General features: G+C 42.5%; 14 protein-coding genes across 16 annotated transcripts; 6 read left to right on the top strand and 8 right to left on the bottom strand.

Annotated features, from left to right (window-relative positions):
• Positions 1 to 10,183: 10,183 nt before the first annotated feature.
• Positions 10,184 to 14,403, bottom strand: LOC102701250 (myosin-binding protein 2). Of its 2 annotated transcripts, none has more exons than XM_015835689.1 (4): positions 13,009 to 14,403; positions 12,634 to 12,933; positions 10,878 to 12,244; positions 10,184 to 10,564 (listed from the first exon to the last, which is right to left on the bottom strand). In XM_015835689.1, exons 1-3 carry the CDS (start codon positions 14,081 to 14,083, stop codon positions 10,902 to 10,904), a joined length of 2,718 nt encoding a protein of 905 aa, XP_015691175.1. In that variant the 5' UTR covers positions 14,084 to 14,403; the 3' UTR covers positions 10,184 to 10,564; positions 10,878 to 10,901. The 2 variants fall into 2 exon arrangements, with proteins under 2 accessions (XP_015691175.1, XP_006651231.1); XM_006651168.2 differs by having other exon boundaries at positions 12,634 to 12,852.
• Positions 14,404 to 17,682: 3,279 nt separating this feature from the next.
• Positions 17,683 to 21,223, top strand: LOC102718248 (protein DENND6B). The gene is made up of 3 exons (XM_006649715.3): positions 17,683 to 19,259; positions 19,376 to 19,568; positions 20,561 to 21,223. The coding sequence occupies exons 1-3, from the start codon at positions 17,728 to 17,730 to the stop codon at positions 20,753 to 20,755; spliced, it is 1,920 nt and encodes a 639-aa protein (XP_006649778.2). The 5' UTR covers positions 17,683 to 17,727; the 3' UTR covers positions 20,756 to 21,223.
• A 1,301-nt stretch (positions 21,224 to 22,524) lies between these two features.
• LOC102717966 (ubiquitin-like) lies at positions 22,525 to 25,379 on the bottom strand. The gene is made up of 4 exons (XM_006649714.3): positions 25,130 to 25,379; positions 24,715 to 24,907; positions 23,953 to 24,016; positions 22,525 to 23,156 (listed from the first exon to the last, which is right to left on the bottom strand). Exons 1-4 carry the CDS (start codon positions 25,242 to 25,244, stop codon positions 23,112 to 23,114), a joined length of 417 nt encoding a protein of 138 aa, XP_006649777.1. The 5' UTR covers positions 25,245 to 25,379; the 3' UTR covers positions 22,525 to 23,111.
• A 1,636-nt stretch (positions 25,380 to 27,015) lies between these two features.
• Positions 27,016 to 32,528, top strand: LOC102717501 (leucoanthocyanidin reductase-like). The gene is made up of 7 exons (XM_006649713.3): positions 27,016 to 27,229; positions 28,076 to 28,164; positions 30,726 to 30,990; positions 31,126 to 31,275; positions 31,379 to 31,616; positions 31,716 to 31,919; positions 32,045 to 32,528. The coding sequence occupies exons 3-7, from the start codon at positions 30,769 to 30,771 to the stop codon at positions 32,305 to 32,307; spliced, it is 1,077 nt and encodes a 358-aa protein (XP_006649776.3). The 5' UTR covers positions 27,016 to 27,229; positions 28,076 to 28,164; positions 30,726 to 30,768; the 3' UTR covers positions 32,308 to 32,528.
• Positions 32,529 to 34,102: 1,574 nt separating this feature from the next.
• Positions 34,103 to 46,065, bottom strand: LOC102717223 (ERAD-associated E3 ubiquitin-protein ligase component HRD3). The gene is made up of 6 exons (XM_006649712.2): positions 45,463 to 46,065; positions 38,769 to 39,260; positions 38,277 to 38,492; positions 36,664 to 36,987; positions 35,664 to 35,906; positions 34,103 to 34,715 (listed from the first exon to the last, which is right to left on the bottom strand). Exons 1-6 carry the CDS (start codon positions 46,060 to 46,062, stop codon positions 34,521 to 34,523), a joined length of 2,070 nt encoding a protein of 689 aa, XP_006649775.1. The 5' UTR covers positions 46,063 to 46,065; the 3' UTR covers positions 34,103 to 34,520.
• On the bottom strand, positions 41,447 to 42,353 carry LOC121053780 (photosystem I reaction center subunit II, chloroplastic-like). The gene has a single exon (XM_040521533.1). It carries the CDS (start codon positions 42,271 to 42,273, stop codon positions 41,644 to 41,646), a length of 630 nt encoding a protein of 209 aa, XP_040377467.1. The 5' UTR covers positions 42,274 to 42,353; the 3' UTR covers positions 41,447 to 41,643.
• A 1,544-nt stretch (positions 46,066 to 47,609) lies between the features above and the next one.
• Positions 47,610 to 48,538, bottom strand: LOC102716941 (chemocyanin-like). Its single transcript, XM_006649711.2, has 2 exons — positions 48,254 to 48,538; positions 47,610 to 48,107 (listed from the first exon to the last, which is right to left on the bottom strand). Exons 1-2 carry the CDS (start codon positions 48,423 to 48,425, stop codon positions 47,914 to 47,916), a joined length of 366 nt encoding a protein of 121 aa, XP_006649774.1. The 5' UTR covers positions 48,426 to 48,538; the 3' UTR covers positions 47,610 to 47,913.
• Positions 48,539 to 55,707: 7,169 nt separating this feature from the next.
• On the bottom strand, positions 55,708 to 57,625 carry LOC102716662 (aldehyde oxidase GLOX-like). Its single transcript, XM_040522326.1, has one exon. The coding sequence runs from the start codon at positions 57,549 to 57,551 to the stop codon at positions 55,872 to 55,874; it is 1,680 nt and encodes a 559-aa protein (XP_040378260.1). The 5' UTR covers positions 57,552 to 57,625; the 3' UTR covers positions 55,708 to 55,871.
• A 14,348-nt stretch (positions 57,626 to 71,973) lies between these two features.
• LOC102716386 (probable carboxylesterase 17) lies at positions 71,974 to 73,491 on the bottom strand. The gene has a single exon (XM_040522080.1). It carries the CDS (start codon positions 73,401 to 73,403, stop codon positions 72,306 to 72,308), a length of 1,098 nt encoding a protein of 365 aa, XP_040378014.1. The 5' UTR covers positions 73,404 to 73,491; the 3' UTR covers positions 71,974 to 72,305.
• A 6,612-nt stretch (positions 73,492 to 80,103) lies between these two features.
• Positions 80,104 to 82,912, bottom strand: LOC102716105 (uncharacterized protein DDB_G0275933). The gene is made up of 3 exons (XM_006649708.3): positions 82,688 to 82,912; positions 81,685 to 81,832; positions 80,104 to 80,405 (listed from the first exon to the last, which is right to left on the bottom strand). The coding sequence occupies exons 1-3, from the start codon at positions 82,740 to 82,742 to the stop codon at positions 80,330 to 80,332; spliced, it is 279 nt and encodes a 92-aa protein (XP_006649771.1). The 5' UTR covers positions 82,743 to 82,912; the 3' UTR covers positions 80,104 to 80,329.
• A 6,143-nt stretch (positions 82,913 to 89,055) lies between these two features.
• LOC102700976 lies at positions 89,056 to 91,729 on the top strand. The gene is made up of 6 exons (XM_040521720.1): positions 89,056 to 89,353; positions 89,451 to 89,554; positions 89,662 to 89,830; positions 89,959 to 90,081; positions 90,195 to 90,323; positions 90,414 to 91,729. The coding sequence occupies exons 1-6, from the start codon at positions 89,174 to 89,176 to the stop codon at positions 91,326 to 91,328; spliced, it is 1,620 nt and encodes a 539-aa protein (XP_040377654.1). The 5' UTR covers positions 89,056 to 89,173; the 3' UTR covers positions 91,329 to 91,729.
• A 1,239-nt stretch (positions 91,730 to 92,968) lies between these two features.
• LOC102715830 lies at positions 92,969 to 94,229 on the top strand. Its single transcript, XM_006649707.3, has 4 exons — positions 92,969 to 93,296; positions 93,377 to 93,480; positions 93,573 to 93,738; positions 93,844 to 94,229. Exons 1-4 carry the CDS (start codon positions 93,120 to 93,122, stop codon positions 93,976 to 93,978), a joined length of 582 nt encoding a protein of 193 aa, XP_006649770.1. The 5' UTR covers positions 92,969 to 93,119; the 3' UTR covers positions 93,979 to 94,229.
• Positions 94,230 to 104,191: 9,962 nt separating this feature from the next.
• Positions 104,192 to 107,561, top strand: LOC102715276. The gene is made up of 5 exons (XM_006649705.3): positions 104,192 to 104,474; positions 105,071 to 105,144; positions 105,307 to 105,386; positions 106,132 to 106,283; positions 106,793 to 107,561. The coding sequence occupies exons 1-5, from the start codon at positions 104,270 to 104,272 to the stop codon at positions 106,861 to 106,863; spliced, it is 582 nt and encodes a 193-aa protein (XP_006649768.1). The 5' UTR covers positions 104,192 to 104,269; the 3' UTR covers positions 106,864 to 107,561.
• A 1,381-nt stretch (positions 107,562 to 108,942) lies between these two features.
• On the top strand, positions 108,943 to 119,689 carry LOC102714993 (rho GTPase-activating protein REN1-like). Of its 2 annotated transcripts, XM_015835374.1 has the most exons (26): positions 108,943 to 109,028; positions 109,633 to 109,752; positions 110,007 to 110,113; positions 110,574 to 110,678; positions 111,005 to 111,041; positions 112,107 to 112,183; positions 112,961 to 113,028; positions 113,112 to 113,190; positions 113,419 to 113,563; positions 113,651 to 113,755; positions 113,923 to 114,000; positions 114,199 to 114,254; positions 114,345 to 114,414; positions 114,588 to 114,672; positions 114,831 to 115,074; positions 115,178 to 115,396; positions 116,203 to 116,511; positions 116,587 to 116,636; positions 117,287 to 117,347; positions 117,430 to 117,513; positions 117,703 to 117,819; positions 117,966 to 118,069; positions 118,190 to 118,253; positions 118,871 to 118,988; positions 119,083 to 119,276; positions 119,442 to 119,689. In XM_015835374.1, the coding sequence occupies exons 3-26, from the start codon at positions 110,078 to 110,080 to the stop codon at positions 119,595 to 119,597; spliced, it is 2,661 nt and encodes an 886-aa protein (XP_015690860.1). In that variant the 5' UTR covers positions 108,943 to 109,028; positions 109,633 to 109,752; positions 110,007 to 110,077; the 3' UTR covers positions 119,598 to 119,689. The 2 variants fall into 2 exon arrangements, with proteins under 2 accessions (XP_015690860.1, XP_015690861.1); XM_015835375.1 differs by lacking the exon at positions 119,442 to 119,689 and having other exon boundaries at positions 118,926 to 118,988; positions 119,083 to 119,174.
• Positions 119,690 to 120,464: the final 775 nt, after the last annotated feature.

Raw genomic sequence — 120,464 nt, 5'->3', positions numbered from 1 at the left:
GCTGAGCTATTCCCTTACATTTTCACCCTATTTTTAGGTTGTGCTTGTACTTGAAAGCAAATTTTAAATTTTCAACTTTAAATTTTAAGTTGATTTTAGATTTTTATTATATTTATGCATTTAGATCGCTAAACAGATATATAAATTTTTTTTATCATAAATTATTTTTTATTTATAAATATATTTTTTTCCTTCAAAACGAACATATGACCCCTTTGGGGCGACGTCGAGTACCATGCCTATAGCTGCTGTGTCATCCTGATGAGGAGATTTTCGTGTATACTAGTACCGGCGTACTGCGTGTACCTATACTGGAGCGTGACGAGTGGCCCTGCAGCCAGGCCAACCGGAGTACCGGACCCCGGAACTACAGTACCGTAGGCTTGCTGAGTATAATAATAGCTGATGCTTTACTACAGGAGGAGATGCAGAGTACTCTGCCTTGCTTTGCTTGTATCAACGCATGGAGGGACCGAGTAGGAAGTACGAATCGAACAGCATGTATGTCGTGTTGTAAGTCCCCAATTCAGCGCATACATCACGATGCCATGAGTTGTTCGATTATCTCACTTGCAAAATTTTAGTTTTGTGTTTCAGGAGATATCTGTTGGTAAACATGGTATTTTAGACCACCTTTACTACTCACCCTGCGACGGAAAAACTAGAAAAAAAAGCTAGCCATCATACTTGATGTCAATTTTCATGTAAAGATACATGAAATATTACAAGGCTACTATTATAATTACTAAATTAGAGATATGTCATCATGACCCACGTGTCATTGGCTTATGTGTCTCACATATAAGTGAGATAACAACGATATATTTTTAACTTTGCAAATTCATAATAACACGGTTGTAAATTTTCTAAAGATTCTTCAGCAGTATTGAAGCCAACGATGGTGGCAGTAGGAGAATTAGGATCTGGATATGAATGGGCAGGGAAAAGGAAGAGATGTTTTAAGATTAGAGAGATGGTTGAGGCAACAATAGGCACAACGCTCGTAGCTGGGTAGCAAGAGGCAATAGCGTCGCCTTGGCAATATAAGAGGGGAAGGCGGCAGACCAATGTTAACGGTGGAGGAATCTTGCTAAAGTGGTTAGAAGGTGGAGGCCCATGCTGCTAGTTGTTCACATTCCTGATATCAGACCAAAACTGACTACTCACTAACGATATATCTGGATTTCTCAAAAGTTGTTGATAAACCAACAAAATTTGATGAAATTTAGATCAATATTGTCAAAAAAATTAGTTCAGTTTGAACTCCTTTGAATTTGACCAAAAATTAAATGAATTGTGTTATCATACCGGTCCAAGATTAAGTTTAGATTTTCACAAAACCTACATATTGGTTTTCGTTGCTGTTATAAACCCTATGTGAATGACAGGTTAGGCAATAGGGGTCTACATTAAACTTCAGAAAGAAGGCAGCAACGAAACTAAGTGGAAGAGAAAGGTGGGAGGCTAGGTGAAGAGAGAACAACTACACTGAATGAATTGAGGGCAAAAGCGAGGAGAGGTGTAGGTCAGGATTTACAAAGAAGACATGAATCTTGGAGAACTCTTGGTCATCAAAAAATGGATACATAATATATAGTTAAATGACTCCATTTTAGGTAGGTTTTGCATCGCTCGAATATCATTGCATGCACGTGCAAGTAGTAGTAACCAGACGTAAGTAGCTAACTTTACCCTAAATTTTAGTTTAAGTGTATCTCTAAAAGAATGATCAAATGACTCTATACGCCAAATTTAATAATCATATTGAAAAATAACCTCTAAAAAACTACTAATATGACTTGTCATGCTATTTGAATGAGTAAATTTCTTTCTTCAATGACTAAATCTAACAAATCTCTCTCCCACCAAGTTGGATGCTTAGAGCATCCCCAACAGCTCTTCTAAATTTGGTAATCCATATCTTCATTTGGATGATCATTTAGAACTTTTTCATCCTTTCATATCTCTTTGTACTCCAGTAGATTATCTATATATGGTATCATCTATATCTATTTGGAGGATTGGAGAGAGGACATCTAAATATAAAGTTTCTCTCTTCTAGTATGGATGACATCCAAAAATAGATGATGAGATTGATATTCTGCTGGAGTTCAACTTTTACTCTTCATCCTCTATTTCTAGGATAGAGGATGGAATGGATGGGCTGTTAGGGATGCTCTTATCCATAGGTACCATAAGAATGGACCCATACTTTGTAGATAAATATAGAGTGGATAAAAAAGTCTGTCGGAGGTGTTGGAGTTTTTAAAATTTAGACAGTGGTAACTGGTAGTTAGGATTTGAAGAGTGATAATGAAGAGTTTGGCCTGCATATCAACTCCAAGATAGTTTTTTACATGAAAAGCTAAATTGATATTTGAAGAGGTAAATTTTATACATACTCCTGGACATGGTTTGACATTATTGCTTAGGCCAATTTCAATGAAAGTTTCATGAGCAATAAATAGGGTGCTATGTAGACATTTTTGATGATGTGACAATATATTAATAAAGAGAGATAAAATGAGTTTCATGAGAATAAAATCTTCTATGTACTATTATCTAGATAACTTATGTCTTGCATGTAACCTATAAAACAACACAATAGATAAAATTATATATTAAGAGAGGGGTGTTTTATATCAGTTTTAAATTTTTTAGATGACATGTCACTTTAGATAACCATATTTATAAAACTTACATTAAGAATGACCTTACAGCCTCTCTCTGCTACAACGAAGAGGAAGAGGATCCGGATCCTAGCAGTACTTGCCAACTACCAGCCAGCCGTACCTTCTTGCGGGTCGATCTGATTTGTCCACGTCGCGTCAGATCTCGCGTCCCGCTCCCGCCTCCGCCTCGACTTTTATACTCTGCTCGCCAAGTCCAACCACGCCCGGGCGCCTCCACTCCTCTCCTGCTCTCCCAGCTAATGCAACAACGACAGCCGGCCTCCTCCCTCCCAAAAGGCCCAAGCTACCCTCCTGCATCAGCTACAGCTAGCAAGCGACAGGCGGCGATCACCTGCGGCGGTGCGTGGCCTGCGTACGTGCGGCCACCGACCAGCATCTGAGATGGTCCTGCGGAGACATAGGCCGGTGCCGGTGCCGGCGCCGGCGCCGGCCGGTGGGCTGCTCGGACCGTGGCTCCTCGTCGTGGTGCTCGTATACTCCTCGTTCCTCGGCTCCACCGTCTTCTTGGCAGTCGATGCTGCCCGCACGTCGGCGTTCGTGGCCCTGGCGCCTCTGCCGCCGATGGCCCCCGCGCCGTCGCCGACCGGGGCCGAGCTTTTCGGGGACAGCAAGCGGAAGGTGCCCACCGGAGCAAATCCGCTGCACAACAGATGACAAAAGTCTAGCGGTAGGGAAGGTCAGCGTCAGTCGGCAGCACGTGAGAGGCCCGGGAGCAAAGATAGCTACTCCGTATTTTTCGTGGGGAGAGTCATGCACGAAGAAGCTAGCTACCACTGTTTGGTGAGACCGTGAGGAGAGCAGCGAAGAGGAAGATCAGAGTACTGAACTTGCCCTCGGAGTGGAGAGATCAGCATTACTGAACTTACCCACATATGGCGCCGCCGCTGCCGTAAGCTTCTGATTCTGTTTCTTTTCTCCTCCGCATTTCTGATGTTTTTTTTCCCTCTCCTTGGTATCTCGAGCTGTATCTAAGAGGAGAAAGGAAGCTGAATGAGAAGGGTACTGTGGCCTGTGGGTTGCGCATGCTTTACTGTTCTTGTTTTTAGCATGGCATGCAGCATGCTTGTGAGAATTGATGCTTCAAGTGAAAACATTCGTGAACTCTCTTTCTTTTTTCTTCACCAGAATTAAAATGCACATATACCTATGTCTATTCTGTGCATTTTGTAACTTTATGATCGATTAATTTAGAGACGTCTTCCATTTAAAGATATATACATCTTCAGTGCATGCATATACCAGTTTGTTGACAAAACAGGTTGGTCAATGTAAACACGGTCTCCTGCCACTTACTGGTTTACACCAGCTGAGTACTTGTCTAGCAGAAGAAGTGCTCTGTCAATGGTTGCTTACTATTTTTGTCGGCAACCTTGTTTTGGTGCTAGAGTTTTCCCGACGTGCACACGTACGTAAGCTGCTATTAAAAAAGTTTGTTGTGTATATTTGTACAGATTTGTTATTTATCAATCGTTTGAAAATTTTTAATTTATCGATTGATCTTTCTGTCTATTAAATGTTTTATAAGAATTGTGCCTTTTATTCTTATGCTATTCTATTTGGTTTCTTTTGTTACTGTTCCATCTCAATCCAACACAACACAAAATTGATAGATTCAGTTTTTATCAAACGATTGATCAATATGTGTCCCATATTTGTAGATCTACCATGGGTATTATGTTCCTCCAATACATGTCTGGCAGTGTCATTTGTGCCCCCGGCATCGTGTTGAAGACGAGGGGATGACGCATTGTAATTTGTATGTGTATGCCTGTACGTGAAGCTCGTTGAGTCGTTGTAGTACGTCGTATACCAGTAAGCTGCAGTAGCCACCGTGTAGCTAGGAACACTCCAAAGTTCAAGCCTAGGTGCCACAGAAGAACTAGCTAGCTTCGTCGATGTTGCGACCGTGGAATTTGACTTGGATCATTTTAATCAGAGATTGCTCAGACACCCAAGGCCAACTGCGGATTAAAGAAAACGCATCAGTCTTTACGCATACAGTTCCAAACTTCAGTGCTGTTCTCAAGGCCGGAAACAGCGACCAATGCCCACATGGCTAGGAATTCAGTAGTACTAACCGCAGTACACAAACAATAGTTTTAATTTCCATAGCTGTTCCCAGGTTTAAGATCACACGCTATATGCTCACCTCGCAGTTTGATTTCTCTAATTTAAATAATGTATATTACAGTAGTAATTAAAGAAATGATCCTTGTTTGGAGCGCAGCTATTCCGTTGTTCAAACGGAACCCATCTTTCTGGGATTCAACGTTCATAGGGAAGCCTGGCCTTTTCCTCTTGGAAGCGCACTCGATCGTGCGGGTCTTTGTATCATTGTACGCAGCTTAGAGCGTGTGCGGTTGTGCAGACTTACGCACAAGACGCCGGAGAAGGTGCCCCTCATGTCGCTCCAGCTCCATCTCCCCCGTCCACTATCTGATGCACTAACCACGATGCATGCGTCGCGCGCCCTATCTTTCACCGATATGATCGATGATGGATCCGGGTGCACACCCAAGCTAAGTCATGATCTAGCTTAATTGTACACTAATTTAATCCGAGGTCAAAATGGGTCTGCCTGCATAGGAGTGCGTACTCTTTGTATTTCACCGCGTCTGCACTCTGCAGTACTCCTGTACATCACCTGCAGTTCAAGATGGAGGTAAGAGCATCTCCAACAACTTATCTAAATTTAGCCATCCATATCTTTATTTGGATGATCATCTAAAACACTTTTATTTTTTATATCCCTTTGTACTCCAGCAGATCATCTATATATGGTATCCTCTATATCTATTTGGAGAATTAGAGAGAGAACATCTAAATATAGAGTTTCTCTCTTCTAATATGGATGACATCCAAAAATAGATGATGGGATAGATGTTCTGTTGGAGCTCAACTTTTACTCTTCGTCCTCTATTTCTAGAATGAAGGATGGGATGGATGAGCTGTTGGGGATGCTCTAAGAAGTTTGACAAGATGTATGGTTAGGAAGAGTACGTAGTAAACCTTAGAGCATATTCTTATCAACTTATTTAAATTTGATCATCCGTATTATTATTTAGATGACTATCTTAAATAAATTATCCCTTCATATCAGTTATCACTTAAACACAATATTCATATTACATACTCTATATATTTTTAATTAATATTTTGTAACCACTTCCTCTCATGTTGTTCTTGCTCTTTCCGCTTGAGATTGAATGTTAAAGATATGACGTGAGGAGGAAGAAACTTCAAACATGTAGTTTTTTTTCTAATATGGAGGATGTTTATTTTTGGAGGACGAAATAAAGTATCTACTGAAGCAACTTTTTCTAACGTGGTCTATTTTCTGGACGAATGATGATATAGAGTGTTTGCTAGGAATGCTCTTAGCACGTGATGCGATAGCTACGTTTTAGCAAATTTGCAGCAGCTAAAACATGTACTGCATTTGAATTTTCAACCTTAAATTTAATGTTGACTTTGAGATTTTTTAATCATAGTTTATATTTCAGTTTTTGCTTCTAGATCGCCAAAAAGATGTATTTAAAAGTTTTGTTCATAAAATATATTTTTAAAAATATTTTGATTTTTTTGGCTAGTGACCCCTGTTAGCCGGCCCTTTGCTGAAAGACGCCCATCAAGATTTGACTGCAGTAGTTAGTAGACCCAAGACAGGGACAACTAACAAACAGCTGCGTAATTTGGTTAATTAGGAATAGAGATTGACAATGTAATCAATGTTACCTCAGGTTAACGCAATGTTTTTGTACTCGTCATCAGGTAGCTTATGTGCAAAGTATAGAACATACATACTCCATGGTTTACTCCGGTCATACACACGTAAATCTTCAATCCAGGCCAGCGGCGTGGAGGTCAATTAACCTGTCCATGGAAGCGTGAGATGGAAATAAATGCCATAGAAGTGCGGTCTCTCTTTCTCGGCTTAATTAAGCCAGGAGGCTTGAAATTTGAAAAGAAAAACCCATTTTTGGTCACGCAGCCCAAGAGATTCCAATCCAACGTCCATGCATGGATGATGCATGGCCCCCCGTCCGCGCGCGCTGGGGCTGGAGCGAGGGGGAGCCCAGCGCCGACCGGAGCCTGGGGGTCGCCACGGTTTCCCGGGCCTTTTGTTTATCGCTTCGAAGGCGTTGAATGTTTGCTGCCGCCATTAATGAGCTCACGTGAGGGCGAAAGCCAGCGCCCACCCAGCAGTCGCCCCGGCCGCATTGGCTGGCCCTGCCCGCGCGCTCCGCTCTGATGGATGGATGGATTGGATTGATCCATCGGTCAGCTGCGACCACGAAAGGTCAGCTCCTCGCTCGGATGGATGGACTGATCTCTCTCGCTGTTGGATCTGTAGCCGCTGCTAGCTCTGGCGTCGGTGTTCTTCTCGAGGGATTATTTCTTTCTTTTTTCCCCTTCCTAGCGCGTAGGGGCACACCGCACACGGCACACCCTGGCCACGAGCACGAGCACGAGTGCCCGACGACAATGAGCCATGGCCATGGGAGCCATCCGCATCCGGTGTAGGCGTGTAGCACGTTTCAGCAGCCCAACATGTGACGTCCCAAGACGTTCGTGGGAATCCCGTCCGGCCCAGCACATTGGTCGAAATCCCGTTGTGGCCCAGAACGTCGCTGATCTTTTTCATCTCAAAGGCTCGCGTGGCCCACTACAGCCTATTTTGAAGAAAAAAAAAATCCAATATACGGCGGCATTCTTTACTTGGTTTTATTATCTCGTTTTCGCTCGCATACTTGATTAAATAATAGTGCGTTTCTCTTAGAATATACTACCTCCGTTTCTTAATGTAAGATGTTTGACTTTTTTAGTTGCAACGTTTGACCATTCATCTTATTCAAAATTTTAGTACAAATATAAAAAATGACGAGCCGTGCGTAAAATTAAGTCACAAAAAAATAAATGATATTTCCATAATTTTTTAAATAAGATGAATGATCAAACATTACAAGGAAAAGAATTAAACATCTTACATTAGAAAACGGAGGAAGTATATATGAAAGTTGTCTTTAAAATCATACCAATCCACCTTTAAATTTTTGTGCCTAATAATTAATTAATTATATGTTAATTCGCTAATATGCTTTTTTTCCCCGGCTCCCTACCCAATTGCCGAACACGGCCTACGTACATTAACTATCGATCAAATTTTATCTGTATCCATCAATAGCGGATTCAGTTACAGAACGTCCAGTACCTTCTAAAATTAGTGTAAAGTGGGTCTCTCCGTGAATTCAGTTATAGAATATCCAGTAACTTCTAAAATCAATGTAAACCGGGTCTCTCATCAGCATTGAAAGCGATTTCGGCTAATATGACTACTACGTGGCGTTGACGTGGATCTTAGGTGACACTTTATTATGTCTTTTATTAAAAAATATGAAAGTTGTATAAAAGTCACATCAATCTAATTTTTAAGTTTTTTATATCTAATAATTAATTAACCATATCATAATCGGCTGCTATGTTTTTTCGTGCCGGTTCGCTGTCCAATTGCCGAATATGGCCTACGTCCGTAACCGTCGATCAAATTTTATTTGTGTCCATCGAATGTGAAACCAATTATGGAACATCAAATAACTTCTAAAATCAGTACAAATTGGGTCTCTCCGCAAATCCAGTTATAAAACATTCAATCAACCGGGTTTCTCAACACTAATGAGAGCGATTTTGGCAAATATGAAGTCTATGTGGCTTGCTTGACTTGTTTTACAAGATTTTATCTTCAATCAAGGTCGTCTTTGATATCACACGTTGCTTGTAGCACTCGCACACCCCAGCTGCCCGAGGAAAAAAATAATTTTTTTGTCATACTTACGTATGAGTGGTAAATCTATCGTCATTTTTCTCTTACATAAACTCTTTCGCCAAAGAGTGGCAAAAAGTTAAACCAAATAGCCACGTGTACGAAAAAACCTACCTAGACGAGGGATCCGGTAAGGAGAACAATTAATGTTGGGGGAGATAGGATCATAGGCCTTTCCGCCACATGCATCCTCAACGTTAGGGCCGCCGGTTCACCGACATGGTGAGTTTATTTCATCTTTGACGTCTATTTTCACTTGTATTGTCGTATAAGTGCAACTTCGACCGGGGATATTATACTTGTTCGCCTAGTAAGGACATTCATAATTTATGTTAAAAGTGACCCTTATAGCTTTATATGAACTACTTTACATTATGGAAGAGAGTATTAGAAAATGAAATGTAAATTAAAATATGTTATCTCTCTTCTCTCTTGTGAGAGAGCTAGGACGCGTTTGTTCCTTCGGCTTAAAAGCTAGATTACCTCGTTTTTCATGCGTATTCTTTCCAAACTGCTAAACAGTATTTTTTATGAAATTTTTATAGGAAAGTTTCTTTAAAAAACATATTAATCTATTTTACAATTTTTATAACTAATAATTAATTAATCATGTACTAATCTATTATTACGTTTTTTACGCCGAATAACATATCTTCATCCAAACACGGCCCTATGGCTATTGGATATGATTTGTGAGTCCTATCTTATATTCATTGCTATCTTTATATATTATGTAAATTAAAATGGCAAAAAAGCATCTATGTGTATTCATCTATATAGACTATACATTGCCAATGCCTTAAGTCTAGCATAGATAATGCAACGACTTTAGTGTACATTCTCTCCACGGTCCAGAACTCCAGATTACTGCGGTCATTATTACAAGTGGGTCCTAACTTTAGCCTTCCATGAGCTGAAGAGTGAAGATAGCTAAAAGCCAGCATAAGTAAGCTCATTTAGCCATGCTAATATGCTATCATAAGATATGCTAGTACTCCCTATATAGTCATATAGTTGTAGTAGTAGTAGTACGGAAACAATTTTTTAGCATATGGGTGGATGTCCACTCGTTGCTTGTATGCTATCTAAATAGTCAAAAAATATAAAAAAATTTGATAAGATATTTTAATATTAGTTATATCATTTCATAAACATGCAAGTTTAAATTCAACTTCTACGAGTTGTAGCAAAAAAAAACAAGACTAATTATGATATGCATATACTTAGTTTTAGTTTTGTTTGCTTTTTCTACAACTTGTAGAAGTTAAATTTAAACTTGCATGTTTGTAGAGTGATATAACTCATATTAATCTATCTTATTAATTTTTTTTATATTTTTTAATGATTATTTAAATAGCATGTAAGCATACGGATGGACATATACTTGTATGCTAAAAACTGTTTCCCGTAGTAGTACCATACTACCATGTCTTGAGATTTGAAAAAAAAAAGAGTGAGAAAAAACTTCTTAAGAAACTGGATGGGAGAAGAGTTAATGATGTACAGTAGAAGTACAAGGACCAGATAATCGTGGCAAATGCAATATCAATTCATCATTTCCGAAAGTGTTGCTTTCTTCATCAAATCTGGCTATAAACAAAGAGCAAACCGCACGTACCAACCATACAAGCTACAACCTCATATAAAATACAACAAACTCATGCACATTCCTACCTCCGCATAGAAAATTCTGAAAATTGACCAAAAGAAAGGAAAAAAAAAATCCTCCATGGCTCCATCTACACTCAAACTAACTTTAACCTTTTTCTTTTCTTTTTTTCCCTACCAGTTGTGCATACATCCTAAGCTGGCACCAATGATTCTGCTTTGTGCAGCTTTGGAATGATTAATGATTTCTACAACTACCACATAATAAAGTCGGGAACGCTGGACCAGCATGAAAGGAAGAGGCTTGCTTCCAGGCCACCGGCAAAATGAGCAAAACCTCCCTTGAAATCAGCAAATACCGCTTACCATCACCAATCCAGTACTTTCAGATCATTCTGATCGACTCGCCATAGCCGATCAACTAAATCCATAGCAAGATAATCTGCAAAGCATAATTGTTTCTGGGCATTATTGTTGGTAAACAGCTATCTGAAAGCTTATGATGTTTCAGTAACCAGTATTTAGTACCACCCAAAAGTACAAATTAAGTGCTAGCTTTTATTTTAGAATTTATTGTCTGCATATTGGATTCTCTTGATGTTAATCCATACCAAAGTCATGTTATTTTCTCCTGAGATTGTAGTCCATATTAGTACACATCAAGGATAGTTTTCTAATTTACACCACCTTCTAAAAAGTACCATTCGCCAGTGTAGTAATAAAGAAAAGGGAAATTTTCAGGAGTAAGAAATTACCACGTCATATACAAGATGCATATTCTACGCTGAATTTGCAGCAAGGGCGTCCCCGGCATTCTTAACGTGAAGTTCCACGCTCCGGAGTTCGCGAAGATGCTGCAAGATCTCTTGAAGAAGGTCCATGCCCCTGTCACCTTTCTTCAGGGACTTGATGCAGTGCCTGAGGAACTCCTTGTCTGCCTCTAGTGCTTGCAGTCTATCATATACATGGTCGACCTCCTCCATTATAGCCAGCCTCTCCTGTTCTTTCACAAGCACGGAGACCGGATTGCTTGAATTATCGGCTTGCACATTCCCTCCCCTTGGAGATGGAGTCTGATCGCCAGTCTCATCTCCAACTGCATCGAATAGAGGCAGAAGACTCTTTCCCCTGCCAATAGAATTCCTACCATCAAACTTTGACTTGTGACTGGCGATATCACCATTCCTAGGTGAATGGAGACCGTTAGCTGACAGCACATATTCATCTGAAGAATGGCCAACAACTTCACTGGTGCCATTGATGTCATCATCTTCTAACGTGAAGAGCCTCTCCTCCAATGTCTTAAGCTCCTCCAAGATTGATAGCCTCTCCATCTCAAAGTACGTCAATGAATCATCAAGAGCCACCAGATGCTTCTTGTTTTCTTGATCCGTGCTGGGGCTAAGAACAGCATCAGACGGGCTATGAAGATTGCCGTCATTGGGGGACTCGCCTGTCTCGCAGTATCCATCTGAGTGACCGTCACTATCCTCGCCACTGGACGAGACAGACGTGCCATTGCCATTGGGGCTGTGCCCGTTGGCCTTGAAGCTTGCCATTCTCCTCCTCTCCTTGTCCTCGTAGTGCATCACCTTCTGCCTGCACAGATCGAGCTCCCTCTCCAACTCCTGCTTCTCCTTCTCCCTCTTGGTGACCAGCTCGTTCAGCAGCTGAAGCGCCTCCTGGTCGTACTCCGACTGCTCTTCCATCATCCGTTGGTATTGCAGAGCCTCCATCTGCATTGCTGCCTTTTCTTCCTGCAACCTGTTGATCATTGCCATCGTCTGGTTGGTTGCGATGGCAGCGGCACTCCTCTCTTCCTCAAGCTCGGCATACAATGCGCTGAGCGCCTTTCGCTCTGCTTGCAGGGCTGATTTCAACTGATCAACGGTGGAAGGCTCAGACAAGTCCATCTCGCTTGCCACACTCCCGTCCAAGGATAAGGACAGTGACCGTTTCCTCTCAAGCAAAAACTTTTTCTCCGAGATTTGTGTAGCAACGCTGTAGATCGGTGTCTCAGGTGCCTTGTCTTCTTCAACATCGGTCTGTTTGTTTGGTGGCTGGTCTAATCTCTGGCTTGCCGTCGCCTCTACCTCCTCCTCTTGCTCGGTTTCGCTTGCTTCTAATCCAAATATATAAGAGATTAACATTAAACATATAATCATTTCGAAAAGGGTCTATATTCTACTGGTAGGATTATACTACTTGTAGAATTAATCTCAACTATTAAAATAGTATTTTTGTACTTTGCTAATTAATTGATTAGTAGTATTTTGTAATTTTATTTTTTGGCAATAAAGATCACAATAAAATATACAATATTACCTATTTAAATTTCTACTACACTTAATATTATTGATAGTATAATATAATCACAGTCGTCTAATAAAAATATATCAATAATGTCGATTAAATTCTGAGGAATGCAAAGGAGACGGACCCTTCTGGAAATCACCTCGACGGGGGACAAATATAATCACTAGTAAAATGCAAATCCAATAATTGTACTACCTTGCACAATGTGGTCTGTTTCATGCGGGGTTTCCAATGGCAGTGGCTGCTCATTTTGGTATGCCAGTGGAGCAGCTGGCTCCTCGAACGCTGCTGATTCATGGAATGGCACGACATGGTCATCTTGTTCCCGTTCGCATATCTCACTTCCTATTGATACCTCACAGGTAGTGTCCACCTCTGCTGATCTGTTGTCATCCTCAGGAACTGGTTCAGTGACTGAAAGCAAAATGATGAGACTGGCATACCAAATGACAAGACTGGACAATTGATTGTCATCTTCAGAAACTTCTTCAGCGACTGAAAGAAAAACAATGAGAGGGGCATAGAAACTTATAAGACTAGACGATCGAGAGAAGCAATTGAAGATCTTACCTTCAGGCACAACAATTTCTTCTTGTTCAGCTGTGATATCGCCAATTTCAACGTCTTCGATAACCAGTTCATCATCTTGAGGAATAGAGTTCTCCTCAAGATCAGATGGGCTTGTTACGATCTCTGCTTCCGGGATGGGCACAACAGAGTCCTCAATCGCTTCAGTTGCTGTTGCAGCGGAAGAATCCAACATCCTCTTCTCCTCAAGAACCATTCCGATATCAAGATCTCTCGGCTCGTGCTCGCCGTCAATATGGTCCATTCCTTTCTCCTTTTCGCAGCATGCCTGATGCAAACTTGAATCTTCGGCGATTGTCATCTCGTCGATGGCTGCTACCGAGAACAAGCGCTCACCGTCGAGCTCGATCTTTTCCCCGAGAGCCATGAATTCCAAGGACTCGTCCTCGACGGCGACCATCTTCTCCTCCTCCTCTTGATCATCTTTGTCGTCCACCTCGTCTTCTTTCTCGTTTTCCTGAAATTCTTCATGCTTCTCTTCGTCTTCCTCGTCGTGCTCCTCTTGAGCCAATAGAACATACCCTTGGTCGTTTTCTTCGCGTTGGTCTTCTTCGCCATGCTCCTCTTGAGCCAATGGAACGTGGCCTTTTCCTGTATCCGGTAGCTCGCGCGAGGAGGTTTCCACGACGGCGTTGCAGCAAGAGCACGCAGTGGCGTCCTTCTCCCCTGCATCTTTCCCCCTCCTCTCCTTCGAAGAAGACAAGCACCCGTCGCACATGTCGTCGGCCTCGGCGAGCCGGCCGTGGTGCAGGCAGTACCCGAGCCCGGAGATTTCCGCCGCGTGGGCGCCGCAGAGTGCTCTCCGCAGCCACCGCGCGCCATCCTCCCCCGCCTCCGCCTCCTCCTTCTCGAAGAGCCGATCGACGCGGGAGCAGAGGAGGCACGGCGGCCTGAGCCCGAAGTAGGCGGCGAACCGGGCGATGGCATAGGAGAATAGCCCGTTGATCAGCAGCAGCGCGATGAGCGTCCACTCCAGGACGGCGTATGCCAGCGCCGACGTGACCCTCCGCGTCGTCCTATGGACGAGCACCGTGGCGAACCTGCTCGCCGCCGCCATCGCACCCTCCAATCCTTTACAAGTTACAGCAGCAGCATGAGAAAAAAAGGGGAAAAACCCCGATCTTTGCCTCGGCCTTGACGACGTGCTTGGAATCTAGCTGCCGCCACGCCAAGCCGAGGGAGACCGGAGGAATTCTTGCAAGGTCGCAACTTGCTGAGGTAGCAGACGGAATGATTTGGCAGGAGAGTAGAGGGGAGCGCTGGGTTGGGCTGGCTGGATGGCTAGATGAGTTGTTTTGAAGCTTCTTGCTTTCACCTTTTGAGGGAGAAAGGTCAGGCCATTGGACCCCATGAGAGCTAGCTCGCCTGCATTTTTCCTTTTTCGCGTTTGAATGGAGGGAAGGAGCGGATGACGAGGGTAGGAATTCGTCCGGCTTTGATGCCCGCTAAAACCAATGGGTACGTACGTACGAGCCTGGTAAAACGAAAATGTTGCACCGGCCATGACGACGAGTCGGCGAGACAAGCATGAACTGCGCTGGTGGTGAGCACGACTTGGCTAGGATGCCCGTGCAAAATCTGGGCGATGGTCTCCGGTAGCCATTGGATGCTTGCTGTTTTTTTTTCATGAGTGTCCTGTCAACAGGTAGCAACACGTCCTTTAATTTGCCATCGGTTAGGAGAAGAAAGGTACGGGATGAAAAAGGAAGCGCTGTCCTTTTAAACAACTCGGCACAGGCAATAGAATCCGATGCAAGCTCGTAGCCGTACATGTACGATGGCACTCGATCTGCAGAAACACAGGTATTGGCGTCGAAACGTGGTTTGTGATGGTTAGCTTATCGTAGGTTTCAAGGCTATCGTTTTGTTGCTGGAGAGTTTCTGATTGTCAAAACTAAGAACGCTCAATTCTCATGTAACCTACGGCGCTGCCCTGCTGAAAAAAAAAAACGCATTTGCAGATTTGCCGCATCCGTTGTAGGCTAAATATCTCTCAGCCTATCATTATTGAAGACTGAGGTTGGCCCCATCAGAAAACCAGCTAGGTTCCATGAATTTCATGGCAGGCATAGCCGTAAACACCATTTTCAATGGCCGGATCGCTCGTGCTAGCGTGTTCTACAGGAAACAGGAATATCATGGTAGTAGTGTACGCGCTGTACGTACTGGTTTCGTACTTTCGTTAATTGCATCGACGTTAGTCCAAGACCAACCAACAGGACGCCCGTACGTGCACGCACGCACTTGAAAAAGGAGCCGAGTTTACGCAAAAAAAACACCACGTTTTAGCAGCAAAACTGTACCTGAGATGAGAGGATTCAAGTAGAGCATGGGGTAAAAAAAAAGCTAACGTTCGGAAGGACTCGGTTAACGCCCACGAAAAAGCCATCAGGAGACACGGAGATGTTGCGCGAACAGGGGCGGAAATGATACGCCCCCGTGGCATTATTGACGGCGAAGTTGGCCATGGCCCATGGGAGCGCGGGGCTGTGGAAGGTGGTGAGTTGATTGCGCGCCGCGGCTCACCCACTCGCCACCGACCCACTCGACCCAGCTAGCTTTCGGCCGCCGGACGGGCTGTGCTCTCCCTTGCCTTTGATCCCAAAGCGTCCTTTTTTATTTTATCTTTTTGCTCGCAACGGCCGGCACGTCTCCTTCACAGCGCCACTCATCGTTTCCCTGATTTTTCCCTGCACGCTTAGACGAGTGTTCGACGGTCCATGTGTGGACTTACCACGGTTGTGTCAATGTGTGGGCACTTGGTAGACGTGGCGGTTCAATGTTTGCGTTACGTGGAAGGTGTCAAATTGATGGGTTCACATTCACGGGAGGAAGCGGTCTGAGACCTTGAGGGTAGTGTGACAGTGATGCTTCCTCAGGCAAAAACTGGAAGCTGGAGCATAAAGAACGTAGCCTGTTCTTCGCTGAATCAGAGCTTCGTGCACGAACCAACCAACATTCCTGCTGGCAAAGGCTCGAGACAGCAATCACAGCTTTATTATTTATTGTAGACACATGCCCAATGCATATTACTAACCCATATTTCTTTTTTTTCATGCACATGCTTACCAAACGGATAATGGTATAATTTTTATGAAAAGTTATATATAAAATTTGCTTAAAAAATCAGATTAATTTAATTTTTTTATTTTTTATAATTAATAAATTAATTAATCATATATTAATCTTGTTGCTGTGTTTTCTGTGTCGGTTAATAAGCCAACTGCCCAACGCGGCCACAATTGGATAATATAGCAAAAGAAATGTCATATGTGAAATGGAACAATGCTATAAGCTATAAGTACTAAAAATTATTACAGGCAAAAAACTTAACCGTTTAATTTGACCATTTGGTAGTTATAACCAAAAAAAGATGCAATCACCATGTAAGTGTTTCTAAAAAGTTTGTAATACAGTTAAAAAATTAAAAAGTTTGTAATGTTATGCGTATCATTTTCATATGAAATGTGCGTTCAACAGTGACACTATATCTAGATTTCTCTTTTTTTCCATGCGCATGCTTTCCAAACTACTGAATGACGTATTCTTTGTAAAAAAAATTTACAGAAAAATTACTTTAAAATATCATATTAATTTATTTTTTAATTTTATATAATTAATTATTAATAATTATATATTAATCTATTAGTATGTTTTTCACGTCGGATAACTTATCCAAAACAACCCAAACCAAACCCAACCTAACTCTGATAATGACTTCGAATGTTTTTATGAACGTGAAGGGTGAAACTATAACCCCTATCGTTTCGCAGTTACAACTGTTTATAAGCTAAAATTTGAATTTTAGAACTTAATTTTGAATTTGATTTTGTGGTTTTTTTTATTATGGTTTGTTTTACACATTTTGCTTTTAAGTCACTGTGGATACGTATATAAAATATAAAAGTTTTACCTGTAAATTATTTTTCGTTTAAAAAACACGTTTTCGTTTATTCATCTAGAAAGCGAAAGATGGGAGCCTATATGTTAAAACTATGGTGCATTGCTTATACCATGATACCCTTTTCTGAAAGGTCTGAAACTAATCAACAGTGGCAGTGGCTGCTCACTGTAACCAAAAAAAAAAAACAGCGGCTGCTCACGTATGCCGCTCCACGTCATGCCACCAGAATCCGGTAGCCGGTTGAGCGTTGAAACACAAAATCCAGCTTCTTCCAACTCTAACTCCAACCTGATAGGAACCGAACTCGGAAACCATGTTCACCGAACGGCCGCCCGCAACGGGCATGCAGGCAGGCAGCCGAGTCGACCAACAAAACGGAACGAAGCGCACAGTGGACCGCAACAAAAATAAACGCCGATCCCCCCTCGCGCCAACCGACGCCGCAAGCGCGCGAGCTAGAGGGGCAACACCAACACGCCATCCACCACCGATCCGATCCATCCAGCCTCCCTGTTGCGCCGCGGGTGTTGTGTCGTACCGTCCCACCACCACCGGCACGGCACCAGTCTACCACCGAGACAGGACCGCATCGGCATCACACCACGCACCACCACCCCGCGGCTCGAACCAACGCCCGCCCGATCCGCCCGCGAGGCCGCGCGCGACCTCCCCCGCCCCGCTTTCCCCCCCTTTCCCCTGCGCGTCCGCGGCTGACTGCGCTGACGCCCGCGGCGGCCGCGGCGTCGCCTGCCGGGGCCCCACCCGATCCGGACGCGCCTCCCCCGGGAGCCGCGGAGATGAACCGGATCCCGTCCGTCTCGCTGCGGCGGGACGGGGCCGCCGCTGGCGCCGGGGAGGAGGAGCAGGAGCCCGACCCCGCGGCGCTGGCGCGGTGGGCGCGGGCGTTCTGCGTCATCCGCTTTGACCTGGAGCGCGGGCAGCTGGTGGAGGCGTGCTACCCGCCGGACGCGCTGGCCTCCGCCGCGGGCCTCGACCGGCTCGTGGCGTTCTCGTCCTTCCCGGACTCCATGTCCCACCACCTCCCCCGCCACCGCTCCTCCGTCCACGACTCGCTCTTCTCCTTCCGCATCCCGGACCCCTCCCCCTCCGCCTCCGTCCCCGGCTCTCGCCGCGGCTTCCTCTACGGGTTCGTCTTCAACCGCCAGCGCCAGGATGAGCGCCTCCCCCGTGGCGGCGAGCAGAAGTCCGTCGTCATACTCTCCCATGCGCCCTACTCGTCCCTCTTCCGTCTGCTGCTGCAGATCCTCGGCCCACTCTGCTTCGACGTCGGCCCCTCCGCGCTGTCCATGGTGGCGTCGCACGTCGCCGCCTGGCCCGCGCCGGTGCCGGGGCGCCCCATGGAGCTTCCAATCGGCAGCGCGGCTCTGCGGGTACACCTCCCGCCCGCGGCCGACGACCCCGGCCCGCCGCCTGCGCTGCTGCCGGCGAACCCGTCAATACCGTACGGCCTCTTCCACGACGCCGACCTGTTTGCGGCGTTCCGTGGATTGCTTCTCCACCTATGGACGCTCTGGGAGCTCATGGTGGTTGGCGAGCCTGTGCTGGTGGTTGCACCGTCTCCACCTCAGTGCTCGGAGGCTGTGGCTGGGCTTGTTAGCCTTGTTGCTCCACTCTTGTATAGCGTGGATTTCCGGCCGTACTTTACTATCCATGATCCAGATTTCGCTCGCCTGAATGCGCTTGCTGAAGGCGAAGTTTTTCCTCCAATGGTGCTTGGTGTGACCAACTTGTTTTTCTTGAAGAGCCTTAAGAGCATTCCCAATGTTGTGTCTGTGGGGAGCCCAAACCCAAATTCTACTAGGGTGCTCCCAGTCGGCGGCCAGTCACCGGGATCAGGGAATGGGATCAACGGGACGCCTGGGAAGCTCAAGCTTGACAAACTCGCAATCAATAAGTTTTCTCCGACTGGCCTATTGAATTCCATCAAATTGAGAAGGGAAGGTCCTCTTTCCCTAATGACAGAGCACAAGGAGGCACTATGGAGCACATATGTGCCCACCACAAAGCCTGATACTTCTGTTCTAAATAGGCTTATTGATGCGGGTGTATCTCCAAGGATTGAGGAATCCATGTCAGTAGTGAACAATGAGATATTGCGGCGACATTTCCTGGAGCTAACGACCAACTTTCTTGCACCTTTTGGGCCATATCTGAGAACCACCACACCGTCAGAAGGAAGCTCTCCTTTTGTTGATCCACCATTATTGCCTCCATTTCATGCAGATGAGTTTGTCAATGGTCTGGCTGCTAGAGGTGCAGGGAAGTTTTTGTCCAAAAGGATGAAATCTAATTGGTTGGAGCTATATAGGTAGGCCCTAAGCATATACATCGATTTAGTGAAACAATTTATGTTTTCGTTCTTTCAATTGCTTTGAATGTGAGGAATCATGAGCCAACTTTCTTTATTGTGTGTCACCACCACAGGAGATTCTTGGAAGGTCCCAATTTCATGCCTTGGTTCCGACAAAGGCGTGCTGCTGCAGAGCAAGAACAGCAGAGGCTATGGAGGCAGGCTCGCATGAATGTTGACATTGAAAAGCTAATGTCAAAGTTGTCTGAATTGGAGAGAATTGATTCTTTTAATGCTATTGAGCGGTATCTTCTACGTGAAATGGAGGTACTTTCATTATAATGCTTTCTTGAATAATAATAATTTTCTTATCGCAATTTCTTCGCCCATATCTAGCAAGTATTGAAATTTGTTAACACGACATCCCAATTCTGTTCATATCTAGCTGTCTATTTAGCAGTTAGTCGTGGAAATTTAAGATAATCCTAACTCTTGTATGTTGCAATCTCAAAGGTAACTGCAGAAAAAACCCACTGCTTAACTTAGTGGACTATATTTTGTGCTAGCCATGCTGCTTGGAATTTACCATCTGATTAACTGCAGGGATATTGCTTGTGGAAATCTGCAATACAGTGAATCAGTGATCTGCATTTAGTGTCTAGAACGTTACATTTTGGCTAATCAGAACATGCTCTAGTGCATTGGACAGTTTGTTTAAAGTAAAAATGAACTATAATACTAGGACTTTTTCTTATAACATTTTTGCTGTATGGAGTGTGCTTGACTTCAAATTTATGAGCTAGAAGTATATGTTTCCTTGTCTTGCAACAAATTAAGACTAAAATGTTTATAGAATTAGCTGTTTAGATCATGGGATTCTGCTCTGTGTTTAATTTGTGAATAACCACCCCTTTGTCTGGCAGTACCGCATCATCTTGTAATGAAGCAAAATAGTATGAATGCACAACTTATGTACTTGATATTGATCCAATGCAATCCCCTTAGCAATAAAACTTTTTTGTCAGATGTCTTACGTCTCATCCTTCCTGTAGAAGGAAGTTTTACACACCATTTATGAGTATTGCTTTATTTTCTGCCTGTCTGGCCTTGTAGTAATCTGATTGCTGCAGCTAATCTTGACAGTGCTACAACCTGGTGGGTGGCAAATTCACCACCCTTACATTATCTTGAAAGGAGTATATATAATTGAAATAATGAATATCTTCTGCACTTAGCTTGCTTAGTCATTAGTGTTCTTTCGGACTTTATCCTTTGAAGTTGGAAGTTTCTGATGTTAGTTTTCGTTCCTTATCCTGCAGAATTCTAGAACAGGTGCAACTGAATCAGAAACAGTGTCTCAGAAATTGAAGGGAGACCTCCGAGCAGCATTCAGTGTCCTCCCAAAGGACATGCAGCAACTCCTGCTCTCGAACCCTAAAAGAGCTGTGCTTCTCCAAGGTAGCAACAAAGAGATCCCAGAGTTAGATGGCATTATCTCCCAGACCAGTTTGTAGCACTTTGTTTTCCCTGTAAAAATACTTTTGTGATTCTTTATCCCACACATAGTCCAAAATCCACTCATTTTTTTATACTTGCTATTGGGTTGGCAAAATATTTCCAAGATAAGATCTCTATCCCCATGAATCACATATCTACATATTTTGATTTCTTGGTCAGGGAGTTAATATACGCAAGACAAGCTAAACAACCATACAAACCCTTATTTTCATCTCATAATATATAATTGCATAGCATACTTAGCAAGCGAATGTCAATGGTTATTCCCTTTCCTGATCTAGCACCCAAATATCAGGAGTCAATCCATAATGCCCAATCTCTGTGATCCAGTTCTTAAGGAATATAGTGATTTGTTGTTATTTATGTTTTCGACCAAAATTTTGTGCCTGAACAGGCCTGTGGCAGCTCATCCATCCTGATCTAAGGATATGTCAATACATTTCACTTGAAAGTTAATCTATCCTACACTGCACAAACTTGTTTTACTCATTGAACAATCTAACGGCTTAAATCATCTGCATTAACTGCTCAAATAATCTGCATCAAATCAGGTGTAACCCTAGTGGATAGATTACACTACAAGGAACCTAATGTTGAGCTATGTTCACTTCACATTACAACCCTTTTTAACTAAAATGTAGCTTGGACCGTGTGTGAAACATATCATATGCGATGTAAGCATGAAAGTTGAGCATGCTGTGTACATCGACTTATTTCTGTATCCATTTCAAGGTTCAGAAGTGCAGAACGATCATTCATTACATAATACTACCTCCGTTTCATAATACTACTACCTCCGTTTACCTCCGTTTCATAACGTAAGATGTTTGATTTTTTTTTTAACGTTTGACCATTCGTCTTATTTAAAAATTTAATATAAATATAAAAAATCCCACAAGTTATGTTTAAAGTTCTTTTGATAATAAGTAAGTCACATGAAAAATAAATGATATTTCCATAATTTTTTGAATAAAACAAATAGTCAAACATTGTAAGCAAAAAAGTCAAACATTTTACATATGAAATAGAGGGAGTAGTTGATACTTAATCCAAAAAAGTATCAATTCCTAGCTACGGATTTGTTCTGTGTACGACGGACAGTGCATTACCTAAAATAGTATATACACTTCGCCGTGTTCGGCATCCCTTCTTACTTATTTCTATACGCACACTTTCTAAACTATTAAAATATGTATTTTTTTTAAAAAAATATAGCAATGTTGCTTAAAAGTATCATATTAATCTATCTTTTAATTTTTTATAACTAATTATTAATTAATCATGTATTAATTCACTATTAAGTTTTCCACGTGGCTAATAAGCCAACAAAAGAACGAGACATACTCATATGGTGAAGAACCCTCTGCATCCTCTCTTCCACTACCAACATGTTATTCCCTTGAAGACATGATTTTTCCTGATTATGTTCCATTCATCCTTCATCAACTATGTCTGCACACTGGATGAACTCGCAGATGGGCAGTTCACCCTTTTGCTTGTCCAATCTGAGGCTCTGAGCTGTGTAACTCCGTGTAAAACTGTTGGTAAGCCTAAGAGAGAAAGATTAGATACATCTTTACCACTTTGAGACTTGAGAGTCGTCCGTCCGTCCCCTTCCCCTTCATACACCCGCGCTCAACACAATGTATACGACTACGGAAAAAAAAACAATTAACAGAAAAAAAATCACGACATGTGCAAGATAAAAAGAAAACGAAAATCAGTTGCTCAGCGTAGCTGTGAAAACAAAAGGTAAAGCACAAGAACATGAACACCACCCTACTCTTAGCCGATACAGGCCGGCCTTGCTGGGTTGACAATATGTTAAGAATCATTAAATTGGCAGATTCATTTGCGGAAAAGAAGCAACACAAATCAGTGGAAGCAAGTACTTCCAGTTCGGAGGCAGAACTGCTGGAATTTGCTCTCCTTGCAGGATGCTAATTGCAGGGAAGCAGCATGACCTCTCACATGTTTGTCATATAAAGCTGAACCAAAGAACATGTAAGACCCAATCGCAATTCGCCCGGCGAGAAAGACCAACCGACAGTTTCCAATGCATGAAAATTGAGTAACGAATGGCTCAGCCGTACCCAAAAGGTTTACTCAGTATTCAACATCCAGCAAACTTGCATGGTTGGAAAGGAAACGGCTAGCAGATGAAGTAGGTAACAAGTGCTCATTAAGCTGCCATACTTTGATACTATCAACATTATTTAACTAGCCATGCCATCAACAAAGTAACAGGTAGTCTAAGTAGTCATCTACTTTCGACGTCCAGTAGTAAGTTTAGCTTTGATAACGCTTGATCGCTGGTATAACTCTGATGATACTGAAGGATGAGATGACGCTTCAGAAGTTGAAGTACCTGGGCCACCTCACCTTCTTTGGCCTCAGCTGAAAAGGCATGGATTGGAAAATACATCAGATCAAAGAAAAGCTTTCATCTGAGGTTTTTCACTGCTTATAAGCTGCCAAAATTTGAAACATCTCTTATATTTCATATTGTCAGCAATGAAAACGCTTTAGATACAGTAACAGGACAGTTACACCACGAATATATAGGAGGCATACCATACAACTAAAACTAGAGCCGCAAACTTCATTATCAGGATGTACAGTTCCTAATGTGACTTGTGCACTATGATGCTAATTATTTGACAACAATAAAACATGCTTCATAAATCATATTGGGACAATATCGGTAAGAACCAAGAACGGGAGTATACTGTTTGACAACAACGAAACATGCGGGAAAATATTCTAGACCCTTGAGAGGATGTTCCCTCGTCTAATGCATGCTATTTAAATAGTGATTAAAAATTATAAAGATAGATTAATATAAAATATATCACTACACAAACATACAAGTTCAAATATGACTTCTACAATCCATAACAAAATTAACAAATTGAGCTCTAAATAGTATACGTATACTCACAATCATATTTATTTTTTTTGTTATGGATTGTATAAGTCATATTTAAACTTGCATGTTTGTGTAGTGATATATCTTATAGTAATCTATCTTTATAATTTTTTTCAATTTTTTTAATAATTATTTAAATAGCATGCAATAGATGAGGGAGCATCCCTCAAGGATTTAAAATTTACTCCCCGAAACATGCATCATAAATCATATTGGGACAATATCACTAAGACCGAGAACATAGTTTATGGTGATAAGCCTCACCTGACTGCTGTGGCCACACTTCTTGCGGCAATTCGTAGCCCTGGGAGGCAGAGTTGCATAGCACCTGCGAGACAAGCGGTGAAAAAAAAAAGATGAGACGTGCAATGAACATTGCAAGCACAAAGTGCTCGGATAAATTGTCTTCTAAGCAAATATTAAAGTCAATATACATCCACAACTTGAGAGTTGAGAGTTTAAACCACAACCCTATATCTTGTACATCTGATTGATTGATCATTTTCTCCACCAAAGCAGTAATAAAGAAATATCAGCTTTCACCAAACACAGAAAAAGTGAAGAATGAACAAAAATAACAACAGAAACTGCAACACGTTACTGATTGGTTAAATCTCTCAGAAGATCAGTAATTGATAATGATATGCCCCAAAACAGAAGGTACAAGCATGCCGCGTTATCTATCAGGTCTCTCACTTATCCTTCCTGTTTGCCAATCAACTCTTGTATATCAATCGGGGCTTCAAAAAAAAAAAACTCTTGTATATCAATCGAACTACGTGTACAAGCTGAATAAACATGAACCTGACAAAAACGGCAGGATGTGAATCGGTGACAGATCAAACATAGGTTATTACAACACAGTTGCGATCATTGCAGTCACGTAAAATGCATTCAATTACCATACTAATAAACTATTTGTCGCTAATTACCCAGATCAACTAAGCAAGCATGAACAACATATATATCCAGTAAAGCAGGTTGCGATCGATGCAAGAAGGAAGCGGGTGGCGCGTAGTTATTTACTTGCGGCAGATCATCTTGTGGATATTGTGCTTGTAGGCGAGGACCCTGAGCGAGGCCTCGTATACGTAGCCGCCGAGTAGGCGAAGCAACAGGTGAAGTGTCGACGCCTTCTGGATGTTGTAGTCGGCCAGCGTGCGGCCATCCTCAAGCTGCCTCCCCGCGAAGATGAGGCGCTGCAGGTCCGGCGGGATACCTACAAGCGCAACAAACACAGGTAGTCAGGCAAAACCCCGGCCGGTCACCGCCTCACCCGGCCGGCCGAATCCACGATGGATTTGCCGCTGATCTGTTCGGGCAAATGCAACACGCAGAAGGCAGGAGATCGGTGGAGATCAACGCAACCGCAGACCGCAGTCGCAAAACTTGAAACACGATCAGGAAACAGCACAGTTTCGAGCGCGTGAGGTTTACGTACCTTCCCTGTCCTGGATCTTGGCCTTGACGCTGGCGACGGTGTCGCTGCTCTCGACCTCGAGGGTGATGGTATTCCCCCCCGTCACGCTCCCCCCCGTCTTCACGAAGATCTGCATCTTCAACTCCCCTCCGCTTGCCTTCCCCTCCCGAAGCCTCCACTCCCTGGCAAATCCTTGTGCTTGAATCGCTGGATGGAAATGGCGCTGGGTGGTGGTGGCGAGAGCGAACAGATGGCGGCGCAGCTTTGTGCGGCCTTTATATACCCTCCTCCCCTGAAGTAGCGCGCCCGTCAAGTCACCGGTAAACCAAAATTAACCGCGCGCTTTATTACTGAACAGAGAGAGTGTAACTCCGACGCTTAGAAGTGGAGCGGTGAAAAGTGGATAAAACCATTGTGTGCCCTAATACAGTTATTATTACTACTCATCTGAGGCCCAGATCAGCCCATACGAGCGATAGGCCCATTCCGCATACATATCTCAACAAATTTGCGGCCCAATTTGAGAGGTTGCGTTGAGACAAACAGACGACCAGAGAGAGGCAGAGAGACGAGACTGATTTCTGGACCCTGGAGTGGAAAGAGTTTTTATGGCAAATAGATTTTAATCATATGATGATGTATCCTCATGTTTAGAACATATACAGTACGGTAGAAAAATATTATCAATTTAATATATATAGACAACCAAACTGACAAGTTATATAATAAGTTGTTTATTTGGTTGTTTGTATCATATTTAATACATCATTTTTTTTATATTTTATGTTTGTTGCATGTAAGTATGTAAAGTTATGTACGTAGCTTGGGAGCACTTGCGCGAGAACGAAAAGATGGCAATCAAGTTCTTTTTGGTTAATGAATTCATGTAAGATGGTTAATCTAACGTAGATGTAGGTTAAAATTTTTGCAAAAAATATTTTAAGTTGCTGTTCTTTGTTTTCGTCGAGTTGGAGCTCTTAGATCCTTTCCATTCCATCCCTTTCATCTTTCACTATTCATCGCTATTTATCTAAATCTTCATCATCAATTCAAATTCATCCGTAAATAACTATTATCCGATTCCCGTCATCGATCCAGAAGTCACCACTAATCTTAGCTTCTATCCCATTTGTTTGAACTTATTCAATCCAATTTCTATTCAAAGCTTATATATCAAATCTTTATTCAGACTTCTAATAATCGAACTCCGAAATCTCATTATTCATCTTCTTCTTTTTTAGATAAAGGAAATTTTTATTGATCTCAGATGATTACATCAAGGTGATACAATCACTCGAAGACCACTTTCGGCCTCTGCATAACTAAGATGTACACAGGCAAAAACTAGACATAAGCGTAACCAAGTATTAAAAAATAGAGCAAATTCTAGCTAAGAAGAAATCTTCAATCTAGATTGCCACCCATAGTCCTAGATAAAAAACTCTGTGATCACCGGTTCCACCAATTCAATTATTCATCTTCTATTCAAAAATATCTCAAATATCTTAAATATATCTCAAATATCAATTTCTGAGTTCGTATATTCGAAGGTCCTATCGAAGCCTCCACAAATTGTCGTTTGTTCGTCTATCTCTAATTTTTTCCATCTAAATTCCAAAAATCATCTTAAGGATCAAAATTCTCGACTTCCCTAATTCGAAGAATTCTATCAACTCCTGTACAAAATACCGTGCCAATTCTCTATCTAAATTTTTGTCAAAAAAAAATCTAAAGATCATCTTTATTCTGTTTCGGGTTGAATTCTTCTTGGGCCATTCCATCTGACCCATCTTCTTGGCCTCTGGCCAATCCAGTCACTCCTCCCTGTCGGTCTTTCTCTCTCGATCGTCTTTTCTTTCTCTGTCTCTCGCCTGTACGCGGATGACGACGCTGTCGGTCTCCACTGCTCCGCTCCTTCCTATCATCTTCTCTGTTCCTCGCCTCCGGCTGCCATCCACTGAGAAAACGGAGCTTGCGTCCCCATCTTTCTTTTCCCTGAAGCCACAGCGACAACTGCCGCGCGGGTTGCCGCTGACGACGCCGAGACGCCGCCGGCTTCAATTTGGACGTCGACGCCGTTCTTCCGACAATTCGTCTCGTCGCCTCTTCTTAAAAATCAAGGTTACCATCACTGTCTACTTGCCTCTACGTCTCTTTCACCTCTCCTTCCCGGGCAAAACCATCGCCGGAGAACGCCGGTGCCGCCAGGCCCCACCTTACTCCGTCCCTCTGTTCTGCCGTCGCCGGCTACACACTGCGCCGCCGCGCCAGGCCGTCTCTCAACCATGGCTGAGGCCTTCGGCAACTCCGCCTTGCCGCACTGGTGCCCTCCAAACCGCCGCACTCCTCTGGAGTTCACCGGAGCACCGCCGCCATGGCTGCACTTTTGCCCAGATTCAACCCCACGTGGACACATCCCATTCAACTGCTCCTCTGCCTCCACCAATCAAAAAATATGAATCCTCTTGTCCTTTAGCTCGGCCTCACCTGCCGTCTTTCTCTCTCCAAACCCTATTGGTCGTGTTCTGGTCGTCTCCGTCGTCCTTTTGTTCCGCATGTACTTTTTCATATGATCTCACATTCCTACGTTCTTTTTTTCAATAATATGATCTCATTTGATTCACATATTCTTTTATTTCTATAAACTAAACCACATACCATTTGAACTATTAATTCAATTCAATAGCCTCAAGAGCTTACCATCATTGACTTATCCTTTTACTCGAACCAACAATATTTAATTCATAGACTTCCTCGCTTGATATGCATAGCTTCATTTCATATGCATATATAGTTGAAATACACCTATTCCATAATCTAGTCATCTATAATTATTTACTGACCATAAACCATTTATATCTCTTATGTCTAAACCAACACCCTATTTATATTTCTTATTTTATCGTTTATTTATAACTTTTAGTTGTATGATTTTGTTTATTGTTTGTTCTTGTGTGCACGCTCTAGATCATGTAGAAGAAGAATCTATCAAACCACATGAGCTGACGTGGACTAAGAAACTACGTTGAAGCTCCCAGAAGACAACATATTGCAAGGTAAGCCATGAATTCATCCTTGATCAACTTGAGAACCAAAGTAGAGAACCACTTAGTTGCTTCATGCATTATTTACTTGCAAAGTTATTTTGACGTATCACTACTTTCAAATAATCATATTGCATTAGTTAATACATTTTATTTAATTTATTACTATTGCTAATACAATAAACCGCCATATCATGTTCCCTGATAACTAGGTATAGTTAGCATACTACTCCGTCGAGGATTTCTAGGTTTTCTAGTTTGAGCGTTTGACCATCCGTCTTATTTAAAAAAAATATTAAAAAACTAAAAATAATTAGTCGCATGTAAAGTACTATTCATGTTTTATCATGTAGTAACAATAAAAATATTAATCATAATTTCTTTAAATAAGACGAAGAGTCAAAAATTATATCCAATAATTCATAAATTCGTTTATTTTGGAACATAGGTTGTACTTTAGAATAACATTATAGCGGTTAATGCCACAAAACCCCTATACACATGCATTTGTTGTGATATGAATCACAACGTCTGGAGTGATATGGAAATCAACTCCGAATAAAGATGATATGCTGAACCATGAGGCCATGCATTATTGTGTTTGAAATATGCATGTGTCTGTGCTAGCTTGGTTTGCTTCCTGGATTTAAGGACAACCCCTTATGCCACGTAAATTGATATAATTCGCGTTCATCCACAAGACCGAACAATTAGACATAACCTAGTATGGGTCCGATTATACAAAAGACTGTTGGGTGGCTCTGTACAAGTGCTGGGGTGGACATGGAACTGAAAAGAATCAACAGAGAAAAAGTTGATGGTCATGGGCTAGGTAGTTGACATGATCTCACAATAGTGGTACCCGTGAAAGCAGTATACTATTTCATGCTTCCGTCGAGCATGCCTCTGACTGCTACAGCAGAGGAGTATCCCATTGTGCAGAACTAATAGTAGGTGGAACCCTGGAACAGTTATTTTGTCCTTAGCCATACTCGTAGTTGGCATCGTGTAGGTAAAGCTGGGCAGACACTGCAATCGTATAATATTCGAATACGATGTGCTCATGGTTAATGGAGATACGTTATGAGGTGATTCCTATTCTCATGGGATGAGTAATGTCTTATAATTAAAGGCAAAATTTACTACAGGACATCGAAAAAACGTGTAATTAGCCAGTGGACACCGTAAGATTACAAATTTGCTGTAGGACACCACAAAAATATGGTAATTAGCTAGTAGACACTCCGTCCATTATTTTATTAATTTCAGAGTCAAAATTTTTTAAAATGGCGAGATTGCCCTCGGTGGTCGATTCGCCCTCACCGCAGCTGGGTCGTCGTCGCCGCCGTCTGCTCAGCCACCCTGTAGGCTAGGGTTCAGGTGTGGTGCAGCACCGAGACTGACTGGGTTTGGTTCGAACGGACCCAGTTAGCATAACGGGTTGGCCACCGAGGGCAATCTCGTCATTTTTTAAATTTTTTACTCTGAAATTAATAAAATAATGGCCGAAGTATCTATCAGCTAATTACCACATTTTTGTGGTGCCCTACAACAAATTCGTAATTTTACGGTGTCCACCAGCTAATTACGCGTTTTTTGATGTCCTATAGGAAATTTTGCCACAATTAAAATGTAGACATGATAAAGTTGAGGAGAATGGTGAATTAATATTACTATCATTTTTACGTATCATTTTAAAATATTTATGAAAGTAGGACAAAACTATTTATGATAGGTTTGTTATCAAACCCTCCTTCATAAACCCTAATTCTTTGTACTCTTTGCATGTATTATATTGTTTAATTATGGTTAGAGTTTGCAGGGTATATTTGTACTCGCCCATTGTATAAAATATGGTTCAGAAGATCAAGACTTTGTCAAGGTTGCTCGTATTAAGGTCGCTCTTTCAATCAAGTTTTCCCGTGGAGTTGTTCGTCTTCTGCTTGTTGCCTGATTGATCTTTTCGAAAAACTAAGCATACGTGTCATATTTCCGTCGCTAAGCAAGTATTTTTCATTAAGTCTATGTTTTTATAACTTTTCTATGTGCAACTGAATATCGGACAGTTGTAGCACGTGAGATTCTTGTTTAACTCTTATACATCCTCACAAGTTATCTCACTGTTATATATGTTTTTATACATCATTCAAATAGTTACAAAGTTTAGAAATAATAACAATATAAATTAACACTCTATAAACATGTATATCTACATTTAATTTGCATAAAACTTATAAAAAAGTTTGAACTCTGTTTACTGGTTTAGAGTGCCATTTGTTTTTTGGTTCGTACTATGGGGCCACGATTAACGCTAGCTGCCCATGTGCCGTCGTAGATAGGTAGATCGGTCAGGAATCACCACCTAACTCTTCATTTTTGGCTATCTATCACCCGTACGTCCCATGAAGGTCGCCATGTGTTTACCTACTGTTCTCTCCTGCATCCACGCACCTGGCACGGTACAATACAAAAACGAACGCATACATAGCCACACTGCCACTCAGTGTCCGCCGGCCCGGGCGCTGCTAGATCTGTCAAGCACAGGAGTGTACTTGATCAGCATCTGTTTGTAGCTCGGTGGTAGCAAAGGAACCCATCGGTCAGTCAATCGATCCAATGGCGCCTGCTGCTCAGGAGCTGCTGCAAGAAGTGCGGCCTCCTCGCTGCTCCGGCGCGGCCCTCATCGTGGGCGCCACCGGCTACATCGGCCGTTTCGTCGCCGAGGCCTGCCTCGACAGCGGCCGCGAGACCTTCATCCTCGTCCGCCCCGGGAACGCCTGCCCCGCGCGCGCCGCCGCCGTCGACGCGCTCCGCCAGAAAGGCGCCGTCGTCATCGAGGTGATGAATCAATTAGCTAGCCGAGTTAGTTAGTTAAGCACGCGAAATGAACATGAGATTTGGAAGGTCTGAGACCCATGGTGCACGCCTGCATGGCGTACGTGTGCCGTGCCGTGCCGTCGTTGGTCGTGACAGGGCTGCGTCGGTGGGAAGGAGGGGAGGAGGTCCGTGGAGGCGTCGCTCCGCGCGCACGGCGTCGAGGTGGTGATCTCGGTGATGGGCGGCGCCAGCATCCTCGACCAGCTCGGCCTCATCGAGGCGATTCGAGCTGCCGGCACAGTGAAAGTACGCACGTGGTGTAGCAATCTTTTTTTTATTCTCTCTCTCGTTTCTCTCGTGCACACACTAGTTTTTGGAACGTACGTAAAGTTTGGCCGCGCGGATGCAGAGGTTTCTGCCGTCGGAGTTCGGGCACGACGTGGACAGGGCGCGGCCGGTGGGGGCGGGGCTGAGGTTCTACGAGGAGAAGCGGCGGGTGCGCCGGGCGGCGGAGGCGTCGGGCGTGCCATACACCTTCATCTGCTGCAACTCCATCGCCGGCTGGCCCTACTACGACAGCACGCACCCGTCCGAGCTGCCGCCGCCGCTCGACCGCTTCCAGATCTACGGCGACGGCACCGTCAGAGGTACACACCACCCATGCCACGCGCCGCATGGTTAATTTCCACCTTCCTTGCGCTTGCGCCTGACGTTTTCAGCTGCGCTGCGCATACGTGCATACACAGCCTTCTTTGTGGCTGGAAGCGACATTGGCAAGTTCACCATCAAGGCTGCCTACGACGCCAGGAGCATCAACAAGGTCGTGCACTTCCGTCCCGCCTGCAATCTCCTCAGCACGAACGAGATGGCGTCGCTGTGGGAGAGCAAGATCGGCCGGACACTGCCGCGCGTGACGCTTACCGAGGACGACTTGATCGCCATGGCTGCAGGTTTGGGCAAACAGACCACGTCCCTGCTGCAGCATCCTATTTTCAGCTGGCATTATTTGCAGTGCTACGAACTCGACCCACGCTGTGATTTTCATTTTTGACTGTATGCATCTGATGAATTGCAGAGGACGTCATCCCGGAGAGCATAGTCGCTTCACTGACGCACGACATCTTTATAAACGGTTGCCAGACAGATTTCTACATAGAAGGGCCTAGAGACATTGAAATCTCAAGCCTTTACCCTGACATTCCCTTCAGAACAGTAGAGGAATGCTTCGACGACTACTTACATGTCCTCGACCTATCAAATGATGAAGCTAAAGAAGAGGAGGAAAAGAAGAACGCGCCAACAGTCGGGAGATTGGCAATACCACCTACGTGTGCTTAGGTCCACACAGAAGTCTTGGACCGGCTACCTTCTCGTGTGTTGCTTCCACCGTCCGTTTCCGTCTGATTTGATTGTTTGAACGGTGTTACTTCTATTCATGTATATCTACCTATGAAATTGCTGTAACATTAATTATTATGTGTCCATGTGGAAAATGTTTTGATCCCTTTTTAGCTTGCTTTGGCAGTTTGAAATGGTCATCATCTCAATATCCAAGTATCCGACGGTTATGTTGAGTTCTTATATATCCTAGTCAATTTTGATTTTACTGTGGACAGATGTCAATGAGAGGTATTAATCCCCCCTCTAATTTTTTTTCCCAGTAAGAGATTAGAAAACGGACCTTGGGTTGACCACTTGAAAAGATCGTTCATTTACTGTGGCCCGTGCAATTGCGCGGCTAGCAGCTTTACATAGAATCTTTTATCTTGATAATAATTAATTTTTAATTGTTAATTTGAAATTAAATTTTCCTCAATATCAATTATTTTAAGATTTTTAACACAAAATTTGGATTTTTTAAACTGTATTTACCCATGGACTCTTTTATATTATTTTTCTTTATTTTAGTTTCGAAACTATATTTCTAATCGGATTATAGATGTTTTCAAATTGACCTCCATTCAAGATCCTCTCCAAATCACGCAACAAAACCACTAATCAAACACACAAAACTACTACACATGCACCTCACGATCACATCGGCATCCACGCGACTCCTGGACCACCCATGCTGCACTCTTTTATATTATTTTTTATTTTTAATTCCCAAAATTGTATTTCTAATGAGACTTTTTTGATTAATATAAGATTTTCTAGCCCATGAGAGCGAATGTGGTGGCTTCTTTCCCTATTACTTTATATATATAATAGAGCACTACATTGTCAAATTATGATGCAATTAGGCTTAAAAGATTCGTCTTGCAATTTACACGTAATCTATGTAATTAATTTTTTGTCTATATTTAATACTCCATGCATGTATCCAACCATTCGACGTGATAGCGTGGAAATTTTTATTTTGGAACTAAACATGGCATTAGTTTAGGGTCGGACCACTCACACATCTTAGCCTCAAGTTTACGAGAGAAACTTGTAAATCTATGAAAAATAAAATTGCAACTTCCAGTAATTTTATATCAAAACCTTCTTGGATTTTTTTTCTTAGATTAGGTTCTTTTCTAAATAAAGGTGAACTTGAATTTTCACAAACAGTCAAACATGTGTTCTTAGATTTTTACGCGGGCCGGCGAGTGCTGAAAAAAAAAAGAAAAAGGAAATCAAACAACAAAACAACAGACGGAAACGGCTGCAGCAAAAAAAAGAAAAAATATTGGAGACCTCTTACTAGGGAGAGGGCGCCTTACCCCTGGACATGGGCTCGATTTTGTTTCGTTCTGCGTAGGACGCTTCAAGACTACGTTAGACTACATGGACGTATCGACGAGATGAAATCCACATCCGTCAATACAATTTTTATCTTTTTACTTGTCCAATTGGTGTTTTCTTTTTTTCTTTTTTCTTCGATTAATCTTAGAATTTCTAGCCCGTGAGGAACAACGTGGAGACTTATTTTTATTTTTCCGTTACTTTATATATATAATAGATTACACATGTTTATTCTCTCTTACCTAACGTAGCGACTGGATTTGCAGGACAACAGTCCTATTTGGGAAACAACGATCATTTATCAAACACACAACTTGGCACGGATTAAATTTAAACCCTTAGCAGTAATACGCTTCTCAGATTCACATAGTTGAGCCGTCCGGTTATGCTTTGAAAATGAAAATTTGAGAGAACGACAATGTTTTCCATATGCAAAGCCAAGATAGATAGCCTGTTTCAAATATACGTTTCTTGAGGAGCCGTCGTTACTTACAAGCACTACTCTGTTAGAACCCACATCATTGATCTCAATATCCAAGAGTCATGATCAGTTCTTATCCTAGTCAATTTTAGTGTACATATATGTCAAGGAGACCCTATCATTTTAAATTCCCATTTCCCCCTCAGAAAGCCATTAGCATTTAGCAGTTGACGGACACGCAGTATGACAGTATGGATAGTATGGACGTTGTCATTCCATTAATGTTTCAGACATCACACAAAACTTTGATGGTATAATATGGCTGAGCCTGAGAATGAATAGTCGTATGTACCTCAAGCTTATATTCCACATCGATCCCAGCATCATGATGCACAGACTGAAATTAGTTGGGTGCGCCATCAGGCTGTTGAGGATTGGCGGCCGCAACTTGACGCCTCTGACGCTCTCGCAAATACAGGACAGTTACAAGGCAAGCAAATAGAGTAAATATTGTTGCGTTCCCCTCATCCATAAGAACATCTTCCACCCATTCCTCAATAACAGGATATACTTCCGGCAGTGAATCAATAAAATGAACCTGAAAGTTGAAAGGATTTAGATACAGACTGCAAACTAGCAAAACAGTAATATTGATCATAAAGCAAAATGGCAATACCCAATATGACAAGCGAAATATAGCACGCATAGCAAAAACGGTTAGCACTATCATCGTTAGACTGGGACAAAACAGCGTTTCAAATTCAACATGCACGCCATCTAACTGTCATCACACTGTCAACACAATGAATCAGGTTTATACAAATATGACAAGCGAAATATAGCACGCATAGCAAAAACTGTTAGCACTAATCATCGTGAGACTGGGACTAAACAGCGTTTCAAATTCAAGATGCCCGACATCATCACACTGTCAACACAATGAATCAGGTTTATATAAATCCAGATCCATACCTATAGCCTTTCAACAAAAAAAAGCCATAACTGTAAAGTGATTGAATTCATGTACAACTGGTGAGAAGTAGAGGTGGCAAAAGAGGAAGACCTTAGCAAAAACCAAGCTGAATCCCAGCTTGTTTTAAATCAGCGCATTCAAGAACTTACTGGCCAGCAGCATGCCAGGCTGATCCACAACAGTTTTCTTAAGTGTCCTTTCTTTTATTTTAAACATGATATTTCAAAACATAAAATGTATGAATGTTAGGGTATTCCATATCAGCTATAAGTTTCACAATCAGTTTAGAAGAGGTTAGGGTCTCGTATATCAGCTGGAGCTACCACTGGAAATTGGTTGGGAAAAAGATGGCACCACCACAGATAAGAAAGAAAAAAAAAACTAGCAGTGACTCAGTTGGAATCAGCTCAATAAAGGGTTCTCAAAATAAAACATGCTTAAAAATCAACAGTGATTACCAAATATGGTGCTCAACTCGAAATATACCCAATAAACTACATAGGTGCTTAGTAAGTTGATATGTCTTGTATGAAACTATTCGACAGATGATACATACAGAAAATAATGTCTTACCAAAAAGCTGCCATCATAGTTCTTCCTTATCCATAAACTTGTCAACGCAAGCATGACAGGGAGCTTAGCTGCTGGGTCCACCTCAACAGCTTGATCATAATATCTTTTTGCCAGGTGCAAGTCAAGGGGAAGTCCATGGCCATGCTCATGCATGTAACCGAGGTTAAACATGGCCTGAGCATTAAATTGTGATTGGGCATGCATATATGCCTCTGCTGCACGCTCATAGTCCCTACCAACACCCTGTAATACAAAAGTACACAGCCAATACATGATGTCAGCAATGATGGATCTCTTTAAGAACATGCAACCCCCTAGTATATCTGAAGTGCATGAGCAATTTTTTCAAGAAAATAGGGAGCTGCATATATTTGTAACAATCATGCAAAGCTTTTCATAAAACAAGAAAACCAGGAAAAAGAAGAACATGATCACTTCCTAATTGCTGACAAGCATATTAGTGTGGCACGTAGAAAAGTGCCAAAAGGAGGAACATAGAAATAAATTGAAATGTGAACCAGACTATTAAGGTAAGGTGGTGGTGACCACACTCGGGAGAAGTTGGAATTCGTCTTTCTTTAGTTATTTAATTAATCTCTCTTGGAAATATGGTTCATCTAAAAAACATTTCGTGCTAATACATAACTTGACGAAAAAACATGGTTATGTTGATATCATCAAGCAGTAGTTATAGCATAACACTTATGACACGTGAATATATTCTTTGTGAATTATTAGCACAAACTTATGTATACACTGAACATGTTTCCAAATCATATATTTAGTGATTTGTAGTGGTAATACTAACAAGATAAGCAAAAACAAGAGCCACACCTCATAAATTATATACAAGAAACTCCTACAGGTTATAGTGTTTGATGTCAATTTGATGAAGGTGTCTAGGAAAAGTCTGATGTCATTCCAAAAATCGAAGAGTATTTCAGGATTTCTCATAACCAAGAACGTGTGTAATAGCAACTTAGAGGATTGTAACACATACCCGGCCATAGTAGTAGGCGTCACCAATTAACAAGGCAGCGTGTTCGTTGCCCTGCTCAGATGCTTGCCACCACAGAGCATGTGCACGGAGATGTCTTTCCATATCTGTACAGAAGCCAGATTCTCCCATGCAAATACTTTCCTCACCATATCTATCAAGAATCCAGGCAGCATTGCTTTGTGCGACCTCATATCCAAGGTCTGCCATTCTAGAATACAAGAGTAATGCTTTCCCTATGTCACCTTTCAAATAAGATTCCAGAGCCCATCTAGAAAGTGAGCTCCATGGGCCTCTCTCAGCAACAGATTTGTACATCACTGCTGCCTGACATAATAATATGGTATGAATGATTCAGTTAGTTGGAAATATATTAGTTCAATTCCCAATTCGTATCATAAAAAACTATTGTTGGATATATCAATAACGTTGACTAAAATAAACTAGTTTGCAATCAACCTTTCCTATATACCTCTAAACGGAAAAGCTTGTCATTGTACAATAGAGTTTTTGCTTCAATATAACTGGAAGCATAATTCAGAATTATCTTTTGTGCAAGACCAATAATGCCACTCAACTATGATGATTACGATGCAAAAGAGCAAGTGAATTCTAAATCTGAATATAAGTTATTTGGTTAATTCACAGACAAACACATAAGTTCATGGACAAAGTGCTCAATTGAGAAGACAAACACATAAGTACATGGATTTATTGGTAGCTTTTGGTCTTCTTTTAATAAATTTAGCATATATGTATATGTGTGTGTGTGTGTATAAGTGAAAGAGTTTAGGAAAATTTATGTGCATGGAGAAGCCCACAGTTAGTCACAGTATATATGCATGTTTAGTGCTTGCTATTGGATGCATCATGTATACATGCATATCTACCATATTTCATAGCATGGACACTATATTGGGTAGCATGCTGTAGAGCCCCTTAGCAGAGACAAGGAATGCAGCTACTGAGCAGTATCTACTACATCGTAGCCAGCCAATGACAGTTTGAAGTTCAGCATACTGCAAAGAATGCATCAGCACTTTGGGAAAATGCAACTCAAGTTTCTTGGGACCATTTGTTGCATAACATTCAGTCATATCCTGGGTTGAATTTGCTCTCCAAGATGTGGGAGGAGCACACCAATAGTCCACCCCCAGCAAGCTGTCCTCAATAACAGAAGCTTTTGACTTCATCAAAGGATCAGTACTGACGAACTAAATCTTAATATTGGACTTTATATATTGAATCCATTTTCATACATAGTAGCCATATCATCTTTTAGTTTCAAATTATATGCTTTCAGCTCATTTCCTAAAATTTCAAAAAGAAAAAATCATTCAAACAAGCTGAAGTTCCTACACAATTGCACAGGGTTAGGTCATAGTTTATGGAAAATAGTATCATATTTGGTGCTCCCTCTGTCTTAAAATAGAAAAACCTAGTACTGGATTAAACATATCCTAGTACTACGAATCTTGACATAATACCTCTATCCAGATTCGTATACTAGGATATGACTAATCTAGCAGTACTTTTTTTCTATTTTGAGATGGAGGTAGTACCCAGTTTGTGTGTTTATTTCCAAATGCATCTAACACAACATAAAGAATCATTACCATATGGAGATTCCTCTTCAGGCCAACACCTTTCTGGAACAATTTTGCCACTTGATAAATAGCTTTTGGCTGTCCAGCATTAACTGCTCGAAGAAAGAAATTGCATGCAGTCATCACATCCCTCTTTACTCCAATACCCTTAAGATACAAGACACCAAGGTTATAATAACCCCCATGTTCCTTATGCTCAGCTGCAATTTCAAAAAATTCCTTTGCCTGCAACATGAGTTAGAAAAATATTAAGTTACCAAACCATTAAAACATGGGAAAAACATGTTTCAAAATGAACTAAAGACGAATCTAGTCGGATAGTGGCCTACAGATTTCCATAACTAGCAACAAAGATAGGCGATAGCAGTTATATATAGTGGACTGTAACGATGGAATGCAATCAGTCAATTAGCTTCACTGCAATTCAAGATTCTATTGTCTAGGTTGTATGACTAACACAAATATGAAACTAAATTACAACATTTTAAGACATATACTTACTTTTGTCAAGTTTTTCTTCTCCACCCCATAGCCTTTGACATAGAGATATCCCAGTCCATTGTAAGCTGAGTATTGTTGCTGCCTTGCTGCGAGTGTCAACCACTTGTATGCTTCAGTGTAGTTCCTTTCAACTCCAGCACCTCTTGCATAGATCTCTCCGAGAAGCTCCATTGCCCGTGTATCACCTTTCTCCACAGCCTTTGAGAACCAATGATATGCTTTCCCATAATCACGTCTGACTCCTCGTAGGCCATAATAATACAGAAGCCCTAATTTGTGCATTGCAACAGTATTGCCTCGTTGTGCCTGGTACTCTGTGATTTGAAAATCTTCATCATCCTCACCTCGAGACTTCCTCAAGGCTTCCTTGTTTTCTTCGGTTCCACTGTGTAACCGGACTGGTTCAATCACTGGCGGCTCCTTTGAGATCAAGGAGCTTGTAAGCGCAGCCTCTGCAAGTTCAGCATAAAGTGTGACTGCTTCTTCATACATCTGCAAGAGCAAATTGTTCAGGTAAAAAATAACATTAGTGCTCTCTATAATCTGAAATAAGTTACATGGTAAGCAATATACTCCCTAAGTTCCAAAATAGAAGCATTTCTGCGTGTTCAAAGTAAATCTGGACAAAGGGATGTCTAGAAGATACATTTTGGAAAACGCACAGAAACACTTATATTTTGGAACGGAGGTGGTAAGTTTAAACCATTTAATGCAATAAAAACTATGGAAAGATGAAATATGTAATAGAGCACTGACACACTATACTCAGATCAAATACAATCAATCACCAGGATTTAGGAACAGATTCAAACAAAAATGAGTAACTCATGTGTTACAAACTTCAATAATCACCCAATCATGCCATGGTAGATGCAAGTGAACAAAAGAAATAATAAAAGTTGACAAGAAGCTGCATGAGCAGATTAATTCCTTATCCTTTTTCAAAGAGAAAATGGAAAGGTATGCATATGGGACCTTCATTTCATGGAAATAAAAACACTGTCATTTGTCAAGAATATAAAAAACAGCAAAACAAACACTTGGTTTTTATAGCAAGAATATAGGCAAGAAATGCAAATTCTTATTGAATCAGTAAAAATAGTTTTGAACCAGAACAGTAGATAATTGGCAGATATATAAGTATACTATAGATCAGGGAGTGGAGGGTATTGTATACGAGAATGTCTAGGATAGTTTAAAAAATCATATTTATGGTGTCACCAATACGGAATCAAGGACAGTGTCTCCAATACCCTCAAAGTTATATATCTGTCACCAATACCCTCAAATGTATTCAGCTAGCTGGATATGACAGGACTGAAAGTTAGAGCCGTGTATTTCTTTCAAATAAAAAAAAGAAAGTTAGAGTAGTGAGAGAACAGAGAGCTTGCCTATGGTATCACCAATACGGAAGTTCTTTTTGACAACCCAGTTAGTGTAGTTGACATTGCCAAGGATGGTCCAGCCGGAGGTGTTACCGACCTTGTAGACCGCTCCCGACGAGGTGGCCACCATTGCGAGCCCAAGCATCAGCAGCAGCACACTCTTCATGGTCATGGCCATTGCTGTACTGTACTACCTCCCTCTCCTTCCTAGCTCACCCACTCTGGTATATATGGATCGTGTGAAAGCTTGAAGAGATGCTAAGAGCAGAGAAGACGAAAAAAATTTAGTGTTGTCACTCATTTTGCCCCTGTACATTCTCTGTCTGAATTTGGTGTAGCTGTAGCCTGTAGGCTGTAGCTGAGCTATAGTTAGTATTTCATCTTGTAGGAGATTTCTGGTTGATCTGAAGGCTTCTTGTTTGTTTGTTTTTTTGGGCTGATCTCTTTTGGTCCTTGAGTAAAGCAAACTCAAAAGCTGGCCATGAATCCAAGTCTTATCATGAGGCTAGTTGTTCGATGGTTAGGTCAGTGCAGTGCTCTGTGCCATCAGTGAGTGGGCTCTGCTGGTACGAGAGCTAGCTATGTCTCATACTTGTTTGGAGATCTCTTTGTTTTTGTGGAAGCAAGCAATTTGCAAACATGCGTGCATGCAAGCATGTATACGCTGTTTGTTAATCCAAATCGATCCTCCGGTTGGTACCCACCGCATATCTTTTTTTTTCTTTTTGCAACTTTGTTTGAGATGTGATGCATACACATAGTTTTCAGCCAAATGGAACAGTAGGGACTGCAGGTACAATGGAAATATCGTCTCTTTATCTCTCTATCATCATTTTCTTCTTCTTTTATCTAATCATCATCCTGATCTATATATACACAATGTTAATCAAATCAAGCACATTGCTTTACACGTTCTGAATTTATTTTGGGTTAGGATGGTGACAATCAGAGATAATCTGATCATGTTTAGATATCTAAATTTTGTTTCAGACTAAGGCCACGTTCGACAGCATGGCTAAGTTATCCAAATCCCTTCTTTTTTCACGCACACGCTTTCGAAACTGCTAAACGGTGTATTTTTTATAAAAAAATTCTATAGGAAAGTTGTTTTAAAAAATCATATTAATCTATTTTATATTTTTTTTGATAATTAATAATATAATAATTTATTAATACGTTTTCCGCGCCAGATAACTAACCCTCACTACCCCCACTCCGGAATACGGCCTAAAGCTGTGTAGTGTAGTCTAACTAAAAGTTGAAAATTTTATTAACTTAACTCATAACAAGAAATTAATTAATATTGATTGATCGATCGATTATATAAAATAATTAACATGTTAACATACATCAAAATGACCAAACATATACATATAAGAGATTATCTGATCCCACCGGCATGATCACTACTGAAGCCTGACATCGATCACAACTGAAGCCTGACAGATAAAAACTAGAGCAAGCAAGATTGGACATTATCGTGTATAGATCTAGATGTCGAAGACGTTCTTGCCGGTGAACTTGACCTCGATGGGGCTGACGTTCTTGCCGATGCTGCGGAAGTTCTGGCCGACGCCCTGCCTTCCAGCGTTGACCTTCTCCGGGTAGACGCCGTCCTTGGGGTGGAGGTACTGGACCTCGCCGTTGGGGAAGACGCGGTAGAACTGGTAGTTGATCTTGTACTTGGAGCGGAGGCGGGTGCCGAGGGCGAGGCACTGCTCCTTCCTGGCGAGCTTGAGGAGGTTGGGACCCTCGCGCATGATGGCGGCGCCGCCGGTGGGCATCTCGAACACCTGCTCCTTGGGGGACGTCCACGTGATCACGTAGAACTCCTCCACCTGCGCCTTCCGGAGGAGGCCCCCCGTGCTGCCGCCGAAGATCGGGGACGGCGTGTTGGGGTCCAGCTGCGGGGGCACGAACCCCTTGGGCGCCTCGACCTTTTTCTCCTCCGTCGCCGCCGCCGCCGCCGCGGGGGGCTCCTCCGCCGCCGCCCGGAGCGCGACGCACGACCCGCGGGCGCCGGAGGACGGCATGGAGAGAGTCGAGCCCCGGGGCTTGGCCGGCGCCCAGGCGGCCAGCAGGTGGCGCGTGGCGGCGGAGGCTTGCGTGGCCATGGCCATGGGCTGCGTCACTGCGTCGGAGAGGCGAGGAGATAGCGGGATCGATGGAGTGATGAGCAGGCGGCGGAGACAGCAGATAGGTAGGTAAGAAAAAGGAAGAGAAGATAGATGGGTGGTGGGGAAGTAGATAAGGCGATATGAGACCGGCCAATGGCGGGCGCGGATTTTGATACGAACTCCACACACATGTATGCATGTATGTCGACGTGGCACTGGTCCTTCCGCCGACCCAATCGGTCCTGTGGCACGCACGTCATTACAGTGGAAAAAGGATCGGAAAATTCTGGAATCAGGTCCTGTTTTCGGAAACGGAACCAAATTTTTTGAAAATCTTCGGAAACGGCATCTGAATCGGAATATTTTTTTTAAAACGAACAAAGATAAGGTAAAGAGGACTATCCGCCGCAACACAGCATCGGTTGGAAACTTTCCAAAAAATTTTCCGGAATTCCACTCAGTAGCCTCACAAAATTTGGCCAATCAGACTAGGCAGGCCCAAAGCTAAGCCACCCGATTGTTGTGTGAGAGGGTGAGCATGAGTGTGTGTTGTGCTGCTGCTGCCCTCGCGTCACAGACCGTCGTCGGCGTCGCCACCCCTTCCAGCGTCGTCATCCCCTGCCAGCCTCGCTGGCGTCGCGGCCCCTTCTAGCCCCGTCGCCCCATACCATCGCCGCCACCCCCTCTCAACCTCGTCAACACTGTTGCCCCTTCCATCCCCGCCGCCCCCTGCCAGCACCACTGCCCCTTGTCAGCCTCATCAACGTCGCCGCCCTTTCCAGCACCGCCGCCCCCTATCAGTCTCGCTGGCATCGATGCCCCTTCCAACACCGCCACCCTCTGCCAGCCTTGTCGGCATCATCGCCCCCTGCTAGCCCCGGCACTGCCAGCCCCGGACGTCGCCCCAGCGGTGGGCGCCGCCACCTCCAGCCCGTGACACCTTCTCTAGAACCGGGTGTCAATGCCTCCAGCCCCGATGCCGCCCCTGGCCAGCTTCCTCGTCAGTCACCGCCCTCTACCATTAAATATGAGTCATGATCAACTACCAGTTCCAAGTACAAGATCAACTACCAGTTCTACCGCGTCTTCCCCAACGGCGAGGTCCAGTACCTCCACCCCAAGGACAGCGTCTACCCGGAGAAGGTCAACACTGGCAGGTAGGGGTGGGTATCGAGCCGAGCCTAGCTCGGCTCGGCTCAACTCGATCTTGCTTGTTAAGATAACGAGCTGAAAACCTAACTTGGCTCGACTCGTTGGAAAGCTCGAGCTGGCTCGTTAGGCTCGTGAGCTAGGCGCAGTCACAGATGTAGATGGCCTAGACTGGAGGCGCTGAGTCGTTGGCCTGGCCGGTGGCGGTGGGAGGTGGTTGGTGACATACGTGGAGGTGACGTAGGAGGCGGGCTGATGGCGGTGGGAGGTGAACGTGGACGGCGGCGGAAGGGTTAGGAGGTGGGAAGGCGGGCAGACGGCGGCGGAAGGCACTGGGACGGGGAGGCGGAGCGCCGGCGGCGAAGGTGGGAGAGCCGGCGGCGAAGGTGGGAGAGCCGGCGGCGGAAGGCACTGGGAGGGACTAAGAGGCGGTGCGCCGGCAGTGGAGCTGGGAGAGGCACCGCCCGTCGCCGAGAACTGGTCTTGGTCACGTCGCCGAGAGTCTAGGCGCCGGCGGTCCGGCGGAGGTGGAAGTCCGGGCGGCGGCGGAGGTGGGAGTTCGGGAGTTGATTGATATTTGTTGCCTGCCTAGGGTTCTCTTCCTTATTGGGCTGGGCCTCCGTGTTGAGAACTTGGGAATTTGAGATTGTGGCCTGTGGGCTCTGGCTTGTTAAGGCCCGCGAGCTGGCTCGTTATCTCTAACGAGCTAAAATGCTAGCTCAGCTCGTTAGAAAAATGAAACGAGTCGAGCTGAGTCGGGCTTGTCGTGAGTCAAGCGAGCTAACGAGCCACAAGCTTCCTGTCCACCCCTACCGGCAGGCAGGGTGTCGGCCAAAACTTCTGTAGCATCGGCAAGAACGTCAGCCCCATCAAGGTCAAGTTCACCGGCAAGAATGTCTTCGACATCTAGATCATCCATACACGATGATGGCCATGCTTGCTTGCTCTAGTTTTAATCATCTGTCAGGCTTAGTTGTGATCGATGCTAGCGGGATCAGATAATCTCTTATATGTATATGTTTAGTCATTTTGACGTGTGCTAACATGTTAATTATTTTACATAATCGATCGATCAATCAATCTTAATTAATTTCTTGTTGCGAGTTAAATTAATAAAATTTCCAACTTTTAGGTAGACTACACTACACAGCTTTAGGCTTTAGCTTTAGTCTAAAAATAAAATTCAGATATATGAACATGATCAGATCACCTCTGATCGTCACCATCCTAACCCAATAAAATAAATTCAGAACATGTAAAGCAATGTGCTTGATTTGATTAACATTGTGCATATGTAGATCAGAATGATGATTAGATGAAAGAAGAAGAAAATGATGATAGAGAGGTAAAGAAACAATATTTCCATTGTACCTGCAGTCCCCACTGTTCCATTTGGCTGAAGCAAACAGCAAACAAAAACAGAGTTACCGGGATTGCCGGTTTACAATGCTGGCATTCCCAGACAAAACAAGGAGCAAAGAGAAAACACGTTCAGTTTCGAAACTAAACAGCAAACCAACAGCGCCAAAGACTCTAGACAGACAAGTTTGGCAGCAACACAGGATACCAGAAAACAAAACAGAAACCAGCTCTAACTTTCAGTCCTGTTATATCTAGCTAGCTGAATACATTTGAGGGTATTGTTGACAGATATATAACTTTGAGGGTATTGTAGTTTGAAAAACCATATTTATGGTATTGTATACGACAATGTCTAGGATAGTTTAAAAAACCATATTTGTTTATTTATAGTTTAAACAAAGTAACTCAAATGCCACCATGTTTCACCAGCCTGATATATGTTTTAATATACTCTCCAACTTCCAGGTTTTTGAGTTGGACTGATTACTAAGCCAACAACTACGGCGAAAAAAAGTCTCAAATCCAGGGGTAACCCCAAGGAACCAAAATTTCAATTACTAAAATAGCGATGAGGTCAATCATCCCTAGCAAAATGCAAGTGAGCTAATAACATCACATGGATCACTACATCACAGGATGCACAAATTGCACGAGTAAGTAAACAGTATCGAATTATCTCACCTCCTGGCGGAAATAGGAGTAGGCGAGGGCCATCTTCGACTGGAGGTCTCCTGCGTCAGCGGCGAATTTGTGAAGCAGGAAGGCGCGGGAGCGGGACGCCGAGCGCGTCATCCCGGCGCCGGAGAGGAACGCAAGAGCGGACTGCGCGCCCGGGTGTCCCCCGGCAGCTGCAGCCTCGATCTGCGCTGCTGCGGTGGCGAACGCGGCTTCATCCCCCGTGGAGGCCGCGGAGAGCATCGCTCGCACGCCAGCGACGAAGAGCGCATCGGACGGGGAGTCTGGCTCGTCGCCCGGAGGGGAGGCGCTGGTGGGGTCGAGGAGGGGAACCCAGGAGGAAGGGGAGATGAGGGGGTCGGTGGCGGGGGACTCATCGTCGAAGTCGTCCCACTCGTCGGCGTCGGCGTCGGCTGATGGGAGGGAGGGATGCGCGCCGGCGGTGTCCTTGAGGAAGTCGTCACGGGAAAGGACGAGCACGAATGGACGGACCGCGGAGGCGCATGGGAGGAGGGCTGCGGCGACGGCGGCGAGAAGGAGGAGATTGCAGTGGCGGACGCGAGCCATCGGGGTAGGCACAGGACGAGATCGCCGCCTCCTCTGCATCGAGTCGGGGTGAGATGGGGGGTTGCGAGTTAGGAGATGAGCACGTGTAACTGACAGGTGGGACAGGGGATTGCGAGAGGAGATGGGTACGTGTGACTGACAGGTGGGACAGCAGAGCGCGGCATTGACAAGCTTCGCGGTGACGTGGATGTGGGTGCCCCGCGGTAGAGACGTGTATCCTGAAACCTGATTGGCTGGATTGTTTCAGGCTTTTAATGGACCGGAGTGATAGGGAAGAAGAAAAGATATCGCTTCGTCTCCTTATGGGCCAAGAAGGAGCACGGCCTTAGAGATGGGTGCTCTCTGATAAGGAAAAAGTTCGATGCGGCTCCCTTAATATAGGTCGGATCTTATTCACACCCATCAAACCTAAAACGGGCTACCATGAGTTCTCCAACATTAAAACCGGTGCATGATGACTCCCTGGTTTTGAGAGTGATTTTTGCTGAAGTGATACTAAAAGCAAAAACTTAAAACTTAAAACCTAAAACTTAAAAACATCAATGGGAGCTATATGTCAGTGTGACTTACATTAAGACAAGAAACTAAAAAATACATTAGGTCTGCATGGGACCTATATGTGAGTGAGTCTTGGAACAAAAGAGCGCTTATGTTTATATTCCACTATCCGCTGTCATCTATTGGTAGGCGCGCTTTGTAGGCCCGTCACCTCGTTGATCGGAGCGTCGCATTAGGATACATATTAGATTTGACCTACATATGAGTGTTAAATTGATTTTTTTTTCTCGTAATAGATAGTTATCTGGTCTATGTATTTACAAGTAGATATATAAAGGCTAAGGTTATAGTAGGTAAGAGATTATTCAGGATATATTTGGTTGCTAGCTAGCTAAATTTACCTCATTTTGCTACAAATTTGACTAGTAGATTTAATCAATATGAAATGTTTCTTCAACTTTTTCCCACACTTCATAGACACAATGAGTTGCGGCAAGAAGGCTAGGGTGTGACTCTAATTTTCTTGGCCATAACTTTAAATAGCAAGTCACAAATTATGAAATATTTAACAAGTTTATCTGTTTATGTATCTTTAGGCAGCTAACAAACAACCCTTAAACTTCACATCTCACGACAGGAACAATATTCAAAAATAATAAAGAAAAGATAAAAGTAAAAAATGGTAGAAGGCTATTCTTGTATTGTAATAAGCCGTCGCGTTGCAAGTAACGGCATAGGGTCTAAATTACAGGTTTATCTTTTGGCATTTTATGTTTATAAGTAAAATTTAATTTTTTTAATTTTAAATTTATAATTTTTTTAGTGTTTTATTATTGTATTTTATTTTTTATTCTTTACTCTATAATAGCTAAGAACACAAATATAGAAGTTTTATTCATAAATTATTCTTTCATAGTAAATATATCATTTCGTTTTTTCCAAAAAAAAAATTGAACCGATGACCTCCTATTTCTGCCATGTCATAAACCATGCATCCGGAGAAAGGAAATCAGCTATCACAATTCACAGGCGAAAATATGATAAACAAAACATATTCTGGTTGTCCTGATGAGTGCTGTGAGCAAACATGCAAACAAGCCGATGTGCTTTACTAGTAATCAACTTCTGACTTTTGAGCATACATACAAGCACACATCACTCATGCCTCACCTACCACCCTGGCACCCTCCCTATATGACACACATGTATATATGGTTGCATAGTTTGTGACGCAGCGGCAGCAAGACTTGCACGTATGCATGAGGCAGTGCTGCCGCTTATTGAGTTATTGTTGTTCGGACGACACATGTAAATATGTATAGCTAGAAGCTAGAGCGGCAGCGGCAGCGGCAGCGGCCCCGGCTTTTGGGTTTTTAGTGTGCTGCCACGGCTTCAGCTGGCCGTGACGGCCATCTTCATCCCTGCGCCACAGTGGCCGGAGATGCTGCAGATGAAGTAGCTCGTGCCGCGGCCGAGCGTGACGCGGTCGTTCCCGGAGCTGTACTTCGTGCCGGACTCCCGGCAGCCGCTGTAGCCGCCGGCGTCCACCTCCACCACGTTGTGCACGGACGGGTCGTAGCTGAACACTGCATGCATGCGTTCGTCGCCGCGAGCGCGCGGCCGCAGTACAACACAAAGTTAGCCCAAGCAGCTGCAGCATGCGCAAGCGCAAGTGCAACCGCGCGGCGCGGTAGAAGCAAGCAGCGAAAGCGGGGTTTGATCGATCACTCACCGAGGACGTCCCCGGCGCGGAAGTTCTTGCCCTTGGACCAGCTGTCCGCGCCGAACGACCAGTCGACGTTGTAGGTGGCGGCGGCGGCGACGTCTGCGCCGAGGAGGAGGCACGCGAGGAGCAGGCCGAGGGCGAGCCCCAGCTGTGCTGCACTGCCCCTTCCCTGAGCCATCGCCTCTGCTGCAGGCTGCAGCGCGTGGCTGTGTGCGAGGAGCAGAGGAGCAAGTGCGCGGGCGCTGCGTCGGGTGTTCGTCCTGAGGGAGAGGCTGAGATCGAGATCGAGATCGGTCGCTGTGGAGTGTGGAGCGGAGACATGCGAGGGACATTTTATAGGGGCGGAAAAGGCGAGCCGGCAACCTGGATCCAATCATGAAGCCACAGATGTTATACTACTGCTGCAGCGCTGCTACACCGGAAATGCGCATGGTAGTTGTACCGAATGCCCGTCGAATGCTGCCTACGCCGTGGATGAATCCCACAAAAGGTGGAGAACTGTTTACTGAAGTAGGCTAGAATCCAAAAAAGCTGGGGAAATGTTTACTGAACCAGGGCATCTCCATTTCTTTCATCCCTTCTCAAGGAATGGAAATGCTGCTGCTGCTGATGATGATGATGCTGCTGTGCAAACATGAAGATCCGGAATTCGGTTGCTGTTTATGGTTGTCTTTGAACAAAATGAAGAAGCTGTTCTACTAAGGATTGGTTTGGCATAGCTCCAGCTCCCAACTCTAACTTAATTTGAGCTGAAGTTGTGCCAAATGGTACAAATTCTAAATTTTTTTGGAGCGGAGTTGACGGAGCTGTTCCTGAAAGGAGTGGAGCTAGGTTTTTGCTGCTCCACAGCTCCACTCCACGCCAAAAAAACCACTACCCTTTATTATTTTATAGTAATTACTTGAATCTGTCACTCATGCTACTATATATTATTAGTAAATATTTATATTGTGGGTTAACTATCATATAGTATTTTATAACTATATAATTGTGTTGTTGAAGTTCAAAAGAAAAATAATTAGTATTTAATTACATGAAAAGAAACATAATTAAATTGTGGTTTAATCATGACTACACATAATCCACAAGGCTATTATTGTCAATCTACTTCGTATTCTATCGTTTAGAAGTTCTGGAGCAGACCAAGCTAGCGAAACAGTTTTGATCAGCTCTCCGGCTCCCACAGGAGTAGCTCTCATTAGAGTTGGAGTTTGGAGCTAGGATCTAGAGTTTAGAGCCCTACTAAATGGGCCCTAATTAACTTTGGTACTTAAAATCTCCATGTTTAGAGAACAGATCTATCACATACGTGGGTATTTCTTGTAACTACAGTAAGCCAAACGTTTTCAACAAGTGGCCGCTTAATGATTGATGCAATATCGTCGATTTTCCTGAAACTGAATTTCAGTATTACTAGCTCGCTGTCTTGGATCGTTCCATTGACAGCTACGTCGATTAACATGCAAATCGGGCAGTACATGCCCGTCGCCGTAGCGGCAACGAACTTTCTCTCCACACCATATCTGCCGCCTATCTCCACGGTAAGCGCAAGTACAAGTACAGTATGACCCCCCAAGAACCCTAGTGACACCATTAATTCACTCTATTCGCGCCGTAATCATCCACCGTGCTAGCTCATTTGTTCGATTTCCGTCGCCGCGATGGTTGATCAGGTGGTGTTTACTGGTCTTTTTCACCCTTATTTTTTTCTTATGCTTAATGCATAAGTCAATATTTGAATTCTTAACCTTATATTGATAGTTGATTTTAGGATTTTTTTTACCAAAGTTTATTTTACATGCTTGTCTTTTAGATCGCTAACGGTACGTATATAAAAGTTTTATTCGTAGATTATTTTTCGCTTGTAAATATGTTTTTGGATTTTTTGAGGAAAAAACCAAAAATCACCCCCTTTGTGGGGTGCATCCGCCAGAGCGGGGTGCCAAGGTTAGGTGTGATTTGCTTGTCAGGACTATATACATGCTTTGCTTGATTACGATGTTGGAGATAGATGATCGACCACACCATCATCTACTTATCTGGAATGCTGCACAAGTGGGCTTAAATACTGCAAATTTGATATATTTTTTTCACATATGTGTGGATGATATGTGGCCCCTAGCCCGGTTGTCATTCGCTACTCGCTAGGGATGTGGCAAATAAGCAAATGCCACTTAACAGTGGAGAAATGTTCAGATGGAACTCTTATGAACTGTGAAGTACTAAAATTTCGCCACATAGGAGTACAAAAGAGTCTGTTGCCCTTGTGGAGGACACCCTTGTCATAACTTCAGAGTTCAGTCCACAAACTGGAGATAGACTGGCATATACATTGGCTAAAAGGTTAAGAAACAGAAGGAAAGTTCAGATCCAAAGCCCCAAAAACGAAATATTGTAAGCTCGATTGGAAGTCCGGAAACACCACTGATGTAACAGGAACTGTTCTATTACCGGACACAAAATTCCAATCATGGACCTACGACCACCATGAGTACCATCATATTATATAAGTGAGCATAAACCAAAATACTCCATCACAAACAAGATTTTACTAGTACTAATCAAGGATCGGATCCATGAAGGACAGGGAGTCAGACAAAGAACCATCGATAATTGCATCGAAACGGGACGAGGAGCCCGTGAACCGCTTGATGCAGTGACTAGAACCAACCTGAGAACATGAGCTCTTGTGAGTTTGTGAAGTCCATTGCCGCCATTTCTGTTTGCTCTGTTGTTCTCGTGGGCGTCGTTGACGTTGTTGTACTCTTGCTCGTCAGGAAACGAGGCGGGGCATTGTTCAGAAAATCCATCGGACGTTTCTGGAGCTCGTCATGCAGACGTCGAGGTGATGAAGTTTCAGAGAAGTTATCTGTCTGTCTGTCCATGGAGATTAGGTCGTTAAGTGTTCAGTTATTGGTACACAGAACTATTAGATTTGAGTATTAGGTTGGCTTTAAGCATCACCATGTGCTTTTAGGCTGTTCATTTATGTGCATGCGGCGGTGTACTGGTGTCATTGGTGTACATGTGCCTTCTTTTGGTAGGCTCTTAAGCCACTTTGTGTTGCAATCTTGTTTGTGTTTGGATGGACTTATGGTTGCAGATTCCTTAAGAGTCGGCGGTGACTGCCTGACAGAGTGACAGGGTAGATGGTTCAGGCTTATGTTTCTTTCAGAGAACCTGGTAGGCTGAAACACATCAGAAGCTTTGTACAACAGAAAGTGAGACTAGCTCTTTCGCTAATTAATTTGCTGCTTCTATTGAGTCAAAAAAAAGATAGAGAAATTTAGAGGCCATCAATCTGTTCTCTTTGTTTTTCTTTTTTTAAACGAACATGCATTGTTTTTAAAATGAACCTGTATTGATTTTGGTTTCACAGAATAACAGTATTTATCTTTATAGAAGCATTATTACATAAAGAAGGAAACCTTCATGAAATGGATAATAGATTATACACTATCTATACTACAACAGATCTCTTCAGCTGTAACGGGTCATAGTGTCTTGCCACAAATAACCTCACATATGACCGTTCATAGAAGATTCTGTTGTACATGAAATCGAGCACCTTGGGCCATCCTCTGCCGATTAGAAATAAGCGGAGGTCATCTCTGATGACACGTAGCTCATCATAGATGATATGTTATCTGTTACAAATGCAGTGGTATGACCCACCATAGGTGAGACTACCTATATGTAATGGATCCCCATAACAGGTTTTAATTATGACCTATCACAGATATTACATCTCATGGGTTTTAGTTATGGCCCATCACATCTAAATGGAAATTTAAATTTTTGAAATTTTGTAAATGATCTCGGATAGAGATGTGTACATCAAAGTTATAGATATCGATGATATATAAAGTGTTATAATTAATACTAGGTTTATTTGAGATTATTTGCACCACTGAATATGCATTACAAGTGATAAAATCCATCACATGTGAAAGCTATAGAACTCAGCTAGATCTACGATGTTATAATTGTCAATATTTTCAATGGAGATACTTGACATCACCAAATATACATTATAATGTTGAGATCTATTTTAAATATATTTTTTTGATTTTTTTCAAATGATTTTGGATGGGGCAATGCCCCATATAAAAGTGAGATCTACAAATTTACAATTAACGATCCTTTTATTTGGAATCATATCGATGATAAACATTTGCTACATGTTTCAAATGAGAAAAATCAAATGAGTAGCAACATCTGTGTAGTTAATATGTGCTCACAGGTGATATGATTAGAATGTGTTGGGTTGGAGTAGGGGGATCTTAAGTTGTAAGTTCGGATCCATGTGTGATGTGTCGTATATATTTGGGACATCTCAAAGGTGAACATCGTTCAGATGTTCAGTAAAACTCAAAATGTTTTTTGGGGAATTTTTAAAATTTGTGAAAATGATACCACTTACTGGAAATAACTTGTTGCTTGCCTGTGACGAGGCCTACATCCAACATCGATGTGGGTTACACCGCGTCACATATAAGAGGTTCTGTGGTAGTGCTAGAAAATGAAATGGTTCATGGCAAGAAACACAAGTTGTGGCGTATAACTATAAGATTCTAAGTTGTCCAATGTACTATAAGATTCATGTAGCAGGGATGAGGGAGGAGAGATTTTGGGTGTGTTTAGTTGTCCATATCAGTTTAGCCTAGATAGATGGATACAAATAAAGTTGTTTAGCTAACATATTAGTTACGCGTATATAATTACTTACATGTTATTTGGTTGGTTACATCAGCACAAGCAGGTGCAGGAATCGAATCGTTTCTCACATGCCCCCTCCGCACTGAGTTGTGCCATGTTTTTTGAATTCACAGTTCATAACACCCTAATTATAATTGGAATCATATGCAATTTATATAGTAAATACACTATAATTCCTGGGAAAAAATCTTGTCGAATGTTAGGCAGTTCCATAAAAAAATGAAAAAGAGACGAAGGAGTAGGCATGTAGAGTTGGGCCGTGGTGGCTTGGACTCCAATTCAGCCCAGCATATATTACGTACTACATTTTGATTTTCAACGGCCATTTTAGCCGTGCTGGCCGAAAGATGGCCTGCTGGATTTCATGAAAATATTCAGTGAGAAACAAGGGTTTGCGTGGTCTTGACCCAGCACGGCCTATAGGGCGAAGTCCATACGTAGATTATTAAATTTATAGTACTTAATTCAATTATTTATACTATTAAATAGCTATGACAGAAATCAAATATTAAATAGGATGAAGTACATTGTTACTCAAACTCACAGTCCAACAATGAACTCCCAGGGATCCCTGATTGTTTAGATGTTTTATGGAAAATGCTAATCAATGTATTTGTAAACAAAAAATAATTTGTGAGTAAAAATTTTATATATGTATTTTTAAGTAATCTAAAAGCTAAGGTTAAAAAATAAAACCCTAAAATTAACTTTAAATATAAAATTTAAAATTTAGCTTATAAACGTAAAAAAAATAATGGTATTGAGCTCTAAACTGCCTAGTGCTACAATAGTTTTCGTCAAGTGTCAGAATCGGATCAGTAATGCCACGGGTTCACGGGATGCACTATCTAGAGCTAGAAGACATGAATAGAATTACAGAAAAAATTGGATGGTAAATTACGACCACACTGGTCCACTGCCGCTGGTAATAGATTAGTAGTCTACTGGTACTAAAGAAGCATCTAATGGCTGCAATCTTAACTGTGCTAATGGTTGGTACATCAGGATGAGTACATCTAGGACTACACAGTAGTACAGTACACACAAAGGAGTGATATATGCAGCATTGCAGATCAGCAGATGCAGCAGGCCAGCAGCTAGAAGCATCACCGTGATCTTTTCACTTATACTTATAAGCTAAATTTTAAATTTTAAATTTAAGTTGTATTAGGTTTTTTATCGTAGTTTATTTTTTTATTTTTTTCTTTTAAATCGCTAAGAACACGTATATAAAAATTTTATGTATAAATTATGTTTAGTTTACAAATATATCGTTTGGCTTGTTCCTAGTATAAACCAAAAGAAAATACAACCAATCACTGCAGGGATCTAACAACAAAGGTATCAAATTTGTCCTGAAGCTTGACAAACTGACAAGTGACACCTACTTCAACCACCTTACAGCCATCAATAAACTCCATGCATCGGAACCAGGAGGAAATAGCTCTATCTTTTCCCTTAGAATTATATCTATAAATCAAAAATTGAATTTAGAATTGGTTTTGATGTTTTTTATCATAGTATATTTTTTTAGGTGCTTTTAGATTGCTAAGAATACATTTCTAAAAGTATTATCTATAAATTATTTATAATAGTTAATAAGCGGTCTGTGCTTATTACCAGCATACTGATGAGGCTTGTCTACAGGTGGAAACAGAATAATGGTACGTGAGCTGGTTTTTTGCCGTAACGGAACCAGCCTTTTTAGTTTGTTGTCTGCACATGAGATTTCAGCATTGCCCTAATTTGGTGTGGTCATTCATCAGAAATTGGTGTTACAGTCACATTATAGGCTCCATCTTAAACCACGTCAGCATAAAAAACTTCTCATACAATGAATGGTCTCTCAAGTTGACTTTTCATAATTACAGACTAATTAATTTTCCATTCGCATTTTATCTGGCTAGCGTCTCTGATTAGAGTCAACATATGTACAAAACAGATGTTTTGGTTATCTTCTCGTTTTATGCGTCAAGAGCTGATGTTTTACTGACTCCATGTAAAACAACCACTTTTCTCTCTCCTATTCTCTCTCTTCCATGTCAGCGAGAATGCAGCAATAGAGACGGTAACAAGAGCCCTTTGTACGTGCCCTAATATGATATCAGTGCCGTGTTGCGTTTTTGGCTTCAGCATATAGACCTCACAACTAAAGCTAGGGCGATGCCATTAAGCGATTACTCTCAGTTTTCTGCAAATCAACAAGAGCTGGACTCCTTCCCTGGTACCGTGACGATGGAACACCGCCGTCCCCCATGCTCTCACACGTGACGCACTGATCTCACGCACCCGAGCCGCCCCCGCCCTCCCCACCGGCGGCGGGGGCACACACGGGCGGCGTTGGCAGCCCGAGATGGCTGGTTTCCCGCGAGGAACAGCGCAACCGAATGGATCTCCTGAGCAGGTTACACTACACTAGCCTACTCGCACGCCTTTTTGTCCGCCCACAAGATCCATCCCGCATCAGATGCACGCACGCATGGCAAGGAAAATACCGAAGCTTGCATGCAGCGATGTTGCTCGAGCCGTAGCCCTAGAGCAGATGCGGCCGAGGAAACATCACGTGTGCCCGGTTCACGTGAACCTTTCTCAGAGCCCCTCGATTTCACAGACATTCTCCTTGGAGGTGATGGTATTTGAAAGTAAAAAAAATAATTTGTAAATAAAAATTTGATATGTGTATTTTTAATAATCTAAAAGTTAAAGCTGAAAAATAAATTTCGGTAAAAATATTCATCAAAATCATCTTCAGATTTAATATTAAAAATTTTAAATTTTGGTTATCATAAGCAAAAGATAGATCCTAACATTTTGTTACTGTTTCGTGGCAGCAGTATACAGTCACGGCGTCACGCTATGATATGATAATAGTAGTACAGTCTTGCAGATATATCCCTTGTCAGTGTCACTGTATGTGGACCCAGATCCCTTCGCTTGGGATGTGCCCATTTACCACGAACACCATGTAGTAACCCGGCGGCGCCAAGACCGCCGTCGCCGGCATCACCACGGATGTCTGGTAGGAGCCGGCTCGGGCCAGTGCCGCCGTCTTCACCACGTCGAGGAACAGCAGCCTCTGGTTCATCGCGAACGAGTGCGTCGTGAACGATGGCGCGACCATTGTGGCCGACAGGGGGCCGATGCCGCCGCGCGATCTCTTCGACGCCGGAACCGTGAACCGCAGCGTCAGCGACGCCCCGTAGGTCACGCTCGCCGGCGCGCCGGTGGGCGAGGGGTCGACGATCGTCGGACGGAGCATGTCGTTGGATGGGTCGAGGTACTCCGGAGAGTATGCCTCGAGGCTGAGCTCGGTGGGGTACTGCACGTTGCTGAAGTTGTAGTAGATGTGCGGGTTGCTGCCGCCGACGAGAAGGCGTCCGTCGCGCAGGAGCACCGCCGATGAGTGGTACAGCCGGGCGATGTCAGTGGAGCTCTGCTCCTCGAACCGGTCCCCTGGCGAATGGTCGGGGCGGTAGATGAGGGGCGCGAGAGCCGGGGTCTTGGCGGACTCCCAGCCAGCGGTGCCGTCCATGGCGCCGTTGATGATCACCACCTCCGCTCCGTTCGGCAGCAGGATCATGTCCCCCATCACCCTCGGCGACGGCATTGTTTCGATGACCCACGAAGGCGCCATGTCGGTGATCTTGATCCGTCCGCACGTCACAAGCGCCGAGGGGAAGGTTCCATCCTTGGTGGAGTTGTAGGAACCGGCGGGAGCGCCGCCGCACACCAGCACCTCGGCCTCGGTGGGGGAGGGCTTCAGTGGGAGCAGCACCGATGAGCCCGAGCTGGGGTAGTTCCTCGGGTCGCCGCCGGCCAGCTCAGGGTACGTCCTGACGATCTTGTTCTTCTTGTAGTCGAGAAGAATGGCGCGGTTCTTGGCAAAGATGAACAGGTTGCCATCTATGTTGAGGTGGACAAATGGATACAGGTTGTTCTCCTCGGGATCTTTAGTCTGGACCAAGAATGGCATCAAGGTGACAGAGGTGTCGGAAGGGTCGGCCTTTGGGTAGAACTCGTAGCTGAACTGCCTCCGTCCGCCGACGATGAAGGCGCGGCCGTCGGGGAGAATCTGGTTGGTGGCGTACCACCTGCTCACGGCGAGGGCGTCCTGCGTCTCGTCCCAGTCGCAGCTGTCGTCGTCCGCCTCGCACGCGGCCATCGTGCGCACGTTGCGGTAGCCGTCGTTCCACCCGCCGGTCTGGACGAGGGTGCCGTCGGGCGCGACGGTGCCCGACGAGCACCAGGTGTCGGTGAAGACGTAGAGCGGGCGGAACGTGTTCGACGCGACGTCGTACTCGGCGGAGTGCGCGGTGCAGTCCACGGGGACCACGCGCTCCCGCGGGTTGCGGCGGCACCGGCCGTCGGGGAGGGAGAGGTTGGACTGGCCGAAGTCGGTGCGGTCGAAGATGATCACGCGGTCGTTGTGCAGCAGCTGCATGTGCATCGCCGATACGCCGATGCTGCGCTGCAGGAGGTCCCACCTCCCGCCGGCGCCGCCCGCCGGTGCAATGCCGGCGCACGCGAGGATTAGTAGCAGAAGAACAGGGTCATGGATACAGTTGCGAAGTAATGTAGGCTTCATGGTTAGCCAAGAACAGGGTCACTGGCAGTGGTATCGCTACAGGTTTTGCCGGTTCTGAATCTTCGTTAAGCAGTGGCTGTATACGCGCGTGAATGTATAGCTAGAGAGCAGCAAGTCTGTATATATGCAGCCTTCCATGCAATGCAAGAGTGAGTTTCACTGGCACCCTCATCTTTTCATCTATTCCCATGTTTATAAGCCAAAATTTGAAACTTTAAATTTAAAATTTAAAATTTAAAGTTGATTTTTTTTACTAAAATTTATTTTCCAGCATTAACTTTTTCCTTTTTTTCCTATAAAACACTCAAACAATCACTCCTAGACATTTCGTTGCCTTCTTTTTTATTTAGGTGATGACCTGACCGGTCAATGCTCCGTTCTTCAGCGAGGAGGCGCGATGCTGGTCATTATTTCGGTCAAGATTGTTTTGATTGAATTTGATTCGGTAATTCGACCGTGCATTAATTTGTTGTTTACAACTAATTTGGTTTTGTTGCCCAGGTTTCATGCTTGGCATAAGGACGCGGTTATCACCGTCTTTTCATGATTTGACCAACATCCAGTAATTATGTGTGCAATCTTCTCTCTGACCCTGCCCTTTTCATCAGGTACACGTAGGGGTGGTGTGGCACTCTCAGACTATATAGATGGTGTTTGGATTCACGGATTTTCTTAGTTCTTGTCATATCGGATGTTTGGATATTAATTAAAAATATTAAATATAGGCTGATAACAAAACTAATTACATAAATAAAGACTATTTCATTAGATAATTTTTTAAGCTTAATTAAGCCATGATTAGCAAATGTTTACTGTAGTATCACATTAGCTAATCATGGACTAATTATGCTTAATAGATTCGTCTCACGAAATAGTCCAGAGTATGTGGTGAGTTTTATTAATAGTCTATATTTAATACTTCTAATTAGTGTTCAAATATTCGTTGTGACAGGGCCTTAAAAAAGTTGGTGGAAACAAACACCTAGGAATGTGGAAATGATTCTAAATCTATCAAGATTCAAGAACATCATCTCATCTTTTACCTGTCATAGTTAAAAAATATTTGATAAGACATATTAATATGAGATATATTATTCTATAAACATACAATTTTGAGTCTAACTTTTAAAAGATGCGGAGAAAAAAAACAAATTAACCGACTGTATGTGTATATTTGTGATGATGTTTATTATTTTTTATAACTGGTATAAGCTACAGTTGAACTTATATATTTATATAAGGATATATTATATATTAATCTATCTTGCTACTTTTTTAGTGTTTTACGATAGATGACTTGTAATGGACGAGATGACATCCACAATCCACTCATGGAATTCTAGTGGAGATCTAGAAGGCTGAAAATGTTTATAGTTTGAACTAAAAATATTGGGAACCTACTCAAGTTTGTACTGCACCTCAAGCAATACTCACTGCTTACAGGCCAGGAAGCCAAGTGGATGATCAGGTAACAGAAGATCAAACAAATAAACTCAAATGAAACACTTGTTTACAGCTTACCTGTAGGTACAAGATGATATATTAATGCTTTATGGAAATATCAATCAACATGGATAGGAATCTTTAGTCACAATCCAATCAATCACACTTCAGTTCTCGACCAAGCTTATAGTGTTATAACATATTCAGAGCTCTTGAAATTGACAATGTCATAATTCTTTCAGATAATTCTACCATGGTGGATGCATTCGGTAAGAACGATTTTAGTTCCTCTCCTGGACATTAGAACTTAAGACATCTTCTTTCTGAATTTGAACTCCTTCTGCGGGTCAATCATTGAACATAAGACGGGTCAATCATTGAACATAAGATAGATTTAAAATGTCTCTATTGATTCAAAGGATTGGTATAGGATTTTTTAGGAATCATAATCCTATGGATTTTTTTCCTATGTATGTCTTTGATTCATTGGAAAGGAAAGGAAACATTCCTTAAGATTGCATTCCTTTAGTTTATTTTCATGGGAAAATAAGAAAGAGGCCAAACCTCTTTGGAAACTTTTCGGAATAGAAATCCTGTGTTTTTCCTATAGTATTATCAAAGGGCACCTTAAATCTTTTCCTGTGTTTTTGATTCTCGCGGAATTGAAGAATCATACTACTTTAATTGCTATATTTTTCCTATTCCTGTGTTTTTCCTATCCTGCGAATCAAAAGAGGAGGATAGGATAGCGAGAAGACAATCACAAATTAAGCCTGTGGAAAATATTGGATGGGAGAGAAATCATATGATTTAATTGTTGTATATTGCACTAACCCTCGTGAGTGTATTTACAACGTACATAGGAGATAGAAACTTGGAGTACAAAATAAATATTCTATTGTATCTCTTTATGATTTTATCTTTATCTCTAGAGTTTAACAAAAGCCACATATGCTATATTTCCTTTCTTGTATGACAATCACTAGAATAGACCCACTAACCCTGAGTGGGTTTAACATAACTCATGCACTGTGCATAATTATTTCTATCTAATAAAAGTTGTTTAAAAAAGTTATATTGGCGTTTCAGGCTGAGGCAGCTGAAAAAATCACATGACCCAATATTGAAAATTTCCCTAACAAAACTACCAACTGGCTGATATAGATCGGCTTGGCCAGCTAAACAAGAACAATGACAATCTCTATGAAACTAACATGGAATTTCTCTATAAATATGATAAAAATATTCGATTCCTCCCAGGGAAAGGAAGATGAATTATGTGTTCCAAACAGCGCTGGGTCTTGCCAAATTTGCGTTCTGTTCATGTTGTTATACAACAACAGTAACTTGCTACACGGAGTGAACAATTGTAGATAGGGCATCTCCTCTTTCTGTTGACGAATGTTCATACAATCATCAGAAAATTTCAGAGTCCCAGACTTCAGAAGTACTAATTGGAGTGGCAGTTTTCACTTCTTAGGGCACGTCCGAAGTTGTGAGAGCGCATGCAAAAAAAAACATTAGTATATGATTAAATTTTTCCTTCGGTGGCACTTGCAAACACGCCCTTACAATGCACCGACTGCATTTAGGATTCCGTTTAGGCCATCATAACTCGTGCATAATTCCCCCACGATCATGCAGTATGGCCGATGGATCCAACATATCTACCCTACACTTGTCCAGAAGACTGACTTGACTCTACGGACCTATCCAGTATCCACAAAACCAATTCATGGAAGCATGGGAGCATACAGATTACAAGCAGTCTGATGATCTCGTAATGTAACTTTGTTCTCTTCCTGTCTTGCTCATTTTCGTAAGTCCTCAATGTTGCGAGTTATGAGTTATGACACAAAAATCCGATACAACTCGAAGGGCAAGTGCATCTTGTAACATCCAACCGAAGCATTATCGGTACTGATGCAGGTTGATTTTGACGACGCGATACTAAGAACAATGACACTGCCCAGCAGATCCTGTACAGATCGCAGGACTTCCCTACTGACCACTAACCCGACAGCAGAATAATATCAAACCGCTGCATGCCTTATCCATGGTTGCGTTTGCCCGTGCAAAAGCCGTACCGTTCGTGATAAATTTGATTATTTGACACTTTTTTGTTTTAAATTGAGGGAGAGAGGCGTGCACTTCTGGACAGTCTTAAAATCGTTGCGTTGCGAGGAGTTTGCGATGGAGACGAGGCCAACAGAACACACCGTATAGAAGACAAAAAGGTCACGGCGCGCGCGGGGAAAGCAAGACAAGACAAGAGGATCGGGGGAGGCCGGGAGGGCTCCCGCCGCCGCCCTACGCGCGCGCGCGGTTGGACGATCCGCGCGGTGGCCCATGTCGCCGCTCGCTCGCACCATGTCCCATGTGGCCGGGCTACCGGAGCGGAGCGCAGCGCAGCGCGCACGTCGGGTGGGTTGGGGGACTTGGGACGCGGGAGTTGGCTAGCTCCGCCGGCGGCGTAGCTGGAAAGAAAAGGAGATGGCAACAAACAAACGGTGGCGGGACCGATGTGACACAAGCCTGTGGGTTGTCGGGGTGCTCCATGCGATAGCCCCCCCGCCGCGCGCGAGTTGGCGTTCTTCTTTTTTTGGGGGTGGGCTAGGCTGGGAGCGTTGGGAGTGGCTCGGAGGGCATCGCGCCATCGCGTGCGCGCATCATGTACCGAGCTGCGAGCTGGCAATCCGCGCTCGTTCTGCTGTTCACGGTTTAGGAGGGAATTAATAAGCCCCACTGGGCCATCTGGCCATGTAGATGCAAGGAACGATTCGAGACTTTTGGTCACGGGGGGTCGCGGGGAGATGATTGCCGAGTTGAGTTGGGAGAGCCGGAGAGGTACCGCCGTTTGAGATTTTTATTCGCACATGTGTACAGAACATTGGCGCTATCGTCAGGGCTGAAGCTAGGAAAGGATAGCTACTGTATGTGGATATTTTCTGCGACGGAACAATTTAACTAGGTAAATCGTATATTCTCATGTTTTAGCAAACATATACTCGCTCCGTTAATAGATGTTTGATTTTTTTATAGTAACGTTTAACCATTCGTTTTATTTAAAAAATTATAGAATTACCATTTATTTTGCCTGTGACTTACTTTATTCTCAAAAGAACTTTAAGCACGCCTTGCCCATCTTTTATATTTGTACTAAATTTTTAAATAAGACGAATGATTAAACATTGCAATAAAAAATTAAATTATAAAACGAAATTAGCACATATCACTATTTTTTTCTTTAAGAGTCCTTTTCCTTTAGACTAGTGCATGATATTGATGAGTTACGATAGTATTGATTATTTTATCGGTTCATTCAGAATAAGCTCAATATAGATTAATAGTATTGATTATTTTATCGGTTTATTCAGAATAAACTCAATATAGATTATTTTATCGGTTCATTGAGAATTAGCTCAATAGATAGATTGGGTAGAAAATAAACTTATTTTGTTTTCCCCATGAACGCAATACACTGAGTGTGGGGAAAGCATATGCTTTTTTCATATTAATTGGGGTAGGAAAGCAATTTTTTTCCCCAGATTTCTTATGATGGGAATGCGTGGGGGAGAGCGAGGGCTGGTCTGATACGCGGGCGTTTGCTCACTTCTAGCGACAGTGAATTGGAAAAATAAAAACAAGTTTACGTGCATTTGTTTTCATTTGTAGAGTTCAGCGAGATTTTTTTTCGTTACCGCAGGATGAAGCAAAAAGGGATAAAAATACACCTACAAAGTTTATATATAAAAATATTATACATAGAAATATAGAAAAATACACATAGCAATTTGCACATATATTCTTTGTACATGATACTTTGTATATGCATTAATTTTGTACGTATAAACCTTACACATATAAAATTTATGTATGAATTTGAAAAATTGAAATCATGTACAAACTTTATACAATGGTCAAATATTTACGCAAACTTTTGTATACATAAATATGAAATATACAAAACTTTCTATGTATAAATAATTATAAATATTTTATGTATAGACTTTACATATATGAAAATTATAGATATACACTTTATACATATATAAATATTATATACATAAATATTTCTTTGGCCAACAGATTCATCCGGCCCACCTACACACGAACGTTCGCGGGCTACCCTTTCCGGGAGAGGGAGGATAGACGAGTAGCGTAGACATCAGTACTGCTACATTTGTTACAATTGACTGAATTCGGACTAGGACATATTATAGCCCATTTACAATTGGCTGAAATACTGTGTCCAGAATGTACTATAATGGGCCTTACGCTGGGCATCATCAATCGAGCCCGTTAATAGGCAGGTACCTAGATTGGGCTTCATCAATCGAGCCCATTAATGTCTTCTCTTCACAAACAGAGACAGGTAGAGATTTAACCGAGTTGCCGAAACAAAATGAGGAGGAAATTCAACAGATCACCACGACGCCGCGACGGCCTCCGCGATCTAAGGCTTCCTCGTCGCCGGCCGTCGCAACTCGCAGGACGATCACTTCTGGGTTACACGGATGACGGATGGACGGACTCGAGCCGAACCTCGCTGATCTCCAATCTCACGGACGAAGAGAACGATGCCGTGGTCATCGATCGACGAGGGGGCGCGACCTCTTCCCAGATGCGCTGCTGTCTCCCAGTCCCAGGCCCGGTGAGCTCCGCAACAACGCAGGGAGCTGACGTGTGACGGAGTTCTGACGACCCGCCGCCTGTCAGCTCGTCGGCGTTCAATTTCACGGCATCTGTGAGGCGTCACGCATATGTCAGCGGTATATTTCTCATTGTATTTAGGTGGTGTTTAGATTGAGAAAATTTTTGTGACAAATGTCATGTTAAATGTTTGACCGGATATCGGAAGGGGTTTTCGGATACGGATAAAAAAACAAATTTCACGGCTAGCCTAGAAACAGCGAGACGAATATTTTGAGCCTAATTAATCCGTCATTAGCACATGTTGGTTACTGTAGCATTTATGACTAATCATGGGCTAATTAGGCTCAAAAGATTCGTCTCAAGATTTCTTCCATAACTGTGCATTTAGTTTTTTTTATCTATGTTTAATGCTTTATTTAGATGTCCAAAAATTTGATATGATGTTTTTGAAAAAAATTTTTGGGAACTAAACAAGGCCTCAACTAAATGATACTTGTTTTAAAAAGATTTTATATGAAAATTCATCGTAGCATATTTGTAAAGTAAGTTTCCAACTTTAAAGTGATTAATTTTATCATTTATATCATTAAATAACTATAAAAAAATATTTTATATTTTATCTTTCATCTGTAAGAACGAAGAGGTACACGTTCCACAGTTTTTTATGGATGCATGCATACATGCACAAATATTTATTTTACTCTGATGTTAATTACTACCTCCATCCCATTATAATTTTGTTTTTCATTTTCCCGTGTCCAACGTTTAACCATTTATCTTATTTGAAAAATTTGTAGAAAAACTTAAAAAAATTAGCCACGCATAAAGTATTATTCATGTTTTATCATCTAGTTAGAATAAAAATATCAAAACATTATATAAAAAACTGAAAAATGATGTTATTTCGGAACGGAGGTAGCAGAATAGAGAAATCATTTGCGTGTGGAAATTCACCCTTTACAATAGAGTTTATCTGTGGACTACTGTTTGATCAAAAGCTATAAGCATCTTTTCAAATTTAGTACTTGTTTGAAAATCCATTGCTAGCAGGTATTTAGCTACTTGTAATTATAAAAGTCACTCACATCTGATTCAGGGACCCATAAATTCCACTTAAGTCACGGGATAGTGGCATTTTACCATTTTTTTACTTCCTTTAAGAAAAAAGCAGAATGTTACTGAACACTAATTCTTGTTAAGAAATTTTACAAAAAAAAAACAATTTCTTGATACTTTTTCTATGTGGCTATGTGTTTTATCAAAATTGTAACTTATTTGACTACTGCATTACGGGTGCTCTTTTATGAACGATGAAATAGGCTTCAATCCATACATTTGCAATTTTGATGGCGAAACCATACTAGCCAACAGAAGAAAATGTATTTAGTAACTATAACTTCCCCTTAGTAGTGAATAGTACTGAACATCACCTATTACTCTTATTATCTAGTATGGTTTAACCAAATTAAGGTGGACAGTTTTAACCCTTTCATGAGTTTCTGTTGTGTCTGCGACTGCAGCTAGAGGGCGAGGTGGAGGAAGTATGGGCCAATCCCCGAACCCCATATCTCCCTGAAGTGAAGTTTGAAGCAACGATGAAAAGCTAGTCTTCTAATTTCCCCCTTTTTCGGTTTGTTTGTTTTTTTTAATCTTAATTATGTTATTTGGCTTGTATGCACTCATATAACCTTTGGATGTGTATATCCACTTGTGAAAGGCCAGAATTGTATTTAGCCTGCCTAAGTCCCCCTTTGATTCACAGGAAATTCAATGGAATTTTAGAGTATTTCACTCTTATAGGAATTTTTCCTATAAAACTCTTTAAATCAAAAGAATGAACCCTATGAAATCCTATAAAATTCCTATGAAATGCCTCTTACCATGCAAGTTTTAGAGGAAATTTGAGGTAGAACCTCATGGAAAAAATCATTTGATTCTTTATCTCTCCTCAAATTTCTGCGTTTTCCTGTGATCCAATCAAACGGTCATTTATATGTTTTTTATGTGTTTTGCAATTCTCTGTTTTACAATTACATTCCTATCAGAATCCTATGTTTCTTCTATTTCTCCGTTTTTCATTCCTTTGATTCGAAGGGGCCCTAAATGATGACCACACAACCGCCATCATACAGTAGCGCCATCATACAGTAGTTATTTACTTCATCCGAGGCCTCCAGCATTCACCGTGAAGGCACTGAATAGATTCAAGATGAACTGTTAAATTTCTCATTCTCAGTTGTTACTTCAGCCATCCTTTTAGGCAAGTTCAATAGTATAGCCCACTGGCTCCAATTCACCTATAGTCAATCTAATATCCAATTCATACAATAGTTACCTACAAAAATATCACTATATGGTCTCACATGTCATATACACATTTTGTCTTAGAGCCTGTGTGCAGCTGGCTACACATTAGTAGTCCATCTCTCCTCTCTTATCTCTTTAAAATATGCTTATAGCTGGCTATTTACGTGCTCTAAGTGCAAAGTTACTTTTATCTCTCACTCTGACCATGAAAAGCGCCTTTCACTACTTGGACGGTTCCGCAGAACTCCAGTTGAAGCAGACATTTTCTCTCTTTTTTTCCTTTTGCAGATTCCATTTCCTAATGAGATTAGCTCTATTCCAACAAAAAAAAAATATCTCGAGATACAAGTATCTCATGATACCAAATCATTTATGATTATTGGATCTAACAATGTTCATCCTACTTAACTGGATCCAATAGTGAGAAATAACTTGGTACCATGAGATATTGGTACCTCAAGAGACTTTTGTTGGTTTAGAGCAAATCTCTTCACCAATACTCATGTGTTTTTTTAATCTAAATGGACAATACATTTTTAGAGGATCGGGAATTATTATCAACTATCAAGAAGAACAGACAAAACTGCAAGTTCAGCAGTCAGACTGGAGACTGCTGCAGAGGATGAGGTGCTTCGTTGTCAAGTGATCTAGTTAATCATAGCACAAAGTCTCAACCTGAACATTGGCGATGCTTATCCATATGTTTCTTTGACTTTAAGCACCAAAATCCGATTTTGTTTAAAAAGAAAGTGGATTAAAACCTGGCCTCTAGCCCTCTACGTCCAAACCGGATGAAGAAAAATCTTTCTTCTTTAAGTAAAAGCATGGCTCCGATGAGCTTTTTCTCTAAAAGAAAAGCCCAAACTGTACCATATTAATAATACGTGTGTTGATTAAATGTGTTCGCACTGTGTGGCAACTCATCCATTTCCAAATGTTTTCCCCCTAGAGATGCTACGTGATCACTGCTAGGGGATAATTGTTTGGCCGACGTATTTATAAATAAAAAATAATTTATAAATAAAATTTATATATAAGTGTTCTTGGCTATCTAAAAATTAAGGCTGAAAATAAACTACGATGAAAAGCTTTAAAATACACTCTAAGGTTAAGGTTAAAAAATTAAATTTTGATTTATAAACGTACGCAGAAGAAAAAAAGAAGGCTATGAATAGTGCTGTTCCAATTCAGAAACCAGTTCCCTTGCTCAAGTTTGACATTTTAGCATAGCACTGGGAAAATGGGACCTTAAGAGTCTTCTAGTGCCCTGGAAGTGTGATCATAGTGTCCACAAATTCCCCACCTTGAAGTTTTTTCTTCCTTTCATTCATAGGTTTAATTTTCAAACAACCTCCACAAAGCCAGAGGATACTCTCTGAGCTTCCACCAAGGATAGCTTTCTTTCTTGGCAGGATATGAGATAGTGAAAACTGTAGTCAAATGCCAGTTGCAGTGCATGAAAAGCACTTGATATTTCAGACTTTTTCAGCGCATAAACTACAGTACGTCCCTGAATGCCTGAATAGTGAGAAAAAAGAACTCTGGAATATCCAATGCAGTGCAAGCAAGCTGCTACAAGTTCTTTGGAATAAGGATTGTTCCTCCCAATCAGTGACCTCCAAAAGTGAAGCTCTTAATACTTGTGTGCCATAATGCAATCTATCCATCCATCCATCCAATACATCAATCCGCCCGTAGGCCGTAGCAGAAGACATGGACATTCCATCTAACTTATGCCATAGTCAAAGGAGGCATCTATCTGGTGTGGTCAGCCGCTCGCTGGGGTGCCTTCAAGCTAAAAGGAGAGAGCTTGAATGCTTCCCTGCCAAGTTAGCATCCGGCAAATGCGAGAGAGATTCTTATCGAGTTGCATCTCCAGCAGCTTTTGCCCGTGCCTCGCTTTGCTGCTTCATCACCAGAGTGCATCTGTACCATTTTGGGACGAATTCCGAACTATGCATATCGCCTTTTTCATCAATCGTCGTCCATCTTTCTAGCGGGCATTGTTTCTCTTACGAACACGCTGTACTCGGTTATCCAGTAATCCTGCTGTGGCTTTTGACTATGTAAGTCTCATGTGCTCTAGACCAGACGTTTTTCTCATGAATGATTCCATACGGCTATTGCACGGTGCTTAATTGTTTCTATCACTTCAGTGTTTATATCTGTGGCGATAGATATCCATGATCATTCTTATTGCTAGACTCTGAAGAGTACAACTTTATGTTATTTCCATTATAAGGAAGATGATTAATTATATTCCCGGCCCCTGCAAGCTATACATATATTGATATATACTTATATTAATGGAGCTGTTTTAGGGTTCTCCCTCTTAGGGCATGTTCAATAGTATCTCAAGCCACGTCAGCAGAAAAAACTCCTCGTACAAAGGACAGTCTCTCAAGGTAACTCTAGACTAATTAATTCCTCGTTTGCATTCCATCTAGTCAGCGTCTCTAATTAGAGTCAGCACACGTCCAAAGCAGATTTTATGGTTGTCTCCTCGTTTTATGCACGAAGAGTCGATGTTTTGCTGACTCTATGCAAAACAACTAATTTTCTCTCTCCTATCATTTCTTTCTTTCACGTCAGCGAGCATGCAGTGATACAGACGGCGATTAGAGCCCTTTGTACGTGACCTTACCACTCTAGATGTAAGAGTGAAAATTGATCTCAGCCTCTGATTGCTTAAGGGTAGTTTTGCCCATGCAAATATTAATGGCAAGGAAACCTGTTAATTGATTAGCTTCATGTAATCACGGCACATTCATTTGCATATATTTGCATACAATTTCTTTTGTCTAAAACCATATCAAATTATTACATCACTATTCAAATGCTTTGTAGGGATTTATGTCTATTATACATATTTGCTAAAAGAATCAAAATTTAAAATTTAACATACTTTTGAATATAAAGTTTGAACTTAAAATATTTATAGCAGGTCGAACAACAATATTTGGTTCGATTCGAACGAAACATGGAGCAGTCACCTGACTAAATTTAAGAATAAGCTTCAGATTAGCCAAAGTGAAAATAATCAATAATGTCATGTGTAGCTTAAAATTTAAAATATCTAGCTATTTTTTGGGTCAACACATTTATTTCCATAGTTTTAAACTTGAATATACCATCTACATGAATCACCATTTTATTCAAATCCTCTAAGAAAAGAAAATTTTGAACATGCATACGCCTAGAATGAATTAATATTATTTTAATCAGTATGTTTATTACTTTCCTCGTGAGTTTAATGCACTTTATTGGTGATTAGTATTTCATTAATTACATTCTTTCTTTTTTATTTGCATGCAATGCATTTTACCATTATTACCCTTTGTAAGTTATTATTTCTCTCTCACCTCTTAGGATGTAAGATGTACCTTGACCGTTAGATCTAATAGAATTAATGATTCATATTCATTTAGGAGCACCGTAAAATTTCCCATATTAATGGTCATATGCATTTGTAGAGATCGAAAATATAATATTGCTCCATTATCTTATAAAAAGTTTGTATTACAAAATGGAAGAGCTATACATTATCTTATAAAAAGTTGGTATTATACATCTAACTGAATACATGATTTTGTCCCGTCCTGCTCGTTAGCTATTCGGATTCTTTCATAGGAGCAAGTTGAATAGTATAACCAACTAATAGCTCTAATTCATCTATAGTCAATCTAATATTCAATTCATATAATAGTTACCTACAAAACATCAATACATGGTCTCACATGTCATACACACATTTTGTCTTCGAGCCCATGTGCAGCTAGCTACAAATTAGTAGCACACATCTCTCCTCTCTTCCCTCTTATCTCTTTAAAATATGTTTATAGCTGACTTATAACCTGCTATTATACCTGCTCTAATATGTTGCACTGTTCAGGGCATGCATCTTTATATTCTTCTAGCGCAACTCATTCATGAACCAGAAGTGTGAAGATCAGATTGGCAGTTTTATCAGATACCACGGCGGCTTTTAGAGAAGAAAACACATGCATGAACCGCATTGCAGCATCTCGGTTTGACATCGCTGCATGGTCGGTTTGACAGATTGGAGAGAAACATCGCGCGATGAACCTCACCCACGCACACTTGCACGCTCTCGGGCATGCGGTCAACGCATGCAGATCGCGAGGCCGTGCAGTTACATCAGCTAAAGATTTGAGAATATCGTAATTCAGGAATAATTTTTTCTTTCGCGGTGATCTGATGGTGATATTTTGTGAGAAACAAGTGGAGACGAAACGGTTCTCTGACCGGCGGTACTCTGAATGTGTGAAGGATGAAGTCAGGATTCTCAAAGAGATCTACGGGGATAGATTGAGATTCTCGGGCTGGGTTACATGTCGATCTCTACTGTCCACCATATCGGATCGTGATCACATCGGTGCCATGCTGATTTTGTTGTGCTGAAAACCGCAGTGCCTCGCTTACTGTAAAGGCGTTTCGCCGCAGATTCTGAAGAAAATGCCGCGAGCTTTAGTTGCCACTTCGGACGAAAGTTTGATATAGAGGCGCTCTAAGCTACCCGGCGATCCATTTCCTTGTCAAGCATGACAAGAAAAATCTGCATTTTAGTCTATGCGTATTGCTATTTGTCGGCGTCGGAACAGTCTGAGGTTCATACCTAATCCACTTTCAAACGAACGGCAGGTTAGAAAACAACTTCACACTTTCAGGTGCCTGAATACATAATCGTGAATGCATCAATAAATTTCATTCTGACCAAAATCAAACAAGGCTTTGATCAAAGTCCTAAAGTATGAGAAAAAAAGATACTACTACAACAACCATGGTCTCATTGTCATTGGGGTGGAAGTAGAAGTGGAAGTAGAAGCAACTAACTAATCCTACCCATTTACCGTGGTTATATACTTATCTCAGGGCTGAATGATCACGCATGGTGTTGGCCTGCTTGCACGCAATCAGGTGAAGCTATGATGGGGTTGGTGAGGTAATGATAGTAATGCCGAATTCTGCGTGCGATCCAATCTTATAAGAGCAAGTTTCAATAATATAGCCAACTACTAGCTCTTTATAGTCAATATAATAGACAATTCATATAATAGTTACCTACAAAACATTAACACATGACCTCATATATCATACACGCACTGCTTCTTAGAGTCCGTGCTGCAGCTGACTATAAATTAGTCACCTACTATTCTTCTCTTATCTCTTTAAAATATGTTTATAGCAGGTTTATAGCCTTCTATTGTGTATAATAGTAAACTATAAGCTAGTTATAAACATATTTTAAAGAGATAAGAGAGGAGAGAGCAGTTGACTATTAATTTGTAACTAGCTACAGCACGGACTTCAAGACGTATTGTATGCATAACATGTGAGACTATGTATTAATATTTTATAGATAACTATTGTATAAATTGACTATTAGATTGACTAGAGATGAATTGGAGCAAGTAGCTAACTATAAATTAAACTTGCTCTAAGCTGTAGAGAATGTTGTACTCGAGGTAACCTTCAGCTCGAGCGCAGTGAGCACTGACTGAGCAGGAACGAGAGGATGATGCATCCATCGATCGAACAGTTTGTCTGATGCATTTGTAGCAGCAGAGCTGGTGCTTTTTTTTCGCTCTGCGCCTTTGCTGCTGCATTGGGAGAATCATGTGGTGGTCTCAGTGCAGAAGCCATCTCTATTCTCTCCATCATGGGACCTAGCAGCATTGCATAGGGAAGAGACCAGAGATTCCATTCTGCCCTAATGACCTGACGCTAATCGTAGATTATGGGTGATGGATGATGATGATTCGTGCTTGTTAGAGAAGGAATTGCCGGGCCAAATTCGCCGGGCTCCATCGAGCCTGAACCTTCCCAAAGCAGAGAAAAAGGAAACCGAAAATAAAATATCAGCTGTTCTGCTCACTTGATGATGCCTGATGCAAAGCCCCAAAAGCAGCAGACAATCAGACAATGATTTGCCCTTGGAAACTTTTCCGGTTTCCTTGATGCAACACCATCAATGACGTCGAGGACGGCAACCCGATTTGAAAACAGTATCCACAACTTACTTTTAAGTATATCATGAACACGAATGATACATGGAGCAACAACATCGTAGCACAGCAGCAGTGTTGTTTTTGTGCTAGGGCTTTTGCTTCCCTTCCCTACACCGCCACGACGATCCAAGTTGAGTATTTGGACGCTTCTAATCTTCGTCTCTCCCTGGGTGACACGGACACCTACTACAAAAGTATAGTAATTTACAGCTTACACGGCATCTACTCATCTGCAGCAACAGCTGGTTGGATGGATGAATTAGGACGGGTTAATTAGCGTGACACGGCGAGTGTCAGCTAGCTCAGCCATTGGCTGGGGCTATCTGGCGGTGACGAAGGCCTTGATGTGGGCGAGCATCTCCTGCGTCCGCGGCTGGGAAAGGTGGTAGTTGTTGAGCACCTGGAACGCGTGGCCGACGCCGCCGTACGTGGCCTGCTCCACGCTCTTGCCGGCCTTGCGCAGCGCACGGCAGAGCTCCAGGTTGCGGTCGCGGAGGATGTCCTGCTCGGAGATGCACACCAGGAAGGAGGGGAGCGGCAGTGCGTCTAGACGCGGCGCGCCCCGGCCGGTGACCGGGTTGCACCAGGGGTGGTCGCGGGTGGCGCCGGCGGGGAGGGACATGCGCCAGTAGGTGTCCGAGGTCGAGAGCGTCAGGGCTGAGCCTGGCGGCTGCGTCGTGGTCTTCTCGGAGGCGGTGCGGGCCTCGCCGCCGAAGAAGGGCTGGATCAGGATGGCTCCCTTGACGTCGAGCGGGGTGAGGGCTCCGAGATGAGAGAGCCGCGAGGCGACGTGGAAGGCGATGGTGGCCCCCGCGCTGTCGCCCGCGAGGAACACACGGTCGAAGCGGCAGCGGCCGCGCCACCAGGAGAGCTCGTCGGAGATGGCACCGTTGCAGATCGCCGCCTGCTGCCGCAGCCACCGCACCGCCGTGACCCCGTCGTCGAACGCCGCCGGGAGGCGGTTCTCCGGCGCGAGGCGGTAGTCGACGGACATCACGGCGCAGCCCGCCCGCGCGGCCATCTTGGCGAGGAACTCGTGGTAGCAGCTCCACGCAGCGGAGCCGACGCAGAACCCGCCGCCGTGGAAGTACACCACCACGGGGACCCTCCCCGCCGCCGCCGGCGCGTACAGCCGCGCCCACACCCCCGTGGCACGGTCCACCACCACGTCCCGCGCAACGACGACGCCCGGCAGCGCCGTGGTGCCCCACGTGCAGGGCACGTCGGGGATCGCCGGCAGGCGCTCCACGTACCCGTCCCCGTAAACCCTGATGAGCCCGTGTATCTCCTCCACCACAGCTCCATGGCCATGGCCACCCCCGCCTTGCTGCCCGTTCTTGCCGACCTGCTGCTGCTGCTGCTCGAAGCTGACCCGCGGCTCGCCGACGTGCAGTGCCCCCATCCTCCTCCACCTCATGCAAAGCCGCTCACAACCTCTCGAACGCGCCGCGGTTCGGGCGTGCGCTGTGTCGTGTCCCGGGAGCCGGCGCCGGACACAATGATGCCGCGTTGTCCGGGGGAGGGCGGCCGGCGCCGGGTTTTATAGAGGAGAGGTGGGGGGCCGGTGGGAGGGACAGGTGGTGTGGTGGCGTTGGTCGGCGGGGAGACGAGTGGAGTAGCCAAGTGGAGGCGGGTGATTCGCGCGCCCGCGTCGCGCACGGAGAAGGCGTGTGGGGAGGGGAGCCTGCGAAGGAAGCGACCCACCCACCCACATCATCCAACCATATCCGCTGCGCCTGCGCGGGAGGGAGCGCTATGCGAAGTCCACCGTCTCGGATTTGGTGGACACATGGAACCATGTGGACGTCCGGAGGGGTTTATCCACACGCGCCGACTGCAGTAACTGTGGGCGCACCGGCAGCAAGCCAACGCAGAAATGCCCCACTTGATAGGTCTGTCAGCGACTCGTATGTCACTGATTCTTTTTCCTATTACGTTCAAAGATTTGTGAAAGTAGCTAGAAATATCAAATTTAGTTTTATATAAAAAAATATGATATCTATAGGTATATTTTAAATTGTTTAAAATCCTCACGCTTAAAATGTGTGTTCATATCACTGGACATGCCTATTACACTTATGCATGTTTAAAGAGATAGTACTAGTAAAAGTTGACAATAAATTCCCAACCTAACAAAACCTATTAAAAAAAGTAAAAATGTATCTGCACGAACAGCTAAGACTAAAACGGTAATGCACGAAGTTTTATACCTTCAACTTCATCATTATATTTGGTGTTTTAACAAATAACTTACTGATTGGTCCTATTTTCATCCGCAAGGTTTTCCTTAGTCTTAATCTAGTTGTTTCTCGACTCTAATCTCATAGGAGAGGGAAAGAGAAAGTGAAGGAAATTTGTGTACATTCTTTTGCTACATAAATGCAACATCAATCGCCTTCAGTCTAAATAAAATTAAAAATATGAAAACTACGAGAATAGACATTCCTATACTTTGCTTTAGTTACTCTCGTAATTACCGGGAAGAAATAGTCGAAGATTAATTCCACGCATGAGGTCATCAAATATCTCATCAGGCTCTCCGGTTTTGTTTAGTTTCTAAATTTTTTCTCAAAAACATCACATCGAATCTTTAAACACCTAAATGAAACGTTAAATATACATGAACATTAAAACTAATTACATCGTTATGGGAAAAATCGTGAGACAAATCTTTTGAGCCTAATTAGTACATGATTAGTCATAAGTAGTACAGTAACCAACCTATGCTAATGATGGATTAATTAGACTCAAAAGATTCATCTCACGGTTTCTACGTAGAATCTAAAATTTATTTCGTACTTAAACTACGTTTAATGTTTTAAATATATGATCGTATGCGTTGATGTAACTTTTCTCCTAAAAAATCGTGGGAACTAAACATGGCCTCAGTAGTACCCCTACCGTGGTTCACATAGCCTTTGACATTGCCGTTGACCCGCGGCCGCTCTGGTGGGTGGTTGTAGAGGATCCAGCACTTGCGAGGAGGGGCAAGTGGAGGTGGGTGCAGCTGTGGTCGCATGGGCTGCCTTTTGGCTCCCAATCGGCTTCCTCCCTTGCAAACCGAGTGGAAGAAGCACAACACACATCTTTTCCTCGCGCGGTACACGGGAGCCGCGCTGTAAAACACCCAGAAAGCGACGCGAAGTTTTGCTTGCCCACTCGGTCAACAGGTGCAGTAGCTGTGCGCTGCACGGTCGCCGCGGCGACACACTTTGCTTGTGCAATGCATGATAAATGCCATATCGATATAGTATCGGCCGCACCTAAATTTAATCCGGGAAATATGATGTGCGAGCCCATGGGCAAAATATTTCTTTTTGCCTTGTCTCTAAAGGAGAGGCGATTGGATCAATCAATTGTAGAATAAACAGAAAGCGCACGTTCTCATATAAGAATGGTTTGGGAAAAAATAATGAAAAGGAAACCGAGAGGGAGTACAATGTGGGTATTCTAGAAATGATGGAAGGGGTCCAAAGGGACTTGTTACGAAAGAACAAGGGTGGGTGCGACAGCATCAAACGAGAGGACCACCATTAGTCTCATGCTGATCAATGGGTAAAATAAATATATGCAAGTAGCAAACGAGACCGTCAGACGAGATGTAACGAAGTACCGATTTTGTTGACCATGGTCCATTCTCATGATCCACACCACTTATCTGTGTCTTCTTCCTGTTCCCTGCCTCATGTTACGCTCGTTATCCGATCCCAGAAGCAAATCATCTGGTGTATCATGTTCATCACAGACCAATTAATCCCCTAGGAAGGGTTACGTCAGTCGAAGATATTGACATCTTTTTTATAAGATTTAATAAATAACAACATAGACTGTGACATTAATAATATAGAGCAAGATAATATATCAAGCAGATTATTTTTATCAAGAAAAGTAACTGGGACATGCAAAGGTCATAAAAGTATGTCTATCTCATTTGCATATAATCGAAAAATAATATAAGATGCTACTTCCTCCGTCCCAAAATATAAGATACCTATAGTTTTAGAAAATTAACACCTATAATGTTTGACTAATACTTTAGAATATACGTGTTTAATGAAATGTGTGTAATATTATTAGATTATGTTGGCAGCGTGGGAATTATGCTCCCCACTCTAGTAGCCTCTAGTAGCCAATAGATGGATGGATGTCATTCGAGGGCGAAAACCCACGAGGAGTTTTGAGACTGAATAAGTAGGACCTGAAGGTGGCCACCGTAAGATGGTTGCCCCAAACTAGATAGCTTGGATACAGGACGCATGTTGTCTCCAGTCCCAAGTTATCTAACCAAAACGGAGATCTTAAACTGTCTCAACTGAGTTGGTCAACCTAGGACACCTATCATCACTCACTCACTTCCAAGCATGTTATCTTTCACATGAAAGGCCGAAGCAACCCCTAATGGCCCTATGTACCACATTTACTGCGATACATAGAGTAGTTTGCACTATGTAAAGCTAATGTGCTACTGAATAAAGACAAGATGGGTGGTGTCCCTGACTAATGAGAGATATGAGACAAGATATGTAACAAGATGGATATCACTCCCCACTGGCTACAGCCAGTCAACTCCTCTCTTTTTATAGAGAACCAACCAATACTAGATATAACATATTCTAGTGCTATGAATCTATACGTGACACATTACGGTACTAGGGCCACATTCGGTAAGGGGTTGATAAGTTAACTTACCCGACGTGGAAAACATAATAATAAATTAGTACATGATTAATTAATTATTAAAAAATATAAAGTAGATTAATATAATTTTTTAAAACAATTTTACTATAGAAAAATTTTATAAAAATATACCATTTAACAGTTCGATAAACGTACGCGCGGAAAATGAGTGGATTAAGTTACCTTACCGCCGGGGCTAACGCCGCCTATGTTGTGGTTTTCTATAGTACATCTGAATCCATGCACATTGCTTCTTCCACCATCGGACTTACCGATGAGGTCCATGTTGAAGGGGCGTCACCGATGAGGGTCACAGGATGACAAGATTGCACGATGCCGATGGATAGACATGCTCAGGATTCACTTATTCTGTACACTAAAAAAAGAATGACGGTGATGTTGAATCTGTCACATGTCTTACCGCTAACTACCTTTTATTTTTAAAAGAAAAATAGCTCAGACCTATATATCAAACTATTTTTATTAACTCTGTTTTCATAACATGCTAATAATATTTTTTAATAAAATCTTATTACAAAGCATGTATCGACGGAAAAGTTTCGAACCAACCGGCCAACCGATGGGCTTCGGCGAAAACGCCACAGCCCAAACTGCCCTCCGATGTTGGTAACTGAATTGTCAGTATTTTCTACGTATAGTATCCTCACAAAAGATTAAAAAAAAACTACGCACAATTTTCTCTATAAGGTTCTCCTGAGGAGTTCCTAGCCCGGTATGACGTACTCCTAATTTCTGTTCCAATCAATCTAACCAATTGGCAAATATTTTTTTTCCAACATCATGTTTCTCTCTTTATTTATCACATGCCCAAACAAATGCCATAACCATAAGAAACACACTGCCTTAATGGCACTCCCATGACAGTGGTCCCACCCTGTTTGATAAACTAAACTAAACTAAAGCAGCAATCTAAGCCCATGTAGTACTTTCTTAATTGAGTAATATTACGGTACTTGATAGGGTACCAGGTTACGGTACTTGATAGGGTATCAGGAGGTACCAAATCTTTAATGTAAAATTTGGTATCTCTTAGTATCTAAGGTACAAGAGATACTAAAATTTATATAAAAAAGTGGTATCTCTTAGTACTTTCTCAAAGACTGTAAATTTGTTTTTTTTTTTTAATTTCTCCTAGGTAAACTATTCTCAAGGGAGTAGGAACAGGCCTAACTCTGAGTTGACGCCCCTCCAAAGTCCAATCAAGCTTCCTTAACCTTCCCCTAAAACCCTTTCCTTCATCCCCAAGCTCATCGCAAAAAAAAAAAAAGGGAAAACACGCCGACACGGGGACGGGTGATCATTGCCGCCGGCACATTTCACCGATCGACGGCGACATACACCGGCCCGGCCACACGGGCGCGACTCACGCACACCATACACGAGAGCAAAGCTAGCTTAGGCTTAGCTCGCTTTCTTCTCCTTTAGTTCCCCGTCGCGTCAGAAAGGCGAAGGAGCTAGCTAGCGAGATGGCTAAGCATACGTGACACGAAAAGGCTTTCCTCTGATGAGCGATGAACTGTAGTAGTAGTAGTAGTAGTTGGGTTTACCAAGCGGGAGCCAAAGTGGCTTGGGGACAGCCGGACAGGCAGCTTTCTTCGGACCCCTTGAGCTACAGCATAGTACTGATAACACCGCCTTTTGGTCCCAAACCGTGGTTATCTGCTTTCTGTGGCGGAGTCACAAACACACAGAATATCTGTTGTAGACTTGCAGTTTCAACCGAATGAAATCTGTCAACCAGGAAGAGTACCTGACTGCTGAATTTATGTTGTAGACTTGCAGGTTCTACCGAATGAAATCTGTCAACCAGGAAGAGTACCTGACTGCTGAATTTTGTTGCAGTTCCAACCAAAAGAAACTTGTGGAGTGGAGAAAGTTTCAGGCCAAAACAAAAAAAGAAAAACGTCGAGGAGTACTAGCAACTGACTGGTCACGACCACTATGTCTTTTTGCAGTTTATATCATGGAGTATTGGCACTCAATCTGTTGGGAGAGTGGAAAGGATTAGGCACCTCTCACTAAGATGAGGCACAAAAGAAGCGAACGACCAAAAGAAGCAATCAAAGCCTACTACGCCACGGTCGACTAGCTTCGTCGCCTAGGCGGAAAAAAATCCCTGATTTGAGTGTGTCGACCTTCCACTTGCGGCAATTTAACAAATGGAGATAATCATTGGCTCCATTGATGTTGTCCACGGGAGTCACCCCCACCCCCTGCCTGCCCCCGGCTTGTCGCCCGACGACGACGAGAACCATCCTCTGCACAACCACCCGATGCCTCCAATATCCGACGGTCCGGCTAGCTAGGAGTAGCCGGTATCAACAGCATCTCCAAAGAACACGGAGCTAGGGAGAGCGGCTAGCTCGTGTCTTTCTCGTCGGTGTTGGAGCCGCGTTCCCCGGCGACCAATGTACTAGTACTACTGTTGTTTGCATTGCACGGTGGCTCTTTCACTTGCTCGGTGCTCCGTGTAGTGTTATCTGGGCCTAAATAATGCGGGCCGGCCAGTAGGCCGTTATACTGCTTAGCGTGGAACTGCATACGGTCCATGCAAGGTCTGGGCCAGGCACATTTTTTTCCCCTTTTGTCTACATTCCGCCGATCGCGTGTACAGTACCGAGGAAGAAGAATAAAGGGGTAATCTTTCTTTTCATTTATGCTTATAAGCCAAAATTTAATTTTTCAGCCTTAAATTTAAAGTTGTTTTTGTGAATTTTTATTCTAGTTTATTTTCAGTCTTTGTTTTTAAACCGCTAAAAATACATACACAAAAATTTTATTTATATATTATTTTTCATTTGCAACTATGCTATTTGGATTTTTCAAAAAAAAAAAAACTGCTAAAAGATGACGCTTTGCACAGGGAAGGAAGGCATCACCAGCAACTGATGTTTTTCCCTTTTGCCTCTGGAGCATGACCTCCAAGACAAAGGTCATACTGCTGGATTGGGTGCTTGAGAATTGGAACAGAGGACAAATTCTTGATGTAGTGGATTCCAGGCTCAGCGGCGAGTATGTTGTCAAGGAGGCGAATTTAGTGCTGAAACTGGGACTCAGCTCGCAGCAGCTGCCTAGTGCACGGCCAAGCATGCGGCAAGTGACGCAAGTCCTGCAGTACCTTGATGGCACTGTGCAAGCACCGGATATGCCATGCTGGAAGCATCCATTGGCGACGACAGCTGGACCTGGGTCTGATCTTTGAGGAAGATGACGAGGACTTGGGGTTTACAATATGTTGTTGGTTTTCTGTCTGCTTATCTAACATGTTTGTAGTTATAAGTCATAACACCTTTAATTTCTAATAACTATATGGTATAATAATATACTATACGTGGGAAACATGACTGACCCCAAAGAACATGATATGAAGGTTCATCACATTCTCTGCATTCATACATTATCTTTTTACGCGGAAACTGTAACAAAAGGCTGCAGGCAGCTATAAGTTATATAGTAATTCAAGGGGGCGTTCGCACAGGGACCTTGATCTTATACCAGATTATGCATGTGGAACAAAATCAATGTTTTCAAGTCTCCAGGAACTCAGCATAAAATCAATTAAGAAAACCAGTAGGCAACTACCGAATTCCAAAAGGAGCAATGTACGTACAAGCATGGAGAAACCCATTGGCCATTGCATAATGCTTATCGGTTCTTTTCCTTGCTCTCTTGCTCAACCATGTAAGCTTTCTTCATTTCTTCCAGGACTGCATCGTTTGTGCTGCAAGTATGGTGTATTTATCATGTAATGGCTGCCAGTCTACGGGCAAAGCAACAGGAAATCTTCAGGGAAAAAATGTAACAGTAAATGCTAGAGAGAGAGAGATGCATCGACAGAAATAACTTTCAGCACTACTAGACTCCTCGAGGATGTAGTCAGTAGCAGTTCCAGGTAGCTTTGGACTTGGGATTCTAAACAAAGCCTACACTGAACCTGATTCAGTCAAATTCCTAGCAATACACACAGCAAAATATAGACTAACCAAATTAATGTCAAAATAAGCTTGGTTGCTACTGTCAGTGTAATATTGCAGAAAATACTGATGCATTCATTGGTCAGAAATACTCCCTGAATTCAACATTATCAGCCTCATCTTTTCGTTTCTGATCATGATTATAAGCCAAAATTTGAATTTTAGCCTTAAATTTGGAGTTAATTTTATGGTTTTTTTTTCATCGGAGTTTATTTTCCAATCTTTGCTTTTAGACCGATAACAACATGTATATAAAATTTTTGTTTATAAATCATTTTTCGTTTGCAAATATACCGTTTGTTTTTTTTCCTTAAACAGCCAAAAGATGGTCATCTATAAGACTTTTTGGTCCTACCTAGATTTATCTATGGATCAATGCAAATATTTTATATATGTGTGTAGGTTTATTAGGATCCATATGAATCTAGAGAGAGTCAAAACATCTTATACTGTAAAATTGAGGTAATACTAATCATTTTCTAATTGCCAATATGTTAGATCCTAACTTGAAGATGCTAGACTACATCATACAACAATGGTTAAACATATAAAGAAAGGTATTTTTGATGGCAATGGAAATCCTAGCCTCTCATATATGTACAGAGTAAACATGTTGACATATTTCTTGCAGATTTTACTGTGTGCATGTTTTAAATCATAAGTATCTACTGAATGAACAGTGGAAAGTAGATAATCAGTTTCGGTGATTAGGCTCCATACATGATTTTTCCTTATATATTCTCAGTGGCGAAGCTGCTTGAAGGAAGGGGGGTTCCCAGGAACCCCCTTTCGGAAAAAAATTTAACTAAAGTTTATAAATTTTCACCATATATTCATTCCTCGGATTCAAATTTAGATACTCGTGGCACCCCCCTCTATTTCGCTCTAGCTTCGCCCCTGTATATTCTTATAGCATGTTATGGAACTCAGATTTTTACAAAAATCAAGAATGATCAAGCAATAACTGAAATAACAGTGGAATTACAATTAGAATACTGGCATATAATGAATTAATGATCAACTTACAATTGATGAAGGCAATCGTTCAACTCTTTTGCTTGTTTGCGGCATTGCCATACTACAGAAAAAGTTCTTCCTCGAGCACACTCAGCATATTTTGAGCAGTAGAAATCACATTCCTTAAGGGCCTTCTGTTTCATTTTGCTGCGCAAAGCTGAAAAATGAAATGGGGATGTGCTAAATTAACTCTTTGATGTGAAGCACAACAAACTTGGACATTTTTAGAGCAAAACACCAAGTTTCTCCTTAAGTTAATTATAAATGTTCTAACCTACAATGAAAACAGCAGCTGTTTGAAAAAAAAAATCATATACAGAAGCATGTGTCCGAATTTTCTGAATGTTCCTTCTTTATTATTCTGGATGGCAGTCTTCACTCTTCAGCAGCTCCAAACATTATGAGGAAAGTTCGTTCAGTCTATTAGTCATGTGCATATACTTTGTGTTTCACAAGAAAGTTCTCCTTGATATTCATAATCGAAGTATTGGTGCTCAGTGAAACAAATTCTTTACAAGGGTGCTCCACAATGAATGTACTTGAGTGCTCACAATGCTATCTAATGATATATTCATAAATAACATAACACAAAATCCAACATTCTGTATACAAATTAACTAAAGCATATACCAGTTGTTGGGAGATGTACATGAACTCTGAACGGCACACTTAATCAACTAATTATCAGGGGGCGAGGCGTATAGGGCAACCTACTGATTCAGCTTCCACACCAGCAAGCACTACATCACATAAGTTGTCAGCTAAAGCCCACACGAGTACGTGGTTCGGCCAGCCAAACGGCAGCCACCTCCTTGCCTCCTTGGCCTCCTCGTTACGACTCATTTCACACATGATTGTGTTCCTATTTCAACAACCGACACCAGCGTACTCCAAAATTTTTTTTCTCAGTTCCTCATCCGCTACGCAATTACAATTAGCAGGTGGTTTGCAGACACGAAGACGCCAAATTAACGAATTGGGAAGCTCGAACAGACAAGGATGCGGGGCTCACCTTCCTCCACCTTCTTCTTGACGTGATTCTCCCTGGCCTCCTGGAGGTACCCCATGGTGCAGCAACCAGGCACGCCGTATCGGATCGACGCCGGCGAGGGCGGTAGTGGGGACTGGGGAGATCGAGCAGTCGGAGTTAAACCCTAACGCCCATGGAAGGGGACGCGGACATTGACTCGGGGAAGGGAGAGGGAGAGAAAGTCGCAAATGGGTACTGGGTCGGCCCAGAAAGACTCGTTTGGCCCAACAGGCTGTATCACATCATCCTAAACTTTTTTTCTTTCTCTCCTCTCCTTCTTCTCTTCACCTTTTTTTTCAGGGGCTTTCTTCGCCTTCACCATTACAAGCAAGTTTCGCTGAACCGTAAAATTGCTAGGTTGGTGATGTTCTGAGAAAAAAAAATGCTAAGGTTGAATAAGCTCTCTCATGAAGTAGCATACAAAATGTAAGTAATTTTGTGATTTGACTCTCGTAGTATAAACATTTATATTATTATCTATAATACTACTTGTCTAATCAATCACTTCATATTTATTTGTTTTTCTTATTTTATCCTTATCCACGCTCTAGCTCTCATTCATTCATCATTTGATGAAAGATGACATAGTGTTTTCTTATTAACCTTAATATATACTCCCTCCATTTCACGATGTAAGACTTTTTATTCTTGCCTATATTCATATGGTTGCTAATGAATCTAAACATATATATATAAATTATATACATTCATCAATGGATGAATTTATGCAAGATTGAAAAGTCTTACCATATAAAACGAAGGCAGTACTAAACAATCTAAAAATATTTATATTTTAGAATAAAGCTAGTATTAGAAACCATTAGTTTGATGGGTACATAATTGCTGTCAGACACTTAGGCTCACCGCCGAACCACAAAAGTCTGTTTCTCTCATTCTCTGGAATTTGGTTTTTTTTGTGAATATTCAGCATCGTTAGATCTGCACAGACTAATAAATCTTATATATCTGACACATGTCCATCCATGAATCATGACAGTACCATGGTTGATCGTTTATGTGCCTCGTGACGAGAAAGAATGAATACGTATCGCTGGAGTGGTTCTCTGTTCTTCACATCACATGGGACCTGATGGTTGGAAACTTGGAACTGATTGTATCTTCGACTCAATCGCACGAGATCCTTGCAACTCGTTGTTGTCAGGTGGATAATTCCAATTCGTTCACCAACAACGACCAAATCAGTACAAAATCAGCTAGTAATCAGGTAGGTAAAGGCCAGCTGACGAGAGCATGCAGCCAAGCTCGCCGCTTTTGGCACCAAACCATCCTTGCAAAATCGCCGGATGGTATCGCCGGAGGAGGCCGCGTGTTTTAGTAGTGCACTCAATGCGTTTGGTGAAACAAAAAAAGCGTTTCTTGATGCATGGTTATTTTCCATTCTGACTCTACTCTTTAACTTACCCAGGTTAAAAGCAGATGGTGCTGTCTGCTACTACTAAAATGACTGCAGGTGGATGTGTTTTACTTGCGGCTCAAGGTTGCAGCGGAGCCAAGTCAGAGGTGTCCACTGCAATAGACAACCAACCGAATTCGATATGCATGAACTGAATTTGAGTTGCGCTTGAACACTCACGCGCATATTCGGATCGTTTTGTGGTAGCTGACTTCAGCCTGCACATAGTTCCGACACGTCCTGCCTGATCGTGTCAAAAATAGGTTAAAATCAAGTGGGTGATAGTGGAAAAAAACAAAATGATATATTGTAAACAAAAATAATTTATAAACAAAACTTATATATATATATGTTTTTTCACAATCTTTTTTTTATCACCGGGGGAGCTTCCCCACCTGTATACTTTTCACAAACCAAAAACTAAGGCTGAAAAATAATTTTAATAAAAAATCAAAATCAATCTAATTTTAAGATAAAAATTTAAATGTTAGCTTTTAAATGTAAGTAGAAGAAAAAAAATAGGGTGAACGGCAGTTTCCTCGAGAAAACGAACGCAAATCCCATCGACTGATAGAATCACGGACAGAAGTACAGTATAGAACACGAGCTGATCGCTCTCCAGGCAGGACGTGATAAGAAGCTGATGCAAATTGAAACCATGTCCCGATCGCCTCCGCTCTCCACTCGGATGAGGATCAAAACGAGCGCGTGGGCTCGGCGCCATCGCTATCTACTCTTCCACACAAGATTTAAGAACCTTCAGAAAACCACAAGAGACGGTTCAATTAAGCCGTTTCTTTGTCTGTGTTCGTCCAGTGGACTCCGGTGACAGGTTATCTCGACGATCATAGGTGTCGGTCCCATGCATTCATGCGTTGCGTTAGGAGAATACACTACGGCTAGCCCTGATGCGTTTGAACTTTTCGTCTCGCCATCAAAAAGCAACCATTTCCTAATCCTACCGGCTCATCCGTGAGCTTCTTTTTTTTCCTTCTGTTCGGATAATAATGATTGGTTAAGATCACGCTTAATTTGTTCTGTGGTCGGCTTGCTCCCTGCGCCATGCCACGGATGATGGCGTGCGTCCAGCCGTCCGTTCCAGGATTCGTTGTGTTGTTGCGTGTCGCTTCTGGATGGAGCGGCCTGGACTAACCGTCGGTTTATTTGACGCTTATGTGTTTCTTATCTGATTTGTTGGATTTTTCTGGTGACTTGGACTTTAATGTTTTTTCTGTTGACCACTGTACTACCTGCACTAGTTTTTCTACAGTTATCTTCGTTTATGGACTTTTATGCGATGTGTGGTGTAAAAACCCAACTACCTGAATTCATGATCAATACTTTGCTACCCTGCCGTAAAGACATTCCCCGTTCACCTTTTTCTAGTACAAGAATTCATGAATTGATAACCAATATTTATTTTCTAGTACATTTTTTTCTAGAGCCCCTATTGACACGGTTGAGTGCAGAACCACTGATTACTATGAATTGAAAAGAACCGGCACCAAAGTCCAAATGCAGGGTTCCTGAAAATCAAGGTGGTGTTTAGTGGACAAAATTTTTTAGCAAAAACATCATATCGAACGTTTGACCGGATATCGGAAGGGGTTTTGGGACACGAATAAAAAAAACGAATTTCACGGCTAGCCTAGAAACCACGAGACGAATCTTTTGAGCCTAATTAATCCGTCATTAGTACATGTTGGTTACTGTAGCACTTATAGCTAATCATGGACTAATCAGGCTCAAAAGATTCGTCTCAAGATTTCTTCTATAACTGTGCAATTAGTTTTTTGGTTCACCTATGTTTAATACTTTATTTAGGTATAAAAATTCGATGTGATGTTTTTGAAAAAAAAATTTTAGGGACCAAACAAGGCCAAGTTTAGTACAACCTTTTACAACGCCCCTGTCCTTGCTTTGCTGCAGTAAAACTCCATGACCACAGAGCCAACACGTCAACACCCAAAAGAAAAAAACAATGTTACGTCGTGGATGATCGAACGCTCGGATGAGCTAAGTAGCCGATTATTAGAAGCAACGGTGAAAGGAACGGCAATGACTAAACTAAGTTGACTAAAATCACTGTTGACACTCATGGCCGCCCTTATGGGTCACGACGCTTTGCTTTTGCCTAACTGCCACCCATCAGATGATCAAGAATCTCTGGACCAGCGATTAAGCGAAGAACACTTCAGATTTTATATCCTGTAATACTGCCATGCAGCTGCCTTGTCACCGGTCACTAGTTAAGATTCTAGCTGTAAAGGGGCTCACACTTCTCACTTTCTAGAGGCATATATGCAAATATAAAACAAACAGCCTTGTACCATAAATGGATTAACTTGAGGCTCAAGCTGACTCGAGCTGCGTCGGATGAACGCCAACTTGAATCGATCCGTGCATGAATGTGGTAGCTTTTCGGGGGAGGAATATCGTAGCCTCAAGCATGGCAGATGATTCGACTTTAATCTACAACGTTTTAGCTAAACATTTTCTGACTGAAATTTTAACTGAACATCAATCTAGCACAACCGTAAGTCGTTAACGTTGATCTGAACACTGGCCGGGGCCGTGCGCCATCGAAGGGCAACGGAAGCAGGCCGGCCGGGAACACGTTGCTCCGTGAGCCCGGAGTGATTTGCCCCGGGATCGCGTGGTTTGTGTCGTGTCTTTACACCTGTCAGATAGACCAAACGTGATCGGTGCCCCAACTGCAGAGCGGTAGACTAGTCAGATTTTGGGGAAACATGCAAGGCATCGGTACCTGCACCTGCACCTGCAGTCTGCAGAATGCGGAAGAAGGCGTTCGCCGAAAACTTTGAGCTTTCGTTTACCGGTACAAGGCTAGATGGGTGTACCTTATTATGGTTGAAAGATAGTTTGTGCCAGAGAAATATTCGAGCACAAGAACTTACCACCTCACCTCACAGTCCGTAATAATTTTATTTTTCATTTTTTCATGTCTATTTGACCATTTATTTTATTTAAAAATTTTATACAAAAGCTTAAAAAAAATTAGTCACGCGTAAAATACTATTCATATTTTATCATCTACTAATGAATAAAAATATTAATTATAAAAAATTTTTAAATAAGACGAATAATCAAAACATTATATAAAAAACTGAAAATGGTTTTATTTTGAGATGGAGATAGTAATGCTCATTTTCTTCGAAAAGTCACACGGAATAAATACATGTGCTGAAGTGTTTTTTTTTCTCTAAGCGGGAACAGAAGAGCTGTTCGGTTGAGTAGAACAACGCAGGCACAATACAAATTGCCCGGTCCAAAGTGCTCCTTTTTATCTTTAGTATCATGGCAAAGCCATTTTTTTCGTCCAGTGTCGTTTTTCTTTTCTTTAGGATGCTGGCAAAATCATTTTTATTCAACTAAGTCGTCGCTAAGGTCGTCTGTTGGCTGCCTGTTTAGTAGATTTCGCTGGCGTCAACAATAAATATTTTTTTCCCATGCATGTTACCAAGAATCATCGCAAACAAAAGAAATGGCCAATTTCATTCTTCACCAACAGTCGGTTGGGTTGCATGATAAATATACCAAGTCCGTGTTCTTTCTCCTAACTTTTTCTTAGCATTCTTTTTGGTAAGTTTTTCAAATTATTAAACGCTGTGTCTTTTAAATGTTACTCCATCTGTCCCTCCCTAGATGTTTAATGCCGTTAACTTTTTTATACAAGTTTGACTATTTGTCTTATTTAAAAAATTCATAATTCATAATTATTTTTATATCATTTCATTTATTGTTAAATATACTTTTATACATATATAGAACTTTACATATTTTAGAAAAGAATTTGAATAAAGCGAATGATCAAACATGTGTCAAAAAGTTAACGGCGTCAAATATTTACGGACGGATAGTATATATAAATTTATCAAATTATATTTCTTTTGATTTTATTATTTCATCTTCCGGTGAGAAATAATCGGCCTCAAGTTTTGTCCTACGGATGCTACCTCCATAGTCCATGGTACAGAAGCGAGCAATTAGAGCATCTCCGGATGATCAAATGACTCTGTGTACCAGATTATTAGGTGATATATTGATACGATAACCTACAATAGATTACCCATATAACTTGTCATGTCATTTAAGAGCATCTTCAACCGTCTCTCTAAATTTAACTCTCCAAATGTCTATTTGGTCACTCTCCATTTTATTTGTCAAGTCAAATTCGTTTTTCACTCCAACAGTCTCTCTATCCATTCTCTCTACTCTGATTCTAGAACTTCACATGTCAGCCTCTTCATCCCCCTCTCCCTCTTTCTCTCTCTCACTCAGCGACAGGCGGTGGTGGCGCGGCTTCACCGGTGGCTGGCGATGATGACCGCAACCTTGACGACCGCAGATGGCTGGGCGACGGCTCGGCGACGAGCAGCTGGGAGGAGGATGGGAGGGGTGTCAGTGGGCTCCACGTGTGGAGCCCACGAATAATAAGTCTGATTTGGCTGGTCAACTTTGGCCACCCCAGTTGCTCAGTTAGCCTGTAGGATGGATTAGCCATCTAAATGAAGAGTCTATTGGACCTTATTTTTTTCTATATTTGCTACTTTTTAGCTAGGAGAGTGAGATGATCAAGCAATTGGAGATGCTCTAAATTGCTAAATTTGCCCAATCAATAGCCAAAGTCGGTAACTCTTTTTCCTACCAAGTAAATGGCTATCAGTGGGTTCTATGGGGATGAATCAACACTTAAGAGTAATATATGAAGAGCCTGTTGGATCCGTGGGGTATTGGAGTTTCGAAGATTTACATAGTGGTAAGTAGCCGATTTAGACATTTAGGCCGAAGAGTCTATTAAAATGCACATAATTTAAAAATAATTTTTATATAAATGACTAAATTGAGATTTTAGATCGATAAATTTTAGTCTGCTATTAGTTTCCTCTTCCGCGCTTGCGTCACTGCTCGGCGGAGAGTACCAATCCACGATTCCAGAGCGTGCGGCATAAGAGAGGGGGAGAGGACACCCCCGCCGCCTCCTCATCCACCGCTCGATCGTACACCGCCGTCGCAGCAGCGAGCAGCGGGCCATGGGCCTCTTCGGCGGCAAGAGCACCTCCAAGCAGACCGCCAAGCTCAAGTCCCTGATCAAGCTCGCCGTGGCTCGCCTCGCCGTCGCCCGCAAGCCCCGTCTCGGCCGCCGTTCCATTGCCCGCGGCGATGTCGCGCAGCTTCTCTCCATCGGCCACCTCGACCGCGCTCTCATCCGAGTACGTGCAGCGCAAGCCATGCTTTTACACGCATGCCTACACGGACCCTTCAACCCCCCTTCGTTAACGGTATCGCGTGATGTCTGTTCCCGCGCAGGCAGAGCAGGTCGTCGACGAGAGCAACATGCTGGAGGTGTTGGACATCCTAGAGCTCTACTGCAAGATCCTCATCGAGCAGATTGCGCAGCTAGATAAGCCCAAGTATGCGTCCCGCGCAGCCGCTCCGGTTGCTCGTTTGGTCTCACCGTTTCTTCGTTTTGATCGCCTAATCAACGAGTTTTCTTTTTGTAATCTCTGGGCATATACAGAGAGTGCAGCGAGGAGATCAAGGAGGCGGCGGCGGGGCTCATGTTCGCGTCGGCGCGGTGCGGCGACTTGCCGGAGCTGCTGGACGCGCGGGCCATCCTGGCGGACAAGTTCGGCCGGGACTTCGCCGTGGCGGCCAAGGAGGGCGTCCACGGTGTCGTCGATCCTACGGTAGGTCAGATTGATCATTGATTCCTCCAACGAAGCCTATCCACCACCGTCGTCGTGTCGCTCGCGAACTGCGCGAGCCATGGACGGGGACCGGAATCTAAATAAGACTGGTTGTTGTGCCGCTGCAGTTGTTGCGGAAGTTGTCCGGCGCGCTGGCGAGCACGGAGCAGAAGCAGAGGCTCGCCAAGGAGATCGCCGCCGAGAACGACATCTTACTGGAATTTCCCGATAGCCCTGGAGAGATCGATCAGGTTGGTTTCATTCTGCGGTACCTCGCCGCAGATGTAACCTGTTTGTTGAGATTTTTCATTGGTTTATCTTACGGAGTTACAGAATCATACTATGGTTGTACTGTGCAATGCAGGGCAAGAAGAATGAACAGGCCAAGAACCTGCGAGCTGAACATTTTGTCAAACAGAGTGAGGTCAGTAGGGAGAGCTTGCGAGCTCAACAATTTGTCAAACAGAGTGAGGTCAAGAGGGAGCATTACGAGGTACTAGCACTTGCACAAGAACATTGCAGTGTTTTTGTTGTTGTTGTTGTTGTATTTGATGATTAACGTTGAAAATTCGATGCGGAACAGGTTCAGGGGAGGCAGAGGTTTGTTGACGAAGAAGTGAAACCGAGGCAAGAGCAGTACGTCGACGCGAGGAGGGCGGCGGAGGCGGCCTTCCAGTCGGCCTCGTTCGCCGCGATGGCCGCGCGGGCGGCCGTCGAGCTCTCGCGGTTGGAGACCCAGGGGAAAGGATCGAGAGGCGGTGGCTACGAGAAGGTGCATCCAGTGCAGAATTCAGCTGCAGGTGACAAAGAGGCGGCGCCGCCCCACTGGAAGCCCCAGAAGCCTCCGTCGCCGCTGCCGTCGCCGTCGTGGAGCGACAGGAGCACGGCGACATCGGTCGGGTCCGAGGGGGCGCAGAAGGGGAAGGGCGTCGTGTTTGACGAGAGCGACGATGAAGTGGAGGACGTCGCGTGGGCTCGCCAAGTGCCCCGGTCTCCCAACAGGAGGACGGCCTCCACGATTGGCATCGGCGGCGACCCGCGGCCGTTCCAGGACGGCGTGTACAACAATTGGCAGCACGCGCGCCCGCCGCACATGAGGCACGCCTCGGAGCTCAGTGCCGGCACCGCTCCTCCCCGCGAGCCCCTGGCGCCCCAACGTGGCCAGTACAGGGACCCGCCGTACAGGAGGGACCCAGCCCCGGTCTACAACGGCGTCGGGCGGGCGCAGCGTCGCGAGGAGGAGGAGGACTCCAACAGCAGGCGGCCGCGGCACCCGGACGGCGCCGCCGCCGGAGCCAGGCCGTACGAGAGCTCGGCCTACGTCCACCCGCCGTACGCTCGGGTCGTGTCCGCGCTGGAGGGCAGCAACGAGCACATCGCGCGGCACGAGGAGGTGCGCAGGATCGGCACCGGCGAGCGGGTGCTCCAGGAGCGGGTGTACGGCGGCGCGCCGCTGAGCCAGGAGAGTAGGGCCAACTCGGTGCGCACCAGAAGATGAGGTCAGGTGTCTTGTGGACTTCAGCTCAGTTGGCGCAGCGCCATTGAAGGTCAGCTCGGCCGTTGAGTTCCGGTGCAGGAGAACTGGGGCCGTTGTTTTGCCGGCAAACAGGAGGTTCGTTGGCGTCGTCGCGGGATCCCTGGAGAGCTATCCTGCTTCGGGGAAATCAAATGTGTGTAAATTATATGGACTGCGCTAGAAACGAAGAGATTCTACTCCAGACTACGGAGTGCACACGCAGGGTTGCAGCATTGGCATGTGAATATGGGATAGATTTCCATTTTTTCCATGTAAAATAGGGGGTGAGTTTTGCACTACGTTTTGCGAAAGTCTCTTTGCGAAAGGAGACGGGTTAACTGCTGGGTCTAGCGGTGAGAGGTGAATTGGACGGTACAATTGATACTCGACTCTGTTGATTTTTATTTACATTTGACTATTTATCTTATTTAAAAAATATATAATTATTGTTATAATTTGATTTATTACTAAAGAAACTTTATGAATAATTTAAAATTTTATCTATTTGTAAATAATTTTTAAATAAAACAACCATACAAACATAGATCCAAAAGCTAACCAAGACACCTACTGAAAAAAATAGTACTAGGGCGTAGTGGCGTACCATGACGTTACCTCTGCATGCTCTTGTGCACAAGGTTTGCATCGATGCACTGTTGCTGTTGTGCGCTTGAAAATGGCGCATGGGCGTGCTGTTTAATCGTGCTAAGCAACTTCCCTAGACAAATACTGTACCCAGATTCATTTTCCGAATATCGTTTTTTCTGGTACGAATGAAGTGCTTCATATCTACGAGGAGTAAACCTGCCGAACTAGCTTCAATCTCAGCCATAATGCAAACCAGTTAATTTTTCGGTGGGGTTAAAAAAGTCCAACATAATTTTAATTTCTTTTTACAAGATTTGACCAAAATTTACATGAAGTTAACGGTTTTCGTGAAAGCCAGAAAAACAGCTGAACCCCGGTTTTTTGTTGATAACGGTTTGGTGAACACGAGGAATGAGTGCGTGAGCTAGATGTGCATGTGGTGCTCGTCTTCATTGTACCATCTCAAAATCATTCATAACCCGCAGAATATGCTTCCTTGCATAACTATCCGAAGCAGAGCAACACAGTACCCCTCTGGCTTTATGTTTGTGCATGTTCTTTGCGTTTATCTCTGGTTTCTCATTGCACGTTTGGCATGCTGTCTTCTCATAATATTGTGCATGTCGTGCCCATTTTCATCACTAGGGCATGCCGCACGTGCTGGCTCACCCCCATTTTCCATATGCAAAAAAGGAGTTCGACAGTTCATGTACACCGAAGTGAAGCAACGGCGCTAAAATTAAACTTGCCAAAACAGTAGCAGCATGACCCTACAAAATCTCTGCCTCTCCGAGCAAACTTCTTAGGCCGCGTTCGTTGGCCTTTGGTAAGTTAACTTACATCAGGTTTTCCACACGTACGTTTCTCGAACTGCTAAACGGTGTATTTTTCGTAAAAAAATTCTATAGTAAGGTTATTTTAAAAAACCATATTAATCTATTTTATATTTTTTTAATAATTAATACTTAATTAATCATGTACTAATTGTTTTTTTGTTCGGGATAGATTAACTTATCCCCTCGAGCCGAACGCGGCCTCAATCAGCTCACACAAGCAACCTGCATTCTCCTTCCTCTCCCTCACGCAACGGAACCAATCATACAACTTCTAGGATCGGAGTTCATATAGCCAACCGGCGACGCCAACGGAGATCAAGACACACCTCCAAGAACCGATAGCTTAACAATGGGGTTCATCCACTGGAAGACCTCCAAGCAGACCGGCAAGCTCAAGACCCTCCTGGGGCTCGCCCTCTCGCGCATCGCCGTCGCACGCCGGCCGCGCCTCGCCCGCAAGTCCATTGCCACCGATGATGTTCGCCAGCTTCTCACCCTTGGCCACCTCGACCGTGCCATCCACCGGGTATGCATCTACGACCTTCCCTAGCTAAGCGGTCATGGAGATTGAAGGTGCTAATGCCAGCACTGCCTTGAATTCTACAGGCAGAGCAGGTCATAGTGGAGGACACCATGTTGGAGGCGTTCGAAATGATAGAGCTGTACTGCAAGCGCCTCATCGAGCATGCTGCAAGGCTGGACAAGCCTGGGTACATTTCTTTTCTTCGCACTTCACTTGATTGCGTTCTCGTCTCTTCTCCGGTCACGGTTAGATGACAATTCTATTTGGTGGTGTGTACAGTGAGTGCACTGAGGAGATACGAGAGGCGGCCGCAACGGTCATGTTTGCCGCCGGTTGGTGCGGCGACTTGCCGGAGTTGACGTTCGTGCGCACCATCCTTGCGGACAAGTTTGGCAGTCACTTCACCGAGGCGACCAGGGACGGCACCGGCATCGTCGATCGCATGGTACTACATTAGCATATGTTACCCATTCGACCATTCATTTCCAGAGTTAGTGATCTGTAGTTGGAAAGATGGAGGACTGTAGAGTTAACAAAGTTGGTCTTGCAGTTGGTGTGGAAGTTGTCTGGCGATGCAACCAGCAGGGAGCTGAAGAAGAAGGTGACCAAGGAGATCGCCGCGGAGAACAACATCGTAGTGGACTTCTCTGAACTCCGAGACGTGATCAAGGATGGAGAGGATTGATAACTTTGGGAGCTTTGAGCACGACACTTCATGAACAGCTCGGACGAAAGCTCAAGAGCACTCAGGATGATGGCTGTGTTTCTAGCTTTGACTGATCATATTTAGGATACTGGAACCCAAGGGGCAGAGGCATCGGTGCGCACAAGAAGATAAACTTCCTCTGAGACCAGATCAAAATGTAACAACTCTGCTGTGTGCAATTCCATTTGCGCCCAAGGTTATTAAGTGATGAATATGCATGCGAAATTGTGTAAATTCAATATACAGCACTTAAGCACATATAGTTCTTGAAGTTGCAAGGTGCCTCTTCTATTTTTCCCCTCAAATCGTGCAAACTTTTCTTCTTGAAAAAGAGAATGGTGCAAACCTCCTTTATATCCTGAAGATTAAAGTTATCTCGGCAGAATGAACCTTTGAATGATATTTGAAATGACGATGGAGGATGTAATTTAGCTGGAGGTCTAGGGGCTCTGGTCTTATTGTCAGATGTTTTGTAGTCTGGTGAAAATAAAGAAGCTCTGGTGGCTTTCTACAAAGGCAGAGTAGCATAGGGCTAAAACCTAGTAAAAGACAAAAGAAGGCGAAGCAACTATATGAATATGGGAAAATTCCTTATGTACACCTGCAAACTGAGTCAATCCTTTACATGCACCTCAAAAACACTCAATCCCTTGTATGCCCTCCAGATTTCATCTCAAACCCTTGCATACCCCTTCTGTCAAGTCTCGTTTTGCTGTTAAGTCTCCTTTAGTTTTGCTGTTAGCTTGCTATGAAATGTCCATTGTGCCCATTGAGAATCTACATGTGAAATTTGAGCGTGTAGTTTTTAGATTTAGAACGAATTGTTTTTACATGACAGTAAAATACAATAATGCGTGGATACAATTTAAAACAAAATTTAAAAAATAATCACTGAATAGAAAATTTTAAAAAGTATGAAAAAATAGTGAAAAAAATTCTAAATAGAAATTTTAAAATAAATTATGAAAAAATAGTGAAAAATAAATTCTGAATATAGCTATTTAAAATAAATTCTGAATATAACTATCTAAAATAAATTATGAAAAAATAGTGAAAAATAAATTCTGAATATAACTATTTAAAATAAATTATGAATATAGTTATTTAAAATAAATTATGAATATAGCTATTTAAAATAAATTATGGATATAGCTAGCTAACAGTACCGAGACTAGTTGTACACAATGGGCTAGTGTGAAAAATACATGCATAACAATAACATGAGCATCCATTAAAAATATACAATTAGTTTCATGGTAATACGATATACACCAAATTACCATTTCCATATGAGTAGACCACAATACATTTAAGCAAGACAAATACTCTGTATATGGCCACATCACAATACCATTTAAACATAGAGCAATCTGGCTGACAAACTAATTAAATTAGCAAGTACTAGTTACACCATAAGCACCATTACCATATGAGTACATCAGTTAAACAACGGCCATACGTAGGCAGTACAACACCAAAATATGACAGCAGCATTTCACTTAAGTTCAACATGACAGTACTTAGCCACTCCATAGGCTAATCTATCATTACCAAAACAAAACTAAATCAGCTAGCAATATACATAGATTAGTCCATAAGCTTGAGCGAAGTCTGCATTTACCAACAACAATCAGTACCTACCCGCCCGAGGTGGGGAGCCGCTGCAGCTGCCGCTCGAGGTGGGGGGAGCCGCCGTAGTCGCCACGCGAAATGGGAGCCGAAGCCGCCGCTACCGCTGTGCTTCGGTGAAGATGAGAGGAGAGAGAGGGAGAGCTTGCGGGATGGGGAGAGGCCACTGTCTCCCGGGCAGGGGAGGCGACGCCTGCCTAGGGAGCCGACTGCTGCCGGCGACGCCGCCCGGGGAGCTGTAGCCGACGCCGCCGAGACCTGCTGCAGGCGACGCCGCCCGGAGCTGCCGCGCCCAACGCCGCCCAGGGAGCAGCAGGCGACGCCCGGGCTGGGGAACCACCGTCGCCAACCTGGAGAACCGCTGCCGGCCTGGGGAGTGCCGCGACCGACGCCGCCCGGGGAGCAGCAGCCGCCGTCTGGGTTGGGGAAGCGCCGACGCCGCCCGGGGAGCAGCAGCTGTCGTCCGGGTTGGGGAACCACCGCCGCCGCCCTGGGGACCACCGCCGCCGGCCTGGGGAGCGCGCGCCAGCCTGGGGAGCCGTCGCCGCCGCCGCCGCCGGGCTTCCCTCGGTGAAGACGAGAGGAGAAACACTGAGAGAGAGAGCTGCAGATTTGGCTGGATAGGGTCTGGAGAGGGCAGTTTGGTCTTTTTTGAAATACTGACAAGCTATGGAAGAGTTATTTCACGGAGACGTCACGGCAGGGGTATGGAAGGGTTTGTAGCGAATTTTTGAGGGCACAAAAGAGAATGAGTGTTTTTGAGGTGCACGTAAGCGATTGGTTCAATTTGCAGGTGTACATAAGGAATTTTTCCTATGAATATATGGTGCTAGAAGAATAACATGGTTTCTCTGTACCAAGGGCAACCCGCTATTCCATACTCGTATTTATTGTACCAAAAGAAGTATGATTCTGCAGTTAACTGGCATGTATCATGACAGGAAAATACCTCACGAAATATTTCTTTAACCTAACAACAGTTCACCATGCTACATACGGACAGATTGCCAGGGTTATGGTCTAGGGATTCTGATTTCCAAAATTTTGCACTTTTAACATACACAATCTGTGAAAGGACATGTAGCCTAGTGTGTTGCAGTGACCTGAGTAGCATCTAAGGTCCTGGGTTCAAATCTCCATAGGAGCATGAATTTTAGATTTGGGTATTTGAGAGGCTAAGTCGGCTAAGTTTCCAAAGTTCTCAAAATAAAAATGGCTGCATATATCCGAGTGGATATAGAGGCCGGATAAAAATACTCTTCTCTAAAAAAACATACACAATCTATTCTAGTCCCCTGACAAATAACAGTTTGTCCGAGGACAGGATGAGTTAAGTGGGACCAATCTACTCAAGCTCCTCCTGGATGTGGCAGCCTCTCCACCTACACCTAAACAAGTTTGAACCTACCTATCCACTTAAGCCATGTTTGTCCATAAAAAAATTTGATGATACCAGTTAGATAATATCAATTAGTATCATTTGGTATCAATTAGGACCATCTGTTTCATAACTTGTCCAGTCCGAACGGGATCCCGTCCTCTAGTCAGCCAGGACAAAGAAAGTAGCAAGCATGCTCTAGTAGCAAGCAGGCTCTGCACAGCCTTGGCCTGTTTGGGTTTTTAAGTACTTGATGTATCAGTCGCTGTGGCATTTAATCAAACAGTTAATAAGTGCGACAATTCACACCAATGCAACTTCAGTTACTACAGTGAGAACATAAACAATGAAAGTGTCAAATCATCAAATTTGATAACAATTCATGGACTCATGGTATGTTGAACACGATAGAACTAATTTATTGAACTCAAAGCAACCATGTCATAACAATTATCCAGCATACGTAATATCATCTCGGGTCTAGTAACACCAATTTTTCGCAAACCCTATCACATGATGATATAAACAGAACAGAAATCCTAGGTAAGAGGACAGCAAGCAAGAGGGCATGAAACCTCTCTCGTCGATCACTGAAGCTTCATCTCCATGATGCTCTTAGCCTTTGGGGCGTACAGAGAGTAAACCACCGCCTGCCGCTTTGCCACCTCCAGCCGCTTCTTCCCGTCCGCGTACGCCGCCGCCGCGGCAGCCACGTCCCCAAGGGAACGGTTCTCGCGGAAGGCGTCCGTGGCACGGCGGCGCGTGTACTCGCGGATGTTGTAGTCAGAGAAATGCCTTGCCGTGCGGAGGAGGGACAGTACCTCCCCTCTCGTCGGGGCCGCCGCCGCCATGGATCCTCTTCGTGCTCTGGAGTAGGTATGAAAGTGGTAAAAAAATGTCGGAAAACATTTTAACCCTTTTCTACTTCTACATTTGAATACGAAAATAAAAACAAAAACGAAATCGGTAAAGTCAAACACGAAAACGAACACGAACATACGGAATATAGAGAACTTCATAAACGAACCAATTCAAACGAAAATATGTCAAACACGGTTGGTATATTGAAAAATAATACGGAATAATAACTCGTCAACACACAAATACATGTCTAGACCAAGCAATTAAGTAGCAACTAAACTAGGATATAAGTATAAGACACCCGACTACAGTCATTAGCATTATACATGTTAGGATCAATTAACTAGCTAGGAGCTAATTAACCCGGCCTTATTTTGATATCATGCATGTATATCCAATATAAGAAGTACTACACTATATAGTATACTGTACGAACGGTATAGTTAATTAATGTAACATCTACCCGACGTGGCGTGGTTGAAATCTCACGCCTCCGCACCGACACGTCGTGCACGTCTCCTCCACGCCAGACGCACCTCCTCCGTGCCTCTGTACCGACGCGTCGCGCATGTGCACGCCTCGCGCCAACGTCACGCGTGCCTCCTCCGCACCGTGGCGCCGCACACGTTTCACGCCGCCGCACTTCCTCGCTCCACTGCTCCTCACATCGCTGCCTAACCACTGGGTTCTAAGTGGTATCATATGGTATCAACATGTATCAGATGGTCTCCCGCCTTCGCGCTTAGATACGTCTCACATATGATACCAGATGATACCACTAGTATGATACCAGATAATACCAACTGGTATCATAGCGCCATGCGACCAAGGAAGCTCAAAAGATGCATGTATCACATGGTACCAAGTGGTACTAGATGATACCGGATGATACCAACTAGTATCGTATCATTTGATACCAAATGATACCAGTTGGTATCATCTGGTATCATAGCACCACGCAACCAGGGAAGCTCAAAAAGATGCATGTATCACATGGTACCAGGTGTTACTAGATGATACCGGATGATACCAACTGATATTATAGAACGAGGGCAACTTAAAGGATGCAGATAAAAATTGGTGTCTGGTGTGCGGGGCAGTACGAAGGAGCAACGCCGACGTGCCAGGTAGCATGGATTGTTGCTGGCATGGAGGAGATGACGCTGACGAGCAACGCGGAGGGGCACGAAGGAAACGACGCCGATGAGCGGGGCAACATGGAGGAGATGCATGAGTGCGGATAAGCAGCATCGGTGTGCCAATGCGGGGAGACGACCCAGCGAGCGAGCATCGCGGAGAGGAGGCGCCCACGCGGTCATGGAGAAAACGATGTCGACGGAAAAAAATAATAGACAGGCAAGTGGCTCCCGCTCGTACAGGATCCCGTTGTCTAGTTTTTCCGATCCAATATATATACTTTGTGGTGATACCGACTAATTAAGATCATCAGTGATCTGACCTAGCACTAGCAAATTAAGGTTTTGGTGATTAACGAATCTCTGATAAATGACGGTATATATGAACAGGGACGTGACAGCGTCTTAACTTAATAGGAGCACAGCAAGACATCTCCCCATAGAGAGGTAGCTAGGTATACGACACCACGGTGGGGGAACAGAATTACAGATGCAGCAGCCGCGAGACTGAGAGCTCGCCGGCTGGCCGCTCTCAAGAGGAGGAGCCGCGGGAGGGAGAGGGGAGCAGGGGACCTGGCGGGCGAGAGCCGCGGGAGGGAGGGGGCGGCCGCCGGATCTCCTGGACCTGGACCGCTACCGGATGTTGGTGGAGTAGGAGGGAGCACACACGTAGTTGCCGGCAAACGGCGACAAAGTAGGGGGCAGCTCGGTGGCTAGCGCACGTACAAGATGAGGAGGCCGCCACCAGGGAGTACTGATGCTGTGAGCCCTTGCGTGATGACTGATGGGGATTGGGGAGATAGGGTTTTCAGCTTATGGGCTATTGGGCTTGGGCTGGGAGACCTAACTTGTGATTTAGTGAATATGTGAATGTGATAGTGGACCAATTTCGGTTTCAACGAATTTACAAATATGGAATATTCTGAATAAAATATAGAAATATAGAAATCAGTCAAACAAGTATAAAACTGTTTTCATTCCGTTTTTGCATTTTGAATTTTTAATATTCTGAATTTGTTAAAAAATACGAATTTAATTGGGTCAAATATAGAAAGCGATGTGATTCTGTTCGGTTTGGTAAATTTTCGTACCATTTTCATCCCTATTCGGTTTGGTAAATTTTCGTACCATTTTCATCCCTGCTCTCAGGAACTAGATAAGAACAAACCCGATAACTGGTTGGGCTGGGCCGTGCGGAAGGCTGAAACGTGGATAAAATAATTTTGACAAAATAATACATCGCCCCTTGCGTAGAAGACTATTGTGAAATTAAGAAAATTACTTCCATGCCCCTAAAGTGTTAATCAACCCATTTTATGCTTTTGAGTTGTTTCACTCCTTAATATTCCTGATTTTTTTTTGTTTTATCTCTTCCATACCTTTCGTATCGCTGAAAATAAACTTTGCTAATACATCGCACAACAAAACCATGAATATAGTAGTCACAGCCAACAAATTTATACACTCCCGACAATATACTCTCCACATACTGTAAGTTCTCTTCCATTAGGTTAATATTCTCATAAGAGTTAAACGACCAACTAACGGAGTATGAAAAAAATCAAAATCAAAATTCAAACTTAAGGGAGTATAAAAGTTGGCTTAACAGAGGGACAAATAATTTTCTCTTGTGAAATAGACCACTAAAATATCTAATGCACTTGTGTTAGTTCCAAATCTAAAGCTTACCATTTTTATTTGATGGCCCAAAATTAAGAGAACTATATACCTATAGATATTATATACACACATATACCCTACTCTTATGAACACATCCGAAAGACTAAAACACCACTATAGACTCCTCAATGTCGATTAGGATTGGCAATGGGGCGGGGCGGGGGCAGGGATGGTCGAAACACCCCTAGCCTCGGCCTTGATTTTGCTCCCTAGCCTTGGCCCCGAAATAGGAACCAGGGGGAAACTAGTCCCCGTCCTTGAACGGGGCCCCGAAATTGGTTGTCGTCGCGCTACGTCGAGACTCGGTTAGAGGGAACAAGTCGGCGTCGGGAGGAGCCACCCTGGGCAAACCGATGGAGGCGGCGTCGGTCGGCAGGGGGCGACAAGGGCTAGAAAGTTGTGGCTGGTTGGTGGCTCGGCGAGCTGAGGACGGTGGCCGGTCGGCAGGTAGATCGACTGAGGGTGGCCGACAGCGAGCGATGGGCGGCGAGGGTGGACGGTGGTAGGAGGTGGGCGGTGTCCGCGCAAAGGACTAGGAGGCGTCGATTTCAGATGGGGGACGCAGGACGGTGTGACTACGGTTGTGCGGGTGCATTTCTAGGAGTGCTAAGGTTTTGTAGTTCGCTATGGGCCTAGTATCAGGTTGGCCCAATAGTGGGTTTTCCTTTTTTTTTTTTAAATATTTTAGGGTCTCGTGGGGATCCCCGCGGGTTAAAATGCCCAACCCCAAAAAAACCGGGGCCTCGGCCCTGATTTCCCGCGACACGTGTCCTAGGCCCTAGCTCCGCTGGGGCGAGCCCTCGCCCCGGCCTTGCCTCGGCGGGGATTTTGCCATCCCTAATGTCAATGCATATGTCGTCAATGATTGAGATAACAACTAACCATAAAATGCAAATATATGAGTCAAGCTTAGAACTTGAACCTAGGCCGTGTTTGGCTCCTCCACTCCTAATACTAGATTCCTTTCTGCGCGCACGCTTCTCGAATTGCTAAACGGTGTATTTTTTGCGAAATTTTTCTATAGGAAAGTTGCTTTAAAAGTCATAATCTATTTTATTTTTTTATAATTAATAATTAATTGATCATGTACTAATCTACTACCATTTTTTTCCACGCCGGATAACTAACACCCCTCTACTCACAACCAATCGTGGGCCTAGGTGGATAAGTTCCACCACAAGGAACTTATCTAGGTGAGCTACACTCCTTTCACCAAATGCTAACATTATTCACAAATAAGAAAACAATGATATAATAATAGAGTAGTAAATTGGAAAATTATTTCTTTTTTATCTAAATGCAAATAATAGAGTAGTTCACTCTAGAGGCTAGAAATTGCTGCATTAATTAAGAAAAGAATATAAATATGTTAATTGTTAGATATATGGACATAGTTATATAGAAAATATACTAATATTCATAGAAATAAAAGTTAAGATTTATATATTAAATCCAAATATATTGAACTAAAATTTAGTTGTTGTATAAGAAATCAAAACAAATAGAAGCTAAGATATACATGAAATCCAAGTACACTTCTACATATGGTGGTACCATAGAAATACATTTTTAGTTTATATTATATGTAACTTTTGCTACCCCTGCATTGGAACAGGATTTGGGAGATGTACGGGTTTTGCCCATTCTCTGCTTGACACCATAAACCATTTTTCTCAATTGAGATTTTGCTTGTTTTTATATTATAAGATGTTTTAACCTATCTAGATATATACATGAATCGATGAATATGTTTTATATATGTGCCCATATTCATTAGCATATATATAAATCTAAGGGACTGTTTAGGAGAGCTTAAGATTCTGAGAAGCAGATGGTGAGAAGCCAACTTCACAGAATTTGGAAAAGCTGAGTTTTCCAGCTTCTAGCTTCTAATTCATTTTCTAGATTATACAACTCCTGATCAGAAGCTGAGTACTGTTTGAAAGAGCTTTTGACTTTTGAAGATTTTGTAAGAAGCTGCAACTATCAGAAGCTCCCCAAACATGTCGTAAGAAGGGTTCGAACATTTTCATACGAAATGGAGGTACTCATCTATTTATATTATAAGATATTTTGGCTCTACCTAGATTCACCCATGGATCGATAAATATGATTTATACATTGTTAATATACTCGATATGAGATGCCTATAGATGAATATTTATTTAAACATATGTATACATGCCAAATCCTATACGGAAAGAAATCTCATATTATAGATAAAATCCAGAACAGAAGAGGAAGAAGTTCTAGATGAGAAATCAAATACGGAGTCCTACATATCCTACCAAGATTGCTTGTATAATATATACTTGTCTCTCTAGTTCTATTCAGACAAAGGAATATTTAAGAGTATAAATACAAAGGATAATCCAATAAGCCTTGAGGGGCATTTAGGGCTGTTTGGAGAGCTTCTTCCAGCTGCAGCTTTTCCCAAAAGTTGCTTCTGTCAGAAGCTGCCCCAAGCGATTCACAGCTTCTGAGAATCTGTAGTTACAGATTCTGTAAAATGAACTAAGAATCCAGAAGCTGAAAAAGCTGGGTCTAGAAGCTTTTCCAGATTCTTAGAAGCTGGCTACCAAGCAGCTGCTTCTCAGAATCTAAAACTCTTCCAAACATGCCCTTAACTCTCCCAAACATGCCCTTAGAAAGTATATACAATGCAAATACTATGATAATTTGGAGACGCCTGACAATGCCTAGCTGTCGATAACTATGCCCATACTACTATGTCAATAGAATTGTAGACTACACTGGGGTTTTTCCCCTTGTATGATATACTCATGCAAGATTGGTTTGATGCCAAAATTGACCGTAACCGGTAAGAGTGGGACTATTATCTGTTAGAAGAGGTCCGAACCTTTAGAATAAGCATTGTATCCTTCTTGTTGCTAATGTCTCATAAATTCTTAGCATCCATCGAAACCTGTCCATAATTATCGAAACTGGATCTCTATTCAGCGACATATATACCTGAATTTATTAGCATCCATATGAATCTGTGAAATAATTAACATAAGAGCAAGTGCAATAGTATAGCCAACTACTAGCTCCAATTCATCTATAGCCAACTCAGGCTACCTCCAATGGGTATCTATAAGCTATCTATAAGATGCACTATACAATTTTATAATAGAAAAGAGATAAAAGCTATCGCTTAATCAAGAGATAGTCTCCTGTATATATTTTAATGTCAAGTGAGAATGACTTGTAGGGTCATTTGTATTATTACCTACTTGCTAAGAGCTAGACTATTGAAGAAATTGTCTTTTAGAATGCTTAGAGATAGTATGCTATCTCTATTGTTGGAGGTGGTCTCATACAATAGTTACCTATAAAATATCAATACATGGTCCCACATATTATACACAAATTAATAGCACATCTCTTCTCTCTCATCTTATCTTTTTAAAATATGCTTCTAATGGACCAGAATGGAAGTATTAATATATTTAAGTGAGTACGCGGACATAGGCTAAAATTGTTTTAGTTGGGGTGGCATTTGCAAAAGTGCAAAACTCCACCGTCCTGCCGTCTTCCGCTGCCGTGCGGCGCACTGGGGTTCTTCCGCGCGTGGGGAAGAACGATGAGCTCGGTCTCGGACCCGCCGACGAACGGTGACCCTCAGCCGCCACTGGCGGAGATGGAGGGCACCGGGGCTCAAGTCGAAGAGGTGGACTCAGGCGAGACGATGGACGGAGTCGCGTCCATCGCGTTACTGCCCTCCGGCGCCATCTCCGGCCATTTCATCCGCCTCCCGGACTCCGTCTGCTACGGTCTCCAGGGCACACGTATCCATCTCTCTCCATTCCCCTTTCATGCATTTGGTTCCAACTGCCTATTGCTTGAATCGTCTGCGCTCTCGCCAAAAACCCTTTTGCTGTCACCAAAATTACTTTTGCTCATCGGCTCAGAAGGAAATTCGATTTCAAAGGTAAAGTGGATACAAAATGGCATGATCATTTTGCACGAGAAAGTTGTGTTTTTCCTGTGCTACCAGACAAGTGTAAATTGATCAAGCAGATGACCCCTTTTTGGGTATAGTGGAAATCTCCGAGGATACATAAATGCATATTTGTGTTGTGAGATAAGATGTGGTAAACGTATCAGACAATGCCCTTCACTATGTCGCGTCATTCAAAAGAAAACGTGTATATAACTGTATGGTCTGTATCATCTAGGAAATTGTAGTTTGTTTTGTGCTTTACGGAAAAAAAATCAAGATTAACTGCTAATGCCTTGATGACATGTAATGGAAGCTTGAGTGCTGCACAGTAAAATAATATGTTCTTAATATAAGATAATCGCTGTGGGTGGAATTGTGAACCATTGTATCTGGCTATCTGCATTTACATTACTCTTCTCCTTTTCTTTGCTATCATTTAAGCGATATCTTGTGAGAGGGAATGCAGCAGAGGGGAAGATTACCGCCTGATAAAACTTTCCATAATAGATTTTAAGGTGAGAAATGTATAACTTGGTCCACCATCAAGCATATCTTCTACTATTTTTGTTGCCCTATATTTTCTTGGATCTATAATAATTAACCTGCGGGTATTTTATTCCTGCATCATTTTCTATTATAGCTAAAATTCTCATGAAACCATCATGTCCATTTGACAGAACAAGCGAGAGAAGGTGGTTGTGGTGGAATGCAGGGGCCATGATGCTGCTCGGTTGCAAAACATTGACCATCTGCATGGGCAAGTACTTTTTCTTGTCATGGATTGATTTGATTAGAACTAATGCTGAATTTACTATCTGTCTAAAATTTATCAAATAAGGGGATTTTGATGAGATATTGTTAACACTCAATTCCTGAGGCTCTATAGGCACATAATTGGTTGACAGTAAACATCGCTACAACATATAATTGTAGCATATTATGCTTTCAATGAGTGCTCTGATTAGTATTGCAAAAAAATGGTATTAAATCGAGAAAAGGATAAATGGCTCCTTGTATCAACTATCAAGTGCTTACTTGTGTGTCTTCGTTCTCTGTTCTTCATTAAAGAAGTTTCCATCGAACGCATCATGCTATTTCCAGATCTTTGACATGAGTTATTTGACATATTTTTTCAAGCAACCAAAGATCTGTTAATGCATAATTGCTTTGGGTCTTATTGGCATGGATTTGGAGTTGCAGATTAATGCTATAACACCTTTTCATATTGTCCAAATGCTACGGCCTGTATTGATTGTCTTATCTGTTATTAGTTATCTTGCATAAGTTCTAACGAGTAAAGAAAGTGTGAAAAAGGAAAAGAGAGGATCATAGCAGAGTGAGCTCTGCTGTCTCTCTTGGTTGATGCCAGTGAATGATGGTAAGGGTTATAGCCTGAGGGAACAAGGGACTGTGTGCTTTTTGGTATCAGTTATTTGTTTTATACTGAGCATGAATTTTTAATATAGTCTCAGTTTTCCTGAAGATATAAATATTTTGTTCAGTTGGGAAGATGACATTGTTGGTTTGGTTGAAAAGAAACATGGGAATCAGAAGTTCTCGATCTCTTTCGAATGTGAGACACTGAAGGCTGACAAAGCTGCAGAAGAGCACATTAGCAAGTATATGCCAAATCTAAATGGATTGGATGCAATTGGTAAGGTATACCTATGTTTTTTGTTGTTTGGGGATTGCCCAAGAGATATTCTTGGTCCTCTATTTTTGTTCCTGCAGAGGTGTTGGGGTTTAGTGAGAGGTTGTAACAAGCATGCAAGGCTACTTGCACAGAGAGGACATATACCAAATTATAGGATGTTGGCACCACAGTATGAAAGGATGGATTATTTAGGGCTTGTTTGGTTTCATCCATTCTGAACCATGCCAAATAATTGGCAATGCCATTTTTTTCTCACCTATTTGGTTTGGAACCAAAAATCTGCCATTACCAAATTATTTGGCACCTAGCTATACAATTTTAAGCTTAGTGAAATATTGCCAAAGAAGTTGGCAAGGCAAGAATTTGGCATAGAACCAAACATGCCCTTAGTTCTGCACCAAGTATTACACCTCCCAATCCCATAGCCACAAGTTCATCACTGATCCAGCTTCGTTTAAGTATGCAGGGTGTTGAAAATGTTTACTAACTCGTTCTATCTTGCAATGCAGTAAATATAGGGAAAATGAACATCTCTGGCATCAATCTCGACGATGAGGATGAACCAAGCCGGGACAACTAAAAGCAGAGGCACATTTGTCAGGGTGTGCTGGTGTGCTACTGTGGTAGCATTGTTGGCTGGTCCTTGTTCTGCTCCCCCTTAGGTCGCTTTTGAATCCTCGAAGAGAGCGTGACTGTGTAGTTACCATCAAACTCCAAAATTGCACCCATTACCTTGGACAGTTGTCTGACACTCTCGGTAACCTGCTAGGTCGAAGTGGTTTGTGGAATTGTGTGTAGGATGTTTCAAGTAAAGTGTTTATCGTAATTTCAGTAGCTGAATCTGACATAAACCCTGGAGGAGGGATCGTACACTTCGGTTTGATTCTGGTAGGAAGTGCAGTCCTTATCTCATGCAGCTGCCACTACTATTTGCCATGCTTGTACGGGCATATTGAGCAATGCTTTTCTGGTTATGCCCCTTCAATTCTGTTGCGACCGTGAGCTCATGAATGGGGTCCGGGCTACGGCCGGGGCTCACCCTGGCTTCGCACATGGCTTGTGTTCTTGTGCAGGAAACCAAGGAACAAGCGTATCTGCCGAGGATTCAAGGATCAGCAGTGGCAGTATCCAATTCACTTAGGGCATGTTTAATGGGCTTCATCTCATGTTACGTCAGCAACAAGAGTCTATAATACGTCACGTCAGTAACAAGAGTTTATAATACGTATAAAGATAGTCATGTGTAGTTTCTTTATTAATGTAATAAAATATTTTTTACTAAGCTAGTTTTCTTTTTATACATTCTCATCCAAAAAATTTTCTTTCATAGATGCTAACAGTCCATGCATGACAACCGTTTTTCTCTCTTCTTTCCTCTCTTTTCTTTACGTTATCAAATTTGTTTACATGACGATTATGAGAGTTAGCTAATAGACATCTTTGTATATGCCCTTAGTATCAAGGCCCCAAGCTGCAACTTGCCATGCACGATTCCGTGCGACTGTTTTAACGTTTCTGTGTAACACTGAAAATGCTTCAGCTCCAAGAGCACCCAAAGCATTGGTTTGATGGTTTTCTGGTCCTATAATTATGGATCAATATCATGAAACTTTGGCCGTTTGGTTGCTGACGATTTACAAGTATCTTTTTGAATCATGATGCTCACCAATTGTTTGTAGTAGATGGCATTAGGGATGGATGCGGGTCAGCCCACGGATAGGATTGGTTTTACCTTAACTAAATAAAATAAGTATTACTATAAAATAAAATTTAGTTTATTTAGTTAGTTGAACTAAAGATAATATAAAATTATCCATGATCGACCATGACCATCCCTACATGACATCTAAAAGTTGGTGACTTTGATATGCAGATAATTTGAAAATTCTAGCTTGATCATTTCTAGTCGACCTGCGGTGACAGGTGGTAAGCATGTAAAAAAAAGGTTACCTTCCGTCTCAAAATAAATTTATTTTTTTACTTTTTAATATGACTATTCGTTTTATTTAAATTTTTTTTACGATTAATATTTTTATTGTTAATAGATGATAAAATATAAATAATAATTTGTGCATGACTATTTTTTAAAGTTTTTTTATAATTTTTTAAATAGGATGAATAGTTAAACTTTAAATACAGAAATTAAAAAATAAAATTATTATGAGACGGATGCAGTAGAGTATAACATCTGGGCGTATGCCCAAGAACAAAACGAACAAAAGTTGGAGTAATATAAGCAGGAGCAGACAAGATTTTTGAAAGCAATGGAGCCCAGCTAACTTGATACTCCACTGTCCATGCCCCCGCAAACGGAACCTGCCCTTCCCGTTCACGACATGCCTCCCACTACGCCTGAACGCGCGACAGGGGCCCCTCGATCGGGTGCCACGTGTCGCACGCCGTCGAACTCACGGCCCAGATCGCGCGTCCCCGCGGTCCTCGCCTCGCTCGTCGGAATGGAACGGCAGAAAGCAAAGGGAATTGGAACGTTTCTCCGACATGTGGGCCCACACTGTTCCCCCACGCTACAGTAGCTCCCGTTGGTCATGGATTTCGTTGTGTTCGTCCCAGCCAAAAGAAGTTCCCAGAGAGAGTGCAGGCGAGAGGGGAAGGAGATCAGAGCGCGCGAGCGAGGAGCGGAAGAGGAGGGGGGAGAGGTTGGAGGGGTGGTGGTGGGGATCGATGGCGTCGCGCGTGCTTCCGTGAGATTCCTGATCGGCTGGCTGATCGCGCTCGTGGTGGCAGGTGAGCCGCATTGCCGCCTCCGCTTGTGTTCAACGGTGGTATGTTCCCTCATGTGCATGGTGGATTTGCGATGAGTGCGCCCATTTTGGGATTCGGTAGTGGCAGTGGCAGGCATGACGCATTGTTTCCTTCGCTGGCGGGAGGGCAAGAGGTGGAAGGAGTCTCGCATGTCTGCTCGATGTGATGAATCCGATTCCGTCAACTTGCATGCAGATTGCTGTGCCTGTTTCGCTTACGATAGTTTTGGGACTTGATGTATATTGTATTATTTTTCTCATTCCATTTGTGGTTCGTTGAGAATCTGGTGCTTGATTGGTTCAAGCGGATGTCTCATTTGATGGATTCGGCTTGGAGCTTTAACATAGCTACGTACTTTCATCTATGCACGATTTGAGTTATCTGTTAGGAGGCATTGGTACCTACATCCTCACATACACGAGCATAAATGAATTCCATAATCCCGTCATGAATCAAAGTTCCAATTACGTCGGGCATAACAGAACCAAAAGTCCAGGGGCATGCTAGTAGTCTGCCATATTAACAATAGTTTGCAACTTTGTTTATGTCTTTTCTTATGATTTTGCTTGATATGAACCATCGCCAGGTCCAACGGCTTAAAAGCTTATAGGATGATACTTAGGGTGAATGTGGATGTCAACTTAACAGATTTGAAGCTTCTGCATGCGGGGATAATATATAGTTCTGCATACTTCAATTTCTTGTGGTAAATCCTTATTCCTGTTGTCGAATTTTGAGTTTCACAGGGGACTCTGTTCTGGATCCATATCATCTCACGCATAAATTTTCAGTTTTGCTTTGAATTGAGAGAAGCATCCAGCAATTAATCATTGAAGTTTGAATCTTTTTTTAAGACTATTGATCTTTGCGTCAATAATATCATTGTGCCACATTATTATTTTTAAATAAATATATTATAAATTAATCACAAGTAACATTGTATACTGCATCACTCTCTAGAGAAATATCAACTCATTGGCGGAACAGAAACACTCTGGTGCATTTCATAAGTCAGCCGTTTATAGAAGACAATGTCAGCTTCAGATTTCAGGATTCCTTACCAGCAAGTAAGAGGGGATATGCTTTCCCTACAGTTATTCATGATTCATTTGCATTTGGTTATTCCAGTGAATAGTTCACCATTTAACCACTTAACTGAAGTTTAGTTGATTTTGAGTATATATTGGGATATTGGACTAGTGCAATTCATTCAAAGCAAAAAATTGAAGGTCTCGTTTTGTTGACAAGGTGATTTTCTGTTATATATTTTGTTACAGTTACAGTATTTTACCAGTAAGCCAATTGCTTCAGGCATAAAGAGTGAATATTATTGAATAACAAAATGGATATTTCAATTTCTCTTAACTGTCTTGATGATCAGAAGTTATGAATATACTGTTGCTATATAGCACCCCACTGGCAAAATATTAGCATTTTGTCTCAAGACCTCTTTATGATATCAATTGCCTGTGGCATTAGTAATTTAGTATGAGTATTCAATCCATTTTATTTCATATTTTTTTATAGGTATCATCTTGGCAGCCTGCTGAGAGTGCAGGTCAGTTCAAAATCTGCCGATGTGGGGAAGGAGACCCTAACTTTCAGACTACAAACACATGTCCTAATTGCCAGGTTTATGAGCTTCTTACACTTAAAAATTGTGATATGCATTTCTAAATAACCTTGTGAATGACTTATTGTATGTTACTTGAGCAAGTGATTCATATTTGCTATGCATATTTGGCACCTATTCATACTTGAAACTTCACATTTGATATTCTTATGTCTCATCTGTGCTTGGGCGAGCATATGAAAAGGTGCTTTGTTGAATTCTTATCGTTAAACTGCAATAATATTTCAGAATTATGTTCAGTGGAAAGAGTACACATGGTTGCGTTTATGCTTCATAGTTGCATGCACAAGTTTCCTGACCAATTTGAAGTACTCTTCTGACACAGGTTCTTAAGAGTGGGCATTTACTGCTCTCATCTAAAGGTATGTGATTTGTGGTAAATTGTGTAATGTTTGCATAAATTCTGTTTTTAGTATTAGTATATACATTGTTGCATCGAAAACATATGTTCGTGTTAGAAAGCTTGCAGTAATATATCTGTGGATATGAATATTTCCATGCAGTGGGCTAAATAGGACAATAACCTCCTCTTACACTTCAAGTACAGTACACAAGAACCAATAATTCATGTTATCCTGAAGTCGCACAATTATGAAAATATCTTAAATGAATAATGACAATTGTACCATCTGCCATGGATGTTTAGGTAGCATAATAAATTACAATGAGCCTATTTGGTTATGCCATAGTTTAGTAGACAGGAAATCAAGTTATTAATATGGTGAATTATGGGGAAATTTACAGTCCTTGAGAAAGTACCTTGAGATACATAGTACCTAAAGGTATCAAGTTTTTACACTAAAAAATATGGTACCTCAAGGCACTATTTTAAGGATGGTAAAAAAAGCTCGGTGAATTATATATTATATATTGATGACCGTGATTCATTTAGTCTGTCTTGTATCAAGCATAAAAAGTACAGCAATATACCATGTGTTTATTATTTAGATAGCCTGGAGAGCTTATAAGGATTGCCTCTCCAGAAATGAGATCCTTAAAGAGTTTCAGAGGGTAACACAAACAATGTTCCTTGAAACACCAAATTCCTATGTGCTTCAGAATTATTTAACCATACTAAGCCCCACATAGAACAGAGTCAAACCAACTAAAGTGCTTGCTTATTTTGATCTTAGTTTGGTGGGAACTTCTGCTTGCATTGCATAGGTGTATCAGAATGATTAGTACCATGTTTTGTGATCCTTGTTCCAAAATATAAGCATTTCTGCCTATGTTCCTAGCCATCGTCCAGGTACATAGCCATAAATGCTTATATTTTGTAATGAAGTTTGTAGCAAATTTAGAAGCTTGGTTACCTACTGACTCTTTTTCTAAAGAAAAGTATATTTATAAATGTGAGACTTTTCTTGAAAGTTTATAAACTTTTATCTACAGTACCATTTATGTTTCACTAAAGTGATAAATAACAGGAATTGGTTGGACAACATGGAAAAAACGCTGGTTTATTCTTACAAGGGCATCATTAGTGTTCTTCAGAAGTGATCCTGTAAGATATATCACTGTAGTTCTGTGTGCTGAGCCTTTTCTGACGTAATACTGTATTATAGCATATCTGTACTTTGTTGTATTCTTTTGCATGAGTTGTTCACTCACAAACCTGATGTAGATGACGTGTTTTGCTTTTCAAGCTAAGATAATGTTCATCGTGACGAAGAATGCTCCATAGCGTGCATACTTTTACACTGGAAATTAAAAAACTGCTAGCTGACTGCTGTCATAAACAAGTCTTTTCTATTGCTTTGACCTGTTTTTCTGTTAGTATTTTTTGTTGTTTTATTTGTCTACTCACTGTATTTTATCACTGATGCCCTGGAGGTATAATCTTGGCCAGAGTTGCTAGGTTCTGTATTAGGGGCTTCTTGATATGGATATATCCTATAATATATTCAGAAACAAGACACTGTGCTAGAACCTTTGAATGAGAATTATTCCCAAAAAAATGTTATTCATACCTGATCAGCACGCATGCACCCCTTCAATAGCATATTGGCTCGTCATAATTTAATCACCTATACCTACACAATTTATGGAAAAAAAAGAAATACATGGGCCTGCATGTGAAGTGGAATACTTATTTTTTTTCACATACTATTAATAGTTGTATATGAAAAGTGACAAAACAAATACTGAGGCTAGAGGAACTAGTTAAGCTTATTGTTTTTGTTCTTAATAGCGTGGTTTCGTATTGTTGGTGAAATATGATGATGATTGGTTTCGTATTGTTGGTTTCATAACTCATCCCAGGTTTCTTCTTTAATATCAGAATGCACCTCCCAGAGGAAATGAACCGATTGTTACACTAGGTGGAATTGACTTGAATAACTCTGGAAGGTATGCATTGAGAAATTATATTTTGTTGAAAGGCTAAATTTCCTGTAATCTGGCAAGCATCTAATCTTGAGCTATGGTTTCAGTGTTGTGGTCAAAGAAGACAGGAAACTTTTAACAGTGTTATTTCCTGATGGCCTTGATGGGCGAACTTTCACTCTCAAGGTTGGTTGCACACCTATTTCAATTTTTAACAGCTGACAATATGTACTTCTGCCCTTGGGTGGGAACTATTAATGCAGCAACAAAGTCGAGGGGAGAGAGGGGAGTATCATCTCCTGCAGACCAACTGTTTGGTTGAGATTAGCTGAAGCTCATGCAAAAGCAAGGAATTGTTCCATTCATGTTTGATATGCTTATCATAATTTAATGTAACGATTTTTCACTGAGCAGGCAGAAAGTACAGAAGAACTCAATGAATGGAGAAGTGCGTTAGAGAATACTCTGGCACAGGCACCTGCTATAGCGACTACTGTTGGTCAAAATCCAATTTTCAGCACTGACATAGCACAGCCCGTTGAAGCTCCAGCTGAACAGCGTAAGTTATGGTAATTTTCATGAGTTGCTCACTAGTAGGTAACTAGGTACTAACTTTAATGAGCAAATCCTACTGTTTCAATTGCAGTGGAGGATAAATCTGTTATTGGGAGGCCTGCAGAGTTTGCACTTGTAGATTCTGATGGTAATCCATCTTTCCTGGAAAAGGCCTTGAAGTTCATTGAAGACTATGGTAAGTGTTTTTTATAATAATTAATCAGCAAATGGCCTTGACTTATTTGTGTTCATGCTATCCTGGTGAATATTAATAACAGTCAAATAGAAGTACGATATTTGTCTAAAAAACTAGAACCACTGTACATATATTTAGTGATGACCAGAAACATACTCTGTTTATAGGTGTCAAGGTGGAAGGAATCCTACGTCAGTCTGCTGATGTTGAAGAAGTCAAACGCAGAGTTCGGGACTACGAAAAGGGTACTGTCCTGCACCCCACTCTCTTTCTAACAAGAGCTTGATGAGTGTAACTCTAATTAAAATAATATAATGTTCTTTTATGGGAATATTGGTGTCACTTGTAGCGCCATTAAGCATTGATAATATGTGATCCTTGAATTTCATGTCCTGTTCACGTGATAAATATATACCATTTAATAGTTAATGTGTATCTTCTAGGGAAAAATGAGTTCTCTCCTGAAGAGAATGCACATGTTATTGGTGATTGTATCAAGGTATTTTTTTTGCCAAATGTTGACTACGTCGTGACAACATAGACTTACCACATCCTTCAGTAACATATTTTCGGTTCTCCTTTTCTACAGTATGTTCTTCGAGAGATGCCTTCATCTCCAGTTCCTGCACCATGTTGCACTGCTCTGGTTGGAGCTTACCGTAAGATTGACTTGAAATTCTCTTTATTTATTACTTCAACAATCAGTCAAAGTCGTCTTGCATTTAACTGATGTACATGTAATTCTGCTAAAATTGGCTCAAAACATGCCCTTAATCTGGAACATGCTGACAATCCTAGAATTATAAACTGATAGAGGCGTGTGATTGTACAGGAACTGACAAGGCAAGAAGGCTTGATGCGATGAATAGAGTGATTTATGATGTTTTCCCAGAACCAAATCGACAACTATTACAGAGGTATCTACCTTGGATGCTTTTGTTTGAAGTTACACTATTTGTGTCATGACTGAGGTTTTCATTCGTGAAGAACCAGTTTGAGTTTAGGCTGTAGTACAATGATAACTTAAAATTCCACCAACGAACTCCAAAACCAAAACTCACTTGTTTTCTTTTAGGATTCTTAAGATGATGCAGATTGTTGGATCACACAAAGCTGTGAATAGGATGTCTCAATCTGCTTTGGCGGCTTGCATGGCACCGCTCCTTCTCCGACCTCTTCTTCTTGGTGAATGTGAAATTGATAGCGATTTCAGTATGGCTGGGGATGGTTCATTCCAGCTGCTTCAAGCTGCAGCTGCTGCCAATCATGCTCAAGCAATTGTCATCATTATGCTCGAGGAATATGATCAGATATTTGATGTATCTTCTTCCTTTACGTGTTCCTTTCTATACAGTCAAGTTTCATTTGAAGTTATACTGCATTGACTCTTCATGGATTCTAATTCAGCAGTTACCTGTATAGGACTTGGAAGAAGGTTCCTGCTCCTCGGATGCATATACTGAGTCTGAAGACGATGATTTTGACAAGGAATATTCCACAGAAAACGATGTCCCTGATGAGGATGGCTCTTACGATTCTGGAGAGGATAACATTGACGAAGACATGGATGATAATTCTGTGCACTCCTCTGGTGGCAGTGAATGTGACAAAAACATTAAGATCAGTGTCTCTGACGACAAGGTACTTCAACTAGCCATCGTTTTGATTCAAGCAATACAGATGGGCCTTGCTGTGTCTGAAAGGTCCTGCAGTGAGGGAGCACCCCTTTTGTAGCCTTTTATGATATGCCCATGCTTTTATTTTTGTTGATTTCAATGGTTAACAACTGTGTTTGTATTGTATTTATCCTTCTTGTTTTCCATATAACTTCTATTTTGGTCCAATTTTCCACTTTCGATATTAAAATTTCTAAAAGGCCTGGATAGTTGATATAACACTGATAGTAGAACAAGTAGTTTATAGATTAAACCTAATATGCTTAAATGCTTAAACTACATCATGTTAGTAGTGGACCTGAAAAGTATGTAAGCTAGCAGATTGCTGAAAAGCAGTACGAGATTGTTATGCTGCTGTAATTGTGCAGAGCACTACAATAGCTGCTTCCATCTGCTACAGATTTTTAGATGCTTTTAGATCACTGATATGTGCAATTCTAACGTTACCTCAAAAGCATGCCTAAAGTTGAATAAGTGTTTCAAGCTATAACTTAGAATTGAAGTGCTAATCTTTCATAGCGATGCTTACTACTCAAAATCTTCTTGAAGCTTGTAACTTTATTCTGACATGAAAAGAACGACTTGTTCACAGTAGCTCATTGATCTGATATGTGAACATGATACATTACAGCTCCAGGACTTTGTATAAACCTTGAATAATAACTGACGAGTTTAAGTATATTGAGTACCCAGAATTACATCTGTGTCCTTGACTTAATGCTCTTGCAATTTGTATGTCACCCTTACAGTGCCGTGACCCATACTCTGTAGGTTAAGAACAATAACTCTAGCACAGCATCTAAAGGCAACGGTCAGGGTTTACAACCCCCTATGAAAGCAGCAACAGAACATGGCACGGTAAGGGGAGACACTAAAATTTCTGTTCCACCAATGGAGAACACCTGCCTAATGGAGAGTAATGATCCATCCAACCAAAAACAAGAATCATACGGATCAAATGGATCAACAGATCAAATAGAAAAGTTCAATGTTCCCTCATCATCCTCAAGAGCAAAATTTATGGAGAAATCAAACAGCTCAAGAAATAAGAGTAAAAGGACCTTATGGGGCCGTACTTCAGTACGTACAGCATACTCCTGCACATTAATGTGGCTAGGAAAATCTCATAATGTGAGTAAAATACATTCTTTGCAGGCAAGAAAAGACCTATCAGCAGAGGAGATTGACTATTGCAGTGATGATGAGTAAGTATGCAGCTATATATTTCTTGTTTTAGAAGCACCAAGTTATTTTTCCACTTGTGGTTGTAACTTGTCTCTTTGTTCTCCTTTTTGTCTCAATAACTAACAACTCCCTTTTTGTTGTGGACCAACGGTGGGAATAAATGGCTTTTGTTGGGGGTAATAATGCAAACAAGTAATATTGCTTACTCTTTTAGTTTTTACTTGTCACCTCAATTGTCTAAACTGTGACAATTAGCTTATGCTAATATGGTCTTGATTTTTTTTCACATTTTCTCCCACAACATTTCCTTGAACTTTCCTTCCACTCCCATTAGTATCAGTTGTACAAAGATATGCAAGTCTTATGCATATTCTTGAAAATTAGGATCAGTAGTGGATAGTGGAAAAGGAAGTGCTTGTGAAGTGAAATCAAAAGCTCACTTCCATAGTCGTCCTGGAATTTTTTGGTTCTTCCATTTCATGATTGGTGAATTTTCCAATTGGTTCTGTAAAATTTGTATCATTTAGAGTTTGCCTCTTATCTTTTGTGAACATATTTAAGAAAATCAAATCAAGAACTGCTGGAAAATTTTAAAAAATGAAGATATCAGACAGCTTTTACAATGCTGATAAATTTTGAGTTATTTGTTTTAATTTCGATTTTCAACTAGGACTCTTATTGAGAAGCTTGAGAACAAGAAGACAGATCTCCAATCTAAAATTACAAAGGAGGTACAACCTTTTCCCCTGGGATCACTGAGAAATTATGTATCATCAAATTTGTACACATGAGGTGATTTGCTGTCAATTTCAGGTGAAAGAAAACTCAATCCTCCATGCAAGTATCGAAAGGAGGAAAGAAGAATTGCATGAACGCCGATTAGCACTTGAAAAAGAAGTAAGATATCAAACTATGGAAAAAAGTATTATATTTTTGTCTCTAGAAAGAGAACGCCCTGGTAGATTCCATGATTAAGTCTCTATCTGCACAAGAAATCCTTACATCTATGCCGGGCATACCAGAAATTTATACATCTTCAATATCTGCCTGAAATATGCATTCTCTGTAAACAATTGCATTCAACAGGTGGAACATTTGCGAGATCAGCTACAGACGGAGAGAAATTTGAGGGCCTCATTGGAGTCTGGGCTGATGAATTTGCGAAGAGGGCAGGTGTCCTTCCAATCAACAATTGACAGCAAGGTTTCTTTTAAAGTTTTATTACCGAGTCAAAATGCGAGTGTTTTTTCACAATTTGAAAAAAAAAATTGTTCTGCTAATAAAAGACTAAGGCTGACCTTGAGGAAGTTGCTACTGCTGAAGCTGATATTTTGAACTTGAAACAAAAGGTTTCTGATCTCCGTGGACAACTGAACAACCAGGTCCAGATGAGCTCCACGTCATTATGTGACTCATGCAACAAATTACTCCTAAATACAGACAAGCTAGCTGGGTAAGGATTTCTATCCAGAGCACTCTGTGGTATTTTAGCACTGTATGTCGGTTTTTTTGTTCTCCAATTAGAATGGTGAGTGATGTGAAAGGAACATACTTGTGGATTATCTTTCTCCAGAGATGAACAGAATACTGCATCATCCAATGTTGGATTATCTGACATGGTATCAGCTACAGATATGGTAAGGCTACGAGAGCCAAACACTCTTTTGAGTTTAGGACTACTATTCCATGTGCATGCCTTTGAGTGCTCTATCCCAATATTTGGAAATCGAAACCATAGCTTCATATGGGATGTTTTTGAAACTGTGTAACTAAGTTAGTCACATTAGTTATGTGCCTGAAAATGCACTCTCCCATATCTCATTACTGTAGATAACAAAGGAAAGAAACCGAGTTATGTAGCAAAGACCGCTTGATGAAGTTAGCAATGGGCACACAATGTGTTAGAATTAATGATTGATTGGTTTCTACCAAATCCTACGAGGGTGGGGTAAATATACACAAGCATGGGCCTCATGGGCCTCTACATGGGCCACACCAACACCCCCCAGCAGTCGGAGGAGGAGGATGGCGGCCAGCGGCGGCAGCAGCTCGCCGGTGGCGGCGGTGGCTGAGGAGGGAGGTGGGGAGGAGAGAGAAAAAAAAGAAACCCTAGCTCTAATACCATGTTAGAATTAATGATTGATTGATTCGTCCCAAGCCCTAGGAGGGTGGGTAAATATACACAAGCATGGACCTCATGGGCCTCCATGGGCCACACCAACACAATGAATTCAGTTTTTATATCACATTTCAGGCAGATATGAAGCAATCGATGAAGCAAAACACACTACTTTCATCTTCTTCCACAGGCAAACCAGCTCTCCAGAAGCAGCAAATGAATACTAATTATCAACAAAATATGAGTTCAGGAGGTAAAATTGATAAATATACTTTCTGTTCATTTTGTAAAAGAAATAAAGCAAAAGAAGCGAAACTCTTATTAGTTCAAAATATTTTTTTCCTCAGGTATCTCATCTGATGAGCAGTCAAGCACCATCAGCCAAAGGGCTCAAAGAATGTTGTCTTCCAACGGTGAGATTATGAAGGATGACCAAGATGGATCATTTACATCGAAATGGAACTTTGCACAGAGGCAATACTCAAATAACCCACTGTTAAGCAGGCTTGGATCGAATGCCTATTCGAGTACTAGAACAGAGGTAATCTCATTGACCCCTTAACCAATAGCTGGCGAGATAGTATATGTTTCTATAAGTACGCTGGCATTGCTGGTGGCACTATATGGAAATGTGGTTGTTACTGGCATACTGCCACTTTAGTGGATTGAAGTTTATGCTAACTGTATGTGCTTGATATTATTTCAGGGATCTGGGGCTGTACCATCTGCATTAGCCAAGCTCACAAACCGACTTAATTTTTTGAAAGAAAGAAGAGCACTTATTGCAAGTGAAATGCAAAACTTAGATTTGACTCGCCCACCAGGGCCTACAGCTCCAGCTTCAGAGAGAGATTCCACATGAGAAGTGGGAGTTTTAACTGTAAGATCATAAGCATGATTAATATTTTCTGATGAACAATTGGCTTGCGATTTGGTTTATAAATTGAATTTAGTTTGGAAACAGTTAAGGTGTTGGTGCGAGTGTGTGTAACTAATATGAGTCAGGTTGCGATATCTGTGCTCGGAAACGGTTGGTTTGTCTCTAGTTGTGCAGGTGACTTGAGGTCAATATCGGTCAATGGCGGTGTGATCGTGACTAGGCTCAGGGAGGAGCTGAGGTCCGGACGATCGAGGATGCCAGGTGACGATATTGAATACGAGTTGGCACATGGTGGAGCAACACCGTGTGGGATGGAATCGTAACGGGCTTCACATGTTGTGTGTGTAAGCGCCGGAAAAATCGGGAAGTAAATCGGATCAAAACTGGATGAGAAAAGGAAAGGAATTTGCTACATGTTCGGACACTGTAGCAGCGTCGGATATTGTAGCGCGCGGCACTGTAGCAACCGGATCGGATCACTGTAGCGCGGCGGGTACTGTAGCAGCCGGGCTACTGTAGCACGGCTGATTTTGACATGTTGGATTTGATTAGGAAAACTAAGAGATGAGCCATATTAGTATAAGGAGTCCTACTCCTATTTGGTGATAGACTTTTCGATATAAATAGAGACCGAGGGGTATGCCCCCGGTGTGCTTTTGTGAGACTTAGTTGTTGATTCTAGATCGACGATTTTGATAGGAGTGCTGTTGGTGCACTTTGTAAATACCAGTTGATGCAATAAAGTCAAGATCATTCAATATACGTTTTCGGCTTTCATCTATTGGTGATTTTTTGGATTCCGACGATCCGATCGACGTCATAGGAGTGGCGCGATTCGATGATCTGCTC

This window comes from Oryza brachyantha, chromosome 3, assembly GCF_000231095.2.
Source record: "Oryza brachyantha chromosome 3, ObraRS2, whole genome shotgun sequence".
NCBI classification, from domain to species: domain Eukaryota; kingdom Viridiplantae; phylum Streptophyta; class Magnoliopsida; order Poales; family Poaceae; genus Oryza; species Oryza brachyantha.
The sequence above is the reverse complement of the archived record's forward strand: the minus strand, read 5'-3'. Positions and strand labels throughout refer to the sequence as shown.

What these genes read in the sequence shown, in the direction of transcription:
- LOC102717501 (XM_006649713.3), top strand. Translation starts at nt 30,769, where the DNA reads ATGGCGCCTGCTGCTCAGGAGCTGCTGCAAGAAGTGCGGCCTCCTCGC. An exon ending in AAGGCGCCGTCGTCATCGAG is followed by an intron (nt 30,991 to 31,125) that starts GTGATGAATCAA and finishes TGGTCGTGACAG; the next exon opens with GGCTGCGTCGGTGGGAAGGA. An exon ending in CGGCGACGGCACCGTCAGAG is followed by an intron (nt 31,617 to 31,715) that starts GTACACACCACC and finishes GTGCATACACAG; the next exon opens with CCTTCTTTGTGGCTGGAAGC.
- LOC102715830 (XM_006649707.3), top strand. Translation starts at nt 93,120, where the DNA reads ATGGGGTTCATCCACTGGAAGACCTCCAAGCAGACCGGCAAGCTCAAG. An exon ending in GCAAGGCTGGACAAGCCTGG is followed by an intron (nt 93,481 to 93,572) that starts GTACATTTCTTT and finishes TGGTGTGTACAG; the next exon opens with TGAGTGCACTGAGGAGATAC. An exon ending in CCGGCATCGTCGATCGCATG is followed by an intron (nt 93,739 to 93,843) that starts GTACTACATTAG and finishes TTGGTCTTGCAG; the next exon opens with TTGGTGTGGAAGTTGTCTGG.
- LOC102714993 (XM_015835374.1), top strand. Translation starts at nt 110,078, where the DNA reads ATGTCAGCTTCAGATTTCAGGATTCCTTACCAGCAA. An exon ending in TTTACTGCTCTCATCTAAAG is followed by an intron (nt 111,042 to 112,106) that starts GTATGTGATTTG and finishes GATAAATAACAG; the next exon opens with GAATTGGTTGGACAACATGG. An exon ending in TGAAGCTCCAGCTGAACAGC is followed by an intron (nt 113,564 to 113,650) that starts GTAAGTTATGGT and finishes TTTCAATTGCAG; the next exon opens with TGGAGGATAAATCTGTTATT.
- LOC102718248 (XM_006649715.3), top strand. Translation starts at nt 17,728, where the DNA reads ATGAACCGGATCCCGTCCGTCTCGCTGCGGCGGGACGGGGCCGCCGCT. An exon ending in AATTGGTTGGAGCTATATAG is followed by an intron (nt 19,260 to 19,375) that starts GTAGGCCCTAAG and finishes TCACCACCACAG; the next exon opens with GAGATTCTTGGAAGGTCCCA. An exon ending in ATCTTCTACGTGAAATGGAG is followed by an intron (nt 19,569 to 20,560) that starts GTACTTTCATTA and finishes CTTATCCTGCAG; the next exon opens with AATTCTAGAACAGGTGCAAC.
- LOC102716662 (XM_040522326.1), bottom strand. Translation starts at nt 57,551, where the DNA reads ATGAAGCCTACATTACTTCGCAACTGTATCCATGACCCTGTTCTTCTG.
- LOC102717223 (XM_006649712.2), bottom strand. Translation starts at nt 46,062, where the DNA reads ATGCAGAGGAGGCGGCGATCTCGTCCTGTGCCTACCCCGATGGCTCGC. An exon ending in TGAAGAGGAATCTCCATATG is followed by an intron (nt 36,988 to 38,276) that starts GTAATGATTCTT and finishes TTATTATGTCAG; the next exon opens with GCAGCAGTGATGTACAAATC. An exon ending in ACTATGATGGCAGCTTTTTG is followed by an intron (nt 34,716 to 35,663) that starts GTAAGACATTAT and finishes TTCAACTTTCAG; the next exon opens with GTTCATTTTATTGATTCACT.
- LOC102716941 (XM_006649711.2), bottom strand. Translation starts at nt 48,425, where the DNA reads ATGGCTCAGGGAAGGGGCAGTGCAGCACAGCTGGGGCTCGCCCTCGGC. An exon ending in CCGCGCCGGGGACGTCCTCG is followed by an intron (nt 48,108 to 48,253) that starts GTGAGTGATCGA and finishes GCATGCATGCAG; the next exon opens with TGTTCAGCTACGACCCGTCC.
- LOC121053780 (XM_040521533.1), bottom strand. Translation starts at nt 42,273, where the DNA reads ATGGCCATGGCCACGCAAGCCTCCGCCGCCACGCGCCACCTGCTGGCC.
- LOC102717966 (XM_006649714.3), bottom strand. Translation starts at nt 25,244, where the DNA reads ATGCAGATCTTCGTGAAGACGGGGGGGAGCGTGACGGGGGGGAATACC. An exon ending in CACAAGATGATCTGCCGCAA is followed by an intron (nt 24,017 to 24,714) that starts GTAAATAACTAC and finishes CTTGTCTCGCAG; the next exon opens with GTGCTATGCAACTCTGCCTC. An exon ending in AGTGTGGCCACAGCAGTCAG is followed by an intron (nt 23,157 to 23,952) that starts GTGAGGCTTATC and finishes ATGCCTTTTCAG; the next exon opens with CTGAGGCCAAAGAAGGTGAG.
- LOC102716386 (XM_040522080.1), bottom strand. Translation starts at nt 73,403, where the DNA reads ATGAGGTGGAGGAGGATGGGGGCACTGCACGTCGGCGAGCCGCGGGTC.
- LOC102701250 (XM_015835689.1), bottom strand. Translation starts at nt 14,083, where the DNA reads ATGGCGGCGGCGAGCAGGTTCGCCACGGTGCTCGTCCATAGGACGACG. An exon ending in AGAAATTGTTGTGCCTGAAG is followed by an intron (nt 12,934 to 13,008) that starts GTAAGATCTTCA and finishes TTTTTCTTTCAG; the next exon opens with TCGCTGAAGAAGTTTCTGAA. An exon ending in AACAGACCACATTGTGCAAG is followed by an intron (nt 12,245 to 12,633) that starts GTAGTACAATTA and finishes TATTTGGATTAG; the next exon opens with AAGCAAGCGAAACCGAGCAA.
- LOC102700976 (XM_040521720.1), top strand. Translation starts at nt 89,174, where the DNA reads ATGGGCCTCTTCGGCGGCAAGAGCACCTCCAAGCAGACCGCCAAGCTC. An exon ending in GCGCAGCTAGATAAGCCCAA is followed by an intron (nt 89,555 to 89,661) that starts GTATGCGTCCCG and finishes GGGCATATACAG; the next exon opens with AGAGTGCAGCGAGGAGATCA. An exon ending in ACGGTGTCGTCGATCCTACG is followed by an intron (nt 89,831 to 89,958) that starts GTAGGTCAGATT and finishes GTGCCGCTGCAG; the next exon opens with TTGTTGCGGAAGTTGTCCGG.
- LOC102716105 (XM_006649708.3), bottom strand. Translation starts at nt 82,742, where the DNA reads ATGGGGTACCTCCAGGAGGCCAGGGAGAATCACGTCAAGAAGAAGGTG. An exon ending in CAAGAAGAAGGTGGAGGAAG is followed by an intron (nt 81,833 to 82,687) that starts GTGAGCCCCGCA and finishes TTCATTTTTCAG; the next exon opens with CTTTGCGCAGCAAAATGAAA. An exon ending in AACGATTGCCTTCATCAATT is followed by an intron (nt 80,406 to 81,684) that starts GTAAGTTGATCA and finishes CCATACTTGCAG; the next exon opens with CACAAACGATGCAGTCCTGG.
- LOC102715276 (XM_006649705.3), top strand. Translation starts at nt 104,270, where the DNA reads ATGAGCTCGGTCTCGGACCCGCCGACGAACGGTGACCCTCAGCCGCCA. An exon ending in CTACGGTCTCCAGGGCACAC is followed by an intron (nt 104,475 to 105,070) that starts GTATCCATCTCT and finishes CTATCATTTAAG; the next exon opens with CGATATCTTGTGAGAGGGAA. An exon ending in TTTCCATAATAGATTTTAAG is followed by an intron (nt 105,145 to 105,306) that starts GTGAGAAATGTA and finishes TCCATTTGACAG; the next exon opens with AACAAGCGAGAGAAGGTGGT.